Genomic DNA, 144,179 nt, shown 5'->3' on the forward strand with positions numbered 1-144,179 from the left:
CTGGGAGACCTACTGTGTGACAACAGGAGGCCCGCTCTGTGCTGCTTGTGCTTCATGTTGCAGAAGGAAGAAGCTGGTCTCAAGCCTGTTAGGGCAGTGTTTTGTAACTACCGAAACAGCCAAGCCTCTTTAATTGTTGCTGTTATGGATATGCAGAGGATGTGCTGCCACTTCAGGATTTGCTTAAAACATTTACCTAAAAAGAGGTGACGAAGAACTGTGCAGCCGTATAGAAACAGCAGGCCTCAATACTAAAGGAAATGATTCTCCATGCCCAGCGGTCCTTCCCCAGCTGCCTTCTATTTCTGATGTTCACCTCTTTGTACACCAACCCTCTGCGGTGTCACTTTTTGCCACGATGCCGTGCTGCTCCTTCCCTTACATGGATCCCTTGCATTAGCAAAACCAGCCCACTTTTGTGATTTTCTTAAAGGTGTGCCTTTGTTGCACTGAGGGGCAGAAAGTTCTGGAGGTCATGAGAGGTGGTAAAAAAAAATCACAACAAATGAAGAGATTTGATACACTTTGTTATACACATTTCACATTGCTGCACTCAGCAATACCGGCTTAAAATTGATTTAGTTCAACTAACTTCAGTAAGACTGTTGCTATGTTTGTCTGGGAAGCAGAACACGCTTCGGGATCAATTTTCATTAAAAAAAAATTTAATAAAAAGTACTCAAAAATAAAAATAATAAGGAATGCTCTAAAACCACCAATGTATCTTTTCTTCCAGCAGTTTCTGTGGCAGAAAGCTGAGCAAGTGCAAACGGTACCTTTCAAGATAGCAGACTCTTCAGGCATGGGGATGCCTTATTAGGAAGATCCTTCTAAGCAGGCAGTGTGGCTATTTGATCAAATGGCACTGGAAAGAAAATGGACCAACTGATTGAAATTCCTTCTAGGCAGCTTTCTATAATTAGATTTACAATCATATTATCTCTATGTTTTCTACGGAGACCTCTGTCTAAACTTCAAAGGATGTCTGTTTCCTTTTAAAACAGTTCCACTATCTACATATCAAACCTGTCAGAGTGCAGAAATACTACATGCCCTCTTCCTGTTCCAGGCTACAGCAAAATTTACTTTGACAAAAAAAGGCATATGCCTCTGCTAAGACATTACAACTGCAGTAGTAGTCCGCTCCAGGAATATATGCTGGGACTTGCTAGCATTCCCATGAAACAAGTTAAAAAACATAATGGACTTCAGTGTTACCGCTACCGAAAATAACCTATGAGGAAAAGAAAAGCAACTGTCTGATGCAGTGCTATAAAATATGCAAGAAAAAGGCCTCTTTCACATTTTCAAATTTAGCCAGAGAAATAAACAGCACAAACTTGGCAGGACTGCCTTCATTCCTCATCCATCAGACTTGTGACAGTTTCAAAAAGACATTCATGAGGAAACTAACACAGCGTCTCCTTGACACTAAGTGGAATTTGATAAAGCTTCAGAGTAGACAGCATATTGTTTGCAATTGTAAGTAAGTATTTTTCTAACTAGAATTTATGCCAAATACTTAGAACTCTTGTAAAATAACCCACCAGAGAACTAGCCTTTATCAGGTTCATAAGTTAAAAAGGTATGTAGTAAGGTACCAATTAAATAAAGCAGTAAAGCAATATGTACTCTGATAAATAACATTCTTCTGAACCTGGTCCCTTTTTGCTATGCTTTACTACATCTTCATTTAAAAAAAAAAAAAAAAAAGTGAATCAAAACTTGATATTAATTTAGATGAGTGGCATTTCTCTATGGAGGGAAAGCGTTGTTATAACTGAGAGAAATAACACTTTGTTGGGAGCAGCTGTCACTGCTAAAAATGGCTATTAGCATGTTAATCAGCCTTCTTCTATCACAGCTTTCCAAATGATATATGAGCTGCGTCTCTGAATGCACAATGCAGTCCAGTCCTACGTGAGAGAAAGGGGAAGACATAAAAACAAGGTAGAATCTGCTGCAGGAAGCGCCTGTGTGGAGGAGGAATAGAGAAGTCTTGTCCCCTCCAACTATTCCAACTTACTTAACACAACTGCATGTTGCATAAATAATTAAAATTAACTCACTTTTAGATGATTGACTGCGGGGTTGGTTTGGTGAGGATTCTTCTGCTTCCACTACAGGCAAAGCAGTGTTTCAGAGAATGCAGTCTGGGTTCAATAAATGGCTTTGTTTTAGTCATGAGATGCTTTCACGGGTGCAATCTCTGTTTGGAAGAGCTGAGGCTATGAGGTACACCGCTGAATACTGCATTCCCTGTAAATGTTGCCTTATTATTGGGAAAAAAAAAAAAAACACAACAACAAAAAGCATATGAAAATATTCAGCTCAAACTTTATCACATTTGATAATCTGTGGCAAAATCTGAGACAAATACAGGTTAGAAACAGTTGTTCTCAGTAAAAAATATACCAAACAATTGTCAGAGAGAAATAAACAAACAGCAAACACCTGTGGGGAAGAGGAAAATGACAGCTGTACTACCCAATTAGCACCTGTGGATCTTAATTTCTTTTAAATGGGGGTAGAGATCAGCAAGAAAATCTAGTGAATCTTTAGTTCCTATGCCTGACTTTGATGTTTAACAAGAAATAACAAAGCAAACCTCGTTTTGGATATTTTATTTCTGTCACGTCTTAAAGACAAAAACCTGACAGCAAAGTTTTGTGTTTCTTGAAAGCTGCTGACGGTAATTACTGCAATGAGTTAAAATTTCCAGCTGGGTAGCTGTTCAAGAGCCAGCAGTGATCTGCCCATAGGATGTCACATAGGTGAAACACAGGGAAAACGAGTGAGAGGTTTTTCATTAGAAGCTGTTGTCTGCGTTCTGTCAGCACTCTCCACAAGCAGTAGCAACTGAGCACATGGGGTTTTCTACTAGAAAGCGAGCAGGCTCCAAGGCAACAAGGACACCGAGATGCAGCCAAACACCCAAAACTTTATTTACTGTAAGGCACTCCCAACTCATTCCTATTAGAGATTTCACAGCTGAGTTAGACACAGTAAGAAACAACAATAAACCATCAGATAACCTGAAAGGAAAAGAGGTGGCACTTGATCTTGAAGGTAATGGCAATTCTGGCCATTCACACTATTACCTGGAGACATCGTTTGTAAAACACTTAATTAGTGTGTCAAGCCATTATTGATTTAAAAAGACAGTAAAGCTTCCTCTTTGAAAATAAAAACCAAGCAAGCTGAAATAGCGAGTATCTGACACGCTGTGCTGAAATACAGATTTCTGGTGGTACATCTTTAAAAATACACGTCTAAAAGCTCAGGAGCACATTTGTAGTTTTTCGGGATTCTCTAGCTGACGAAGAACACTTCTGCCTTTACAGCTTAAGGAAGATGTACATGAGGAGAAGTCTTCGATGAGTGCATTTTGTCTGCGAGCGTCTTCCATTTGCTCAGACCCCAAGGCACTTGGATGGCAACTCAGGAGCTGGGGTGGGAGCGTGCGGAAGGCAGGGGGAACCTCTGACTCCAGCAGCCGCCCCGCTGCCTCAGACCGGGCTACAGAGGCAGCTGCACGGGCAGCCGCGCGCTGACAGCCCTCCCTCAGCCAACGCCCGCCCGTTTTAAAAGCGCTCGCCCGCCGTGCCCCGCTGTGAGCCTGGCGCTGATTGGCTCCTGCCTCCCGGCAGTTACACCTGCCGCCCAGCTCCGCTAGGCCGCGGGCTCGGGCCGAGCGGTGGGGTGAGGGAAAAAGAAGAAAAAGAGAAGTAATTATAGCGTAGAGTCTTGTGAAAACCTCTTGCCGATTTCTAAAGGCTGACTGTAGCCTGAGGCGCGGGAGGGTCTCAGAGGGAGATGTAGGGCTCCTAAGTACCGCGGGGCTGGGTGCTGGCTTCAGCGGGAGGCCGGAAGGCGGGGGACAACGTTGTGTGCGGTGTGCGGCGTTGTTGTGGCGATGCTTGGGGCGGGCAGCGCTGGGAAGCCGCGTAGGCGGGTGTGAAGTGGGCTGTGTAGAGAGCGGTGTGTATTTGTGCGATGGGGCCAGAAGGAAAGGCTCAGTGAGGGGCAGAAAGAGCAGCAAGCTGAGGAGGAGCAAGCGGCTGTGCTTCAGGCTGAAGAAAGTGGATGGGATTGTAACTGCCAGGGAGGCGGGGAGTTCCTCAGGATTTTGCTTAGCGAAGCTTATTGTTGATAAAGCAAGTTCAAAATATAAAGGATGTTAAAAAAAAAAAAAAAAAAAAAAAAAGGAGTTATGGATTATGTCTGTGTAGGTGTCTCATTTTTTGTTTTGTTTTGTTTTTTAATTATTTTCTTACTATTTCATTTCTTTTGGAGAATAAAGAGCATACGCTTGGATGTGCCGCTTGGGCAAGGGGTTGAAGTGTTGAAGATTGTCTAAGTCTTGCAGACCTCAAGGCAGAAAATTTGGGAATAGAAAACAGGGCAAGGAGAGAAAGAAAGGCCTTGAAAAGGAATCTGACTTTAAGGTTATTTTTTTTTTAATTGACTAGAGAAGTTCGCAAATTACTGTATAAGCTTCTCGGTCTGATTTGTTCCCTATGACCTAGATGACGGAAACCAAAGGAGATCTTCACATGCCATCAAATAGTGGACATAGTAGTAACAACTCTATTGGTAAAGCTCCTTAGCTTTCACAGAATCATAGAATCGTAGGGGTTGGAAGGGGCCTCCAGAGATCATCGAGTCCAACATCATGAAAGTGGATAAAAGCATGAAAACGAGGAACTCAGAAGTAGAATAATCCCAGTTCCTTAGTTTTGACAGACAGTTCCACCAAGTTTTATTAAATACTGATTTCATGTAAATTATTTTTGTCACTAAGTTCTTTGAATTCTTTAAATTAATTAACATAATGCATTTTGGAAGTTTTCTTTGGACTTATATCCAGTTTTAAAATCGCTGGTGCTTCTGTAAAATATAGTGATAAGGGAGTGGATTTTGTCACTGCAGATGGCATTTAGGTCTCTGTACAACTGAGACAAGCTTTATGAAGTAATCCATTACTGTACTTGAAGAGACAGCATATTTGTAAAATAGCTGTGATGTGACTTGTATAAAATTAAAACTTTAGTATGGAATATATAGTTGCTGGTTATAGTTCACTACTATGTTTTGAAATCAAGTACATAGATGATACCAGTTGCACATAGGATTGCAGCTTTATGCTGCTCATTGAAGTCACAGGAAATAGCCAACTATGGTGTGTGTTTCTGTGCCCCTGTGGCTTCTGTATGTAAACAGCAGCTTTTAAGTATCTGAGTTGAAATATCCATACTGTTCTATTGAAGCTGTTGCAGACATGAATGAGGAGAATTCAGCTGCAACAAGTGAATCTGGCAAAATGAGAGGTGGTAATCAGGCTGCTGCCTTACTGGCCCTACTAGACAAGACTGGATACAACATGATTCAAGGAAATGGGCAAAGAAAATTTGGTGGGCCTCCACCAGGTAAGCATTTTTTTGAGGTAATAAAATTGAAGTATGTTTTCTGTAAGGATAGCTATGCTGTATTTCTGTGTATGTCAGGAATGTACTTTCTGGTCCACTACTTCTCTGTTGAACCTGATGACTTTTTTATTTTTGATCTTGAGAACTCTGGGAGGTGGGTTTATCTACTTCTACCCTTAACTACAGGAAATAGCCAACTATGGTGTGTGTTTCTGTGCCCCTGTGGCTTCTGTATGTAAACAGCAGCTTTTAAGTATCTGAGTTGAAATATCCATAATGTTCTATTGAAGCTGTTGCAGACATGAATGAGGAGAATTCAGCTGCAACAAGTGAATCTGGCAAAATGAGAGGTGGTAATCAGGCTGCTGCCTTACTGGCCCTACTAGACAAGACTGGATACACCATGATTCAAGAAAATGGGCAAAGAAAATTTGGTGGGCCTCCACCAGGTAAGCATTTTTTTGAGGTAATAAAATTGAAGTATGTTTTCTGTAAGGATAGCTATGCTGTATTTCTGTGTATGTCAGGAATGTGCTTTCTGGTCCACTACTTCTCTGTTGAACTTGATGGCTTTTTTATTTTTGATCTTGAGAACTCTGGAAGGTGGGTTTATCTACTTCTACCCTTAACTTATTAAAATAGTTATAATCTTTTATGCTGAATTTGGGCTTTATTTCTAGTTTAGGATGGCATTATTGAACATGTCTATCAGTGCGTATGGCAGAGATGTAAATTACGGACTATACACATATGTTCAGGCATATCCTTGAGGACCAGAAGGGCCAGAAGCACGGATCTGTTCTGTGGAACTTTGTATTATTACTTTTTTTCCTGGAGAATCTGGCTCCAACCTGTGAAAACTGATCTCTTTTTAAGAGGAAAAATGCTCATGGTTTTTGGCCACTGAAAAAAAAAGATTGTCCCATATTGTACCTTCGTAGTGTGTCTTTTTATAGTGGATGAACGGAGGAGGTGGAACCAAAATGTTCAGACCTTTTGAATGGCATTGGGGGAAAAAAAATACAGGCACTGGGGGCTCTGACTAAAACTTCCTAAAAAATGGGCAAGAAGTGCAGGTAAATGTTTGTAACTCCAAATGTTACAAGTAGAAAATACAACAAGTTCTCTCTCTAGCAATTATATTTGATGTATTAATATGTATCAGGCAATTTTGAGAAGTAAAAAATGATTTAAATGCAGACTCTTGCAACTGACTTGTTGCTATTTAAAACGCTGTTTTAAGTAATGCTGGTTTGAGTGGCTTGTCATACAAGTTCAAGGGAAAGAAGCAGATGAATGTTAGCACAATTAGTATTTAAGCTTTCAAAATCTAAAAAGATACAAATACAGCAGTTAAAAACCAACAACTGATAGCCAAAGTGTGTTGTGTGATGGTGCGACTGTGATGCTTGTCCTAAGATTTTTTTGCTGAACTTTTTAAGGTTGGAAAGGTCCTCCACCACCTCGTGGATGTGAAGTTTTTGTGGGTAAGATCCCTCGTAACATTTATGAAGATGAATTGGTCCCTCTTTTCGAGAGAGCTGGAAAGATCTATGAGCTCAGGCTGATGATGGAATTCAGTGGTGAGAATCGAGGTTTTGCTTTTGTGATGTACACTACTAAAGAGGATGCCCAGCTAGCCATCAAGATTCTTAATAATTATGAAATTCGTCCAGGGAGATTTATTGGTGTCTGCATAAGCTTGGACAACTGCAGACTATTTATCGGAGCAATTCCAAGAGAAAAGAAGAAAGAAGAAATACTAAAAGAAATGAAAAGAATTACAGAAGGAGTGGTGGATGTCATTGTTTGTCCAGATGCCACAGACAGAAGTAAAAATCGTGGATTTGCTTTTGTAGAATACGAGTCCCACAGAGCAGCTGCAATGGCTAGAAGGAGGCTACTCCCAGGTAAATCTGTGTTCAAGAAAAGTTTTGGAGGACGGTGTTTTTGGGGAGTAGAGGTGAAGGGATGTGAGCCCCTTTTTAGAAAACCATTTTAAGCATATCATTTTGGAAGGGGCTTATTTGTGGAATGGGAAGTAGAAGGGATTGAAAGTATTGAAAGAGGAGGGAATAGGTAAAGGTGCAGTTAAAAAGGAAACTGGGCAGCGTGACTCCCATCCACACAAGGGGTTGTAAGGTTGCATTTTGCCACTTACTTCATTCATTGTTTCGGGTAGTAGACTGACACATTTTGCTTAAGTACACGCAGACAACAAACGCTGCTGTTCCACTTGTTACACATCATATTTGTTTGCTTTTTCTAAAGCTAGTGTATAAGAATGATTGTTATTTTCATCTTTTTTTACTAATGTTATCCTTCTTTGCTGTAGGAACGTTCCAGCTCTGGGGTCGTGCAGTTCAAGTCGATTGGGCATGCCCAGAGAAAGAAGTTGATGCAGAAACAATGCGGAGAGTTAAAGTATTGTATGTAAGAAACTTAATGATTTCTACTACGGAGGACACAATTAAAGCTGAATTCAACAAGTTCAAGCCACGAGTAGTTGAACGTGTAAAGAAGTTGAGAGACTATGCATTTGTGCATTTCTACAACCGAGAGGATGCAGTTGCTGCCATGTCTGTGATGAATGGAAAGTGCATTGATGGAGCTAGCATTGAAGTAACTCTGGCGAAGCCAGTTAACAAAGAAAGTACTTGGAAGCAACATCTCAATGGTCATGTAAGCCCCTGTTCTGAGAATCTCATGGAAATTCCTAGCAGAGAAGACAGTCACCAAAAATCCGTAGAGAAACCTGCAAGTCTTTCTCTCAGCCTTAATGGTCAGCACAGTCCGAGCTCTCCTGAACTTGAATGGTATCCATACCCATTTCTTCCAGGAGTAAAGCTTATTCCAATTAGCATGTATTCTCTAAAATCCAGTTACTTCAGTTCTGCTGTGATGCGTCTGGATTACTTTTGCTACAAAAATAACTGGTTACCACCAGAATACTACTTGTACTCAACCACAAGTCAGGATGGGAAAATCCATTTGGTGTGCAAGGTGCTTCTTCCGAGTATTGCAGATGGTTCGCAGAGTTGCTTCATGTCACACAAACTCTGTACCACACTAGAAGATGCCAGGGAATTGGCAGCGCAGATGGCACTTCTGCATCTAGGTAAGCATAAGTGCTTTTGAATAGTTCCTAAGAACCAAAGCTAGGAGAGTTTATTTAACATTGTTCTCTGCATCTATTTTTGGATATCTTCGCTCACATTTATTATCTTAAAGTCAATGTGCCTACTATGAGAAGGCATTTTTGATATTATAAGCTCCTGTGATAAAAGCTTTTCATAACTGAGAAAGCGGTCACTAAATTGCTGACAGCATTGCTGCTGCTCCGTAGAAATGAATAAGGTAAGATGTTCCATTTGACATCTAGTTCTTGCCCGGTATTTTTCAGTTCTTCTGTAATACTGAAGCATCCAAAACACAGAACTGATTTCTAGGTATTTAGTAGTTGTAGTCTTCATTTGATCAAGCTTCATTCTAGAAGAAATCAGAATTTGAGACCTTAGGTAAACAGATCTGAAGGTTGTTGAACAGCCATACCTGCTATATTCCTCTGCTCTCCCCTGCTTGCGCTCTCAATTTTTTCCCCTCTTCTCTCCTGTTTAGTGGGTTGGAAAAGCTACTGCTGGATAGCAAACTGTTAAAATAGTGTTGATACTCTTTTCTTCCAAATACTATCACTAAGCAATTATTCTGGAATTTTCTTTGTGCTGCAGTGATTTTTTTTTAATGGTGTTTTTTTTTTGTTTGCTTGTTTTAAATGCAGTTTGTAGCAGACTTAATTTAGACTTGACTGTGAAATGAAAGCAATCCTTTTCTTATTGTGTAGAATCTTGTTTCTCATTGTCTTTGATTTTGCATGCCCAAAAGGTCTTAGAAGAGAAGGAATCTCTGAAACCCAAAGCCTAATGCACTGTCTTCACTTCAGCAGCAATCTGTTCAGTTTGCATGAATTGGTCACCTCCAAGAGGCTGATGGTCAACGTGAAGAGAATTATATATTTTTAATAACAAAACATTAAAATTTTATTTATAAGTTTTTATAAAAGCTGCACCAGGTTTTGTGAACGTTAGTGCCTGTTTCTTTTTAGAGTTGTACCTTTTATAACCTGTGTAACCCCAAATGCAAGAAGATTTTTAAACTGGAAATAGGGATGAGAGCTTAGCTTGTTCTTTAAACGAGAGCAGTGGCAGCTTCACATTCTGTGTTTGGCCATGCATATCTACCCATCTTGTGGCTTACAGCTACTCTTACAAACTGATTTTTCTCTCCTGTACTCAGCTGGGAAAGAATCGCAGGAACAACTACAGGGGGCTGTTGGTCTGAGAATGACTATTCACAGCTGTGGGCAAATCTAGAATGAAAACAAGCTTAAAAAAATTAGAAGTATGTATTGAACTCTTCTTACTCTGCTGTAAGGTAAAACAGCAGGTTTTTTTTTTTATTCAGCACCGTTACAAGATACCTAAAATCTGGATAGTCTCCCACTAATTACGTGAGTGATCTCCTGTACCTAGTGCAAAGCACTGTTTAAAAAGGGATTTGTGCTTTGAAGTAACTGTACTTGCTTGTTGCCATATACAGTAGTCCTGAACAGACAGCAGTACAACAACCTTCCACTTGGTGTCACCTGGATATTTTGAAAATGACCCGAGTAAAACACAGACTTTGAGTTTCACTGAAAGATGAACAGAGGAAGAAAGTTTAAAAACAGAAAATCGGGTTTGTTGAAATATGAGGAAATGATGAGTGTAGGTGTGCAGTTGAGAGAAGGGAAGAAGTGGAGCGTGGCCATGTGCTGAAGCTCCAGAAGGGGACACCTCACTGTTCCACGGTGCAGAGAGGAGAAGGGAACAGAACAGAAAGAAAATTGAGTGCTGTAGAAGAAGTGATGAGATTGTCTTCCGTTGTTTTTGAATCTCACTTCAAATTGGTCTCTCGACGCTGCCTGACACCCTGGTGCTGTTCACAAGCTTTTAGCAGAAATTTCCCTCAGAAATGGAGCAGTATGTTTTCCAGTATGGAAATGGAGCAGATCTTTCTAGTATGCTGTCTCTGAAATTGTGCTTCTGTTTGGTTCATGCAATTGCATGGGTATTATTTTATGGGTGTATAGATACTACATTATTTTAAAATAGACCCACCTGATGGTGTCAATTGTCATGATGTATACAGGCAAAAAAGGAATTATGTTTTATATACCTAGAATCACTCAGTGTTCCAGCTTCTAGGTTCAGATTTATATTAAGAACTGGAGTTTGATTGCAGTGCTATTTGGACTATTTCCCGGGGCAGCCAGTTCCATGTAAAAGAAATACTGCATTCCTTCCCTGATTTGCAGAAATTTAAGTAATGAATTTCAGTAAGTGTGGATATCTGTCACTGCTGAGGCCTCTTTCATTTTTAAAATGGGGATTACTGTTTAGTGTCATGGGACTGGACTTAAAAGCTTATAAGGGAGTGCTAAATCAGTGCTTAATGTTAACTTTGCTGCTGGAAGCTTCTAATCTTACTCACCCAGGATTTGTCCTGAAGATCAGATCATTTTTCTGGTCCTGCTGCTTGCAGTCAGGGAATGCAAACTTTTAAATCTGAGCCTGTGGTAGGTAGGAGAACTGGGAGAAAAGGAAAGACGGAACGAGGTTGGACCATGTGTGTATGTAAAATAAGCTGAGTGAATTGAGTCAGTCACTTCAAACTAGAAGTGGGTTTAGTGCCCTTTTCTGGTCAGTTGATTGTGTTGAAGACAGTTTACGAAGCACGTCTGGCAGAACTTGGTTCTTAGTAGCAGATGTACACCTCAGTCAAAAGGCTTAATATGAAAGGCTGCTGCTCAGACTGTTAGATGTAACAAATTAAGCTGTAGTAAAACAAGGGTCTAATATACGTATTAAAATAGTCTTCATTAATACGTTGCTTTCAGGGAAGGTGAAGCAAAGGGTCACTATTTTAAAGCTTGTTTGTTAGAGTCTGAGAAAGTCTTCAGGACCAAAGAACTTTATTTCAGGAGTAAGCTTGCTAGAAACTTACATAATGAAAGGGAAAAAGAAACTGAGATTAAGTTCTCAATTTATAATTCTGTTTTCTGTGAGGTTCTATCTGATGTTGCTTAAACTGTTGACTGAAAACCTTACTTAAGGATTTCAATTGATCTTGGGGGGCAGAGGAAAGAATGCAGCAGTGGGATGAGGCATCAAATGCTTTGTTACATCCTTATCTTAAGTCCATCTTTGAATAGGTAATGCAATATGCTTGCTGAAATTGTCTCTTTTTCTTCTCCTCCCCCCCTCTTTTTTCCTCTTCTGCAGACAGCTGTACACCTAACTCAGCTTGAATTGCCCTGGAGTTGAGCAGTTGAAAAATTTGGTAGTTGTTACTTTGAATCTTGCCACGAAAGGAAAAATACCACACTGCTGCGTGATTACTGGAAATTCAGATCTCATGTTACCTGCTGAAGGATTTTTCAAAAGGACGTGTTTTAAACTTTGGAAGATGAGTGCAATTCAATGTTAAAAAATTGTTTTACTTAGATTAAATTTGTTTTAAAGGTAATTGCTTAAAAGATTTCATTACCTGTAGTAGTTTCTACAACAGTAGCCTCTTTTTAGTGTTGAAATAGTTTAGTATGACTCCTGCCCCCTTGTATTATGAATTTCATTCAGAGTATTTTTTAAGATTGTGTTGCAAGTAATCTTAAGTACACATTTAAAAGCCAATGCTGCCAGTGCTGCCTTTCCAAGCAAAAGCAACTCCTGATATTTCTGTTAGTGGCTGTAGTATGAAATACCACACAAAGATTTGCTTCTGTAACAGCGCACATTTTATAGGAAGAACATTTCCTACAAACGTTTCCTTCTAAAGAGATGTCATTAATTTTGTTTCTTTTTCTTTGTTTTAAAAGTGGATCTGTCTCCTTTAAAACTGGGTAAATGCTTTCAGCTCCTGATCAAGACTAAGGATATAATGACACGACCTGTACAAGTAATGTTGTAAGCTTTTTTTGTAACTTGAAAAGCTGGTTGGAGGAAAAAAGTAGATAGAAAACAATGCAATTGAGTGCTTTAAGTTGAATAACTTTTCTTAATGCAGTCAAACATTACAGTTGGATGTTTCATCAATATATTGCCTTTTTTGATCTACCTAAATGTTATTTATATTTAATGATAGCTACATAGTTGTTACAAGCGTTGTGAATTTTAATGTTTAATACTGTGTTTTACTTCTTCATTTGAATTTGGACATTAAATTCATGCTGTTAGCATTTGGTGTGTGTACTTGAATACTAGAATTTTACACGTAGTACATTTGCAAACTGACCCTGTAGCATTCACTTTGCTTTTTGTAGTTGAAACTTTGGCCAGAGGCTCCAGTTTGAAGTGCTTTGCTGAACATGAAGTTGAATTCGGTGGCTTACTGTTTCCTACGAAGCTCATGTGGGAGGAAGAAAGAGGAGGCTTGCTTTATCTCATATTTAAATCCCCTGAGACCAAGACAAAAAAAAATAAAACCAACAGTGTTTGGGTAAAATAACTCAGCATTATGCTGATAGGAATGGGAGAACTAATTTCCAAGTCCTTGTGCCGTTCAGCCTGAGTATTGCAGTTTGCAGACTACTGCAGTGAGCTTTCTTTTGGTCTGCTCTGAGTTCCATGTTTTTATTGCAAGGTTTTCAAATAGGCATGTTTAAAGACACCTCGAAAATACAGGTGCAAGAAGATCTTGATAAAAGTGTTCTCTCCTTCTTACAGAAGTTTGGGTGTACATGGCGCTATTGGCTAATTGAGGGAGCTCTGTCCCAAATAAAGTGAAGCTGCATATTCATCTGGGTATTGTCTGTGGCTGGTAGGGGTGAAGGGCTAGCCAGTACTGCAGGAAGCCTCGGGCTGTTTGGATTGTAACTTGCCCCATATTTTGAAGGATTATGGTGCCAAAAAAACCCACCAAAAAAACATCAAGTTTGCTGCAAGCCAGCAATTCCCACCATTACTAGTGTGGACAGGTACCTTCACAATTATTTGAAGTATTTCTTGTAAGTTTGACTGTACACAAGCATGACCAAATGCGTCAGTGGAACAAGAACTGGGAGAATGTGAGCCATGCACAGCCTTCAGCCACAAGTCGTTGTTTGGTCTTTGTTTTCCAGATCAGAACAAAGTTGTAAGAAAAGCAGCTGAAGCAGCAGCAGCACTTGGTTGCTGTCATTCAGCATGTTTTGGAAGTTTAGAGTACATCACTAACAGTCTCCATAATTAGTGTTAAAAACATGAGTGTATTTCCCATATTTACAAAAGTCTCACCAGAGACTAGTAGCCTTTTGTAAAATCCCATGTATTGCTTCTAAAAGAATTGTGACAAAAAGCAGAGCTGTGCATATTTATACACATAACCATAATAGAAGCATCCTGCTTTAAGCTTGCTGTAGCAAATAAAGGCCCTGTGGAAGTAGAGGTCATTTAGAACAAAGTTGTGTGCATGTCATTCATACTAAGCTCACTTCATTTAAAAACTTGCCCTATGTAAGAAAGACTGATCCTTAATCTTACTTTTTTCGTCTGTTTGCTTTTAAAAAGCATTATTACAGCCTTGTGGCATTGAGGACAGGTGGTTAAGCCAGTGCTGGGCAGCAACTGGGTTGTGGGCAGCCTAAGTCTCCCAACCCTTGTTTTTTTTTTTTTGTTAGTGTGGGGAAAACTAAGGCCATTTGTCACCAGCAGCCAGTGTACTGTCCAATGATGGGAATTGCTAAACTCATACAACATTATTTCAAATAGAAAATGGTATGAAAAAGCAAGGCAGCTGGTGATCATTAGGTTAAAAATCTTAAGGTAAAAGCAGCACTCAAGAAATCAGTTGTTTTACAGGTATCATTTTTCTCTGATTTGTTTCATACAGCTGCTGTTCATAACAATAATGACCAGGTAAACTTCTCCTCAAGCTATTTGTTCTTCAGCTTAACAGGAGAGGGAAGAAAAACAAATGATGGTTTAGCAGTGGTAGCTGCAAGTGTCCTGCAATTAGAACCCTAGTAGGCCAAAAGTGCCAAGACAAAATTTAGAGTAGTCATTTAGAGCATCCTTCACCCCTTCCAGTCACTCATGTGCACTGCATGCACCTGAGCTGCCCTGGGTTGGCCCTGCCTTCCCACCAGGTTCTCGATCACTGCTTCACACTGTGACTTGGCATTTCCACTACAGCGTGACCTGCTTACTACACCACTGGCTACACTGGTATTAAAGCAACTTAAAACCTGTAACATCTGCAGGGGGCAGAGCCTACATCACCTTGTGAAAGGAGCACTCAAGCCATAAAGATGCCAGCAGGGTATCAGGAATGGTGCGTGGCACATATAGTGAGAGCTGGCCTTTTCCAAAACTACATGGCCATACAGGCATAGGCTACTGCAAAACTGCAGTGGAGAGCCATTATTTGGCAAAAATTATTCAAGTATATTTCAGTAGCAGCTTAGTTTTTGCTTAAATAGTGTTCCATCCAACTGACACAGCTTTGACCTTCATGCAGAAGGGCTTAATTGTTACTAGTTTTGTCCCTGTCTTGTACAGAGGCTTTTCTGTCTACAAAAATGTAAGCAACACACAGAATAATTGAACAACCACCGACAAAGCAGGTAGAATTTTTAGGACTCTCAAGTGCAGATACATGCATAGAATTGGAAGAATATCTTATGTATTGCTCAGAGGTGGGTGAAATTTCAAGAAGCGTGAGGGCACCTGTATATTTTCAAGAAGAACTATCTCGTTTTTGCAGACTGTCTCAGTTCTAGTCTCACAATTTGACAATGCAGTGGTGCTTTTAACTAAGGTAGCAGATAAAGTTTTAGACTTGAAAGAGGTGAATAATACAGAGCAATACCCCTTGAGTACAGTACTGTCTTTACAGATCAAATTCTAGTGATCATACTCCGTACTTTTATGCTGGTGGTGGATAGGCAGAATGTTGCCATTTTTAGATGGGGAGGGCAAGTCATTCAGGCACAGGACTTAATTTCTGATTGTGCCAACTGTTTTGCGACAGTGATAGAAGCTTCCAGTGCAAGAGCCAGGAGCATTCAGAATGGCAACTTGCAGCTCACTGAGGCAGGTCTGTATGTTACAATTCAGGTAGGAAGGCAAGTTCCTTTAGAAAGTTGTGGCCGAGTATTACTGACGTAGGGGTGTTCTTTCTCTCCCTCCCCCCAGCCTCTCTCATCTAACATCACAAGGAGGTTAATATTGATAAACAGTTTCGACCAGAGCTAGAATATTCTGTGTGGATATTGGCAGGGTACTTATTTGCTCTCAAGAGCCAATGAAAATCTGTGAAACTCATTGGAATTACCTTGATGGAGAAATACTCAAAACATGACAATAACACAAGAGCAGCTAGCCATAATCAAGTACCCATTTCTGTAGATTTAACTGTAGGAATTAACACTTCAGGTTGTACAGTGCTGCCACAGGCTACAGCTGCTACTGACTTCAACTTTCCTGCAGAGGGAAGTGTGCACTAAGAGTATAAAAAACAAATAGCAAGTCAAATGATGCTTGCAGAGCTGGAGATGTCACAGTGTCTGAGTGAAGAACAGAGGACTAGAGTGTCAGGAATGGTATTCACTGAATTGATTTGTAAGGAGAAGCCAAAATGGTCAGCTTTCTGAACAAATGGAAATTGGGTATTTGTCAAGCCAACAGCAAATGAAAAAGAAACATCTTAAGAAACAAAAAGAAACGTCTCACCCCTATATGATCTATAAAGTCTGCCTCTGGGCTGTGATACTGATAGTGTTACTCTAATGAAGACAAAATTAGTATCCCAAAAAGAAGAGCTCCAGAGGTTCTAGAAAGACAGGATGCAAGAGGAAGGATGCAACTCCTGGATCCTGGGCAGTCCTGAGGTGTCACAACTCTTTCAGAAATGAAGTGGATCTGACTAAGAAGGAGTTAAATGGCAAAGAAGGGATCAGGTATGTGCAAAAAGGTCATCTCAAGATGTTACAGGATAACACAGATTATGAGGACCACACAGTGGTGTCAGAGTGCCCCATTTCAGTTGGTTTAGGCTGAAGCTTACATTCTAGAATCCACGATGTTTAGTTGTTAGTATCTTTATACAGAGGTGGGAGGTATGTCGAAAAATGTACAACAGCTCATCTGTGGCAAAAGCTTTCTCATGGGTGTGGAGAGCACCAGTGCCTTAAGTCTTACAGTACAGACTATGATCAGAGGAACACTGATAAAAAAAAGTTTGTTTTTTGACTAGAGAAAGGAAAAGAAAAATCCACCTCTTGTCTAAAGCAACAATCATGAGAGAAAGCTACCCACACCTCTTTAACATTTATGAAAACTTTAACTATGTTTATTCTCTTCAGAAAAGCATACTGTTTTCAACTACCTTGAAATTGTGTTGGTTTTGTTTATTCATCCCATCCAAGCATTTAGGCTGTCAAAGTGCAGAAGTAAAACCAGAGAAAACTTCACTACCCAGTTCATCCAGCAACACACATACACATCAGTGAATTTAGTTGGAGCAAGTACAGTAACATGCCTAATCTTCCAGAAAAGTATCAAAGTCTGCACAGTGTCAAATACTGCAACAGAATTTGGATCAGGGCTGCCCAGCTTTGAACAGAGGCAGTACTTCATTGCAAAAACTCCTGGTTTCTCTCACAGGGAGGGTATTTTTTATAAAATAAAATAAAAGCTCTTTGAGAGCTCCCCTTCCTCAGGAAACTCAAACCTACTTAGCACTATGAGTAAACTGCAGGGGTACCCTAGTGAGCTGTGAAGCAGGTGAAGATGGACTGTATTTAGCTCTGGTAGGACCTGCATCACAGAGCTCATGAGCTGCTCCTGTCCCAGGAGGGGAAGGAAAGAAAGAAAAAGAAGTGGGGAAAAGGGAAGGAATAAAGAGGGAAAGGAAAGGGAGAAAGAAAGAAAAGAGGGAAGAAGGAAAGGAGGGAAAGAAACTAAAAAAAGAGGAAGCCGATAGAGGTAGGGAAGGCATCTAAACAAATAGGAGTTTACAAGCAGCCTGGAGAGGAGCAACAGCAGAGCTCAGGGCAATTTTATTATCTTGTTTGAAAGTTCGTGAAAGAATTTATGAGCAAAAATCTAAGTACCAGCAAACATTTTTAATTGCATTTGCATGAATAGCTGCCTCATAGCTAAGCTTGTTGGATTTTTACGATTCAGAATGCTAGGATAAGCAAATGTCTGACTATAAATAATATCCTGCCTGAACAATCTTAATGTAGATAAGGCATAAATGCATTACAACATTGAAGGACAAATAATGGTTAACTTATTCACTATTTCAGGAATAACTGAACATACTTCAGTAATTACACGCAGTAGCTGTTTAATCAACAGTGTAACATAACTAATATTAACAGGCACTCGATCTTCTGACTGCTGCAGGAAACAAGCTGTCTTCTTTTTGAAAAAGCTGTCCTGATAAAAAATTCAAATGCCTCAGCACTCCTTTCTGTCTCCCTTGGATAGATAATAGCTCCTCACAACTCAGAGGAAGTAAGGCAGCTTAAGCCAATGAGTCTGAAAGCAAAATGACATCTCTGGAATAAACAAACAGACTACTGGCAAACACATGAGATTGCAGTGGTGGCTAAGCCAGCTGTGCACGGGAGAGCTGTAAAACATTCACTGCATCTCATCATCTTTGCTTTCCTCCTTGAGAAACTCAACCTGGTGATGTTTCAGAGCTTTCTTCATGATCTTCATTCTTCTAAACGGAATCTTTTTTCCTTTTGTTTAGCTCAGTGTTCTGCAATTCAGCCCTTTAGGCTGCAGGAAAAGCACCAAAGAAAGGCCACGGATTCAGACCTGCTGCAAGTTTGATCAGGCTGGATATTAGGAAGAATTTCTTAGAAAGAGTAGTGAGGCATTGGAAAAGGACACCCAGCAAGGTGGTGAAGTCACCATCCCTGGGGGTGTTCAAGAATCATGTGGATGTGGCACTGAGGGATGTGGTTTCTGGGCATGATGGAAGTGGGTTGGTGGTTGGACTTGGTGAATTTAGAATCATTAAGGTTGGAAAGACCGCTATAATTCTAAGTTCCAGACATCTCAAATCAAAAACTGTGCTCGAGGGAGGGCATGGAACGTAGCCTCCCATAACAGTACAAGAGTTCCTACCTTCCTGTTCCTCCAGGACCGTGAGAGGAAAAGGTTTCTTTTATAGTTGATAGCCACCTTTTCAGTCCTTTTCTGACAGAAGCATCAGATGACAAAGTGTAAATGAACAAAATGAGCTGAGGGAGCCCTTCTGCAGAAGAGGGGCTTCAGAAAGCTGTTACGGTACTTCAGCTTCCACTGACACATGCTGACTTGTAGGAAAGAGTATAGGTTGCAGGAGGTTGCAGATGGGTTACTGGTGAGCCATACAAAAAAACAATATATTAAAAAAAAGCCTTGAGAAAGGAAACATCTACTTGTTTTGGCCTAATTTCCAGGGCAGCTTAACAAGCTTTATCTCAAGCTGTGCTCCCTTACTCGTCAGCTCTCTTTAGATTCTTCTTGCTTCATTGCTTCTGCATAATTCTGTAGACCTTAACTTGGTGTATTTCCCTTCATTCTCTTCTTTCATTGACTATTCTTCCACAGTACCCTTCAGTCTATTACTGTATTTAAGTGGAAATTACTTGCTGCTTTTTCATTGTCAGCTCATACTGTCTTTTCTTTAAAAGAATCAGAACAGAAGCATGAAGGATGTTTTGAAAGGTTTTGAATTTCTTTTTACTTAGAAGAATGTTGACAGCTCTCAGTTGTGCTGTTTACTGTCAGCACACACTCGTGGATTTCCAGATTATTTTCATGTAGAGTATGTCCAGCTCTAGGGTTGCTTTTATGATTAGCAACCAGGATATTGCTCTAATTATACATTCAGTGCTACTAGTGTGTGGACTTCGGCCAGCTCAGATGTGTCTGCCACTGGTTCTGTTTTCTCATATTCTTAACATTGCTGTGCTATAGGAAGCCTATTTACAGACGTAAGCATCAAATACAGTCTCAGTTCTTTTCATTGCAAGCAGTGTTTTATAGAGGGAGAGTTTGATACATCCATCATGTACATACTCTAATGATGCTCTTTGGCAACATGATACCTATCCAATGGAAAAATGGTCCCATATGATCTAGCTGTGTATTTTATCTAAACAGCTACTGTGGTAGCACCAAAAGAAAGGATGAAAGTAAGTTTACTGGCTGGTGATTAAGATACAGTTACTTGATCACATGCTTGCAAGATCTTTTTGCCTATTACTTCACCTGTGTGTGGTTTGGGTACTATGAGCATGTAATGGGAGCAAAATTATTTCTTAGCCTCCTATTGCTGGTTTGATATTACCTGGATTTTCTACTGTGCATCCACAGCATGCTGTTGTAGCCTCCTGATGGAAAGGACCCAAAGCACTCCATTGACAGTAGCACACTAACTTTACCCCTCAACATTCAAGGACTGCTCTTAGGGAGGGATCATGGGCAAAATGCTTATCTTCAGGGGACAAGATGTGAGAGTGTGCTACATATGAGTGAAAGATTAATGCTTCCACTGGCTTTGCAGTCCTGTAAATGGGCTAGAAAGAGCACCTTTGCAGAATCAAGTGTGCAAACAGCCTTCACCAAGCACCTGACATGACACCTGTTGTGACTTTCAGAATTATTTCATTAGTTCTGGGAGATTCAGGGAGCAGAGGCTGTATGAAAACAAACTCAAGCCACGTCAGCCAAAATTCTACAGAAAATTAATTAGGAGGCTGCAAGAGGAAACAATAGAGTGAAGTACAGGTGAAGAATACAAATGTTTATGGTTAACTGGCATCTAGGTAGGAAGAGGTAGATGAGGTAAAGACCCCAGAAACAAAGCACAGCTTTCTGAAATGAGAATTTGAGATGGGGATGCAGCATCCACAGAAGGCAACGACTGCGCAAACCCAGCTCAGTGCTGGTGCTCCTGGGCTGGGTTCCCTAACTGCTGGCTTTCACAGGGCTCCAGGACACCCACAATAGCTGCTCTAATCAATATGCTCAATTTCTCCTCCAGATAACTGTCTTTAGGAAAGGCCACTGTTTCTAACAACTTGTAACAGAAAAAATAGCTATTTAGTTTTGGTATTATTACTTCATTCCTGGGTAACCGGGGGCTAAGAGGTGCACAACAGAAGTTTCTCAAAAGTAGATGCAAGTTTAGGTCAGCAGGGAGGGATCTTTCCCATGTATGGAGAGCGAAAGCCTGACGTGCTTTCCTGTCCCCTCTCTGTGCCCCATAGTCTGCTACCACTGCTACCCTTGCCCTGCTGGTACCTCTGTCCCAGCGTGGGCAAGAAGAGCAGCACTCAGCTCCAGACTGTCCTTTGGACATTTCTGCATGATGCCTAATTAGTCACAGTTGGGTTTTTATTTTTAATCTGCAAATTAACAAGCTAATACTAAGACATTTCTGTTTGTGGGTTTTGTTGTTGGTTTTTTTTTTGTTTGTTTGTTTTTTTTTTCCATATTTTTTAAACTTCTGCTTCATTTGTAACTTCCAGGTTGTTTTGTTTGGTGCTCCCTAACATCTCAAGGCGTTAGGTTTGGCCACCAGGACATGGTTAGACACAGTCTCTGCTACACAAAGCTCCAACAAGGAAAGGTTTCCAGCATCTAACTACAGGAAAGCCGTGATGCAGAGGCACTGGGATAATCCAAGGTACCCTGCAGAGGGAGATAAGGAAGGCCCTTCCAGGCTCTAACCAGCCCTAAGGTAGCATAGCCTTTGTAACTGTTGTGCTAATTTAGGAGTGGAGAACCAAAAGGGCTGTAGCAAGTAATGTGTAAAGCAAACACTGGCCCAAAGCAGGAAGAAATTTAGTGCATATGCTAATGCACCTGTGTTAAGTCCTGACCTACATGAGAAAACACACACGTTTCCAGAGTAACAAAGCATCCTCAAGCTTGGAATCATTCCAGTCATTGATGAGAACAACGTACAGATCCAGGACAGAAAGTAACATGTTTTTTTGGCTTGAAAATATAGGAACTATTACCTCCGGGGAAAAATAATCCAAAACAAAGACATTCACAAGGAGCTCAGAGAAAACATCAAAGTGACTGTGGATTTGGAGGAGAAAATGTATGAAGAAAGATTAGGAAAGCTGAATATGAATGCTTGGCTAAGCACCAATTTAATAAGGGATCAAGAGATAAATCTACAACTATTTAATTCGCAGAATGTAAATGTCATTGGTGAAGCAGACTTAAAAAAAAAAAATGTACAGAGAAGTTTATTTTCCAGTGGATTGGCATCAGAATTTTGGAAAGCAGCAGGAAGACAGTGGTCTCTTCTCAGCGTCCCACGCAAACGTTGAAGTCAGTTTTTAATCAAATCAGCACAAAGGTAGTAGATCAGGTTGGGCTTTGAAGAAAGCACAGCTCAGTACGTGTAGTGAATGCTGAGATATGGAATTCATGGTGAATCCTTGTACTTGCAGGGCAACAGGCAGGGAGCACTATGCAACAGGCAGTATTAATCAGCCGACATGGACAAGACAACTAACTGCAAATAATTACTGCAACAGTGAAGGCTCTGATTATTAAATTAATTTTACAGCCTTGTCCAGCAGCAATGGACCAAAGCCTGCATTCACTGTGACATCTCCAGATCTGAAACTCAGCGCTAGGCTCTCCAGCACCAAATGTTTAACTAATCTGATTTTGAGAGACGTGCACAGCCAATAGGCCTCAGATGTATACATCAATATATTTCTGCGTGCATGTGGCTGTTTTAATTCACCAAGGACAGCTTTTTGGTTGGAAACAAATACCACAGAAAAAAGGATTGCTTGCAAAAGATCTTTTGTTCCAGACTTGGATAATGTATTTCCATGGGGAGAGTCTGTTCTTGGGATCAAATCATCCCCTCACTTGGATATTTCAGGGGAAGTAAGGCATGCCTTGAGGGATATTTTTTGCTACTATGGAAGACATTATAATGGAGGAAGCCAAGGGACTGGGCAGTGCCAGCAATGCCCCAGCCTGGGCAGGTCCACAGGCTGCACGGGGCAGGTCTGGGAACAGCTGCCTCAGGGGGACCCCCAGGCAGCAGTGGGCTGCAGCTAAGCACAAACTCCCCTTTCAGACACATGGTAAATCTCAGCACGCTCAGAAGGTAAAAGTTTGGCCAACTTCCAGTTTTAAAGAAATTAAACATGTCTTTCAAGTCACTAAGGCAGCCAGATCCTATCAGTTCTCAGTACTTTTCGAATAACGATGCTGGCTTTTCTCCAGCAGAAGCAGCTTGGCTTTTTCTGCTGCACTGCTGTTATTTTGAGCCAGGGTCCCAATACACAGGCTTAGAAAATGAGTTTTTGGAAGATGAATAAAAAAAACCAACACAGAATTCTAACACTACATCTAAGAGATTAATCTGACAGAGAGGAAAAAAAGCCAACTAAATTACCTGATTTAATTACCTGAATGGATGAACTATAATTATGTAGTAGCATCATGTGGAAAAGGCAGTACATGGTGGGGACTGAGATCTTGCAGAAGACCCTTGTGCCCTGTAAGGATGGAGAAGCTGCTTCCACAGCAGCATCCTCTCCCACTTTTCTTGCCCCACAGATTTCAGTGGGAAAACTTGCACAATCCAGATGCCCCATCCCTGAAGATTTTCAAGGATAAGGTCCCAGGCAGTCTGATCTAGCTGTTGTGTCCCTATAAGGGAGTTAGATGGCCCTCAGAGGTCCCTTCCAACTCTGTGGATTCTATGATTTTGATCAACAGTTTTTAGCACAGGTACAAACACAGCCTTTTGCCAAGAGGAAGCTTGGCCAGTCCTAGCAACCTATATAAATAGTGCACAACTTCAGCAGCTACTTGTCAAATTTTGCTCCATTAAGAAAAGGATTAAGTCATAGCTTTTGATCTACTAAAGAAACTGGGGTATACAAGAATATTATGTCAAATGCATATTATTTACACCAAGCATGCCAGTTGTGGGATGGTGGAGCTCTGTTACCCTCAGTCATACAGCACCACTTTGGAGTGCTCCTTTACCATCAGATCTCATTACAACGAGGTGGGCACTGATCTCATCTACACAGTGATGCAGAATGTGACTGACTGAAGTGTGGGCCATTCCAAATGGGATTCAGCCTGTAGGGAAGAGGATTACACAGTAAGCTAGAAGCCAAGCTGAGTCTGGCTGGGTAGGGGCAGGATGTTGGCTGCGCATCCAGCAGTACATGATTATCTCCCTCTTCTCATCACTCAAAGCAGCACCTGGATGAGCATCCAGCTGTGTTACTCCCAGCACGAGGAGGAGTTTGGTGGGGAGCTCCTACTGGGGTTTGGAGCTGTGAGGGACCTGAGCATCCTCAGCCTGGAAAAGAGCTAAGGGAGGATCTGATGGTGGTGTGCGCTTCCATGAGTACACAGAGGACAGCACATCCTCCTCATGGAGCACAGAAAGTGGTGGGCATGCATAGGAGCAAGGGAAAGTCTAGCCTGGTTATTATTATTACTACTATTTTTTTCTAATGAATATGTGTGAGCATTCTGCTCACTGCAAAAGGCTGCCTGAAGTTGATGAATCATTGTCCAGGCAGGTATGCCTGGTCATTAGGTCATTAGGTATGCTACCTAATCTAATGTCTATTAATTGTCTAATTGTCTAATAATTAGACATTGGCCCTGCTGAGGCAAGGGTTGGACTAGAGACCTCCAGCCCGTAATAAGGTCACAAATCTAAAGCATACAGGGTAGCAGCAAATGAACTATATTATATCTGCATTATTATAACTATATTATATCTGCACTATTTAATATCTATGTATATCCTAGTCTATCCAAAAGCAATGAGTTGTTCCCTTCTTGACTTCTCTGGGGTGAGGAGATGGTAGATAATCATAGAATGGCTTGGGTTAGAAGGGACCTCAAGGGTCATCAAGTTCCAACTCCCCTTCTGCCGGCAGGGCCGCCAACCTCCCCATTTCATACCAGCCCAGGCTGCCCAAGGCCCCATCCAACCTGGCCTTGAACACCTCCAGGGATGGACGGGGCATCCACAGACTCTCTGGGCAGCTGTTCCAGCACCTCACCACTCTCATAGGAAAGAACTTCCCCCTGACATCCAACCTAAATCTCCCCTCCTTTAACTTCAAGCCATTTCCCCTTGTCCTGCAGTTATCTCCCCTTTCAAAGAGTTGACTCCCCTCCTGTTTGTAGGCTCCCTTTAGGTACTGCAGGCTGCAATGAGGTCACCCAGCAGCCTTCTTTTCTCCAGGCTGAACAAGCCCAGCTCCCTCAGCCTCTCTTTGCAGGGGAGGTGCTGCAGCCCCCTGATCAACTTGGTGGCTCTCCTCTGGGCCCTTTCTTGTACTGGGGGCTCCAGACCTGTACGCAGCACTCCAGATGGGGCCTCACAAGAGCAGAGCAGAGGGGAACGATCACCTCCCTGTCCCTGCTGGCCACCCCTCTTCTGATGGAGCCCAGGATCCCATTTGCTTTCCGAGCTGAAGAGCACACTGCTGGCTCATGTTAAGCTTTTCATCCACCAGGATCCCCAGGTCCTTCTCTGCAGGGCTGCTCTCAAGGACCGCCCCTTCCAGTCTGTATGGATGCCTGGGATTCCTCCGGCCCAAGTGCAAAACCTTGCACTTTGCTGTGTTGAAGCTCATTAGAGGCCCCAGGCCCACCTTTTGAGTCTGTTGAGGTCCCTATGAATGGCATCCTTTCCTTCCACTGTGTCGACCACACCACTCAGCAAAATTCTGAGGGTGCACTCAGTTCCATCATTGATGTCATTGATAAAGATGTTAAAGACAGACCTCTGGGGGACACCACTCATTACCAGCCTCCACCTGGACATAGAACCATTAATCACCACCCTTTGTCTGAGGCCTTTCAACCAGTTCCTTATCCATCAGGTGGTCCACCCATCAAATCCACATCCCTCCAATTTGGTGATAAGGACGTGGTGGGGGACCACATCAAAGCCCTTGCTCAAGTCCAGGTAAATGACATCGGTCGCCTTCTCCTTGTCCACCAATGCCGTCACTCCATCACAGAAGGCCACCAGATTTGTTAGGCATGCGCTTCCCCTGCTGAAGCCGTGCTGGCTGTTTCGGATCACACGCTCATTCCTCATGTGATCAAGCATGTCATCTGGAGGATCTTCCCAGGCACGGAGGTAAGACTCACCTTCTCACTAGTACCCATTTCTACTCCTCTCAATTTCCCTCATTCTGCTCGGCAATGGCAGGGGATCCTGCCATTGGGTTAGAAGGGATCATCCAGCTCTGATATAATCACCAGCCATAATCACCTGTCTGGTGATTATCACTGCAGTGGAATTCCAAAATCACAGCCAATGTGATTGAACCAATACATGAACATGTGAGTGCCTGGAGCTGGGGGGGGAGGCTAGAGTCACCCTTACTGTCTGTTTCAGCGATGCTTCCAGCAGTGTGCATGAGTCTGCGTGGGCTTCTCCTCCCCCACCATTCTCCTGTGGCACGAGTACAAATGGGAGAAGGCTGCATTCCTCAGCTTGCCCCTTTCTCCAACCTGTTGCTGGGAGGGGCGAGTTAATTCCTCTGTCTTTGATATCTTTTCCTATAGGGCCTATATCTCAAACAAAGGCTCTGTCATTGCCGTTGTTTGCTGCTGGTCTATCTCCTCTCACACTCTGATACTCCTTAACCTCTCAGCCTCCTCCTTGAGCTCAGCCACCATGCTGAGCAACTCGTCCACCTGCTTGCACCTCACACAGGTGATGCCATCCTGCCCTGGCAGCAGCAGGCTCAGGCACTCCCTGCAGCTGGAGGTAACTCAATGATGGTAGTGGTTCTGCAGAAGAGACCAGGCACCAGCAAAGGATATAGTGCAGGAAGAGGTGAGGGCATCCTAACAGCACACTGACATGACATCAAGCAGCACACGTCAACCATGAAGGTATCACCCTTTGCAATTTTTATGATCACATAGTTGGAAGGGACCTCTGAAAGCCATCTAGACCAAGTCCCCTGCAATGAACAGGGACACCAAGCCAGCTAATGCTCTGTGACAGTTCCTTGAGAAATGGGGGTGGGAGAGAGCTCATCGTTTTCATTTCATTGAGTTCTGCACAGACATCAGCTTTTCACAGTCATATATGTGAGAGTAGGCATGTTGCTGGAGACATCAGATGGGAAAGGTCACTTCATCCACATCAAAATACTAACCGAAATTTTTCTGCATTATAATTTGAAGGAAAGAATTGTAAAAGTCCTCATTTAGAGGACATGGTTTAAATCCTGCTGCTTCTCTTACAAGTTATATCAAAGAAAAATTGTTTGAGATGTCCAGAATATTCAAAAGTAAAAAGGCTGTGAAGTGTTTAATATTTTAAACACAAAACAACAACAAAGCCACAAGCAAGAATTAGACACGTTCAAATTAGTTTTCCTTGTTCCTTTTATGTCTCCTGCAGTGGTGCCTGGCTTGCATCACAGCGTGATCCAGGAGATGCTAACAGAAGACTTACCCTAGCATATGCAACATATTTAAGTCTTTTATTAAATATATAGTTAAGTATTGTGTAGATCGTTATTGGTTTACATCTCAAAGGAAGTTTTGCAGTCTTTTATTATTGAGCTAAAGTGACAGAGTTTAAGTTCAAACATTTTGTATTCTGAGAAGCATTTTGCTGTTAACAAACATGCATTGCCAGGGAGTTGCCATAGCAGAGGTTTCTCTTTTTCGGAAGACCAACAGCCCTTCTAAGGCATTCCCAGAGAAGGCAGAGTGGTAGCCTCTGTTCTCTCATTGAGCCCCATCACCTTCCTCTTGGAAGGAACAAGACTGCTGCTCCCATTATAAATAACCCACATTTTATGACTGAACTTCAAAGAATTTGCAGATGTTCTATGATTCTATGATATTCCAACATTTTATTGTGTCTTTTAGTTCTCTGGCTTAGTGTGGTTAATTTCAATGTATTTCCTCGCCTCTGCTGTGTAGGGATTTTTATAGAGCCCTTCAAAGGAACATTAACGTGTCCTACGTAGAGATTATTTTATGTCCTGAATGGAAACCCTCACGCCCCTACTCTTCCATGCTTTTTTTTAAAGCACTGGTATCCCAGGCTGGATGTGGCTCTGGGCAGCCTGCTCTGCTGGTTGGCAACCCTGCAAAAGGCAGGGGGGTTGAAATTAGATGGTCATTGTAGTCCTTTTCAACCCAGGCCATTCTATGCTTCTATGATTGCTACTACAGAGAGTCACCCTGAGCTTTTCTCTTCTGAGATTGGACTGTCTCACATTTTGCAGCTCAGGTTTACTCGTGGTCAAGTTTTCCTAACAACGCTCTCCAAGTTACACTGCTGTTTACTGACTCATGGTTATGGGCAGTAATCCTGTCCCCCTTACGTTACTAAAATAAACAATTAACTTTTGTATTTTCTAATGCATAAATTGCTGATTCCAACTCCGTACCACCACCTCTCAGGCATCTTTTTGTTGCAGAGTTTTTCTTAAAGCTCCAGCCATTGGGTGGAAAAAAAAGTCTCTAGCCAATTCAGTGATATTTTCCTATGGACTCCAGTCCAAAGAAAAGCCTGTAAGTGTGGCTCAGGGGAACTCTGGAATCTCAAAACTCAGAAGACGAATAAGAATCTTTAACGAGACCTAACAAAGTCAGGTTGCTTGTGGCCTAGTCCAGCCTGACTTTGAGTGTCTCCAAGGATGGACACCACTCTGGGCAACCCGTTCCAGTGCCTCACCACCCTTACTGTAAAAAAAAACAAACAACCTTTCCTTATATCCAGTTTAAATCTCCCCTAAATGTATCAACCTACCACAGTTAATTCAGGCATTGCTTCAGAAACGCCATCCTGCCTCCTGCATGGCTCCCTCTTTCTTAGGAAAAATTGAGAGCAGACTGAGAATAACAGTAGATTCCAGCCATCACCTTCCTCCATAAATTCCTCAAAGCCCCTTACTCCATGACTGGATGGGCTTGCAGAGCAGGAAGACCCCAGGGCTCAAAGCATGCTGCTGCTACCAAAGAAGTCTGGCTAACAGCCCGCTCCTGACAAGCCCCAGGAAAGTTGTCAAGCTGTCCTGGGTGATTGCTGAGGCACTTTTGTTCTAGGAGACTTGCTATCAATCTCGTTTATTGGCACAATGTCACACTGTAATACTGTGAAAAACAGTAAAAAGGAAACTACTTGGATGGAGTTACCCCAGATACGCTGTTCAGCTCATTTCTGTTCTCCTTTTGACAGCCCAAATGCAAAGGGAGCAGCAGCCATTTTGTGCCACCACCACCATCCCCTTTTCACAAGGTGACCTCAGTGTATTTTCCCCCTTCCTCTATTTCCCACTTGCATTCATTTCAAGTGCCTCTCTCAAGTGGCATTTGCAGAAGTCTGGCAATATTGAAGTTAAAGGCAGAATTCTTACCAGCTTTACCAACATGACTGTCTATTAGTAAACGTGGGGAGACTTGAATGCACAGAATTTAACTGCAGTTACGTTGCACAAATCACTCAATACCAGTGCTAAAATCCCACATTCTTTTCTCGTACTTGTGAGCCTTCTCTCTCCCTTGCCGTGACTGCTGAATCATGAATACTGCAATTTTTCATCTTCTTGTAATTTAATGCTTCCTGAGCCATGCGATTACTGGCACACATGTGAAGCCCTGTGAACACACGACATAAATATTGAGAACAGGCATGCCTCTGTAGGCTCCATGCCCCATGAAACCTGTTGCAGCTACATCATTCTTTTCAAGCGCAGAAAAAAACCCTGCAATATGCTGGCATCCTGCTGGAAGAAAGTCTGACTGCATATAGCCCAAGCCAGGACAAGATTGCACAAAAGGACTCTGGTCAAACCAGACTTCTGAGCAAGCAGGATCAGTGTTGGAGAATAACACTGACGGTGATTCCTGCGAACCCAGACAGTCAGCATCTTGCAGGATCAGACCCATGGAGAGCGTGACATAATTAGAAAGAGTATTTAGAGTTTATTAATAAAACAGATGAAATGGAATGAGGATTAGAAGATCCCTTCTAATCCTTCGCAAATAATCCTTTTTTAAGATGTAAAACTAACGTGTGATTTATAACATTCAGAATGAGAGACAGTCATTTCTGATTAAGTTTTATTATGATGCTAAAAATGAACTTAGTCATGATGAGTTTTTCTGGTGCTAAAATGATATAAAATGCAAATCCAGAAGGATTCTTCATCTATTTAGTATTACTGCCCATATATGAAATCAAATAAGTTAAAAATGAGTTAAAGGTCACTCTTAAGAAAAAGAATCCTAATTTTCCTGGAATTTGTGTCTATTTTTCAGTAGCGCAAAAACTGCTACAGCTCTACTGGCTGGTGCCAGTAGAAAGAAGGAAAAAAAAGCTACGTGTGAAAGCAATTACCTTAAAAATCTTAACTTTAAAATACATATATTTATGAAAGTTAGTTGAATTCAATTAAGTTAGTCATGATTATGACATTTCTGACAAAAAGGCAATGTTAACATCAGCTCCCATTTTTACACCGGCCAGCATCTGCTGTAAAACATGAAGGTCTCCCATGGGAGTGCAGTCCCCAGTGCTAACTACTATTTAGGTTTTGCCTGTTCTCACGCATTGCTCAGCAGTAGTCAGGCTGAGGTGAGACCATGGAGAGACACCAAATGCTGCAGCTCACCCCTTTTGTAACGCTCAGAGGTATTAGTAAGCAGAATTAGTTTTCAAGTTTGTCATAAAGAAAACAAAATTGGCACCATCCCTTGGTGTCTGTGTGAGAGAGCGTGCTTGCTAAGCAACAAGGGACAAAGTAAGCTTAGCTGATCTTAGCAGAGGTGAGTCATACAGATCCCCACGAACCAGCCCATTTCAACGCTCAGCTGTGTTCTTCTCATAGATTTTGGAAGTAAAACAGTGATCCGCTTTAAAAAAATACTTCATTGCATGGCTGAGTGAGGACCTCACGTATGTTCCTTCCCAAACACCATAGCGCTGAACAGCCATACAATCCAGCCATGCTCATTGCAGCCTCTGGACCCTGGCCGCTGATTCTCAATGGGTAGATGGGAGCAGGACAGGATGTAGAGCACACGGGCAGAAACCACCACTAAGAGAACCCCCACTTCCACTCGGGCTAGATTTGTGTCATAGCAGTTGGAGGCTTCAAGTACTCAAACTACCTTACAAATCCTGATTGCAGAGCATTCGCTATTACCCCTTTGAGAAGAACTTCATTAAGCTGTTCAAAACTTCCTTTCTTGCTTATGGGAAAACTTCACACTGCATCAACAAACTAACACTCCATGTTAGAAGGCTTGTACTTAACTACAGATGGTTAAATTTTACTACAGCGGAAATACTCAAACCATACCACTTCTAATAATGAAATCTGCCACACAGCAGCTAATGAGGAAAACCAGACATCTCCCTGCTACAAACAGCTCCCACTGGCTCAAAACGTTATTCCAAAGATTATGAAGTTTAGCTACACTTCGATGGACCATTTCCAAATAAAGCAGAAGAGACAAACATATCTTTTCTATAAACGTTTCCCTCCCTTCAGAAATTCAGAGAAGGACCAGATCTAGCAGATCATATTCAGGCAAAATATGATTTGCATTTAAATAGCAAGAGCTACTGGTGATAGAAGGCAGCATTAAATCACACGTACTTATTACAGCCTTAACAGAAACATGTATTTTACAGCAGATGGTAGAAGTTGAAAGAAAAATTGAGCCACAAAATAAGTTCAGTAACATAAGTGCTTCCTCACCTAATCAAGCCACCGCTGTGTTAGCATCAACTAGGGCACTGGTATCATCCATTTCCTCATCTCATAATTTAAATCTACATATCATTTCTCTCCCTGTTTTTCCCCATTCTCTGGGTATGTGCTTTATTTTCCTCACAGTGCTTCCCTGTTAGGCTCCTCAGAGACAGGTAGCATCAGACAGAACTACTTTCTCTTCTTTCGCCATCCTACTGGCAGAGCTCTCCACGCTTGCTGACACACAGGTGCTGATAGAGGGGGATGTTCTGGGGTTACATTTCAGATGTATTTCTCCATATAGCCACCTTACACATCAGAGCACAGTCTCCGAGTTGCAAGCATGACAGCATCAAAAAACAGCTTGAGACATAAAGCATGGCGAAAACAGCAGTCAGAAAGCACTATTTCACCCCCTTTCAATCACTCCCATCAGCAATTCCTCCACAGCAAGACTTAACACCAGTTTGGCTGATTCATGACTCTTTACGTTGTTGACATTGCATTTCGCTGCTGATAGCAGTGAGGGCTGACTTGCTGATAAACAACACCAGTAGGATTTTGAGCACCAGCAAAACACAATCACTGCAAGAAACAAGGACACCCGAAGCACAGTAACATAGCACAGAATCACAGAACTGACTCAGAAATAAGCTACATAAAAATGGCATTCCCTGATTCCCTCATGGAACTCCCAACAGCACATACCTAGCACATACACTCCCAGGTACAAAGCAGCAAGCATGCCTCTTGAGGAGCAGAGCAGATAAGGGCAGGGCTGCGCTCATCTGCAAGGTGTTGAGCCTGCTCACCTCCTGCCCAAGCCCCAGACAAGGTCTAGCTGGCAGCAATGTTAATTTGCCCCACAGTGCCCACCTGGGGGAAGTAATAACTGGTTTTGCTCTTTTCCAGTCTAGTTCATAGTGGTTACAGAGAATTTTTGATCCACAGGGACTTAAGAAGACTGGAATAGGCCACAGAATTTAACTCCTTGTGTTTTCTTTCTAACGTTGAGGTGCTGCAAATAATGCATCAGTCCAGAAATGAGATCTGAAATGAAAATTCTCACTGTAGTCATTTTTCTACTCTTTGAGTCACTGCAAGCAGAAGGGGTGCAGTGCTGAAGGAGTCAGGCAAAAAGCACAAACAAGACCAGAAAATTACACAACTAATCACACAAACCCGAGCTGCAAAACCATTCATTTATTCGCCTATCTCAAGTTATCAGCAATTATTTATACACAGAGAAGAAATTGCTACCATTTTATGTAAAAACATTCATGGTTTTGTTCTCCTATATGTAAAGGAGCAAAACTTCCACCTATTATTTTCCCAGCTGGAAGTTAATCCACATTAAATTTTGCTGCAGTGCTGAAGATTTTTGAAAAGCTTCACAGATAATTGAATTGCAGCTTTGATATGTGGGAACCGTCAGTAGGAAAAAGAGCATCATCCTCTGTTTGTCAGAAACATTTTTAAAACGCTAAGATGAACGCCGAGAAAAGGACAGATGAGCCTGTTCAACAATCCTGGCTGCATTACTGTTCCCAGCAGCTTTACTAACTGTGCTGTAATTTTGCATGGTTATTTCCAAGCCTTAGAAGTTAGGGGATGGGCTGACTTCAAGCCAGCGGTGCTGCAAATACCAACCAAACCCAAGTAACCCTGTTCTCCATGAGCACAACAACTCTGCCCTCTCTCTGCAGAGCTGTCATCTCTTGGCATTCCACTCAGCTGCTTCCAGTGACTGCTCATTTCATAGCACCCTTACACTGCTGCAGGACCTCTAAGGCAGCCATCCATTTGCTGGGTCCCACACGGATTCTCTGGGAAAGTCTTACCATAATCAAGTATGGGCAGCAGCTGAGTTTGGAACAGAGATGGAGTTCTTCTGGTGCTTTTCTCTGGCAGTTTTAAAGGATTTTGTGTATGTGCACAACACTAAAGTATGAATCTGGTGAGACATTGAGCAGGCTGCTCAGCGAAGTGATGGAATTACCATCCCTGGAGGTGTTCAAGAACCATGTGAATGTGGCACTGAGGGACATGGCCTGGAGTGATCACAGGCATGGCTGATGGTTGGACTGGATGATCTTACTGGTCTTTCCAACCTAAATGATTCTATTGGTTCAACAGAGCATATTTATACTTTTGCAGCATAATGATACAATTCACTTCTCTGCTTTTCAAAGTTCGTTTAAACTTCTGACTAGATGTATTTTCTGTTCTTTTTTATTTTTATTTTTCCAGTGAAAGTAGCTGTTTCATTGCACAGGGATTTGGGAAATGCCTATATAAAATTTAATGTTTCACCCCCAATTACAATTTTGAGTGTTGTAAAGCCAAAGCAGAGCTCGCTTGCAGATGGCAAAAACTGTTGGTGCTGCAGGAAAAGAATGGTGAGCATAAAACCCTAGCAGCTGTTCTGAATCCTGTGCATATTCAGGGGCAGCACAATACATTAAAATCTTTTCCTTGTACAAGGAGAACCATCTGTGGCTGCAATTTGATGTTTTCTCTTAGTCTGGAAAGCTGAAGAAAACAATTGTAGCCGGATCTTCTGCTCTGGTAGTGGAGCAACTTCTTCCCCAAGACAGACGCTGCGTTTCACTGCTTGGGACATTTGTGACACTTGCCTTTGTCAGCACATGCAGACCTCTAATGTCTGTATCTGGAAGAAAATGGCTCCAGAAAGCAAATATCTAATGAAGGAAAATAATCTTTAAAATCTGCTTCCTGCTTTTTAAAATGTAATACAAAGGATGAAATGAAATTAAACACTTGCTGACTGATCAAAATCTCCAATGGTACACTCATTCCTGGCTAACCAGAGAAAGCAGGCAGCTGGTTCTCTCCTCCCCATTGACTAAGGTAGTTTCACACCACATACCATTTCTAAATATTTTGCATTCCCTATATCCTGGGCTTACACAATATGAATAACACTGCTGTCACAGAGTTCTCTAGATCTATCTGTGTCTGTGACAAGGGGACAGCAGGCCACAGGCCCACCAGCCCTAAAAGGGGAGGGAGGGGAGGCGTCGATGGGGATGGTTCAGCCCAGTTCTGTGACTAAGAGGGCAGGGGACCTATGGATCTGCAACCTGGGAAAGGGGAAAGGGAAAAGGGGAAGGGTAGGGAGATGGGAGCTGGACCTAAAAACTGAATAGTGGCAATGATCTGAGGAGGAAAGTTAATTTACTAAATATGATATCAGAATGCAAGATAGCACAGTATAATACAACATATAATTGGAACTAAGGCTAATAAATAAAATGAGAGAGTGTCCGAAACCAAAGGGCTTACTTTGAACAGCTGGGGAGCACACACCCAATGCCAGGCAGCAAGAGGAAGAGCGAGTCCTGTGCATTGCCAGGACATTGATCTTCCCCTCTGAACGCAAAGTCCTCCAGGGTGTTTAGTTCTTCTCTTCTGAAAGTTGTCAGTCCACAGAACTGGAGTGTTAACTCTGTAATTCCTGTGCTTTACATGATGCTATGATGTGGAATAGCGATAACAAGAATCATAAAACCATGACACATAGTAAATCTTAGTAAATCATGGAATCACCAAGGTTGGAAGACCTACAAGATCATCCAGTCCTACCACCTGCCTGTCACCAACAGCTCTCACTAAACCACGTCCTTCAATGTCTAATCAGAACGTCCAAACATTCCTTAAACACCAACAGGGTTTTGTTGGGCGTTGAGGCTAAATCACATGCAGCCATAGCGTTGAGTTGGAAGGGATTTTTAATGGTCCAGTCCAACCATTCAACCCCCCTGCTACAAACAGGGTCACCTACAGCTAGATCAGGTTGCTCAGAGCCCTGTCCAGCCTGACCTTAAATATCTTGAGAGACGGGGCATTTTCTGGGTAACCTCTCCCTGCTTCACTATCCTTGTTGTTAAAACTTTTTTCCTTATGTCCAGTCTAAATCTAATGTCAGTGCACACACCACTGTCATTATAGCTATTGCTACTCTTATTAGATTTATTATTCCTAGGAGATACACAGCTGTGAGCTACATTTGTGCTCTCATCACAGCCACAGCCACTGCTCTTCTCCTGCCTGACTGAAAGCAAGATGTGTGTGCAAGGCCAGGCCAGCTCCTTCTTCCTCATGAAAATGTCACCAAGACAAAACTAATGACTAAACCCCTTTCTTCTGTCGTGGCAGAACCAACAAAGCTGTCAATTGCGTGGTGGAAAATTATAGTAATAAGATAGTGGAAAAATTACAGTTAGTTAAGGATGGAGTTTATTGCTCTCAAATTTAGCAATCCTGTGGAGGATAGGAACAGCTTTTCTATGGAAAGATTTGACGTCAGTGCCAAAAATTTGAATTGACACCTTACAGTAACCTGCCAAGGAAAGGAAAAAAATAGCATTCCTTCCTGAAATACTGTGGCAGAGTTAGATCAAATTAAACTCTTCTAGTACTGCTGCCCAAAAGTAAGAGTTGGGGAAATGGTGACTATTAATTATCCATTTGGATGCACATTCATGGAAAAGCTGCAGGGGTATTCAGCAGGGACAGTTGCTCTGGAGAATATTTGGAAATTCCAATGCTGACCATATTTAGTATAAAATTATAAATATATAATATTTAAAATTATAATTAAATAATATAATAATATATTATTAAATATATATAAATATAAAATATTTAATTATATTAAAATATAATATAAAATATTATTAAATATATAATAATATGATTAAATTTATAATTAAAAATTATAAATATATAAACATATAAAATTAAAAAAAATAAATAAAAAAATCTAAGCTTCTACTTACAAGGGGAAAATTTTACTTTCTTCAGCTTGTTAAGGAAAATGTGATTTTTCTATTCAAGAACTTCTCAAGAAATTCTGGTGGGATACTCATTGCATTTCTTAGGGCTAGCAAAGATTTTTTTTTTTTTTTTTTTAATTTAAGTTTTATACCTGGAAATAATTAAAATTTTTAAAAAAAGAAGATGTTGCATTAGGTCTAAGTAATTTGACTAGTCATATGTTTTAGTATTTAGCCCTGCTATATTTAATATCATTCATATGTTTGCATGATTTCCTTGCAACAGAGTTGATCATACACAAGTTTTCAGTATTGACACCACCGCTGCCTACGTGTATTTATTCACAGCACTTTTAATAAGTGTATGGAGATAAAATCTAATCTTTTGGCCAGAAACTAACATGACTAATTACATTCCTTTATGTATGTTTTCCCCCGAGCTTTCAGTATTTTCTGCTTTCTTCCCAAAGGGTAATGTTATTAGATTTCTATTATTCATGTAATGCGTTACTTAATATAAGCAATACACAAAATTTCAGTTTCCATTTAGGGGAAAAAGCATTATCCATTAACACAGTGGGGAAAAAAAAGAAAAAAAAGAAAAAAAAGTTTTGTCTTTACGGAAAACCAGCATTAGTGCACAAGCTAGACCAGTTTTCACAAATAATTGGTAAAAACATTATAGATATCAAATGTATTTACCAAAAGTGCAGATCTGGGTTCCTTCGTGCCGACGTGCAGTAAGAGCAAAAGGAAGACGTCAGTGGGTCAGTGATGGCAAATGCACCTCAGCAGCACACCTGACCCTAGCATTTCAGGGGCCAGCGAAGGTGCTACTGGTTTTAGGCTTTTCATTCCTGGAGCTGCCTGGCTGAGCTAATAAATAAATTCCTACGGTCAAAGGAGAGCTATCGTTTTGTTTTGTTGCTGTTCTTTCGTTGCTGTTGTTGTCGCTTCTTTGTTTGTTCTTTTGCCTTTATTACCTACAGTTCTTTCTTTCTTACCTACTCCCACAAGAGCAGCCTGCCTCTCTCCTTCATGCAGTTCTCATCAGCTGCTGTACAGAGGTGCCCTGAGCCAACATCTGCAGTCATTCCTTATAAAATACAAAAGGCTGAACTGACATGTAGTTTCAGCCATTGTCTGTCCTCTTAACTGATGGTATCTCCTCATTAAGGCACATTGTTTGGGGAAACCTGGAGAGCCACAGCTCTAAGTCCCCTGCTGTACATAATGGTTTTATTGCTTCCGAAGTCCTCTTGCACTGAGCTGCTAATGGATGTGGGAGATCCTTAAGCCTTACCTATCACCAGTGTTTATACCCAAACATGTGAAAGATACTTATTTGGAGTATCTACTGACAATCTGTTTTCAAAGGGCTGCTGTGCTGGCAGTGCGTGTAGCAGTGACTGCCATCACACCATGCCTTCGACTGTGGTCGGGTGCTATCTGCTCGTTGCCACACCATACCATGAAATTATCATCTCATGACCATGCTAATCACAGTGGACTCAAGAGTTTGTAGCTTTTGGAAGACTGTTTACATTCAAGAATAGTGAGAAAGAAGTGCAAACGAAACATTGATTCCCTGTAGCCTCCCAGTACGTTATGGATCTAAAAATTGAGGAGTATCCTACAGCCTAGGGAAGGCTGGTTCCTAACTACTGTAAACCATTTTTAATATTTCAATACACTGCTGGGTTGTATTTCTAGGGATACTGTAAGTTCTTGGGTCTCTGTTGTGGAAACTCTTAAAGTGCTATTACTTCTAAAGGCTCCACATAAATAATATAAATACTAAATCAGTGTTTAAATAAATGTGCTGTTACCCTCCATCACTCTGCAGCCATCTCATTCATGCTGCCAAATGAGCTTTATGTGTGTTACCTTCCTGCTAAGCTCTGTCAGAGCTCCTATGAACATGCATTTTACTCTGCCAAACCAAATAATCCGTTGCCAAGAAGCCCACAGAGCTTATTTAATAATTATTTTTCTATCTTCACACAGTTTAGACAAAAGTAGCTTAAATATTTGATTGAAAGAGGTCATTAATTAACATTTCCTTTGACAAGTACTCTCTTTCTCTAACAACAAGTTTTCATTTCAAGCATTTTTGGGGTCCAGAGGAGTTAACTCTTACAAATTAGTTGTCTTACAGAAAGCCTTTTGATACCATGTGTAAGAAAGCAAAAAGCTCCAGAGAGACAAGCAAAGCCCAGGCCAATGTTTGCCTTTCATTGGCTGCAGATAGTTTTATCGATTGCCCACCACATCTATTTATTGTACAGCTTGCTTATGCGAGCAGTAACCGTACGCAGCATTGCCACTGGAGCTACAGCATTCCAATGGTTCCATGGTAACTGCCCAAGCATGCTGCCATGGATGCAGAGCACATAACTTGTTTGTCTTGCCTTCTTCTCTCCTTTGTCTTCTGAGAAATCTTAAATGTATACCAGAGTGAGAATGAGCGAGTTCACACATTCACTGCTACCACTCACCAGTCTTTACTCAAATTATTGTGTATGGATCAGAGCTTCAAAATATACAGAAGCCTATATGAGCACTTTGCTTTAGAGATTTAGGAGTTTATTTTCACTCTCCAGCGTAGTTTTGCAAATAGAAATGGCAGATAATACATACACATTAAGTAAATGTCAGTGACTAATTTAAAGATTGCAATTCTTTTTTGTATAAGATAGTCCAAAAGAGGGCATGCATACATGGAAGGATTACAATGAACAATTTCCAGTTCAGGCTCACTAATAGCAACTTTTACTAAAATTATCAAATGTGGGTACTGTGTATGAGCAATAGTCTCTGTTGAATGAAGACATCTTCAACCTTTTTCCTTAACAAAAACATCTATCACATTTCTTTTGAAGCTCATTGTTCTCCGTTTACCAAGAGGGGAGATGACACAGCGTGATGACTCAATGATTGTGTCTGTCATAGTGAAACAGAGGATCTGGAGGGTAGGATTGAATTCCTCAGAATGCCTTCCTTTTCAACCACAGGCGTGTTCAGTGCCATATTTTCAGGAAAAAAAAAAAAGTTTACGCCATGAATCACCAACTTCTGAGTCAGTATTCCAGGTTTTTTGATGAAATGCAGTTTCTTAGTTAAAAAATCTGAATTTTAAATGTGTTTTCTAGGCAGTTGCTTCACTTTGCTTATAAATGACTTACCCATTGTTCGCGTTTTGCCCTTGGATTTTTTCCTGAAAAAGAGAAGAAAAAAAGGAACTAGATGAACACAAAACAAGTTATTTGTTAAGAAATACTGATTTTGGAACAGGCAATGAAAAGCAACAAGAAAGCATCAAATTTCAAGGAGATAAAGATATGGTTTAGTGGTGGACTTGGTAGTGGTAGGTGATGTTTGCATTTGATGAATGTAAAGGTCTTTTCCCATCTGAAAGATTCTATGAGTCTATGATTTAGACATCATTTGTTCTTCAATAATTATAGCTAAATAGGTTTGTACAGAAGCCATTTTACTGCCTTTGATGCTATTCTCTCCCATGTTAGACCAAGAAGCTAGGAGCAAAGCCTCTAAAAGAGAATCAGGGGTTGTACCAGCTTTTTGTACCAGCTTCTTGTACCAGCCTTGAAAGAGATATTTGGAAGCACATCACTGTGATGGAGTCTGCCTGTTAATATTGTCATATTCTTACAGAGCCAGTGTAGCAGCCTTCTGGCTATGAGGTTTTCAGGACACAGTAGTACTGAGTCATTGTGGGGTTATTTCTGCTTAGATTGTGGCTCAGTGTCCATTTTGCTTTTTGCTCACACAGGAATACCTTCTTCAGATTAAAGGTATTTGGTATGTCAGGAAGCACTCCTGCTGCAGGTGCAATTTATTTCCATTTTACATGCTGCAGTTTGGGAAAGTGCTCATTCAACCAGTCAATGCAACCTACCCTACAGTGTCTGACGCATTACATACAATCTAATGGGTGACTGGCAATTAATGTTGTGAAAGCAAGACAAAGTTACAAGAAAAAATGTTGGCCTCTATAAAACCTTATGAACATTTAATGGATATCACTACATGAAGTTAAACGCCACTCAGTGAAGGTATCTCCATCCCTCTCTGGGATTTCTCCCTGAGTAAGTCACTGCTGTGATAGCTGATGATTTTGGATTTATGTATTAAGCAGGTGAATCCAGGCTTTTGCTGGAGGCACAAGAACAAAAGGAAGGCCTGCTTTCATAGCAGATATAGGACTGGCCTTGGCCCAACTCCCATTGAGTCTGAGGAAAATCTGAATTAAACTGCTGGGAGGAATCCCATTGCAGACATGGATATCCCACTGCCCACTGTTATTCTGACTCTCTGATCCCTCTGCAGAAATGATAGTCAGGATGCTAAACTACAGTGATGTTTGCAATAGAAAGAAAGAGTTCAGGTTCATCTTTAAAGTAAAATCTTTGTTCTCCTAAGTTAAACATCATGTTTTATTAATGTACTCTGAACTTTCACTTGCAAAGATAAGAACCAAATGAAAATCCTGGAGCCTACCATAGGCAAGAATAAACTTCAGGTATGTCAGCTCCTCTATTGCCTTTCAAAAGACACTATAGAGATAAATGGAGTATCTCCAGATCAAATAGAACTATTTATGAGTATTTATTGATGTAAGCATCATATCATTCTTGTGTTTCTTTTACACTTCTTATTTAGTTCCATTAGCTCATATGTTGCTGCAAAAAGTATTTGCTAACAAGACCACCTCCTGGGCAGAGGTTAAAATGAAATGCTATTGCTGATCATTCTTACTATATAATGGTAATTTTCACCACATGAAGTGAACTGCAGCAAAACCAGAAAGGATTATAAGAAGCGTTTTGAAACGTCATGGCATCTCTACTGAGGAATATGGGCATTTGGGCCCCTCACTACAGGAAAGACATTCTCTGGAGCGTGTCCAGAGAAGGGCAATGAAACTGGTGAGGGGTCTGGGGCACAAGGCTTATGAGGAGCGGCTGAGGGAGCTGGGATTGTTCAGTGTGGAGAAGAGGAGGCTCAGCGGAGACCTCACTGCACTCTACAGCTTCCTGAAGGGAGGTTGTGGTGAGGAGGGGTTTGGCCTCTTCTTCCAGACAACAACCAGGATCAAAGGAAACAGGCACAAGCTGTGCCAGAGGAGACTTAGATTAGACGTGAGGAAGAACTTTTTCTCTCAGATGGTGGTCAGGCATGCAATGGCTGCACAGGGAGGTGGTGGAGTCGCCGTCCCTGGCAGTGTTCAAGAGGCATCTGGATCAGGAGCTGTGAGATACGGCTTAGTGCTTGTGGTAGCAGCGGTGATGGGAGGACGGTTGGACTGGATGATCTTGCAGGTTGTTTCCGACCTTGTGATTCTATGATTCTATTATTCTATGATTGCATTCCATGTTTGCAGAAGCTTGTATGCAGCATTCCCTTATCTGTCCATTTAATATAGAGAATGAGCCCACAGGTATGAATCAGCATATATCTCTGGAAGAGAGGAAACAGAGCTCCTATGCTTGTGCGTGCCCTCTTGTGGACAGCAAGGGCTGAGTTGGTGTAGAGCAAACGAAGCATGAACCAATGACTGAGCAAATGTACGTTGCGACGCATGTACAATACCCACCGCAATGTAGAATGTTAAGACAACAAAGGCAATTATTGGCAGTCTTTTCCATGGTTCTGTTGGGCCAGTACTTGATGTTCTTTCTCAAGGCGTATCTTCTTCAAGGACCAGTAGCGGTTCTGATTCATGCTCACCGGTTCCCAAAAGTACAGCAGTGCATCACAGGGTGTCACAATGTTTCCTCATGGACACTGGACCATGCTGGAATGATGCTGCTCTTGCCAGCTATCCTGTGAACTTATAACCTCAAGGGGAGTAAAACAGATGTTTAATGTATGAGGAGGGGCAGGTCTGCCCTCCATGGTATGATACAGGCTGTATTTCAGTCTTGAGTCGACACCTCCACATGGCTCGGGGCATATCGGGGCTGTATCCTGGTCTTCAGTACCACACCCTTTGGCCTGGTATGTGTGGCTCAATCACTGTATCAGTTACCAAAGGGGGTATATCTCAACTGGTCTTGAGATTCCTTAGCAATTGGAATGCTGACAAATGGATTTGCTAGATCCAGAACGTGGTGATACATTTCTGTTTCTCTACTTAATGTATCCATGGGTGAGGCAATGTTGGGTACAGCCACATGGATTGGTGGCGTGACTTTATTTAGCTCTCTGTAGTCTACTGTCATTTGGCATCTGACTTCCTGACTGGCCACATGGTGGAGTTGTATGGGCTGTGTGCAGGTCTAATAATCCCTACTCACTTCAGCTCCTGCACAGTCTAGGTAATTTTTTCTTGCCCATCTTATCATCATTCCAAAAACAGCCCTGAACTTTCTTAGAATTCTTTTTCTGGTAAAACTGGTCTTACAGACATTTTTCATTTTCTCACTCTAAATGGGTTCTGCTATAATAAGAGTGGTGGTTTTCATGCTACACTGAGCACAGACAGCTTTGCGTATTGAGCACTTGACCTTAAGTCATTTCACACTTGGTATAGCTGGAGAAATGGGAAGGGAAGCATCAGTTTTACTTTCTCAGCTGTGCCTCTGGATTTTATCTTTGTGAATTTCATGTTTTGTTTCATAGCTGTAAGTTTGGTACGGGGATTTCAGCATATCATTCATTAACAGAAAAGTTTCTAAACTTTGAGAGAAATCTGCTGGGATCAATAAGGAAAACGTGCACACACACATAATGTATTCTTAATCATTATCTGCCTCCTTGGCTTTTGTGGAGCATTCCAATGTGGGTGCTTTTCAAAAATGGGAGGCAAATAGATACCATTTTCTTAAGTTATTTTCCACAGTTTGCATTGCATGTGTGCTTGCACGGTACTTGCTAACTGTGTTTGCCTCTGAAATTTTTGAAGAATATCTGAAGACATTCTGAATAGCAAATACAAAAGAGATAAGGTTGGTGTATTTACATTTTTTCCTGTGATAGTTATGCAAATACACTTGCTGTATATTTTTTATTTGCTCATTAAAAAAAAAAAAAGAAACTGACAGTCCTATTATTTACACTGTTAAATTCTTTGACATTACATTCTCACTCTGTCACAGAGGACACCTGACAATTCTACTGTACCCTATTCAAATTTACAGCCATAGTGTTTTGAAAAATTCACTTTAGGTTAATGAAGGGACCAGAGTGACACAGACAGGTACTCTACGGTATCCTCCTGTTTTGCTGGTGATGGGGATATTTTCAGGGTAGTCTTTGTTCAGCTGCAAGGAGATTCATTCAAGAAAATAAAATAAATTCCCTCACCCAAGCCATCTGCCACTGTTTATTTTCCCTTCATGTTCACTTACCAGCCACACTTAGCACATAGCTGCACCATTACACTTTCTTTTTTTTTTTATTTAACATTTTTACCTCTTATAATACTGCCCCATAATTTAAAAATGCATTCCAGTTTGGATGCTACAGAAATTTGGCCTAACCAGATGTAGAATAACTGTCATGGGAAACATTCAGAATGAATACCTTTGGGAGGCCATGCTGTGAAAGGAGGCAGGCAATGAAGTCTCTACCAGGGAAGAAACTTACAGAATCATAGAGTCTTTTGAGTTGGAAGGGACCCTTGAAAGTCATCTAGCTCAACTTCCTTTCAACAAACAGCGATGTCTACAGCAGATCAGGGTACTCAGAGCTCCAGTCCAGCCTGACCTTGAGTGTCTCCAAGGTTAGAGCTTCCACCACCTCCCTTGCAACCTGTCCCAGTGCTTTACTACCCTTATCATAAAAAACCTCTTCCTTCTATAAAATACATAAATAAATAAATGAAAATCACTACTATTTAGTTTGGAATCTCACCATCCATTTTCTAGGAGTTCAGCATCTTCAGCAGCTTCCCAAGGGATACTGAATATGAGAAGTATTTCTAGAGGAAAAACAAGCAAATACTAGAAATTACAAATATCTGCAATGTGCTGCCTGCTGATGTAACAGTCCTCAGGGCTGTAACAAGGAAAGATAGCAGAATCTCAGCCAGTGAGTTTGGGGCTGTGAAAGGTACTTATCACTAAAAGTGTTACAGGTTGTGCATAGAGTATGAGCAGAACAAACCCAACAAGGAGGACTGTGGTGATGATGATGCAGATTCAGATATTCTGAAATAGAAAATGCTGTATAACAAGAAATGCTTATGTTACTCAGAAAACAATTTTTTGGTAACTAAAATGATAGCAGTGGCTCACCTCACATTTATCTCTGCAGACTTACAGACACCAAACAAAAGGTTCAATCATGAAGTATATCCACTGTAAGCTGAAGCCTAAGAATGGATGAGAGAAAAGTTACTTCTGATGACATAGGAAACATGTTCTCCCATGAAGCCAAAATGAATGGTTAGGGTATACAGTGTCACGTAAGAACACATCACCCACTGGCACACATTTTCTGCAATTACCTGTGGAACAGTAGCAGGTAAAGTTGAATTGCTTTGAATATTCATGAAGAGTAGCACACTGTCTGTCTGCTGCAATAACTAGATAAAGTGTCAATGCCTTTTGCCTCTGAGATGAAGTATCAGTCTCAGAGGAAGACATCATAAGATAGGATTTCCAGCAGGGACCTTGGCAGCCAACAGACCTTTGGGAGCTTTGGCGGGTGCGACACCTGCATGAAATCCTTTACGACTAGGCAGAATTGACACGCCACTCTCTTTTTCTGTTCTTAAAATGCAAGGACTGTTAGCAGTGAGGTCCAGCATTTGTTTTGTTAGATTAGCATTCGACGGATGTGAAAGAAAAAGCTTCTGTTAGAGAAGCAAGAAACTGGGAAGAAAAGGAGGACTAAGAGGAGAGTGAGAGGGACTGTGTTGATAGCGAATGCTTTGTGGGCAGCATTAGACCATCCAGCCAAGGAGGAGGGAGGTAAAGCGTTTGAAGCTTTGCATTCAGAGAGTGACAGCAGAATCGCATCCCTATTGAAGGGAGCACTCAGATGTGCTTGTGGTAAGCAGGATTTCATCTGCAGAGATAAAATCTAGTGCGGCAGATGAAAGAAACCCAGTGAAGGGATTTGAAGAGAGACTTCAGATGCTTGAGACAGCTGAAAAGACACTTCATTTGTTAAGGCCAACAGATTAAAACAACGATATTTCCAATCCTTGAAAAGGAGGAAGACAGCATTTTGTTAAAAAAAGTTTCATTTTCCTTCAGTTGGAACAAAAGGTATTGAATTATTTTTGGTAATGAGAACCTATCCTTTTACTTTTCTTGATCTATTCCAAATTAAGGAAAGTCTTTGAAAGCCTATCAGGCCTGTTGTGTTATTATATGGTTTAAACTGGGTATCTTCAAAGAACTTCCAATAAGGTAGGAAGCAGACTGCTAGCTGCTCAGTGTCCCAGTTCTTTTTCTGAATTTGTCACTATCACAAACTTTCAGCTTAAATTGCCTCATTTTGTCTACTAAATTGCATAGTAAAATACAATGTTAAAAACATATAAGGTGTGTGTTGATTTTCTCATCACCTGAAGGACAACCTTCAGAACATTGTTCAATTTGTTCTCCTGTGCTCAAGAATCCTAATTAAATGCTAGAACAGCAGACAAATCTACATACGCCTGTGATGAATTAGGCTCACTCTGAGTCATCAGTTTTTCCCTCTATTTATTTCCTCCATGTAACTTGCTCAGCTCATGCACCCCTACTCGTGTAATTGTAGGCAAGACAATTTTACTTTGCATTTTACTTTTAATTTTCATATATGATGCTGTAGTCAATAAATATCAGTTAAAATAATAACCTGCAATATATCCCTAGCCACAGATTCTTATTTTGTTTATTTTTGTATAATTTTTTTCACAAAACAAAAATGAACACCTTGTCACTCCATCATTGCCTGGGTTTCTTGTTGAATTAAAAAAAAAAAAGACATGCAATCTGTTAAATGCAATTATGACTACAGATAGAAGTTGGATGAAAAACAACAGACAGCATATTCACTGCCAATTAAACTACAAAGTTATGAAAAGCCCACAAGATTTCAAACTCCACTAAACCTTTGCAGTGCTGTTCCTTTGTTGATTAAGATGATGGGCTTATGCATAAAAAGCATGGCTTGCACTAAACCTGAAGGTTTGTAATAATTTTAGTGGAACAGATGTTCTTATTTTTAATGTCATACTGAAGGATATTTATGAGTTTCTTGTCATTCAGCTGCTGGACTAAATTCTTTGGAAAAAAAAAAAAAAGTATTTTTGTTGCTTCTCTTTTGCTTAATACCCATTAATGGAATTCATCTTTGTATTTAAAACACTCATTTTCCCATCTGTTATTTCATCCAAAGTCATCCAGTTTAATTTTCAGCTTTTGACTAGACTAAGACTGCCACTAGTTAAAAACGAAAAATGAGAATAAAAACAAAAACAGTTTTTCAGAATTTGAGTTAAATATCTGGAAATATTTTGCACCTTAATTAAATATTGTTTCTGCATCACATCATCAGTTTCCACTTATTAAAAGACTTAGCTTTTTTCTTTTTCTTGGGTTCCTCTCAGGTAGGGCATTGAGAAAGGATTCACAAGAATTTATAGAATTCTTCTCACAAATAGTCAAACACTAAAACAGAAGATTCTCAAAAAGAATTTTGGAAGAAACTTGTCAAAAAAAAAAAAAGCAATAGTAGTACTACTTGGGCTCAATTACACAAGAAAAAAAGCAGGAGGGTCAGAATGGATATAGCATGTACTTAATATCTTGTTTTTTTAAGTTCAAGTGGTAATCCTAATTAAGTATACACTTTCACATCTAAATGCCTAGTAATTGTAATATCTGAGTCCTCAATAGAGGACCATCTCTTCCTCTTGTAGTCACAGTTGGAAAGATTAGAGTGGTGGAGAGGTGATACGATTGAAATGGCAAAAGGGACAAAGAGAGAAAGAATACTGACCCATCTCTGAAAAACCAGGCTTGTAGGGAAAACTCCACAAAGGAGGGATCTCCAACCAGAGATCCTTTTCCGCTGGCAGTCAGCCCTTAAATGCAGTCTGAGAGGTGCAGCCAGGCTCCACTCTTCTGGTTACACAGGTGAATTCCCAGGGCTGAGCTGGTCCTTCCCCAGGTGATCAGTGAGTGGTTCAGGCCATGACTCAACAGTTCCCTTGTACTTGATAAGAAAACTTCAGGCATCATTTATGCTAGTAAATAGAATAATTAATTGTGTGATAATATAGCTTTTATCACAACATGACTTCTATCAGATATGTTGAAAAATACCCTCAAGAGTGGAACAAAATCTTTCTTTGAATTATTTTTAGTTGGCCTGATAAGTGTGTAATTGATGGATATAAATGAAGATGGTACAAATGAAATCTGAAGCACCTTGAAATGAACATGCTCTCAAAATGCAATTGGCGGAGATGTGAAAGATGATCAGGCTGACAAAATTTGTGTTGAGTGTTCTTCCAAGCAAAGCTCAGCAGAATTTGAGAGCTTGATTCATCAAGTTTGTCCAATTTTTAAATCATTTAAGTGCCGTATGATATTTAAGCGTGAGGAGTTTTTTATTCATACAGGTGCACACAGAAATCCACAAGTCATGGTAAGTTCCTTGGTGACACAATCACAAACTCTAGACAGAGCAGCACTGACCTAGTGCACTTGTTTTCATTTTTACAGTGTAATCCCTTTTCCCTGTTGTACTCTACTGCTGCACAAGAATAAAATAGATCTTGATAAGAACAACTGCTTCAAATGTAGTTTGAGTGTTTACTGTAAAGTTGTAAATGCGTGGGGTCAAATGTCAACCTATGTCATCTGTAGGCGGGACACAGTTACAGCTATGTTTGATTGGAAAATTTAGTTTTATTTTTGATATTTTTTATCACATTTTCCTTTGCTGAGTCATAACGAGCTAATTTCATTAGTCATTTAACAACCAGAGAGACTGGAGGATACTTTGCTTGTGAAGATGCTGGAAAAAAAGAAGACTGTATTTTCTACAATAAGAGCTACCCATAGTATTTGCATTTGAAAATGGAAGTTTAATGTTCTTCCTCAGAAAACATCTTGAATAATGGAAGAACTGTGTTGCAGACTCATTTACATTTCATAAACAAAGTTAAAAAACTCCAAGGGCAATCTTAATCTGATTTTTTCTTACAGTTACGTAAATTAACCAAACAGGAGCTGTTTGTCACTTGCTCCTAAACTGTGGCAATTCCTCAACCTGGAGCACTTTCTTTTTCTCTTACTCCAACTCTACTGCAGATCGAGGTTCGTGATTAAAGTTTCTATAGGCTCATGATAGAGTTGGCCTTATTGTAAGAGGAGAGGAAAGTTTCACTCTGTTTTTCTGCAAATCTTAAAAAACCTTATCTCAGACTTGCTATTACAGTTCAAAGAAGTCTGCTAAGCCAAAATTTGTGGCTGTAATTTATTCTCAAGGCTTATGATCTACATAAGTGAATTCAAATAATTCCCTCTGAAATATGGTTGTTTATAACATGCCAAATATTGAGTTATGTTTATCAGCTTGGTGGCTTTGTATCTAGGCTACAGTTTCCATGAAACAAGAGAGATATTAAATTCACACAAGACAGTAATATTTGGTACTATGACAAATCTCCCTTACAGCATTGCTTTGTGGGTTAAATATTGATGGTCATGCCTTCATTTGTACCTCACCAGCAGCTCTTCTAAAGCTCTTTATTTAACATTACTTTAACTATATAATTTAAATATTTAACTAAATAATTTTAGCTATATGTACAATTAAATAACATAGCTAATCTGATAAAAGAATAAGATTTGCTAGTTGCTGTTGTGTATTATTTCAATAACAGGCATTTTCTCAAGTAATATGTTAATTTATATTTGAGTATCACGAGGAGATGAGGTTGAGGACAGAGTCCCATCTGTGCTAGGCACAGAACAAAATCTATAGAAAAGGTGGGTTCATGTCCTCGGCAGCTCACTGTGTGCCAAGGCAGATGGAGGAGAAAAAAAACAGGAGTAATAATAAGAGAAAAAATGTTATCAGCCATCCTGATAGCTACCAGCATGCTAGTAGCAACATTATTGCCAAATGATCATATTTCACAAATTGTGTCCACTGATGGAAGAAGCATTTCTCTTTCCATTCATGTAGATAAGCTGACAGAATCCACTTGCCCTTGGAAAAGCCTGGCTGCAGTTGGTGGGCTTTAACATACAGATTGGTCTGGAAAATTGTATGCAAGGCACACTGCCACAGTCCCAACTGGGAAAGACTTGTCTTAAGTTCTTGAACTTAAGCATTTTTTTAAATATCTACATAGGTATATCTTGTGAACGTGGTGGTGGTGACTATCCTGTTAACTCCCTTCTATGTTTAATACCTGAAGCTCTCTTTGTTCTCAGCTGCACTTTACAAAATCCTCTCCTTAGCAAAACACATGCTTTCTGCCAGTTCCCAGCCCAGGACTTCATAAGTGGCTGTTGGAAAAAAGCCTTTTCTATTATTGCACAAATGGCAACTTTTTCATGCTGCTTCCGTCTTGTAGCCATTTATCCTTATTTTGCACATTCATTCTACTGAGCTATTGTGGGTATCGCATCAGTTCGAAAAGTTACAATGGTAATATGGAATTTGGCAAGGAAGGAAATGAGCTTTTGATGAGCAGTTACTTAGTAATTGTTTTCTTTGTACTGATTAGAACAGCGGGCTTTCTTTTCTACTCCACCTGGTACACATTGATTGTGGTTGCTTCCCTTCCCTTCCCTTCCCTTCCCTTCCCTTCCCTTCCCTTCCCTTCCCTTCCCTTCCCTTCCCTTCCCTTCCCTTCCCTTCCCTTCCCTTCCCTTCCCTTCCCTTCCCTTCCCTTCCCTTCCCTTCCTACAGGCTGTACTTGATGACTTTTTACACACCAATTTGTTCCAGAGGAACTCACTCTCTTGCCCTTTGGCGAGATAATTAATGATCTGAAATGGAAATAACTGAATTCCTTTGGTGAAGGTGTGGATCAAACTTTGAAACAGGTCATTAAAAATGGTTAACAATATCTGAGTATAGTACAGTGAGGAAAAAATATGGCAAATTATGAAAGGAATATTTATTGAATTTTATTAATCCCAGGTTAATCTAGAAAACTTAAAATTTGAAATTTAATTATGAAAACAGCATGTTTATATGATTTCCTCAAGACAGCAGTTAGTACGTGGCTTGTTAAATCAGTATCTTTATTATCTTTATTTGTTCTTACTTTCCCTACTTAATAAATATAACATTAACTATTCTTCAGGGGCAATTATCTTTCACAAGCAAGTCAATTACCTTCATTATTAATTTTATGAGAAAGACAAATTTTATATGCTAATAAACTTATTTTGTTCTTAAGTTTTTTGTGATTTTGCATAACAGCATATTCCTTAAGGCATCTGATAAGGATTCACTATGAAGTATTGATGATCATTTTTCCTGGAGCTCAGGTGGGTGTAGTAACACCAGGAAATGTTTTATAGATTTTCCTTCGATGCTGATTACTTATGTCTTGATCTCCAGCAGATTGGCTGCTCGCTCTCTTTCTAATAAGGATTACATTACCATTAATTACTATTATTACCACAAGCATTATCGTCAATATTATTGGATCTGGAAGAAGAAGTGGGCAGAGATGAGAAATAAAACCATATTTAAAAAGCAATACAGTGCACAGTGTGGCCTCACATGCCCGGAGCTTCTGCAATCTGACAGTATATAGAAGCTTGTGACATACATCTTTAATGATATAATGTTTCTGTTTTGTCTAAAAAGTGCTCCAGAGGGTTTTGTCTTCTTTCTCTAGTGGATTACCGAGAGATCTCCTAGTTTAAGTGTCTGTTCTCAGTTTTTCATGTATTGTCCTTTGAACATACCCAGAGCAAAAGCCGTGGATATTAAAAACCTGGATGAAACTCCTCACAACCTAACTGGGGTGAAGACAGCCTCATTAAGCCTCAATCTTCTATTTATTGTCAGGTCCTGATAATTGTAACATTATAGCTCTCATTTTATGGCCTGATCCACTGAACTGGGTGAGATCCATGGACGCTCAGCATCCTTGGCACTCTGTCCATTGTCTTTATTTTGACCACCACCTTTTGGGAAAGACAACTGGATTTGAAGGATACATGCCCCTTGGTAAAGCCTTCAAAGGGCTTATTGTTAAGGCTAGGGAAATTTTAAATAGAAAAGACCATTCAGACAGCATTTTTTACAGAGTTGGTGTACTTACAAAGCACAATACCAACTCTTCTGCAGGCAGGGCTCTTACTGAAATTATTTGCTTAATACCCATTGCCTCACTCTTTGCTCAGATACACAGCTCTATCATCTTTGGGAGTTAATCTTTGGTTTACTTTCTTATGTCTACAAGCACAAGAAAAAATTGCTGCACATTTTTTTTTTCCCTTGAAATATTTTCAATTATTTTATCATTCAGGAATTATGTTCATGAACCTTCGAATTTCTCTATCCATAAATGTACTGAAGAATAATCTCGTACTTTTTATACTTTTGTACAATATTTAACTGGTGATGACTTTGAACAAGAGGAAAAGTATACGCCAAGGAGATATGCTATGGAGAAATCGCCTTGTTTATAATGAAGTAATGTTTATCTCTGATCTTCTGATAACTAAACATAACTTTGTGAATCTTCATGCTGTAATATTTCTCTGGAAAAAGGTCATGCACTGAGTTTCTTATTTAACTCCTAGGCAGAAGAGCAACAGAAGGATTTGCTAGTTATTTCTAATCACTACCAGATAGTCCATGGGGAGTTATTTGGGCCCAAGTCTGTCAGCAGCATGTATGTGGTGTTGCATTGCCTCCTACAATGTGGTAAACAAACTGTGTTTGCAATTGAGAGTAAAGCCCCTCATCAGCTGCCCTGATAAATCCTCTTGCAGAATCTGCAGAGATGTCAGCATGCTTCTCGAGTTGCTTGAAGTTTTTTGCACATCTCTGCAGTATCTGCAAAGCACCTGCTGGCAGCTGGAGGAGCAGACCTCTCCAAAGAGAAAACTGCTGACAGAAGAGTGATGAGCTAGAGAATTGCGCATGATTCTTTTTCTGAGCTGTCAGCATGCTTAATTTTGTCTTCCCTTTGATAAGACCTTTGTTTAAGCTGAACCAGTATATCCAGTTCTAATTTTCTGCTTTATTCTCTGTGCTTGCATGTATTCCTCATGTACTGGCTTCATCCCTTATGCACCAGCTTAGAAACACCTAGCATCATAGACCCAGGCTTGTGGCTTGATACTTGCTTTATAGAATTTTCAGTCTTGAAAGGCAGTTTTTCAAGAAGGCTTTAACACAGAAGCAAAGCTTAAAGGATAAGCATTTGTTGAGAAATGCCACCATTCAAAACTCAATTAAAACATCTAGGTGCTTTGTATAACAAATTCTAGGTGCAAAGTTTTAGGTCCAAACGGAGGTCATTTTAATTTTATCATTATTTCAAGTTTAACTATGAAAAGTTAGTTACAGTCAGTAAATGATTTAAGTGGCACAAGAAGCATAAAAGGGGCTTTAGTAAGTAGGAATAGTAAATAAACATGTTTTTATGGTAGATGGGATAAATTTGATGGGCTTAAACTGCAACCATTAAGATTCACACTTTTAGCTGTTCTTCTCATAAGGATATCAAAGCAGAGGGGATGTAGCCTGGGAAGGCAGATAAATCCCCCTTATGAGAAGTGCATGGCAGACAAACATGTGCAGTGAATGGCATACAGACAGTTCTCCCTGACTTCAAGGAAGCTGATGGACAGATCTGCGAGTATGTAATCAGCCCTCTAATTGCATTGGATGGTAAAAATCCAGAATTAAAACAAGTGGCAGACTCAAGTAACGAACTGTATTCCTCTGCACCAGAAAACAGTGATGACTTTTGTAGATATCAGACAGCACAGTTCCTGCTTTCATTCCAAACTCATAGCAGAGACAGGAATACCAGTCACATTCCTTTCTTTGGTTGTTACATCTTCCTCATGTTTCATTGACAGCTTCTGTCTGTGCATACGTCTATAATTAGCATCAAAAAAAGAAATAGCTTTGTCTTCTTCCTGCAGACTACAAAGATATAATACACATGAAGTAATTAGATATTTTGGCTCCTGTAATATCTACAAGTACAATCTCTACAGAGCAACAAACTGCCAGTGATACAGACCTGTCCACGAGGATGCAGCCAAGGGTGCGGGATGGCAGCTTTCCTTGTAATTGAGCACTTCAGAGTTAGACAAATCAAGATAAGTTTGCACTCTTCTGTGAAAAGGTGATGTTTATTACTCTGAAAACCAGTGCAATGCTTAGCACAGTATTTGTTGTAACTAAAGAGTTACAGAGAAAGCTTTGAGTATAGCTGTATATATTTCCACATGGTATTTACTGCATTGCATTTGAAGAACTGAAAAATATAGAAAGAACAAAAACAAAAAATTGTGCAAGATCTCTGTCGTCTCCAACAAAAAACCTACTTGTTTGAACAGGGGCTGTTGTACCTGCTTTGCCATAGACATCATGCATACGACTGCCTCACCATCACATTCTCAGCATTCTTATCCTCCCCTCTTAACTAGTCATCTTCTCATCTCCAAAATACAACACTAGTGACCCTTGTCTTTTAGCTCAGTTTCTTTTTTGTTACCTGCTTTGGATGTATCAGTGTAACCATCAAATTTTACAGGATTTTTTTTTTTTTCTGTTAAGTCTTTTATATACATGACCCAGCAAACAGAATGTGTTGATGTGAAAGGGTACTCCAGATGTGCTGTGCCTTTGCTGACACATATTGCTTACATCTCCTAGTCAAATCTGCATGTCACCCAATGAAGAAATGCAAAACATGCTGCAATGATTCTGGTTGCTCAAAAAAAAAATCAGAGAAACAATCATTTGTCTTCAGAACTGTTTTTAGCTTATTTCTCATTAGGACAACCAACAATGCATTCTCTTTTTTTCTATAATACTATGATCTACTCTTCTAATCCTTATGGATAAGGGTTGTCAAGGTCCTTAAGCAAAGGAGACAAAGGGAGCTTCTCCAACAGCACTACAATGGGAATTTAAGCCAAAAATAGCATTACCTCCAATGATACCTATTCTTTTCATACTGCATACCATATTTTCCTCTAAATGACTGCATGTCTGGGTGCCCTTCCATAAAGGAGCATCTATTTTTTTTGTTTAGTTTTGGCTCACTGACTTCATCAAAGGCTTAACGAGCATAAAGAAGAGACAGACAGCTGAATACACTCTACCCTTTTGACATAACAGAGTGGGGATTATGCTACACAGACAATTTGATGATAGACTGTACAGAGCATGTCACATACATATTTTTAAAAGCGAGCTCTTTACAGCAAGCTGTCTGGCTGAGCGTAAAAGCTGTTGTAATATGATTTGAAGGACAGGATGAGAAGAAAAGGCAAGTTACTGTATTGAACAACTTCACTTAATTGCAAATCACCGAGTTGGTTACGCAGGAGGTATCTGAGGATGCAGGTACAATTTTAATGAATATTTCCCCCAAAAGCAGAGTGCTCCTGTTTGTTCAAGACAAATTAGTTTGGCATGGTGCTCAGTGTGTTCTTTGTTTATGCCATTAAAGTAGAACAGTTTAAGGAGTGAAGAGAGAAAGTTTACTCTCTGCAGACTTTTATTTTTATTTTTTAAGCCAGAATTGTGTTTTGTATTCTTATAATAGTTTCCACAAACTTTAAGCTTTATGAAAACCCTGAACATCTGTAGTTTATGAACTGCATCTTTACAGATTAAAGACCTAGGTCAAAATTCTTCCTCTGTTAAATTCTTCTATTTTATAAATAGCAGAGCATCTTCAGTATCAAAGGCAAGCATTCCCTTTTTCCAGGGATATATTATAGCTTTGTCATTAGTTTCTTTCTTCAGAAATGAAAGAGCTAGAATCAAATACTCTCACTCCAGGAGCCAGAGAAAGGATCTCACATTTGTAGTAGATGAAAGGGCCAGGGGAATCGCTCACAGTTGTTTTCTATTTTGGTGAGAAAGCACCAACTTGGCCCAGGTTCACAGATCCAGTTTTGTCCCCAGAGATGCATCTCAGATAGAGAAACAAGTTCTTCATTCAACTGGAAACCAAGAACAAAACTATGGGTTCAAACTGACTTCCATTGCTTGGGGTCCCTGTTGTGGTTTATGTCCATGGCTGACTTGGACACCTTCCTCAGTCATTCAGTCTTCATGAGCTTAGCACTGAGCTCACATTTTCTTAGCACATGTAGAAAAGATTCACAGGGTTAGTTTATTAATATGCCACTTATTTTTCTCAGCAAGTGTCAAGTGAAATCCAATCAGGAGGAACTGCAGGTGCTATGGGAATTACCAACTGATTGCTACATAATTCTAAATAATCCCTTTGGTAGAACTATAACTGATCTCCCCAATGTTTTCCTGTAAGCCAATTAGAAACTAACAACTGAGTCTGGAAGACATAAAATAGAATCATAGGACAAAATAGAAAATATTGGAAGTCTGCTTTACTTCCTCTATTTACCACAAGAGCCACAGTAATCTGCCTTTAAAAGAAAAGATGCTCAACAGAAATTTATAGGGAGAATGATTTGTAATGAGTTATTAATTCAGTTCGGATGAGAAGTACAGCTGAAATAATTTGGATACTTGTAGAAAGTATAAGCCTACTTTGAGCTGTTCTAATTTTTCTACAAACTTTTTTACTTAACATTTAAGGCAAGTGGTAAAAAAATCCAACAAATACAAAATACATCACTGCAAATGATAGCTATTTCTTTCAACTCTATGACTTAACACAGTGCTTCCGTTGCTGCACGCAGTCCTTCAGTTTTGGCATACTAACAACTCTTGCTCAACTAATTGTAAGAATTACAGCCTCAACATAGATATTAATTTAAGATTAAATTTAATTTAATTTAAGAAAAATAATCACTGTTACACCATGGTTTTTGAACCCTTCACCTCCTTCCAAAGAGTCCAAAAGCACTTATCTTCTTGAAGGTAAGCAAGGGGATCTTTTTGCACTTTTTGTTAAATTGAAGAAAGGTACTAGGCTTGTTTCAACTCTCAGCTTTCTCCCTCATTTTCCCCAGTATTATTCCCACTATGCATTGTCTACACTGAGTTTAAGCTCCCTGAGGCATGGCCTGTTTACTCTGTATTATGAAGTTATTAGCACAGTGGTTCATGCCTTTTGTACTTCAGATGGATTCAAGTACCTGTGATATTCTGGACTGTTCTCCACTAGGACATAAACGTTCTCACCCCAAAGTGACGTGCATGCATCTAAGAGTAATGAGTACACAAATCAGCCCAAAGACTGGTGGACACTTCTATCTACATGTTGCATTGCACAAGAGATAACCAGAAGAGAAGTTATATGAAGGATGCCAGGGAACCATGGGGTCTTAGTGGAGGAGATAATTATGATGTGCAACTTCAGAAAACTGAATGTTGTTGAGATACAAACAAGTGTGCTTTATTTGGTGAAGGCTCTACAAGATTAATTCAACAAAATCATCAAGTGACAGGATTTTCAGATACAGTTGCATATAGCTAAATAAACATAGCAAGCATGCCTGCTATGAGTTTTCTCTCTTGCTGATCATTTTTGGAAGTTAATTCTATCACAATATTTTTTGCATGAAACAATAAATAAACAGAAATGGAAATCAAGTGAGATAAGGTCTTAAATTATTTCGTGTACCATTGTATAGTCATTTTTGAACAAACTGGCTTCTTTTCTTGCTGAAAGATCAAATTCTTGTCTATAAGAAGGATCAGAAAACACTACTGTACTCTGCAGATAGTAATCAAAGTGAATTCTGTATTTTGAACCATTATTTCAGCAAATGAGATACGAATATCCAGCTGCAATGCTACCTTTAGGAAAGTCGTGTTTCACTACACAGTCCATGGGAGATGCCACTGACATGGAAAGCAAGGCATGTGTAACCCTAGGAAACTAGCCTTCAGAATCATCCATTATCAAATAACTCTGCTCACCTACAGTCCAGGTGCAGGAGATTCAAAGCCAGTCTTTCTAGAAGATGGGTTCTTTAATGATGTAAAACGAATTAGACCAATTAATAATTTTTTTGGTACTAATATGAATCCTTCTGTCAAAATAGCCAGAATTTTACCTAAACTAATCTACCAGGAGGCACAAAATAGATAAAAAGTAATTTAAAAATCTTCAAAGTGCTCTTATTTTAGCTGTGCACATGAAACGCTGGTCTAATGTGTTCCTGGAGAGTGAATTCAGTTAAGCATAATATTCTATTAAATTCACTGCTAAAATATTTATCTTGCACTGAGGGTTAGTTAAGACCATGCAACGGGCATGCTCTGTTTTCATGCTTTCATCCTGCTGAGGTCCAGAGATGGGCTATTCCTGCACATCCAGGTTGCTTGGGCCCCAAACTAAGATGCTCTGTACCTACCTTTGGGGCCATATTCTTAGAGCTGCTTTCCATTAGGAAAAGCACTGGATTTGGGGCTGCATTTCCTTCTAGAACTTGATTTATAAATAGTTTATAGAAGATGGTTAAATTATTGATGGATGTTAGAAGTGAGCTACAGATATAAGTAGCCAGTATCATGAATGTTAGAGCACACAGCCAAAAGAGGAGTTGGACCAGACAACCTCCTCAGGCCCCTCTCAGTTTCAGCCGTTCTGTTGTTCTTGGTTTGCTAAAGAGCACTGGGAGCCATACACACCTCAGTGCATTTGAGATCTGCCACTTCAGAAAACTGAATCCAGGCTCCTAACCAAGACTGTCAGTCATCTTCCACCCTCCCAAGGAAGAACAGAGCTTGCAAGAGGCTTAACACAGTCAAGATGTTTCCAGGCATTACTTCTACCCTTGAAAGATGTTTCTGACTTGACATGAAAATTATAGATCGTAGTGACAGCAGGTATTTTGGGTGCTTCTTTGCATTTTTTGCTGTATCTATATTGACATTTTCCCTGAACATTATTCCTTAAGCAGCATTATTTTCTAGGTAATCGTTCCTCAGCCTGTATTTCTGATGCAGGTTGGGCAGATAGGGCTGCACGTACAACTCAGTCCCAATGTCTCAATCTCTGCATGCTATTATCTGATGGAAACACTTTGTTTCCAGCCTATAGGCATGGAATGGGGACTGTAAGTACAGATCAGTTTCTTAAGAGTATCTCTTTTATCCAGTTTTCATGGTATCACACACCGTTAGCTCTGATTTATAAGGGTGAGTTCTCAGTAATCACGATGTCCATGTGGCATTATGTGGACGGAGGAGGCACGTGCAGTGTTGTAGAAGCTGAAATCAGTTTAAAATTTGCATTTGGGAGATCAGACAGATCTCACTTCACTGCTTCTAGGACACGGGGATATGTGTCATGTTCAAAATACATACGTTATTTTTATATTCTTAAAATTAAATAGAACTATTTGAACAGCGCTGAATTATTGCTTAATGATGTAAAAAGGAAATATCGTTAGGATGATTGCAATATAATCAAAACAAGAATTTGTCTCTCCTATCAGGGATTTATAATATTTTTACTTAATAATTAGAAGCTTAAATTTATTGCAGGAATGTAAGAACTGTGGTAAGGAATGTAATTAACCTTAGATTGGTAACATATTGACATGCAAGGAGCCACGCATGGACAATCCACCATATCTCATATACGTAGGTCCTTTGCCATGATCGTTTGTTTTTTTGCTTTTATTTTTTAAATTACTTATGAACTTGTGTTCAGTCAGACAGATCTTTTTTTGAAACTAAGCTGTTATAATTTGTTAATGGAACTAGAAAAAAAAAAAAAAGCATGAGTTTTGTTCTAGAAGATTCACTTCAGCGAAGGACTAGGCAATCATTTCACCACAGTTCCCTGAAATTACATTCTACTTTTCCCCCATATATGTGTTTCTTTGGATTCAATATATGATGATTAAACTGCAAATATATTTGGAAAATTATAGACTGTAGACAATATAAACTGATTAAAATAACACTATTGTTTTACTTTTCAGGTCTTACAAATGCACTTTTTCTGAGGGACAAACATAATTGGTGCTCTTTTGGCTTTATGTTTGAGCAAAGATTATAAAATTGTATTACCTTTCCACGTTAATCTGAGAGTATGCAATTCAGTTCTTTTTAAATTTAATCCCTTTTTATAGAGACAATTGCCTTGCTCTTGGTAAACTGGGTTTGATCAAGTAAGCTGGCTGAAAACTGCAAATCTTTTAAAGGAAAGCCATTTTGTTCATTTATAAAATGTGACCACGATTGAATATATAAAGGAATATAAAGGAAAGTACTTGAATATGTAAATGTGGGTTTACAGGTACAGTTATAAACTACATATTATTCATGTGACTTTGTTCTCTGATCTCTTCCGTGTAGTGCCAATGAAAACTATGCCCAGACTTCCAGAAGAACTGAATACAATGAAACCCATTGACTTCTAGTAGACTCATGGTATTGGTAAGCTCTATGTGGCAAATCACCATCATGTTTCAGAAGGCTTGAGAGGTGCACTTCTAACATATCAGGAGGAAGTATAACCCCCCCTTACTCTTTTACTTCATAATCATATTCCATCAAGCTTTCTGCCAGCCCTCAATACAAGAAACACAATTCAACTCTACCTGATTTAGAAGGGATTCCAATCTGTATCACTCCTTATCATTCAAAAGATTTATCCTCCTTTTCCAAGCAATGCCAGAAACGGTTACTATCTCACCTAGCCATCAGAATTATGATAAACTTCCTGCCAGCGGGAAGATACCTGAGCTTAGAAAACACAGTTTAACACACTACGTTCATCCCATCAACTTTTGATATTTTATCCTTTGTCAGGCATATGTTCAAGGGTTCTTGGGGAGGGTAGAAGTGAAATATATGAAGACTGGTTGATAGACCAGTCCAATACAGAGCTTATTGCATACAATTTTTAAGTCATTTGCAAGGTAGAATGCTTGCTTCTGTTCAGATTAAAGTGTTAGATAACTTGTCCCAGTTCTACCATTCTTATGTAGCTAAATCATCACATTGGTGCACGCTCAGTATAGGTATGTGAAAATGTTTGGGGCAAAACATATAACAATTTGGCAGGGAGATGTACAGGTGAGTTAGTATGCAACTTAATGGCTTATTAAGTCCTAATTGAGAAGGCTATCGAAACTTGTTTTTCTATTGAATTTTCATCTTTCTGTGAAGATGAACTTTACTCCATTTCGGAGTGTAGCTTTCATTCCAGTCTTGAGCATAATTTATATTTTAATATTCAGACTTTTAGTTTCTCTACAAAATTAAGTGGCTAAACAATTGTTGTCTGTGATATTCCTAGCATTGGAAAGGCTCAGTAATAATCTGATCAAATGAGGTGAACATACATCTGGAAAAAAATCCCCACAATGAAATGAGTGCACTATTGCTACTCACTAAGTGCAGGCAGCCCTACAGCTAATGTGTGCCCAGTGACAAAGGATCTGCAGAGCGTGTTATTCATCTGAGATAAATGATCTTGGTACTAGACAGGAGTAAATGCCTGAGGAATTCTGATAACCATTCTAAAGGCATACTGTCATATGCTGGGCCAAGATAACGCTCACGAATAGATGCATTTTTACACTGTGGCTTTCTCGTAAGTCTAAGATAAATTCTTACCTGATTGAGATGGAAAGAACACCTACCTGTCTGCCGCATAGCAGAGTCATAGAATCACCAAGGTTGGAAAAGTCCTACAAGATCATCCAGTTCAACCATCAAGCATGACAAATATCCTACCGCTAAACGAACAGAAGATTTAACCTCTGTAAAATCTTAGGTCTTTAAAGTTACAAACTTGGGGCCAGGTGCTTGTAAGTGTTGAAGATGTCTTAAAATAAACCCCAAAGGCTGTTCCATGTATAGAAGTGGCTGTCACTGGATAACTTTAAAGGTGTTAAATGAATCTTGGGCACAGTTCCTCCCTCCACCCATCAGAACAAGGATGGCTACAGCTTTCCCATTTGTGATCCAAAAAAAAGGGTGATGGGTTTCTTCTAGAAGAGGGGAAACTAACAAAATATGGATTTTTCTGCTCTACAGAAGAGATGTTTTCTGTCCTGTGTCAACAGGAGCTGGAACTATAAGATAGGCAAGCTAAGTTCTTCAGCTGGCCACAGATATGATATAAACAACATAATGGACACACAGTACTAAAACAGAGCTTTTCAAGGTACATGTTAAATTATTACTGTCATTACACACACATAACAAGAAAAAGCTATTTTTATCTCTGTAACAGCAAACAGCTTTTTCTCTGACATTTTGTATTTAGCTTGATTACAGGTGTTACAAGCATCCTTCCATACACTCATCACATTCAACCTGCAGACATTAGCTCCATGTTTCATATTTTTCTTTTTCACCCTCTCCTCGTGGTCTGCATTTTATTCTCCAGCAGAGACTAATCAAAACTGATTTCACAGAGAACTTCCAATGCTTCTTTACCATTTTACAGAACTGCAAATGATCTCAGCGAGAGCCTTTTCACTGTCGCTCTCAGCAACACTGAAAATAAGGGAAAAAAAAGCACACAACATCCTGGATTCAATACAACAGCTGTACTCTTAATATCTACTTAGGTGGCTAATTTATCTCAGGGAAGAGCCTAAAGCTTAAATGCTTTGTTGAGGTCTGGTGTTCAGATATATAGAAGCCTGAAATTCTCAGTCCTCTGCACACACATACACTTCTATATCTGCCCTCTGTAGGAACAAGGGAAGTTTTTTTTATTGCCTCCTTTTCTGTGCTATGGCATGCCATATATATAGCCCATGCACCTAATTCTACAGCCAACATTGACCTGCTAATCCACTATTTTACACTGTGATTCAAATGAGTTTATAAGCAGGAAGAAAAGGAAGGGAGGGACACTAATTTGATTGTTTTAATGTCTGTGAATTAAGATCTCCAGCTGTGGAAAACTAATGCAATGTGTGGTCCTGCCAAACATCAGCAGCCATGGAAGTGCCTGCTTCCAAGGCTTTGTTCAGATTTTGGTGAACACATTCTGAACAAAGATAGCTTGTTAATTCTTGTTCATAATGAATTAGACAAAAAGTACAAATCCTCATGGTACAACATATTTATTGACCTTATTTTTGCCAGCTTTTATGTTTGATTTTTCATTAGAAAATTTCATTAAAATTTTGAATCTAGGAAACTAACTCTAGGGAAAAGTTCATGAATAAAGTATATGAATTAAAAAAAAAAAAAAAAAGACTTTTGTTAAAAGTATGACTGATGAAAACATTCAACTGAGAAAGCAGCACCGGCCCCAAACAAAGGAATCTAAATATGCTTTTTTTTTCTTTGAAAAAACCATCAAAACTAAAGTGGAGGATATTTATTATTATCTTTTAATAAGTCCTGTCTTATCTTCTTTTCAAAATTGATTTGGAAAACCTGCCAGCAACAGAAAACATCAAGAGCCAGGAGAGAAGCAGTGCCTTATGGATCAGCTGCTATACTCCTGTAGCTTCAGAACTGTAAAGGACTCAATACTTTTGAGTAGCTGGAAAAATAACACCATTAATTATTGCAATAATTACAGAAAAGGCACATGGATGTTTTAATGAACATTGCCCATTACAGTGCAAGGATATTATATTGATTAAGCTCACACTACATAATTTTAGGTCCCTGACATTGGAATAGTTGTAAACAAGCTTGCCAGAATAGAAAAATATGGGAGAAAGGAAACAAACAAACAAACAGATTTTAGCAATGGTGTGAGGATGGCAGGTCCTCTCTTATTAGGTGCTGTGGATTGCTTGCCAGTCCACTGTCACTTGATGCTGTTGGGTGTAGCAGCTGGATTTGTGATCTTTCTGCATTTTCAGCTGAATGTCTACAAGAATAAGCAGCAAAACCAATTGCACACAGATTCTTGTGCTACTCCTCTAACACAAAGCTGACCCTTTCAGACCAAATGAAATCCTGGCTGTATTAAAGGCAACAATAAAATCTCTCCTGCATTCATTCAATTTTATCTTAGCTTCTTTTCTTTTTATTACAGCAAGCTCAATATAGACATCAAGGAATAAAGAGTTTATCTGTGTAGTCTCTGCTTGGCATCTCCTGCATTTCAAAACTGCCACTTCTCAGACACGTTACTGTGAGCTGTTCTACAAGAACTGAGACAGTGGAGCCAGGGCAGGCTCAAGGGACTGCAGACAGCTTCTGTGTATCCGTAGGGATGACTAAGACAACTACACCATTCCATGTGCTAGGTAAGAACATGGCATTGCTGTTAGATGGCAAGGAATTCATGGCCTCTGACCTTCTATTCTGCCACGTTCCCTGACTTCCTTCCATCTACGTGTGTCAACTGTACCTTCTTCCTGGAGTCCAAGATATTTTTTTTATGGTCACTATAAGTTGCTAGAGTTTGAAAGCTAAGAATTCCAGGCCTTTCAACCCCCCGTCCTCCCCGTTAGCTGTTTGTTAATCAAACCTGGGGGTATTTTCCATAGCACTCTGTGAATTCAGAGCAAATACCTCCTTCTGCAGAGATTTCCAGCTCACAACGTTTTCAGGGATTGCACTTTAAACAGACAAGTTGTTCTGGTGTATCTAAGGGATTTGCACAGAGCTTAAGCTCAATGCACAGCTGAATGGCACACGTGATTAAAAGGCAACTCTCAAAATCAAGTGGAAATAGATCCACCCACACTGGAAATAAAGAGTATTATAAACCTTTGAGGGCTGCTCACAAACATCACTAAACAGCTGACACCACAGAAAACAAAAGAATGTAGCACAAAAAAAATGGAATGCACTTTAGTATTTTGTTACTGTTATTTCATCCATTTACCCTCTGTGTGCTATTTTCCCTCATTCCATATTTATTAGGCCACTAACTGCTCACCTGCAAGGCCTCGCTCTTCCTGCACAGCTCCACTGCCACATCCCTGGAGAGCTGCTGCCCTGTCACAGGGAGTTTTAGATGAGCCTGAGGAGCTGGGAGAGCACAGAGGGTTGTCTCAAAGTACACCAAATCCTTTGAACAGAACAGATCCTGCTCCAGGATCCACCACAGTCTGCCAACTAGACCATGCTGTCTTAAACATGCAATAAGCTACATCAGAGAGGTCTCTCCTACAGAATCTGGTACATTCCAAAAGTCATCAGGAGTGGGCCATTGGCTCATGTGGCAAAATAACATCTGGCTTTGCAAACTACATGCATGCATCTCCATCTCATTATTCTCCCACTGTATCAGTGGAGACGTCTGTAAATACAGCTTGTTCTATTACTGGAATACAAAGAATAAAAGAGTAAGAAAAGGAAAAAAATTTACATCCTCAACTATAAGGGGTTGTGTTGTTTCTGATCACAGCCAGGAAGCAGGTAGAAAAACAAATAACCTCAGAGATGCTACTCAGGGTGAAGGGAATATTAAAGAGCATAGTGGATGAAAGCAGCTGGATAAGCATTCTTCTGAGGCAGAATGTAAATGAAAAAAGATAAAATTGGCTGAGGCAAAACATGCATCTTATCAATTGTAAAATTATCTCTGTCATCACACTACCCAGTCTTTTCTTCTGACACTCATAATAACAGTAAAATCTAAATTAACGAGTTAGAAACAACTCTAAAATGAGGAGAAGTAGTGGTATAATAGATACGTAGTGCTGATTGCAAAGTACAAGAAGGGGGATGGAAACTGAGAGAGTACTGAAAACAACAACAAAAAGCAGTCAGGAGAAAGAATGGGTCACCAGTGATAGAAAGCATGAAAAGGTGCCTGTTTAAATCCATGATCAAGCTGAAAAGGGGAACTGAAGAAAGCAAGGGTAGCCACCATCACAAGCTTCCTTCATAGGAAGGAATTTCCTTGCCAAAAATGGTTATGGTCTTCTAATTATTTGATATATACTTAGGTGCTGGGAATAAGAAAGAGTGAAATAAGACATAGCCATCTGTCAAATATTTTCATTTCTAATTTACTCTTGTAAAAGAGGAGTAGAGAGAGAATTTGCATGCAAGTGGATCACATGGTATTGTTAGGTGGTTCTTACCACAGTCACATTTTTTAAATGAGTTTTTAGTAGTAGCACTGATATGAAACACATATCACAACTCCATAGCATTTAGAAAGAGAAATGTGGCAGTTAATTTATTATAATTAAATAAGAACGTGGTAGTAAGAAGAGCTCATTGAACAGAGCAACTAATCATTGTGAGCTGTCTTGTTAACAGCTATAGATTTCTTTCACAGTAGGAAAGTCATCAATCAGAAGGAGAAGGATATTGAGCTCTTTTCCTCAGAGGTCACTCCCCACAATCAGAGTGGAAACTTCCAAATCTTCCTTCCTTTCTGCACTACAGATCTAAATGGTTAGTTATAACGTGATGCCAGCTAGGTTGGAAATGGTCTTTTAAAGCAGGATCCCTAGAGAAAGTATTTGTCTTTTGATCTCTTCCTCACTCTGACTGGGGTAGACACCTCCTTCTGATGTGATTACAAAGAGCTTGAAGCAGAATTCTGATCTAGGCTTGTAGAAAACAGTGTTAATCATATCAGATAATATTTACAAATCTTGGTAGACATGTACCACACTTCCTTATGCTTTTGTTCTCACAGAGATGTCAGCTGGAAGAGACTTCCGGAGGTAATCTAGTGCAGCATTCTACCTGAAGCATGACTAAACCCAGCCTTATCTACTCAAGTCTCTAAGGACTTTACTTTATAACCGCATTAGTAGCCTGTTCCACTACTGCTTTGAAGATTTTACTAACATTCAACTTTCACTTTTCAAATTATAACTTACAGCCATTTGTGACTGGCTGGGGATTTTCCGTTACCATGATATTTTTTTCTTGGGAGTTCAGATCCATCTTCTTGGTAATGCTCCTTCAGTAAGCTACCAGATCACAGAAATATATTCTTATAAACGCATGCATCCAGTGGTCAGATGAGTCATTATTTCACTTAGGTCAGTGAAGCTCAGCAAAGCTCAGCACTGTACCACAGCTATTTAGTAAGGTGTTTTTTTTTCCTTTTTAAACCAAAAGCCCTGAGACTTGAGCATCTCACAGCACAGAGAACTATTACAAAATCTAAAGTTTTTATCAACTATGTGTGAGAGCGTTATTAGGGTATGTTCCTGCATTTCTTCTTAAGATTTCTTTTACTCTTCCCTTAGATGTGCCTTCACCCATTAGGGATGCTGAAGCTTTTGCTATCCATGATGAAAAATCCCCTATTTTAGGGAGCATTCCCTTTTTCAGTTAGGGTAGAAACAACCATGACCTAATTCTCAGTGGAGGCAACAATAATATCTTGCTACTCTTGCATAGTTTTAGATCACGACTTCCATGAGTGTTTCTAATGCTGACAAATACTTACCCTCCCACCATGAGGCAAGGTCCACACTCTGATCTTCCCCAGTTCTGGAAATATTTACATCACAATATTGGGTTTTCTGGACAGAAGGTGAAAGAGGATTGGAAGGTAGGCAGAACATTAAGTAAAAAATTCAAAATGAGGAAAAATAAAAATAACTTCCTGATCTTATTGTAAATTAGAAGAAAGTATTTCCTTGTGAAAGAGTGGATGAAAGAAAGTAACTACACATACAGAACACAGTATAATGCAGTGTCGCCATTAGAAAATATTTTTTACAGAACCAGTAGCATTTTCCACAGTTCAGAAACATAGGATGAAAAAAAGCTGTACACCTATCTCAGCGTGTAACGAAAAGAATGGTGGCATAAGAAATACAATGACAAAGGTGTCATTGTAAAAGGAAATACAATGACAATAGAAAGGTGTTATAAGGGACAAAAAAGGACAGCTCACCCATCTCCAAAGACCAAAGCTCATGCAAGAAAACTCCACCAAGAAGGGTCTTTTTCCTCAGGTGGCTCGGGCATTGCGGCTTGAGTCATCTGAGGAGGCTTTTTCCTTCTATTAGGGGCTATAAAGCCCTTCTAGGTTCCAGGTTCTTACTGGTATTTGTTGAATTATTTGTAACCCTGCTCTTTCAGGAGTATTTTGAAGTTCCTGATCATCTTGCAACTATTTCCGTAATTGAAGTACAGTATCATTAGATTGCTGGTCAATCTTGGCAAAGGCCAAGTATTAGGCCAAGAAATGTGGCATGCTGCCATTAACCAATCTATTAGTGAATGGTTTTTGTCCTGGTGTGGTATGGTGGCATATAATCTTTATCTGAGGGCAGGGTGTGAGGTGATAGATGCCAACTTAGAAATTTCTGGTGCATTAACTACAACACTTTCTGTTCTTGGTTCCAATGATTTTAAAAGCTAGGCTGGTGTACCTTCCCCAGGCTTTTGTTGAAATTGCTGTACGAAGTCCATTAATTTGGGTGCTCTATTGGGGCGGGCTGTCACATACAGGTGAGTTTAAGCACGGGGGCATTGATCGGGGGCACCCTGCTGGTCTGTCTTGTATTTTCTTTGTTTTTTTGTGTTATTATAGGTCAGATCTCACAGGGGTCCATCTCAGGTGGACCTTGTAACTTTGTTTTTTGAATCATCCAGGTCCACTGAGTTAGAAACCCACGTATTTTCTAGTGCAACGTTCCAGACTTGTTTTATAAGACAAGTCAAGCTTGATTTTTTTCCTGTTAATATCCCAAGTTGTTGTTCTAACTTTTCAATATGATCATGAATGAGTTGATTTTTGTTCTCTAAGGTATTGTTTGAAAGTTCTGCTTGATTTAAGGCATTTAATAATGGCCACGCCATGGTGGATGTGGCTAGCTGTCACTCTTTTGTGCGCAAAATGTCTTTATCTTATCCAGAACCAATCTGCTATGCGGGTGGGAAAGGAAGATTTCAATAACTCATAGGGGACCCCATTTTTCAATTTTGGCCACGAGCTCGTAATATGGTGATCCCAGAAATCCTGGGATACATCATGGTATAGTTTTATCTAGGCGGATAATGTTCTCCCCCTTGACCCATTTAAAGGTATTCCATATAAAGGATGTTTTAATATTTTTAGCTTGGTTGGCTTGCCAAATGTAACAATCCGAAAGAATAACATGATGGAATGATACAAGAGGTGTGATGACAAAGGAATGAAAGGCGTTCTAAGGGAAGAAAAGAAGGACTGCTCACCTACCTCCAAAGACATAGGCTCACAGGGGAAAACTCCACAAAGGAGGGGTTTCCAGAAAGAGATCCTTCCACAGTAGCAGTCAGCCCATAAATGAGGTATAAGAGGCTGCCTTCACCTTTGCTCCTAGAGCTGACCAGGTACTTTCCCCGGGAGCTCAATCAGTGGTTCAGGCCATGACTCAACAATTACTGTACACAGTGCATTGCTGGTAACCCTTCAATGCTACATGGTTTGCAGTAATTAGATTAATCAGAACTTACAAATTAACAATTCATATGAAAGAAGTTTGATAGTTAGATAGTCCAGCACGGAAAGAAAAGGACAAAATGCTTGAACCTAGCACTGTACATCAAACTCTTCCATACTTCAGGAAGTAACAAAGGTGTTCTGATGTTACTGTTTTTAAGACGTAAAACTCCCTCCAATTACACAGTATATTGCAAGTTCAAGCTCTGTAACAAAACCTATATAATATTTTCTTATATGTAAAAACATAAGCTTTGAAAGATACTAAAGGCCCCGATGTGAGATAGAGGAGCAGCAAAGGTGAAGGATAACCTGCTCAGATGTAACAGCACTAGGTGCAGAAAAAGGGAAAGATTCCCCTTTCCTTCAGTCCTTAAACAGCAGAGGTCACCACACAGGACACTCTTGAGAGAGTGCCTGAGAGTTGCCTTCTCAGTGCTCAATCACCAGCTCAGGCTGTGTGATTTAGCATTTCCCATGTACTCTCAAAATAAAAATCCTCTGGTAGCTTGTGTGTTTGGATAGTCCTCACAAGTTCAGAGTTAATAGAACACAACAAAATAGTACAGTTCAGTTGGAAGGGGCCTACAAAGATCAAGTCACCAACTGCCTCACCACTTCAGGGCCAGAATAGATGGGCAGGAGAGGAAATGACAGCCTATCTAGGGGGCAGGCTATGAAGAGTAGGGGAGAAGGCTCTTCCAGGTGAATAAGTTTCTGCTTGCATTTGCTCCACTTGCACAATAACTATTGCTGTTCTGTAGTTTCAATACCCAATGCACTTGGACATGTAGGAATGCGGCACATGCTTTGCTAAGAAAGTGACGTACAGATCTGATTAAGTTTTCTGCAGAAGCACATACAAAAACAGATGCTCCACTTTTAGTAAACCATCAGAAAGGTCTTAACATTCTAGATGCTCTCATACACAATTTATTTAGTGAACTACACCATACTTCAAAAAATGCAGGAACCAATTAAGCCTGAGAACTGATGAATAGTGCATTGCTGCTAGTGATCACAGTAGAAGAGAATAACATAATTTCTTTTAGATCCTCCTCCACCCCCAAATTTGCATGTTCCTTCTTTTGTTCCACATACTGAGGCATAGAGATTACAGTAACTGTTTGCTAATCTTTTCAGAAAACAATTTTCACTAGCTGCAGTGTAATATTTAAAGGAAACAAGACTTCCTTAAATGTGCAGCAAAAAGGAAAGCATTCTCAAACAATACATTTACTAATCAAAATTTCTCAGAGTATATCACTATTAAAAATTAGAAATGTAAATCATGCTCCTAAAGAGGTAGAGTTATTCCCACATTTTGCCTTTTATCTTCTGTGTCAGTTTCCATTGAGGATCCTTTGGTCCAAAGTGAGAACAGAGATCTGGCAATTCATTTCTCTGTTCCACTGGTGAAATTCTGATACTTTTAAAAAATTAAGGTAAACTCCCACCTTGATTTAATGACTGTATCTGTGTTGTAGGTTTTGGCTGTGCTCTAAGGCCCTGCTCTGATGGAACCCAGCTGTGTAAACTTGGCTCTGAGCTCAAATGAAGTTAAGTGCAAGGCAGCTGTATGGAATCCTTCAGAGTCATAAGATAGATAAAATTACAAACAGGTAGGATTGGTAAGGTGACTATGAGTAGGTAAATAATTCAAGATGAAAAAACAACGACAAATACTCCACTAGAATAGTGAAGTATAAAATCCTAAAGAAAAAAATAAAAAAACTAACACAAAAACATCTGGTTGAAGATGCTGAAAAACATCTGGTTGAAGATGCAACATCAAGGATTCACTTCAGCAAGAAGCAGAGCCTGGCCATTCTCCTGACCTTTCTAGCTAATCAGAAAGCCTCTGGAATTCCTATGAGATGTGGTGAGCATACTAACACATAACCAATTCACTCCTTAGATCTCAGCTGTCTCTTGTTCACATTTGCCAATAAGAAATTACCATATGCATTTAAGCTGAGAATATCCTGCTTGCAGAGCCTTCTGTGCAAGCTAAAGTTCTCTGCATGAATTGGCTCAAAGAGAGAGGCCTGGAAAGTTATCAGGGCTCCCCACATTTGCAAGGGTCTGGTTCCTTCAGCTGTACAAAGCCAGACCTTGGCTGGGACAAACCTATGCTGTTCAGCTAGTTTGGAACAGAGCACGGGGTATGGTGGTTTCTGGGTCAGCACTGAGTCACAATGCAATCAGAATTAGCACCTTGACCCAGAAATGGTACTCTGAGTCCTTCAGGTTAGACATGACCTATGACAAACAATGGCAGTCCCATTTGTCATCAGCGCTTGCTGGTGAACCTGTGTTTCATCTCCACAAAAAGCAGGTAACTACTCCTCTGTTGTGGCTGGAGATGTTACAGACTCAGCTGCAGTTATAAGATACTGAATTCATATAAAATCCTTGGTGTTGGAAGAGACCTGTGACGGCCATCTAGACCAACTCCCCTGCAATGAACAGAGATTGTGATCTGTGATCATACTCTTCCAGTATTTCATCTTGATAGATGCACTCTCTGTCCTCACCCTTTCTGTGTCATTAACTGCAAATGAACTGTTGAAACTTCTGGAGTATGTTCTATTACGGGACATTCATTATTTAACTGATAAGTTTAATTGCTTCCTCCTCAAATTACAGTGAGACAAAATAGCCATTAGAAAGAATTAGAATAGCTTAAAGTTTTAAAAATTAGGTCCAAATTATCTTCTGGAATCAGGAAGCTGACCTAGCCCATTTGTTTTAGGAACTAAATGAAAGAAACCAACCCAAACATAACACAAGCTATAGAGAAATGTTCTCATGGAAAGAGACCTGAGCCTCCCTCTCGTGTCACTGAGCAGCCCTTCCAAAAAGTTTGCAGAGAGGTACTTCATAATTGCTTAAACACACACAAAAACCACTTCTTTTCTTTCTAGTGTACTTGCTTCAATTTCTGCCTGTGAAATAGGTGAGAATACACTTAATATTCCACGAGCATCCAGGGTCCAGAGGAGCAGTGTACAAAGTGTGCACAACAAGCTCTGAGGAATTAGACCTTGGTGCTTGTTTGCAGGTTTTTGCATAATTCCCACTGCACTTCTTTGTGTAAGAAAGAACCTTACTAACTCAGACATTTAATACCCCTGGGAAATGCAGAATGTTAAATAGCGGCACAAACTGAAAATGGTTAAATTTTGAAAAGCAATGAAAGTCTGAAAGCAATGATTTGAAAACATGAAATAATTCAGAAGTGCTTTCACTGTAATTAGGGATCAGCACCTTCCATGTCCTCGACCTCTTATTTTTTCTTATCCTACTCTCTGAATCATGTCCCATACATGACTTTCATGAAGAACGCACTCAGTGTTCTAAGTCATGTTATTTTCAGTTATCTGTCATAGCCATTTTAATATCTATAATCTAGAGTAGATGGCCAGCCATTTCATAGAAGACCCGCACAACCCTGAAACTTAATTCTATCGCTTAGTCTGAAAGCCGTCATCTGTTCCTTAAAACACATTGTCTGGTTATGCTGTCAGTAGTGGCAGACTCAATCCATATGCTGCTTGAAAAATCAAACTGTGACCCATCCAACCTACCCGGATAGAGCCCCCACCCCTGATGCAGCCGTGATGATCCTGAAGCTACCCACTCACTTTGGTAACTCTCTTACTCTGAGTATCATCACCATCTAATGGCTCTGGGGAAATCATGGAGGGTACTGCCTTGTGACCCATGCGCTTGTACCTACTGCTGTTAGTGCTGCAGATAAAATGATTCGAAGAGCTACAACCTGTTCTGGCAGCAGCTGTTTCAGAGAAATGAATGTGATAACTCCAGCAATCCCTATGCTTCATTTCAAATCGCAGAAGGAGATTGTGAGTTTGCAAGGGTAAATGAAATTGCAATAGGAGGTCTGAATTTTGCTCTGGTTTGAATTTTGATAAGTAGCACAGAAAAGTTATATATATATATATATATATATATATATATATATATATAAAAAAGCTGTTATTCTTTCAAAATGAAACATACAGTGAATTCAAAGTGAAACACACAGACTTGGGGTTTGTAGCACTATTTGAAAATACTTTGTGAATCCTGGAAGAAGTTGTTAAGACTTCTCAAAGAAGTTTTCCTTACAGTCATTATCCTGGATGTGCAGCTTAGCATGTTTAAAACAACCAAACAAACAGCATCTAGCAATTTGTCTTTAAAAACCTCTTAGCAGCAGTGGCCTTTGCAGCTACAATGGAAAGCTTCTATATAGCTATGCCAAACACTTACTTAAGCTTGTTTTACAAAGACAATATTTAAACCCTGGTAACTGATGGATAGTCAGCACAGAGATAAAAGGAAAACACACATTTCTACACACAAGTCACTGTCAAAGCTCTATCATACCCCATAGACCAGATAACAGCAGATAATAAACCTCCTTGGTGCTAAGTACATCACAGTACGAGATAGCGTTCACTGAACTAATGTGAGAGACTTCAGTGACTTTCACAGCCTCTAGGTCACAGCCTTGTTTAACCATCTAACAGTTACCTAAATAGCAGAGTGACAAATATACTTGGGTGATGGCTAGAAACTATTACCAAGAGGAAAAGATTGCAAGCTTAAAATAGAGAAATGTATCCTCTCTTATATTTGAAAAACTGACTGATTTTAAGTCAGCATTCTATTTTACTGACTTGAAGTTCCTTTTGAAGGAGAAATTTTTAGGTGTAAAGCCAGGTGAAATATCTGGAAATATCCATACCTGGACACCTACCTGAAAGCTATTTCTGTTGGTTTTGTACAGTGGGAACAGAAAATATTGGAAAAACAAATGAGGCATAAAATTAATGATGAATACAGTGAAATGAACACTAACAAGCAAAAATATTAGCCAGATGGTTATTCTTTTCTAACCAATAGCTGCTGAAGATATTGTTCATCGTATGCATACCAAAGAGTCACAAGAAACTGGCCTTCACATCACAGTCATCTACTTTCAGCTTTGTTGATAACATTTGGTGTCACTGCTCAAAGGCTGAACTAAATCATTCGGTGGTCAGACTTTCTAGATTATATATCCAGGCATCTCCAATTTGCAAAGAACTAACAATAACTCCCAGCTAATTACTCCCTGTTCCAACACCTCTTAATTGCAGTAAACTGCAAACAAATTGATGGAAAAACACAGGATTTAAGGGACAGGATATAACTTCTTAACCATAAGCATCCAAAGCCACTTGAAATGCCTGATGACATACAGCTGCCACTGCGGAGAGGTGTAGGTATCCCATATGGTCTATGTCATACTTGCCAGCTCCTTGCAGATGGCTGGGGCACCAAAGGAGATCCATAATGTCACAGGATACTTCAGTTGGGTCAGTCAGGTCACTTTGCTGTCAGAGAAATCAAAAACAAGCAGGCAAAGCTGCTTCCTAATTTAGAGCTTACAGGTATACTGGCCATCTACTAGGCTTGATCACTAAACTGTTCAGAATCTCTCATACATTTTCAGAGCACTGTGTGAGATTTTGGTTGTGAAATCTGTCAGAACTTATATTGTTGTGCATTGAATCCCACACATAACCTTTTGAAACTATATGGGCTATCATTTCATGGTGAAATAACTAACAAAAGCAACAGAACAAAATTAAAAAAAAACAAACACCAATGTGATTTGTGGTTTAGTTGCTGTTATTCTGGAAAGTGAAAAAATAAATTAATGAAAGAATTTTAAATTTTAAGAATCAAGCTGGTTTCTAGGAAGATACAGCAGAAATCCATCCAATGCTTAAGATATGGTTGTTGGCAAGGAATTAGAATGGGAATGATAAATATATATCTGGATATGGAATAAATTTCTCCATTCCTTATCACCTTCAGTGAGACTTAAACCAGGATAAAGAGTGGAGAAATCATATACAGACAATATTCATCTTGTTGAAATCAATCTTCCTGTATGCATACAGAACCATGGCACAAGCAAACCAGGACATCAGCAACTGGCTTCATTTGAAGCCTGATCAACAGGCAAGGTCTTATCAGCATGAAAGAGAAAGGTGAAAAAGGTGCAAGAGATAAGAGCTGGCTTCCAAACCAAGGGAAATCTCATGGAACTTACAAGATACTTTATTTCCCCTTCCTCTTTTTTTTTCCCTTTTTTTTTTTTAAAAAGGTGTGCTCTGCAAGTCCAACCTGAAATGCAGTGCTGCTTTTCTTCTCTAAAGCACCAAATACAGCTAAACTTGCAAAGAGATTACATGGATTAAGGGTTTCTGGTTAAATTCATACAAACAAATCCAGCAGGTATCTGGAATGTCCTAAGCAGTAGTGTTGGACCTTTGGAAATTATCACTCCCAGGGACAACTTGGGTACCCTGCCCTGTTGGTTGGTCTTGCCCCTGGAAGATCCCATGGAGTTGGATCACAGCACAAAGGTCTCATAAACAAAAATATATTGAAATTAATTTTCTACTTCTGTTTATCTTCAAGCCAGTGTGGGGTACAGTGTGGATTGTGTATCAGAGGACTCAAATTTTCTTTCAGTTAGATGAGATAAGGTGGGTAAACAGAATGGATTTGGATATGCTTTTTTTTTTTTTTATTTAATGTTAGTATACATTTCCATTACAGCCAGTCAGAGGAAGTGATTTCCTTCTTCCATACCCTCATAACCCCTGTGAGACTCCCTGTAAGTTTTACATTTCTTTTCCACATCGTATCTGGTTTTCTTTGTTGCTGTTTTTTTTTTTTTTTTTCCAGTTTAACTGTTCTGTGGTTGTTTTTTTTTTTCTTGTTTGTTTGTTTGTTTGTTTTCTGTAAATAGGATCAAGAATATAAGTTAGTTCACATGCACAGGTTTTTTCCACTTCAACAGACAAGTGATGTCCAACCCTCTGATTAATACTCACTCAGCTAACATCAGTTATACACCAGAAGCTTCTAGCAATACGTTACAAAATTCAGAAGACAGTGATACTGAAATAAGCTTTCAAAATTCAGAAGATACTGATACTCAAATAACATGGAGACTCTCACCAGAAACCCATAAAATTAGGGTCAGTCATTCTTCTCTGACAGTGTGGCACTTGGTCCGTGCTTCAAACCCAAAAGAGCAGAAGGACCAAGGTTTATGTGGAAGTTAATGACATTAAAATACACCGTTTCTTGTTCTTCTTTGTAGATACTAGCTCATCATTTAAAGAACTTAAAGCACAGCAGGGTCTTCATCCATCCAATATTACTTACATTTCCATAAACCCATATTGTGTCTTACATTTCTCATGTAAATTCACGTGCACTTGTGAATCAAGTTATTCTGCTGTTCTTACTGAAATCAGTTCTATTGAATTCAGTTCATTACACTTGTACCAACAAACAGCTTTGGCTCTGTGAGCTTGCCGGCTCCCTGCCAGAAGCAGCAATTGACCTTTAAATTAATCACCTTCTGTTTTATAGATCTGCAGTGGTGCTTGTCTACAATAGGAGGCAGTTTGGGCAAATTTTTGGCATTACATGATAGCTCAGAACATGCAATTTTACACTGGATGCAGTAAAGTAAAAGTCTTATTCAAGCTTTGCTAGTATAACAGCTTTGCAGCCAAAATTAAATTTTCACTCCTTTCTTTGAAACCTTAAAAAAAAAAGTTAATTGATACCATTTTCACAAGTAAAAGCTCCGTTCATCAATAAAAGGAAAGGGAACATTTACCAGAAATAATTTTTCTTGTTTCCCATTTTAATAGGAAGACTTTGTTTAAAGGCTTCTACAGGCTGTTGTCAGTAACATATTTATGTGCTCTTTTAGTTAATTCGTTAGCATGCCATAAATCTGAGGCATGCAGCTTCTTTCCTCTGCTTCCCCATGATGGTTTATCCCAACACTATCCAGTTAACAAAAATGAAAACAGCTCTTTCTGCTTCTAAGTTACATATTAGAACACCAAATACATACGAAAATAAAAACCCAAATATTTTATACTCTTAAATTTTGTCTAGTAGCATTATTCCCTGTGTGTTTTGGGTGCTACTGAGTTCTCTGAAGTCTCTTATGAGATAGTAACTCCTGTCTGCCCCAAAAGAAAACTAAAGACATCATTAACAAGGAAGATACTTCTCCCTCTCCATTCTTCCAATATATTTTAGAGGGAGTAACGTGAGACAGAAGTTAATTTTTGCTAGATCCATTGAGTCCTTGCTTTGCCTTCAGTGGCAACAAAGAGAGGAGACCTGAGGGCAATAGCCAATTCTGATTAAACCCTGAGTTCTCTACAGGCTCTGAATAACTCAATATATAATAACAAGCATTTGATGCTGTAAGTATGCTGAGGAAGTTTAATCATAAGCAGTTCCACATCCACATCCAACCCCAGCTGCTGGTGACTGTTGTCTTTTTGATGTGTATCCCAGCAGGCTCTGCTAAGCCACCTCCTGCAGCACCCTGGTACTCCTGCAGCTTGCTGGGACCATCCGCCTTGGGTGCAGATCTGAGAGGACTTATCCCTTTCTGCTGCCAGTTTGATGCCCTACATTAAGGTTTCATCTTCTGCAGAATAACGAACCTCAAGAATGAGTGCACGCTGCAGGTTTTCACTCAACACCAAGAAAGCACCCCTTCAAGACCAGCAATATTCCTTGGTCTGCCTTGCAGGTTTTGAATTAACCTTTAGCCCAATCACAACATGAAGGGAGGCCAGTGTCACAGAGGATCCTCACTGGTAAAGAAAAAAAAAAGAGGATACTCACTGAGTAAAGGGCTTTGGGTTTTATGTTGCAGCAGGAGCAAAGGGCAAGGAAGGAAAAGCAAAAATACAACAGCTTTATGCTTTGGAATTAGGCAAAGCAAAAGTAGTCTGCTTTTCCCCTTCTCTTCTGACAGGGTAAGACTAATTGGGTTGATGAAAGGAGGCTTTCTGGAGCATCTGTAGCTGAGAGCCTGCAGCCCTGGGAGTTGTGGTCAGCCAGACAGCCTTGAAGATCCCGGTGTGGTTCTCAACTCTACAAGTGCTCTCATCACATCCACAGCTCCAGCTGACATCCTCTCCCTCTGGAAAATTTCATAAGAGTTGGCAACGTTGCACGTACTTTCAGCTACAGATACTCCTCATTGAGTTATTGCCTGATGATGGTTGGACAAAAGACAGTGTCTAAAATTGAACTGCTGAAAGCCTCAAGCTTTGAGGCACCTGCGTCACTAATACTGGCAATATGCAAGCCAAGCATGAACCTCAGGTTGAGGACAGAGCCAGTGCAGTTTGGGCCTAACATTAAACTGCTCCATGAATGTGATAGGCATCTAAGGATGTAAATTAAGATGGGGTGCCTGTATGCAGAACCCAGGGATAGAAGAAGTGGCTTGATGCAAGAGTGCTGACGGGCTGCAGAAAGGAAAGAGAAAACATCCACAGCCCAAAATGAGCAATTTCTGAGATACCTCCTTCCTTCAGAGGAGCCTGCAAAACAAAAGAGAATCTCTTGCATTTAAATGCTTTGTAATATGTGACAAACCTGCTACTTACAGTAGGTAATATAACATGTATAATAACAATTTATTTGCAGCTCCCAACTATTTCATTAGTCTCACAAGGCAGTGGATAAAATCCAGATGGGAGAGATAAGGTCACTCTGCCTGTGGCTAGTTGGCAAATCAGTGGCTATGACAGTGTCTGCTGATGGACAAGTCATTATCCTCTGTCAGCCCTCAATAACCTGGGTTATCAAAATTATAGGTGTGGAACAGGAATAAATGATAACTTATCTACATATTGTGGCCAAAAGGGATGTTTGGTGGCTTTATCCTCAGCTGAGGAGAACTAGACAAGTCCTACTTCCTGCAGGGAGAGTCTATGGAAGGAAAGCACGTGAGGATCCAGACCCCACTCATTAATTTTGCTTTTTAATTTTAACTGTGGACTGCATTAATTTTTAATAGCTGACATAATTTCCTTGGTTTTGTTTGAGATGATGAATTAGATGTGACCAATCCCTACTCATTGCATGGGCTAATGTTTCTGGTTTTGGCCCTAAATAAAATTACCCAATACTAATGTAATTGCTCATGGAGCCACCATCTGCTACGTACTTCCTGTATTAAACAAAGAACTTCTTTGGCTTAATATACAGGAAAGAGCCAGGCTATGAGTTACAAGAGGCGTCTTTCAAAAGGAAATTACATTTACTCTTTAAAGCTAATATGGTCTGAATTCCAAACTAAATTAGAACTATCCTAAAGTAGCTCCTGTACTAAGCCAACTCCTTCCCCTGACCACAGCTGACCTACAAAGGCACAAGCAGGGTTCCTGTTTCTCCCTCAGCCACTGCAGTACTCTGCTCGCTAGCTGAAGCTAAGATCTACTGAGAACTGTGATGGCTCTGGTTGTACTGGTGGCAGCATTAACCAAAGCACTTGAATTAAACTTGCCTAGATGTACCTTTATCTGATGTTATCTTCTGTATTCAGTACAGGAGTACTTTTGTAGACATAAATAACTCACTGTGCATGAAGAAAAATTCTGGACAGATCTTGTCATGTAAATCACAGATTTGCAAAAGCAGTTTGCTGCCATTGAGAATCTCTCAGAATAATGACCTCTACCTGATCTTCACTCATACACTCTGGAACAAGTCAAAGTTGAAAGAAAATGTATTTTCTCGGTGGATAAGAGGGAGAATTGGTAGTCACACTACCAATTTGTGTGACTTTTTCTTGTATAATTTTCAAAGGATAACTTCTCTCATGAGTTTTCACTTTTTGATAGTCTTTCAGCTATGCTTGTAAATAGTTTTTACAAAGTCTTGATTCCTGTGGCTCTATTTTAGTAGATTTTTCCATTATCTCCCACTATTTATTTATTTATTCCAAAGAAATTAAGAGGCTTTTCCAGTTGGTAGAAAGACATTAAGTCTGGGAACAATGACTATAGTTTCATATATCTAGTTCAATTGTGAAAGACTTGCCTCTAAGCTTTGCTGTAGTTTCCATTTGGTATTTGAGGCATTTCAATCGTAGACTCTTTCAGAGTTTTAAGGAGAAAAGCAGATTGGATAAAAAAAAAAAACACAAAAACATTAGCCACCACAGTACAGCCATCTATTTTGTATGCATGGCATTCTCTTGCAGTTCTATACCAACAGATATGATATATTGTGTCCTTAAAGATTTTCAGTATTGTATTATCCTGGCAGGTAGTGCCATAGGGAACGTGGCTCTGATGGCTTTCCGAGGAAGAAAGGAAAAAAGATACTAGGAAATTTATCACTTTCCTGCAATTCTGGTTACCATTTTCTGTTCTACAATCTTCTTCGCCCATTAAATAATGCTTGAATTAAAGCAAAATCTTGTATTTGGTATTCCTTTCAAACAGGTTCCTCTTCACTTCCTACTTCCCTTGACTAACCTTCTCACTGACAAGAGTCAGCAACGTGTTGTGTTGCTGGGGCAGCTCTGTGAAGCTCTGACCTACTCTCTTTTTCCAAAGTTAGCCCAGTGTTGATACCACAGTCCATTGCCTGTTATTTTAAAATGTCATTCACAATACCTACATTCTGAATTTTTATATTCTGAATATTTTCTTAAGTTTATTTAATTGCCCAAAATGACCATTTGCCTTTTGTTTCTGCCATTCTTGCTTAACTGAACTTCTGCTAAAAGGTGCATCTGATTTTGAGCAGAAAACCAGCCAGTGAACTGGAACAAGTAACTGTGTTAAGTTCTCTGACAACAGAATCTGGTCTTTGCTTCATCTACGTTGAATCTCTAGCTGAGCAAATACAGAGATACAACCAAGAAATCTGTATGTTCTGTAACAAATGCACCATAATTGTGTGTATAATTTGAGTCATCCTGCTGAGTTGTTACTGTTAGAGGCTCTTATGGAAGGTAAAATTTATCCAGAGTTGATCTGTAACACTAAAGCAATCCCAATGTATACAGAGGAAATTATCTTTCACAAAGCCCAGATGAATTTAAATAAATTCACGTGAGGCTGCACAGACCCATGGACTAATATTCCATTCTAGAATTGGATGAGGATGCTGCTGTTTCATTTACAAGTGTGTTTCTACTCTATATCGGTTACTGTGTGATGACTGTTAGACGTAGTGGGGAAACTGAGAACTGATTATTTCCAGACATCCAAATGAGAATCAGTCAGTAAGTACTAAACAAAGAGTAGAAAATAGGAGCTCAAAGTTCTTAAGTCAGAGGTAGATGCATAGTAATCAAACAATATCAGAGAATCTCATTGAATCAGGCCTGTTTCCACTAAAAAATTACTTGCTTGTCTAAATATTTTCTATGATTCTATTGATAGGTAGACAGTTGGATTGAATGACCTTTGAGGTCTTTTTCAACCTCGGTGATTCTATGATTTTGTTATCTCAAAAGAAGTAGTAATACAACTTCTGAGATGTAACGAATGAACAACTGATGATGGCTTAACAATTATAGTCTTTCCACCATCTTTGCCTACTATTTTGCTAGTCTTGACTGTCCTTGCTTGAGAGAAATCTACTATCTCAAAGAAAGAGGTGCATAACAGCCACTATGTCAAGCCCTTTTGTGCTGCTAAAATCCTGGAAGTCCATACTGATTTGTCACGTACCCTATAGGCATATGTAACTACTTTTCTCTCAGTAGCCATGTGCAAAGCAGCTATGCCCTTATGTCAACAAATAGCACAAATGTCCAGGCAAAAATTTTCAGTCCAGGCTCTCCCCTGCCTGTCCCACTTCTTGTGGTCGTTAGTTACATTAGTTAGTTGCATTTCAGCAGTAAGAAAACAGGTACAAGACCTTCATGTGGTTTTGCTAACGCTCACTGGTTAGAGGGCCCAGTGTGGAAAGTCTTGTTTTATAGCTCCATTTTGTCTTACATAATGTAAGGAGTTAGATGCAAGTTTCCTTGAAACCAGCAAAATCCTGCAATCACCATGGGCCCTTGTGCTAAGAGAGAGCAATCACAATCCTTCCTGTTGGAAGCGGTTAAACTCTATTTTAGAAAAAAAAATAAAATAAAATAAAAAGAAGAAGGGAAGAAAAAGAGACCATCTGCAAGGAGGGGATTGAGTTTGTAGACCACAAAGCCATATTCAATCCTCTGACCAAATAAATTTTCAAGTATATGTGCAAGTAAACAACTCCAACAAAAACAAATGACAAAGCATTAACTCTTACTGCCCCGAAAATGTATGACTAAAGACATACTGCTGGGCATACTGGGGACCTCTGGGTAATCTTGTGGGTAACTTAAGCAAAATGAGGAGGTGGAAGGGTGCCTTCAGCCTCCAAAAAGAATATCTTAATCAGTGCCTCTAAATTCCTTGGTGAAAATGCTTGACATCTCCTCTCGTGCCACAATTTATGGTCAAGAATCTTTACTGGTTAGTTCTATCTCATACTTATGTTGCCATATCTGCTTGCTTTTGAGGCCTACTCAACCAGTCTGATGACTTCCATGACTCCAGTTCTTGGCAGCCCAAACCTCCAGCATGATGCAGGGAGCTGGGCTACCTTATGCAGCACTGTTTCTGTGGAAGGGGGACGTAGAAGTCATGTAATGTAATGTCAGCATCTCTTTGAATTTAGACCTTCCCTCTCCAAAGAAGAATACCTTAGAAAATAATTTATAACATTAAGATATGATAGAAAAACACACAGTAATAGTGATTATTAACCAAGTAGGAAAACTAAGGTTTTCAGCAATTAGCTGTCTGAATATCATAGAATCATAGAATTAATCATAGAATGGCCTGGGTTGAAAAGGACCACAATGCTCATCCAGCTCCAACCCCCTGCTGTGTGCAGGTCACCAACCAGCAGACCAGGCTGCCCAGAGCCACCTCCAGCCTGGCCTTGAATGCCTGCAGGGATGGGGCATCCACAGCCTCCTTGGGCAGCCTGTTCCAGTGCCTCACCACCCTCTGGCTGAAAAACTGCCTCCTCATATCCAACCTAAACCTCCCCTATCTCAGTTTAAGACTATTCCCCCTTGTCTTATCACCATCCACCCTCGTAAACAGCCGTTCCAACTCCTGTTCATACACTCCCTTCAGTATTATCTTATATACTTGTGAATTGACATAGGGAAGTATCTGAATCCTTTTGTGAGTGAAACAAGCATTTCTATTTTTCTACATATGACACAGAAAAAAAAATTGGAAAAAAAAAAGCTTTTGAATTATTTACATTTAACATTGTTTTTTCAAAGAATTCAGGTTATTAACATTCACTGTTTTTCGCAACCTTAAGAAGTAAAGTAAGAAAGATTTAAAAGATACATGCATAGGAAATTAATGGCTCTTAAGTAAGCTTTAGCAAATATGTTTTTTCCTTATCAGGCTCACCTTTTATACAGATGAGAACTCTAATGCTTCCTGCCTTTGAAATTCAGTAATTATGATCCTATGCCTAAAGAAAGATGCCTTTCTGAAAGGTTTCTGTCACAAGAAATCCCCAGTTGTTACGATAATAAAAATGCCTTTATTTACAGAGAAGCAGTAGGCAGCAAATCTTTCTAATGGCACTGAATTTATAACCCTATATTTTGCAGTTATTTGTAGAACATATCTATGTTTATATATAAAACCAGCACAAGTTCTCTGTAACTCTATTCTGTGAACAGTTTGGATGGAAACTTGGAAGAAGGCTGGAAACCTGTCGAATAGCATAGAAATATCATAGTGACATTCTGGAGAAAGGAACAGATCACTGGAATAAACGCATAGTCATTATATCTTGAGGAGCACACAGCAGCAAAGTATGAAGCTCAGCATAAATTTTCTGCCACTTCTTGTTATCTGACTCACCTAGAAATAGTTTGGTGCAAACCAATTATAATACAAAACATATGCAGCTTTGTATATAAGTTATCAGGCACCACTAGGAGTGATTCAGAAGAAAGTTCCTTTGGTGTGTGTTATTTGTCATCTCATTTGCAAACAGCATGCCTCATGAATAAGTCATGAGGTATTGCAAAGCTATTTTGAGCATTTATTTGGTGAATTATTTCAACTATATGCACATGCATAAGTCATTGCAGGAATACTAATACAGCATTATGTTTACCAAATCCAAGAGGAAGGCATACCAAGCAAATATAAATAAATAAATTAAGAGTATCTGTTGGAATATTTGAATAAATATTTTTCACCTTTCATGCTTCCAAGCCATTAGTATTCTTTCCACTTGCATTTGCTGACAGGAATGTCACCGTTCCTTGTGTGACATCAACATTTGCTATTAGATGACCCAATTTTTCCATTGTAGGTGAAATCTCTGGCATTTTAGGTGAAAGCATAGCAAGTGAAATCTCTGGTGTGCTACAGAGTTCTGCGATTTCTCCATATAAGAGGGAAAAACACGAGTTTAATAAAGTCAAGGGAGAAATACTGGTTGTTTTCAGAGAGATTCAAACAGCAAATGACTTCAGCAACTGCTGTCAGACCAGCTGCACTGAGGGTTGGTATGAGCTGAGCTGAACTTAAATACCTGTTCCTTCTTCACATGCGTTTCAATATCACTTCTGAATCCCTTTGAACTGTACTCTGCCTACTTTGAGCATGCTGCTACAAGCATATTCCTGGTTTCTCACATGATAAAGTGCTGTAGAATCATAGGTAGTTGAAACGTGGTAATTGTATGACAGCAAAAAATATATATATTCTATGGTATCTCATGCATTACGAAGATATGTACCAAATTGTTTTACTTGTTACAGTGTACGTTTTAATGAAAAAGTAAATCCACAAACATGGAAAGTGTGGAAAATCTGGAGCAGACATTTCAGTGGTTAGGATATTTAGAGGAAAAAAGGTGTTTCAAGGAAACAGACCTCTGAGAATTTGGAGTAAATGTAACAAGTAGTTCTTGGAAAGGAATACTTGATATGGCAAGCCACAAGGTCAATCTAAAAGCTAAATATTTCAACCTTGTGTACAGGGAACATGAACATATGACTCACTGCTGCATTTCTTATCTCCAGTCTAAGCTGAAGCAATAGAATTGGACAGAAAAGTCCTGTTAGTTTCCCCAAAAGGAATACAGTGAATCCAAGATTAAATATGTCATCAGATTACTCACATTTTCATGCACATTTGAAAGAGCCTTTGGTTTCAGGAGGGTCAGTGATATTTTGTAGACCATTGGCAGTATTACATACAGCCATGTCACTTCTTCCACAAATTCTTAAACTTGTCAGAAAAAAAACCTCATCATCAGCATCCATGGTGTTATTTTCATATTATAATATTCTAGATGTACCCAAATATCACATATAATGAAGACCAAAGTCCCTTCTCGGTGTTTTCCCACAGCATATTCTATTGGAAAGAGACTGCTCCTTGGTAGTGATTATAAGAATCATAGAATCGGTGTTTTTCTAAGAAAGACCAGCCCTTAGGCAATGTATCATTACTAAGAAAATATGACTAAAATGGGTGTATATTAGCCAGCTATTGATAGGTTAAATGAATGTCAATGCAGGCCATGCCTGGGTCTACGCAGATGCCCAGCGAATGCAAGAAAGTGAGCAGATGAAGGGAGAAAAGATCCTTGCTTCTTGATTTCCACTCTTGCACAGACCAAGCTTCAGGGTGGTTTTCATGTGGCAGAAAACACCCAAAGAGAGGCAAAAGAGCAGAATTAATTCAGGTGGGCATAGCATAGTAAAACAGTACCCAAAGTGAGCTGCAGCCAATAAAGAAATTGGACTGTTAGAAGAAAATCCCAGAGTAAGCACCAGTAAATATGAAGCAATACTTGAGACTCTCCACAGATATATTAGTTTCTGCAGTTCAGTGCATTGGTCTGTAAAAACCCTTGTTAAGTCTCTATCTTGTTACTAGCATCACATTTTAAAAGACATCAGAGCCATGCTGATCTTCCTTATCTTGGTATTTTTTCCTTTTATTTCAAGCGAATACACCTCTCACTATAGTCACTGTGGTATTTACTTTTATTGCTAGCATCTTTAACATTTTTCCATAATCTAGACATCTAAATAGGATATTCTATCTCAATTTATGTTGCTGTTTAATTGTACATAAGTAACATTTCCCTTTCCTAGCTTTCCCTCACTTCTAATTTGCTTCCTTCTGAATCAGAGGTATACTAACAGTTTCACTTCCCTGAATTTTCCTGGAGTTGTTCTATACGATAAGGCTGTGTTCTTCTCTTTCTCTGGATTACATGGCAGACTTAGTGCTTTGGCACTAAAAAAGGGTGGCAGACAAAGGGGAGGAGCAGCAGGGTATGTGAGACTATCCCAGAGCAACTCAAACTTTTCAAGGCAGGGACAAATTGGAATTCACTGGGAGCTGACTGCAAACACTGCATGAATTCTACCCTTCGAGGAAATTCAGTGCCATTTTTGCAATGGACCTGCCCAGGGGGCTCTTCAATGATGCCGCTTCGCTTCCTACGCACTTCCACATCAAATGCCATTTGGTCAGACAGCAACAAAACACAACAGAGTATCGATGGGAAGGTTCAACCTCTACTGCCATGCCACCAACACCTGCTTCTGACATTGTGAGCCAAGATTTAAAAAAAAAAAAAAAAAAAAGAAAGCATTACTTTCGGAGCAGCCCTCATACTGTTACTGTAAGAACGTAACTCACCATTTACATCAAACCCTCGGGGCCACGACCCTCCTTGAAGAGGTGTTGGTAGGGAAAGCGGCAGTGTCACTGAGCACATCACGCTGATGGCAGCTGCAGCGGGTGGAAGAAGCCTGGCAGCCTAAGAGTTGCTTTTAGAAGGAAGAAATTTGGACAAGGAGCTTTTGGCGAGCCTAGCAAACCTGAGTGGACTCAGTCCCTGATCTTTTATTCTTCTCACTGCCTTATGCAGATGTAAGCATCAGAAATATAAGCGACAGCTAAACGAGGTTCCCAGTACCGTTCCTCTTAAATTAGAGTTTGTTTTTCATTACCTACATTTAGATTACATTGCCATACAACAACAGTGAAGTAAGATAATGTCAAAGCTTATTTGGTGTAAGAATTCTGATGGATTTAATGCACAGCAGCCAGTTGCAGGGCATTGAAAGTCAAGTCAGGTAATGCCTACAGTTTTCCACAGCTAAAATAAAGTGCAGTCACAGCAGCAGAGACAGAGCTGAGGAGCTGCCACTCATGACAAGGGTTATTGAAATGCAACCCATATCATAAGAGCAAGCACAGGTCTGGCTTTATACTTTCTACTAATTGGAAAGGGACTGCATATTTCTCCCTTCTCCCTGCATCATTAGTTTTCTTGAAAGGAAAGAAAGGGAAGGATATCTACTTAACAGAAAATGTGAAATGATAAATCAATATTTATAATAGATGGGAGGAATACAAGGATGCTGCTAGGCTGTGTAGGGATGGGGTCAGGAAAACCAAGGCCAAGCTGGAACTGGGCTTGGCTAGGGGTATAAAGAAGGACAAGAAAGGCTTCTATAGATACATCAGTTGGAAAAGGAAAGTCCAGGAGGGCGTACTTCCCTTGTGAGCAACACTGGTAGGCTGGTAACAACAAACAAGGAAAAGATTGAAGCTCTGAACAACTTTTTTGCCTCAGTCTTCACTGCCAGCTGCTCTACAAACTGCCCTCTAGTGGATGGTTTAGAAGGAGAGAATTGGGGGAACAACGCTCTTCCTGCTGTAAGGAGATCAGATTTGCTGCTGCCTAAGGAACCTGAACATCCATAAGTCTATGGGTCCTGATGAAATGCATCTCAGAGTCCTGAAGGAATTGGCTGATGAAGTCACCAAGCCGTTCTCAATGATATTTGAAGAGTCGTGGTGGTCAGTCGCAGCCCCTGGTGACTGGAAAAAAGTCAGTGTCACACCCATTTTTAAGGAGAGCAGAAAGGGTGACCCAGGGAACTACTGACCTGTCAGTCTCACCTCTGTACCAAGAAAGATTACAGAGCAGATCCTCCTGGAAGCTGTGCTAAAGTGAATGGAACAGAGGGGGGTGGCATGGGATAACCAGCACGGCTTCACCAAGAGCAGGTCCTGCCTCAGTGGACTAGAGGAGCCACTGATTTCATCAGTCTGGACTTCAGTAAAGGCCTTTGGCATGGTTCCCCACAACATCCTTCTCTCCAAATTGGAAAGATATGGATTTGATGAGTGGATTCTCCAACCGGTGAGGAATGGGTTGTGAGATTGTACCCAGAGAGTAGTGGTCAATGGCTCAATGTCCAGATGGAGATCAGTGATGAGTAGTAATCCTCATAGGTTAGTACTGGGACCAGAGCTCTTTAGTATCTTCATCAATTAGACCAGCAGTGGGATTGAGCAAGTTTGTGGATGACACCAAGCTATGGGGTGCAGTCAATATCCCAGAGGGACAGAATGCCATCTGGAGGGACTTAGACAGACTCCAGCCATGGGCCCAGGTGAACCTCAGGAGGTTCAACAAATCCAAGTGCAAGGTCTTGCACCTGGGTCGTGTCAACCCCCACCATCAGTTGGACTCAGTGATCTTTAAGGTCTTTTCCAACCTGAGCAATTCTATGTAAGCCCTCCTGAAAAGGATGGCAAGCTGGATATGATCCAGCATTGTGCCCTTGCAGCCCACAAAACCAACCATACTGTGTGCTGCATGAAAAGAAGTATGGCCAGTAGGGCAAGGGGAGTGATCCTGCCCTTCTGCTCTGTGCTCTCCTCTCCTGTATTCACATCTGCACTGTGACCAGATGTGGTGTCCTCAGTACAGGAGAGATGTGGACGTGTAGAAATGCATCCAAAGGAGGGCCAGAAAAATGATCTCAGAGGCGGAACACCTTCCGTGCATGAGAGAGCTGGGGCTGTTCAGCTTGGAGGAGGCTCCAGGGAGACCTTTAAATATCAAAAGGGGATCTATAAGAAGGAAGGGGACAGACTCTTTAGCAGAGTCTGTTGAGATAGAACAAGAGGAAATGGTCTCAAACTAAAAGAGAGAAGATTTAGATTGGACACAAGAAACTTTCTTTTTTTTTTACAGTAGGGTTTGTGAGGCACTGGAACAAGCTGCCCAGGGATGTGGTGGGTGTCCCAGTCTTGGACACCACCAAGGTCAGGCTGGATAGGACCGTGAGTGCCTGATATTCCTGTGAGGTGTCCCTGTTCACTGCAGGGGAGTTGAACTAAATGGCCTTTAAGAGTCCCTCCCAGCTCAAACAGTTCTGTGACTATACTAAGGGGCAAGAAGTACATTTTGGGTTATTCCTGCTCTGAGCTTTCTGCTCACTTTTCCAATGGGAGAATGCAGAAGTGGAAACCTCACTTCTACCAAGACCAAGGGGTAGTACTGTGCTAACTTTCTCCTACCATGCAGCAAGGCTAATCTACCACAGATTATAATCAGGCTGATTCAGCTGTCTACAACATGATGATCACTTTGGAGAAATGACTAACTGAAATGATTTGTTGGGGTATCTCACTCAGAAGCTCAGGAGCATTGAGGAGAGGAGTCTAAGGCCAATAACAGAAGAAAAATGAGATTGATTACCCTGCTGTCACTAGTGAACACCTACCGTTAGGCTGAGCTGCTGGTCTAAAGCCATCAACGTTGGGAAGCAGTGGAGGAAAAAAAATGATGCCATAGTCTAGAGTGACTCACACTGAAAACAAAATCTTTTATTTTAATGCATATGCTGTTCAGAATTGTGGAGTGTATTTGCAGCCTTTCTGGGGTCAAAATAAGAATTCAAAGTTTATTCCATAAATGTTAAAAAGCCACAAAATCAAGTAAAAAACAAACAAACAACCCTCTCTGACTGGTGACTTTTTACTATACACCTTAACTTTTTAGATGCAGAACTGTGGATCTGTCAGTTCCTGTGGAGACAGTTCTTGACCTGCTTTATCTTGCTGCATGCTGAAATACTTTGATCTGTTCTGCAGCACAAGATACGATCCCGCAAATGCCACAGTCACAAGAGATAGCATGTGAAAAAGCTAATTCTGTCTAGAGCTTAATGCTTGCAATTTTATAACCTGCCTTCTATAATACATCATAAATGATGGACCTGGGAACGAGGAGGAAAGAAAAGCAAGGAGAAGATTTCCCTTGCTAAATTAATGGTAAGAAAGGGTTTAAATTCCAATGCACAGCCCTGACTTTTTTTCACCATGCCTCTTCCTCCAGCAATACTGGAAAGTGTTTACAGATAACTTAGTTCCACCATCTGGATACAGTGTGTGTTATGCAATGCCCAGATTTCACAAATTCTTGTTATTCTTACTCCGTTTCTGCAGAATTGCCATGATGACTGAGGAATGGCAAATAAATGGCCCAGTCCTATTAGGATAGGAAAGAATTGTGCTTATTTAATTTGTAGAAATGGAACTGAAACATACTGAGGTCATGGATGTGGTGAGGCACACAGCATCTAGAGGACCCTATCAAATACATCTTTGAACAACTGCCAGATAGAAACAGCACAAGAGATGCAGAAGGTCAAGTTACTTCTGTCTAAAATGTTGTTTCATTAAGGCATCTTTCTACAGTTCTCTATTAAGTGGACAGGACAGTCCCTTCAAAATAATAAAGACTTAAGAAAGCTTTCCAGTGTGAAAAAAATACAAATATTAAATTTTTCAGACACATAAACTACATCACTCCATTCAGCACAAGACTTACCCTGTTATTTCCACTTGGTAAATCCTTCAAATCGAGAACTGCAATCTAACTGTGAAGTGACAAGTAACAAATTGCATCAGGTGTGTACTGTGTACTAAAATTACATTTTAATAAACACATCCTGTATAATAAATATAATGGTATGTGAATGCAGGTATCATTATTACGGTTTTTTTTTTCCTCATCAGAACAGAGGGGCTGCAGAAGCTGTGTGCTAAGAAATAGAGAGAGCTGCTCTCAGGATGAGCTGTCAGTATGCGGTGTGCTCCTGGGCATTGAGAAAATGCTTGAGAAAATGCTTAGCTGATGTGTCACAGCATTTGGAAGGACAAATATGCCCAAAATAAGGCTGTAGATCCCAAATTTCTAAATTTGGGAGAAGCCTGAATCAGGATTTGGATTCCCACTTTACAGCTGGTGCCCATATAAATGCAGAGGAAGAAAACAAAATACTTTGCCTCCATGCAGAGAGAATGCAGGAGTAGGGCAAGAAGGCACTGTTTCCTTAAACTTTAGCAGCTTTAAGATCCAAGCTGTACATCCACCACAGCAATGTAAATATTATCAGTCCAAAACCTGGAAAAAATCTGTCAGGTTTTAGCATTCATTTCAGATTTGACACGCAGATCATAACTGAAAAGATTCTCAAATCTTGGCCAATTTTGTAGCTGAAACCAATCAGCAGGATTGATCTGTGACTGTGCGTTGAAAGTGCCATACCTCTGCATTTTATTTCTTTGCTTTTGACGTGGAAGCAGGTGAAATCTAGTGATTTTTGCTTGAATATTATTCATAGAGTCTGTGGGTTTGGGAATGCTAAGCTGTGGTTGCATAAGCTTTTGTGTGAAAAAGCCTGGCTTTTATCCCATTGGAAACAAAATAGGACACATCGTAATTTGTAACACAACATATTTGTGAGAATTTTCTGGCTCTGTAAAAAAATAGTTTCCTTAAAATAAGGTATTTAGTAAAAAGAAAACATTTTTGGAACAATAATATTTTGTAATGAGTAAAGCTGTATGTGTAGTTTTCAGCAGAAATCTTGCATCTGACATTTTTCCCCTAAAAAAGGAGAAAAGAACACTAGTTAACAGCATTAAAAATGTCCCATACTGCTGACAGAAATACGTACATAAAATATATATTCTATCTATTTAAATAAAGCATGTTGATTGCCCTTAATTAGGAAAACAGTGCTGGATGGTTTTCTGTACATAGAATGACTTGGGTTGGAAGGGACCCCAAGGACCATCAAGTTCCAACCCCTCCTGCCACAAGGCAGGGCCAGGAACTGTGTTTATACCACCTAAAGCACTTGAGGTGAGCCTCTACCTGGAGCCAAAGGGACGTGGCAGGAACACAGCTGTACAACTATGGGCACTTCCTGGCCCTCAGCTGCATCACTTGGACTGTGAGCAGCACTGAAGGGCTTTGTTTTGTTCCTCCAGCACAGTGCCCATGCAGAGCACAGTGTCTCCAAAACATAGACTGTCTCCTACAGTATACATTTGCTTGACATTGCCCAGCACAGGGGGACTATAATTCTCTTGGCTTTCTGGGTATTAGCAGATAATAATGCTAGCACTTAACGTAATAAGCAAAGTGAAACACTGATAGATTGTGTAGGCAAACCTTTTGGACAAGCTACATACTCAGTACTATTTATCTACCCTTTCCAAAAGGCTTGATAGCTAAAGTAAATTTGAAATTTGTTATCTTAATATTTTCCTTATGCTCCTAAAATAACTTAAGCAAATGGTTTTCTAACTGTAACACACAAAGCTTGGCTTCTGCCTGTTTATTCATTGATTTGCAAGTTAGTTGCTTGTGGTGAGTCACTTTCAGTGACTAGCACAATTAAATTAGCTTTTACTCCATGACAGTTCTGAGAAGTTGAAATAGTACCTGTGCTTACAGCAAAGATTAGCTTTGATGCTACATACTTTATTACAGGAATATTAGCAATGCAGAATGTCACAGCAGAAACCAACTAAAAAGCAGCAGCATGCAACAACAAAAAGCTAAGCAACTTTTCTTGATCCCAGCTGATATCAATGATTTCCTAATATGCCTTGCAGCTGCCAGTAAATCTCCTTCACTGAAGTTTATTTCTCTCATTGCTACACAATACTTGCTTGATTAGATTTAAGGGGCAGTACTAGAAGCCATGGTTGATGTTATCTTGTTATATCAAATTAAGACACTTCTGATTCTTACAAATATTTTTCTTGCATTCCTATTATGCCTGAAGTTGGAAGGACTTCTATCTGATCAAGAAAAATAGCAGCAGCATAGCCACTGAAACGTCTGAATGACTGCTAGTAGAACAAACATCATTGCAGCAAAGGTGTTAAGCTTGGTCTCTAAAGAACTTGAATAAGCTGAAAAAGATCTGGTGCATGTAACCTGGTCATTCTACAATGGAAGAAAAGCAATGTGGTTGATAGTAGAGCTGTATGAAAAGTGAATATATTACTGAGAAGAAAATGTATCTGTAAGCAGATGATAGATATTATTCTCTGATATATTTACTAATGGAAAGTTCTTAGTACGGGCATTAACATAGTATGAATTACTTTACGCTCTTGAGACTGATGGAACATAGGATGGACCTGCAGCAAACAACTGCGTGCCTCCAGCAGCACCATCAAGCACTGGCCCATGAGAGAACATGAACCTCAACCACAAACCAATCATCAATTGTCTTACATTGTGTCTACCTGCATCATGATGGGCAGTTGTGTAAGCGTTAGGGCGTGTTGGATCCCTGTATTAGAGTATGCTTACTCCCCAGGCAGCTCAATCATTGGTCCATGCTGTGAAGGGTGCAGTGTATGGGAACTGTTGAGGCGCAGCCTGAAGCACTGATTGATCACCTGGGAAAGGACTGGGTCAGCCCTGGGAGCTCAGGTGAAGGCAGTTCAGCTGTGTGAAGGGTGAAAGGGGTGGAGCCTGGCTCTGCATCTCTTAGACCTTGTTTAAGGGCTGGCTGCCACTGGGGAAGAGTCTCTTTCTGGAGATTCCTCCCTGGTGAAGCTTTCCCCTGTGAACCTAGATGCTTCTGAGGCAGGTGAGCAATTTGCCCTTCCTTTATAGCACCTATTGTGCTAGACCTTCTGTCATCAGATCTTTGTTGTAATGCCTTTCCCATCATATTGACCTGTACGATTGCTATACTCTCCTTCTCCAGGTTTTCCTTTTTAAAAAAAATCTTGATTTTAATAGACTGTCTTGGAAGGTTTCCTGTTGCACACAAGTAAATGTTCTTTTTCAGTTATTTCCTAGGACATTTTCAGTTGAAAAATCTCTTCTAAAAGCATGGAGCAAACTGCTTTCAGCTTTTAGAATGCTTTCATGGAAGCCTACACTTTCAGGGGGAGTTCTATAGGTTTTTGCAAATTCAAAACCCCTCCTCGCGTGTGCTGTTGACAAAAGTAAAAAATAAAAAAAGCTAGAAGATGAAAATATTCTCAATTTTGTTAACTAAAGTGCATTCTGAAGACTTGGTTATTACTAAAATGAGTATAGGTCTTATCAAACATGATTCTTTGTTAAGACTCTCTCTCACACACACACACACACACACACACACACACACAAAAAGAGGAGTTTTCTAAAGGCTATCTCAAATATTCCAACAGATAAACGAATCATGTAGCACCCAAGCATTAGAGGCCTTATTGCCCATAATAATGTTTTATCCTGTACTCTGACTCCAAATCTCAGCTTTTGGTCTGTAATCTTGTTTTCCTTCTCCTGGTGCCAGTGCTGGTGAGAATTCCCTCTCAGTTCTCTCAGCTTTCCTGCTACATCATTCCATCTTTCAGTAGCCAATTATTTAGGAAATAATTCCTTCCTAAGATGTAGGTTGGAAGGAACATAAGTATACAAGTACAGTGTGCAAGGGTAAATTCTTCTGTATCTCCCATAAGAAGGCAGGAGCCTCTTTTCTTTGGTTGTTTCTATTGAGTCCAATGACTTGTCTTTGGTGGCCAGCACTGGATGAATAGGAAGAACATTAACACGCAGCCCTCTCTTGTGGCACATAACACATCCCAGTCTCGAGTAACTCATGATACAATATACTCATGTGGTAGAGATTTTACCTGGACAATTGCCCATGTTCCTTTTCTTTTTTTTTCACCCAGACAAGATTCTGGTCTCAGCAACATGTCTTTAAAGCACAATTTCTTACTCAGTGGGTTACTATCTCTGCCTTCTCTGCCTCATTTCCACTTGGTCCATAGGAGGAGACACACTAATATGCTTTCTGAGCTATAGGGAATTGGTATGCAAATGCATTCAGGACTCCACTAAAATCACTTGTGCAGCGTGTTGTTCTATTAAGATAAATGAGTTTTCTACACTTACATTTCTCAGGGTAGCAAATTGCTGGGTTAATATAGGGTGACTGTCCTGCAGATGGGAATCTTTAAGTTTATTGCCTCAGTGGAAAAGGCTTATGTTATGCTGTGAATAATTTATATGCTTAAAAATATCAGAATATAGATTGAGGCAAGACTTTTCTTTCCTTCCCCCTCCTCTCCCCCCCCCCCCCCCAATCTTGGAAAGTGATTCTTTTGCTAAGAAACTATTAGTCTGGTATTGATTCAGTTGTTTTCTCCTCCTCTTTCACTCTGCAGCCCGGTGTTCCCAAAACATACACTGCTGGGGAAAGTTCATACCCTGGAAGTTCACCATTTCATGTTTAGCCAAAGCAAAGCCAGGCTGTTAAATAAAATGTCAAGATAATTTGCTTTTTAGTGATTTAACACAAGTGGACATGGGGCTTCGGGTGGGAACCAGCTTCAAAGCTGGTAAGAAATGTAATCTCAATACAAAGACCCTGCTGTCATGTTAACTACTTTCAGATACTTTTCAGGAATGTAGTAATCATGACTGGAAGGCATATGGGGATTTTTTTTTTTTTAAATATAATTACTGATTTTAAACCCAAGGAAATAATAGTAAATCTGCAATCACAGGAAAGTCAGGTTGGCCATCACTAATTGATGACTGTGTTGCAAAACCAGAAATATGTGGGCAAACATATACTTGGTTTTAATTTGATGCTGTTCCCTACTTTCATATTTTTGTTTCTGTGGCTGCAGTAAGCTGGTACTTTATCTGCATTGTGCTTGGATGCTGCTGAGGTTAATTAGTACCTGACAGAGACTGTCAGTCAAATAATGCATCTTAATAGATTCAGGTTTTTAATTTCGTTCTTCCAAAATTGAATCAGGCCTTTAACTCACGTCAATTCAAATAACTTTGTTTTGCTTCCAGTTCTGGATCTAGTTTACTTTCGAGATTTTTCTTCTTTTTCTACTGAAGATGAAAAAGGGATGTAGGATAAAAAATAAAGCAGACAACTGCAAACCAAGATACTTTCAATTTTCGCCTCGCCTCTGTGTTTCTTGTGCTTTTAATAAGCTATTTTTTCTGATGTTATGTAACTGTACATTGGTCTGTGGCTGCAATGACAAAACTTGATTTCTTTGAATGGTCCTACTCTTTACCTCTGTCAATGCATGCAGAGCAGGTAGCAGGTTCTTGGAATTAGTGGCTGGATGGGAAACTTCTTCACTTCTTTTTTTTTTTTTTTTTTTTTTTTTTTTTTGTAATTCCCTAGAAAATGAATACTAAAGATACTAGTAAAACTTGTTTTATGCAGCCCCAAGTCAATCTGTAGCTGTGATTTAGGAAGAAAAATGTGTTGTTCTGAGTTTCATATAGGGCATTTTTCACGAGCTAATGATGGATTTAGTGATCTGCTGTGTTGACTTTCCCACATTTAAAATTCTTGCAAGTTTATAATCCCTTTCATTTCCTGCCTCTTAATGAATGGATTTTATGTAACTGTTCATTAGTGTAATTGTTGTTGATTTTTATTTTTCACTTCATTATTTCCCCAAAAAAGTTAAGCCACAGTTACCTTCTTAGCAAAACAGTGCAAATTAATCTCAGCATCTAGGAAATCCGTAGGTTAAAGAAGAACCTCCTCAGTTCAGAGTTCTTGGTAATGTTCACTTAAAAACAGAGCTTGTGATGCCTGGGATACCTTTTGGAGCTTTCAGCGGCATCTAGAGATATCAAGGTCTTGCATCCTCACAAGAAGTCACTTTGACAAGAATGGCAGCCTCTGAGAGCCCTAATTTGATACAGAAACAGAGCTGAGACCAGGAGAGCTTTGCTGTGAGGCTAACAGACTTCAGGATCTACCTGCCTCAATGAGGGCTGTGGAATAGCTGTTCTCAAGTGAATAGCTCTGATGTTACCTCAGTTACTTATCACCACTTAATCGATAGCCTTAGAAATAGCTCCTCTTGGAGTAGCTGGAGCATCAAGCAAATGCTATAAAGAGCCCCACAATTTCCTTGGAGGCTTATAAAATTTTCCCATTTGTTCAATTTACATATAGTCAGGAATTTCTAGCACTGATTTCTAGAACAGCTTCTGTGCAACTTCAGAAGAGCAAAAAGGCTGGAGTAAAACAGACACTTGAAAGCCTGCATATGAATAGCTGAGAGACTGATAGTGCTGGGGTCTACACTGATCACTTTATGTCAAGAGATGTTTAAACTTCTGTGACGTGTTTTCAGTGGAGTCTGAAGCTCTAGCATTATTCTCTAGTGGAAATGCTCTTTATTTGCAGCTGAAGCTCTACTAAAAGTCATGGCTGTTTACTCTGTCAATAAAGACCAGTCCCAAATATTATATATTTTACTGTTGTACTATTTCTCACCTCCAGCAGGGGATTTAAAGTTTATGAATTGGATCCATTTATGTATCTCTAGTGATGTGATTACAACAGAAAGCAACAACAGCATTGTTTTCTACTCCTTTTTCTATATTTTCTCTGCTTCTCTCTATTAATTTCAGCTTTCGCTAACTTATTCTCTTGCTATTTATTCTATGTCACTTACATTCTGCTCTGTGTATTTATTGTTTCTTGAGTATCATACTGTCTCTGATCCCATGGCAAGCTATCCTTCTAATCAGCTCATCATTCTAATCATTCCATAGCCTCAAAATGATCAGACTTAAGTGAGGAGGAAGAATGGAAAGAAAGGGAAGAATCATCTACATCTACAAAACCAAAGTGTTTGAAGCAAAGCTGACTTGGATTAAATAAATACATATCTAAAAATTGAGTGTATCCCTACCTAAAATATACATGGGTCCTTTGTTAATCAGGGTTTTTGTTAATTGGAATGGTTTATTTCAATGAAATTCCATGTATTACAAGAATATGGTCAACCCTGCCCATTCTTGCTGGTCACTGAGTAAAACATTTCTTTTCAACTTTGAAGCCTGGTATCAGATAGAAGACTGTCAGAAGAAATACTGCCTGTGTGAGGTTTTTAGCAGCAACACCCAGAGAGCTTAGTGAGCAGGAGGTGGGGAATGGTAGAAGCTATGGAAGGCTGTTCTTAGCTGTTAATGGGTCATTAATGTCAGCAGAAATCAATGGGAATTACTCTAAACGTGGGGTAAGCCTCAGGGTGGCAATACGAAAACCTGTCAGTCCCAAATGATTTTTCTCTGTATGATGCTTGTGCTTAATGGGTTGAATATGATTAACAATGCCTGCATATCTTCTACAATATTTCTTTTCTATGCAGGAATGCCTGTATCAGAGGGTCTTTCTGATGTTACTAATCACTGTATGAATTTCATTTTGATCCATGCTGAAAGCCCTCTACTCAAGCGAGGTCACTTCTGCATGAGCAAAAGTCTGACATTTCAGTGTGCTGCAGATAATTCCTCACGATCCAGAGACTGAAAGGTATTTAGATGCTTGCAGATGGAAACTGTCACAAAAGACACTTAATTCCTTAACTCCCACTGATTCACAGATGCATTCTGGAATACCTATAGATCAAGAAGGCCATATCCACTAAGGAACCCAAATCGTACTTGTGAGTTGTCTACCTTCAGAATTAAATAGCTATTAGATACTTCAGACATTCTGACTGTTTCCTCGCCTCCGAGCTGCTGAAATTCTGCTGATTTGCATCCATAAGTTGTCCCTCACTACCTCGTGCTGTTTGGCATTTAGCAGACCTTGTATGTGCTCAGCAGCTCCAGGTGCATTCACACACTAGATCCCCCAAAAGTCTCTTGGGTTAGTCATTCTCAGACCACGCATCATTCAGACAAAAGTGAAAGTGTAATTATCACAGTAGTAATTATCACACAACTGATGAAAATGAGTCCCTTTAGGAGATAACAGTTCAGTGCCTTCCCCTGTGGAACTGGAGCGGGGCTTTGGAGTCGCACTGCTCACCATTCAAGTGAATCAACAAATGCTGTGTGCCAGACAGGGATGCCATCAGTGACGCTGGGAAAGTGGCTGTCCTGGGAGGTTCATTGCTTAGAACACATCCCTCATCTCAGTACCCTGCACAGGGCTTTAGGGCTTTGCCCTCAATAGCTGTGGCATTTGGCTGTCACCCATGGGAGCTGACAAGCAAGTTAGCTATCAATGCTAGGCCCACTAGGGATGGTAAGTCAGAGTGCACTGCCACCTGCTCTGGTAGCTCAGCCTGTTAATAAAGAAAGCTGAAATCGATGTGCCAGGCTATGTGCAGCACACATAATGTGGTACCCTTTCAATTGTCTCTGCTGGAAGAGCAATAACCTTTGGCAAAGCAAAAGGACAGGCAGCTGGAGATGATAGCCTCTCAAATTACTTTAGCCTGCGTTTGGAAGGACTATAAATCTGAATCCCTAAATGCAGATTCTTTGCCATAAAGAGGAACTGCAAGTGCATAATGGAGTTTTTCCTGCATTGCAGACTGCTAAAGGCAGGTGTATTGCTTGCTGTTTGCAGAGAGCGGTCAAACCTTTAGATTCCAGACTCAATGAAGTGCACCTAAAAAGAAACTGATCATGGTCATCATTAGGGCGACTGAATTAAATGACAATTTATAGGTCATAATGTTCTCCACGAGCAGATTTTTAGTGTCACGTGTCATGAGCTGGGCACATATTTTTTGCAAGACAACTGACCTGTAGTTCTGCCTTTTCTCATATTCTCTGTGTTGCAGTGAAACTACTGAAATCTCCTCCGTAGTCCAGGGAATGGCTTTATGTTGTTCTGGCCATATCAAGTAGAGTCTGATTCCCGTATGGGTAAAGAATTCTGCTCAGCAAACGTTTCTGGAACAGCATGCATTAGCTGAGGGATGGAGGTATCCAGCAACATTTTGGCCTCACAACATTTGAATCATTTTGTTCTCTGTATGTAGTGCAAGTACAGATATGTGTACTTACATGAGTGAAAATGCATTGTGGTGCTCTGCAATGATGCTCCTTAAAGAAGTTTAGCTTCTCTTACCAGGATTCAGTGGCCCTCAAAAGCAGATTGCAATGATTTATTAAAATGTTGTTCCTACTGTTCAACCCTACAGTAACAGGCTGAACATAGAGTAAGTAGTGCATTCAAGAAATACGTGTATACTGTAACAGCAGAGTTACTAAATTATACTAAGTAATCTTGTAGAAGTATTACTGCTTATTTCTTTCTATTCTCAATACCAATGGTACTAATACCAATATTATGAATTGTTCTCCCTGTAAATCAATGTAAAGATCTCCAAGAACTTCAGTTTCCTTAAAAGGCTGTTTTTTAAAGTGTTCCATGCCATCTAACACAATATCAGAGGTCTAATTTAGGACCAGTCCAAGAAATCAGCAATATCAATGTTTCAAATCTTGCTGTATGGTTGTGAAGTGTTAAGACAGTGTGGATTTGAAGGTTAACTTGGAAAAACGTACCCGTTCTAAAAAGAATAATAAAGGTATTGCTATTCAAGCAGCTGTTCTATTAAGTTTCAGCTGCAGTGTACTTTTAATACTTATGTACACAAGTACACACGGCTTAAAGATACAATATTGTTCTGTATTTAATGAACTCTTGAGTTCTGTGCTTAGGAACTTCAGGTTCATTTATGTTGCTTGCATTCCATTTTACTTATAATTAATTCTGGTGTCAGAAATCACTCATTTCTTTTGGGTTTTACCATGTTCTTCTACAGTCATTTTATTAAAAAGGCCACCACTACCTTGTCTTTCCTTGTATCTGAACACTGACCTGTTCAATGAATCACATGACAAATAAAGCCAAGGCAGTGGGATTTCAAGCTGAATGCAGGCTACTAGACAGGCAATTACAACGTTATGCTTCACAAATACTATTTATTTGTTTCACTTTTTCCTCTGCAAAGATGAACCAGGCGATTTTCATTCCTGTGAGAGTGATTTTGATCATGATTTGAAGCTCTTCCCAGACACAATAAAGTGCAATAAACAGTTCTGATATGTTGCCCGGACTGGAGGAATTGACTTTGTCTCCATTTTTATAGATTTTGATCACCTCCATATAGCGAAGAGATACAGCCAAACATCCCTGATTTTGAAAGGGACAAAAATGGCCTTGTTGAGCTCAGAAGGGCAATCCTATGTTCCAACAGACATTACATCTCCCAAAGACAGAACGGACAAGCGCAAGTATAAAAGAAATATGCATTCACATATCCCACCACTGGTAGATGCAAGTGTCAGTTTGAGCCCATCCCAAATACCCATGGGGATCAGGTGCAAGTCCGGGACAGGTCTGTTCCTGTAAATTTAGAGAACACCTACTAAGAATTTTATCTCACTATAAATCTCTTGTAGTTCCCACTGCAATTGCTGAAACAGATGACAAATACTGCTTTCTACAAGGGAGAACAGGAGTTCAAGGGGAGTCTGGAAGATGGCCTGTGTAAGGGAAGAGGAGGTCATTTGAAAAGGGGGTAATGTCTTACCCCTAATGAATGGCTTGCAAATGCTCGGGTTCTGAGAATAAAATAGACACTGCTTCCACTGGGAGCTCAAGGAGCTGCCTGCAGTCCTTGCCTGGAGGAGAACCAGTGCACTGCAGGGCAGTTTGCACAACATTTCTTCATACATAATGCTGAAAGCACCCTGAAAGAAGAACCTGTGAAATGGCCCATCTGAATACGTAATACCTCCCGAATTGTGGAGGGAGGAGCCCCGTGCATAGGATGCTGTGCCCAGCAGCACAGTTGGGTGGCAGCTTTCGTTTCCTGGAGCATTGAACAGTGGCCATTCTGCATGCAGAGGTTGTGTGCTGTATGGAAGTTCTCGACAGACCTCAACCTGCACAGAATCAGCAAACTCCTCTGACAACATATATCGAATTGTTCTTTCTGTTTTTCTGGCCTACGGAATTGAAGAATATGCTCATTATTTCAACATGAAAGCTGCGTTTTACACTCTTTGGGGAAGAAGGTTTTAAATTGTACCATTTTCTGCCTGTGAAATATTTACAGATGACTTGCAAAATAAGCTCACGGACATCTTTCAGGCCTGCCTACTGCGCTGTAAAAAACATGCCATCGCTGCCTCATAAATTACTGATAATAAGTTATTTGCTTCAAAGGTCAAAGGTACCACAGTAAAGTCGTTAGAAAGCAAGGAGAGATTGTTAAGGGAAAGACTTTGCTTCAACTTTATCACAATTAGATGAATATGCAAAAATTTATAATTTGGGAGTAAAAAAAATTGTTTTAGGTTCCAAATTAGTAGATAGATAAAACGCCAGCACAGGTGTAAATTCTGTGTAACAGTATATTCTTTCAAAGTATATTTCTTTCTGGGACTTGCTTAAATTATAAAGCTGGAAAGGACTTGAATCAGAACAGTATCTGAACACAAAAGAATCAGGTAAATCTTATTCAGGGCAGGACTGTGCTGCAGTTTTAGCAGTATACCTTACAAGGCTATTATCTTCAGCTGGTGTAGAGCTGTGGTGCACAGTGCTGCTGACCTTCTCTTCAGAGTTCACGCAGTCGAAGGAGCATCAGACTTGTCTAAAAGTCATAGGATCTTAAACCTTGCTTTTTTGTTTCCTTTTGTTTATTTTTTTTCTCAGATGACATTTCTGAGGCAGCTTCATGGTTTGTGAAGAGATCAAAATGTATTCGGAAATGAACTCTGTAATTTCCTGGTGTTAGCAGCTGGGGCTGGAAGAGAAAGCATTGCCAGTTGTGAGACTTGGGCTAGTATTACAGTAATCTGCAAAGCTGGCTCTACCTGAAGCTAGGAAATTTCTAGCTGCCTTAGTTTCACTGGGAGGGAATTGTTTTCTTCTGACTGTCTGGTATAATGCTAAGTTTTGGTTGTAGGAGAAAAATGGTATTGATAACACACAAATGTTTATATTTGCTGTGAAGCAGTGTTATACAGAGTCAAGGCCATTCTCAGCAAAGAGCCCAAGGAGCCTGGAGGGAACAGAATTAGTAGAGCTGACCTAAACTGCCCAAAGGGATATTCCATACCTTATGATGTCATGCAGAAGTTTGGAATCAGGTGGGATTCACTGGGCTCTCTTCTGCTGTTCAAGAAGCTAGCTGGGCATAGGACAGGGGGTGATGAGAAATTGCTTGTGCATCACTTGTTAAATACATATATGTATATTTATTTGTCATAATTATTATCCTCCTTCTTTTCTCTATCTTAGTAAATACTTTTATCTCAACCCATGAGTTCTACTTCGTTTTTTTTTTATTTTATTCTTTCCCCCATTGCACTGGAAAGGTTGGGAGTGAGCAAATGACTACAGTGCTCAACCACCTGCCAGGTTAAACCACACCACCAGCTTTTCACATTTTACTTTTTTACCTTCAACCTAGAAGCAAAAACCACTGGAAAAAGAAACAAACAAAAACAAACAAACAAAAAAGAAACAAGCATTTCATAAATATATTCATATGCAACTTGTATATTTCATACTGCTGTGTTCACTCCTGAACAAGCTCAGCAATCACAGCTGGCTTTACTAAAGGGTTTTCATAACAGAGCTATTTATTTCCTGTCTTGTCTCCACAAAAGCTATTTCAGATGCACCCTTTCTTTCTTTTTTCCCAAGATGCATAGAGTATCTTCCCTCATGATGGAAGCAGACCGCTGTAAAGAAGAACACCATGTTGTGGCTCATGTAGAAAACCGTGTTGTTTGAAAAAGCCTACATATTTCTTTACTCATTAAAGATAAAGCAAGAATGGGAAAAGACATGCAGGAAAGGAGAGCACAAAAGGAAATCAGGTGAAGAAATTGAGGATGATTGTACGGTGAATGTATAAGGGCAGATCGAAAAAAATTGGGGCTCGGTGCTCACACAGAAAGAAGTGAGAATGAAGTTTCAAACTGATTGTAAGAGAAATGCAGCTTTACCAGTCTTTCCCTAGGTTTCAAGCTGGGATTGACGCTGCACGCTGAATCAAGATTAGATAGGGAACAGAGAGATGCCAGAAACACACAGATACCCAGCAGGTCCTCCTGAGGCTGGGAGGAGATGCTGCCCAAGGCCATGCCTCATGCAGACAAGGATGTAAATGCATGTATGCTCTTTGCAGGATCCTAACACACTGTGCCAGCCCTGCTAGGGAGGTGAATGCTGGAGGAAGCCCAGAAAATGTGAGGGAAGATAGTCACTGCCTTAGGAAGCTGATTCAGGTCTCTTCAATGATGGCTTATGGGATGCTGCTGGTTCTGTCAACCACAGAAGAGAGCCTGGAGGTTGGTTAGCATCCGAGGCAATACAAACGCTGAATATTGCTGAAGTGTCCCTTGGGATATCAGAAATGTTATTTGTCAGAACTGGTCCTGAGGGCATTTGTGAGTAAACAATGTAAGGGATAAAGATTTTTGCCTGTACAATACTAGAGATGTAGCTGTGCTGCCTCTGGATTTGCTCCCAGACAGCATAGCATCATTTTGTCTCGTATTTCATGGCAGTGCCTTGATTTAGCCCTTCATTAGGTGGGCTGGTGACAGAGGAAGATTTGTAACTACATTTTGGAACATGTAATGCAGAGAAAGTGCTGTGGTCAGAGCTAAGGGCTGAGCTGTGCATCCAGCAGCCATCGTCCAGCCCCTCTGGAAGGGGAGCACTGCACCTCTTGGCTGAGCTCACTGCGGGGTGCAGAAGGTTCAGCCACACTGAAGAGGTGGGTTAGAGAGCACTGGTTTCCAAATCTGCTTCCTGTGTCGTGAGCCTCACGTGCCATCGGTGGGAAATGTCAAGCCACCAAGATCAATCGGGCATGATCAGAATGATGATCGGATTGTCTAGGGACCATGTCAGCAATGTATTATAAGAACCTGTCACACATGAAAGCAAAAAGTTCCTGCCTTGAGGCACTGTTCCTCTACAATGTCTAGCTCACACGATGCCAGATTTCAACACAAACAGATCTTAATACACCCCTTAGGCACCCGCAAATTTTGACTGTATTTGAAATAAGCAATTGATTTTATAGCACCTTAAAACTAACCTCCATCCTTAATTACAGCAAAGCTTCTCTCTGCGTGTGGTAACAGTGGACCGACCTATGTTAAGGCTGACGCTGGTGACATCAAAGTAAATTTAAAAGCAGTAAGAGAACAAATGATGTTGGTTTTTACTCTTGCTATTATGTATGGGGTAAATTCTATACAGAGCAAATTGCCATCCATTAATTCAAACACTAGCCTTTCAAGCATAACCAGTCTGTGAGACGTTTTCTCCCTTGATTAGCTATTTGCTCTCTTAATCTCCAGGAGAAAAAGAGAAAAAGAAAGGAAGAAAGAAAAGAAAAAAAAGAGCAGACGCTACATTTCAAACTTCTGCTCAAATAAAGCATGCTTCCAGGCAACACGATTTGACTTTCTTCTCTCTGCATTGTGACACAGCAAATGGATATCAAAACAGCAACCTGATAATTGTCTTGAGCTGCTGTGACAGCAGGTGAATACAAATAAGTAGCCACAAGTATGCTTTGGAGCACTTTTTTGAAAAAAATATCTTGCAATACATGAAACAAATATTTTGTCAGCATTTTCTGCATCAGAAAAACACCTCCTGGTTCAGAGGTGGCTCCTGGTGGCCCCACACAGCACCACATGGCTACAGCCTCAGGGCCTTCCGCTCCATTTTGTAGCATTTATTAGGCCCTCTTCTGATCCTGGTGTTACAGCAAATCCTTGCTCTTGAAAACAGTGTCTTGTTCATCATGCAAAGTACAACAGTCATGCAGCCAGAACACCTGGGAATGAAATGCAGATGTATAAATTGTGTTCTGATCTAGAAATTTTAATGAGTAGCAGAGCATGGTTCTAAGAAATGCTCTCAGTATAAATAAATGTTGCGTATTGTGCCTGCCTCCTTTTAACTCATTCTCTTCACTCAATGTATTTCTTACTTGACTGGATTTATGCTGCTTTTAAGGATTTATAAGGAAGATCCAAATCTATTTAAAGTTGTTTCTTTAACTCTGTTCCTTTTTGCAGAGATATGTATTTACCCCAGCCTTACTGGAAAAAATGACACAGTCAAAATAACACGCACAAAAAGTCCTGCTATTGATAATTACCCCCCAGTTCTTTCAGTTGAGAAATATCCCACACCATTTACTGCCTACTGAGATGCAATCAAAATTAAATGGGTGGAAATAACTCTGAAGTAGCAGCGTTAAGCTCCACCAAAGGAGCGCAGGGTCTTATTTTTATGACAACACAGGCAGTGGCCTTCTGGGTCAAACTCATCGTCTGTTTTGCCTCCAGCTGCAATGATGTGAATGCTGTTCCTTTGGGCTTGAAGGGAAGGCACAGAAGAGTTTGTTTATGCTAGGAGAGTTTCTAAGAGGAACCTTTTCCAGGACAGTAACTCCTGGAGGCACCCACTCTGGAGCAAAGATTTCTTTGAAATGGAATTAGTGTAGCGCAGATCTTAATTCTCCCTCTTTCCAGAATCGCACTGTGTGGCCATTTCATCAGCGGGTTGCTCCAAGAAAGCAAGTCCACCATCAGTCTTACCTAACACATGGAAAGGACAGGTTTTCTACAAGGTCCCACTTCTTTTCTGCAAGATGCAAATACCTCAAATCTCATTGAGCCTTATGTTCCTGGGAGCTGCTTGCTTTGCAGCCCTGAGGTCTCAAGGAACAAGCTGTAGGCCACATGCTTCCAGGCATAAGATATTCAAAATGTCTCCAAAAGATCAAGTAAATGGTTTGCAAAGGAGTTACACTCTTTACAGTGCTAATTTTTCTGTAATTTTAGACCACGCAACCACAAGCTAGACCAAAAGTATGCTACTGAAATTCCCAGTAGCAGCTCCCACTTAGGCTCGCACTAATGCAGAGGTTAGACAGATTCATGCTTATTTTTAACTCAGCAGATCTTTTTCTTTATTATGCTCCGCACATTTCACAGTTAGACTTGTAAGATCTGAGGGAATTACATAAACCGTTGGAGCAAATCCATCCTGGGGAGAAGCAACTCCTTGATATATACAACTTCATTTATTTATTTATCTATTTATTTATCTACCTATCTACCTATCTATCTATCTATCTATCTATCTATCTATCTATTTATTTATTTATTTACTTATTTAGACTCCTTCCATGACATGGGAACATCTGTTCTGCTTTGTTGCTGAACACTCAGAAATAATACTTTCCAAGAAACTATCAGTAGTTTCTGTAGACCTCTTCCAGAGTACAAATAATTTAAAACTTTGAGGTTGGGATTTTCAGTGGTGGTTGAGAAGACAGCTATCCAGCTCCTATTAGGCTTAGGGGAAAGCTGATGTCCTCAGGCTGCTTTGGAAAACTATAGGCTAGGCTGTAGTGGTCATTCAGTGTACTGTGACATTCAGTGTACTGACAGTGAAAGATAAAATGTCCTGAAACCGTTTGGGGGAAAAATAAGGTTGTTTTGTTCATTGCCTCTGCCTTTTGGATCTGACAGTTGACTTTTTCATGAAGTTGTTTCTTTGGAATGTCATAAGGTGGTAGAAAATCTAATAGAAATTATCCAAGAATTTATTTTAGTTCCTGTTATGGCTTTCACTACTTTTGCACTGGAAAGAAATGGAATGCTAAAAACATGCAAAGTTACATAGCAAAAAATATTACACTGGCAAATTTTACTCTCAAATTTTGTATTTAGGCAAAGGTAAAAATGAAGAGCTCCCTCTTCTCCTCACATACAAACACTAGCACAATTTTCTTGTTTTTTAATGGCAAACAAACTGTGCTATAATAAGCAAAAAGAGTGCATCTGATATCTCTAACAGGGGAGATCAATAGCAGAAATAGACATACAGAAGTTGTGCCTAGGATTAAATTGGGAAGAAGATGATATAAATGAAAGAAAATAGAAGGGGATGGAAGTGACCTAACTGGTAGGAATCAATGCTGGAGTCACAGGGAAGCTTTGAAATAAAGGGGATCGAACAGGTGAGAGCCATAAGTAAGAATTTTTGTATGTATTAGCTAGAGTGAGATGTGTGGAGACCTACAGAAGAAGAGTGGTCTTTAATAAGCTATATAAACTGAGCCGAAATCTGCTTTTCCTGAGTACCCACACTGATATCTGTTGGTAAGAATGTGTGGTGTTAATTTTGTGAAATGGCAGATCCATCTAAACCCGCCACTGTCTACACAGTTAACTATAGAATTAGAAAGCTGTGCTGAAAGTGTTTGACAATTTTGTCCAGGACAATTCATTGTGAAACACAGCAAATGATATTTAGGAAAAGTGGATCTACATAGCAGGAAGTTTTCTGGGACAGCTACTTTGGCCAGCTTCTTCATGCAGACAAGTCCCATAGACTTTGTGCACAACAAGGAGAAGAGCAGAGAGATCTGCTTTAGGAGGAGATGAGCCATGTTTTAAACCCTACTGACAGATTATCTGGTTCTCTCCTGACTGAAAAGGAAGTCCAGTTCAACCATCTCAGATACAAACTATTCAGCCACAGATGATCACATAGAGCCTCTTGAGATGCTCTGGTACCTCTGCGAGGAATCACCTATCTCTTACCATTCTTCAGTTCACTGAGATGATCATTTTGAGGTGACAAAGAAGAGCAACTGAAGAGAAGCTTCCTGCCTCTGGGTGAAAACCTGTACCCCTCAGAAATTCTGGGCAGAGATACGAGATTTGACTTCAGAGAACAGCCGCAGAATTTCACCGAAGCTCCGAGCACAAAGCAGGCTTTCAGCTGATCCAGAAAGGCAGAAGCTGACACATTCCTTTGTGAAGAAGCCAGGCTGCAGGGATAAACTGTGTGCACAGATGGTACTCTGGCTGCTGATCCTCTCTCTGCATGCGAATCAGAACAGTTAGCCTTCCAAACACACCAACTTGTACCCACTTTTCACCAAGCTCCTTCCCATCCCCTCTCCTCTATCCTAAAATACCCTTAGCAATTAAAATGCCATCAGTCTCTGCAAAGCATGGGCATGAATGGTGAACAATTAACAAAGGAAAAAGAGTTGACTTAGAAAACTGCCAGTTCAGATCTGAGTGGGAGGCGAGCCTCTTCATGAAAGCAATAGTGCTCTCTCTAAGGCTTGGGAAGAAGCTAGGCCAACACAGATGAGTGCTGGTCAAAAACAGGATGGCAAATTTTCTCTATGCTGGCGCATGTGGTGACTGCAATGGAAAGAATCCTGTCAGTGTACCAGCAAGGAGGAAGATGGAGCAGTTGGAACTTTCAAACATTTCATGTCTGAGCTGTATGTCCACAGTTGGAGAAGAGGACTGTGAAGATTTGCTGCGTTCATTCTCTAAACGATGTCCTTCAGAAGGACTCAAACTGTGACAGTGTGCACAAAAGAAGTAATAAATATTTTATTTCAAAAAGAAATGAACTAATAATAGATGTGGAGAGTGTTCCTTCTCTCATTTCTTTAGCAATCAAAATAATTTTTCAAGAACAAATATGCTTACAAATGAAATCCACGACTTTAAAGCCATTTATTGCTACTAAATTGAATTATTCCATAAAAAGCCAAAAAGAGGTACAAAACAACTCAGGATTTAGTGATTGGGTTTAGCACAGCTTGAAATTTCTACCTAAATATGAAAGAACGAGCTCAAATAATTAGCTACAAACTTATGAGAATTACTCCACTTTCAACAACTTTTGGGAAGAACACTAACTTGGCTCTCAACTATTGCAACATTATCCCACGAGCGCTAAATGGAAAAAAGTTTCCTTGTGTCAAATGAGAAAGTTCCATAAATTGTTTTTAATTGCATCTTATAACTGAACCTCACAATGAATGTGATGTGTTTTACATGGCAATACATATCAAGAAGCGTAGCATTGCGTTATACACTCTAGGCCCTGGGGAGACTTCAGTGTGGCCTTCCAGTATTTGAAGGGAGCTTATAAACAGGAGGGGGAACAGCTGTTTACGTGGGTGGATAGTGATAGGACAAGGGGGAATGGTTTTAAACTGAGACAGGGGAGGTTTAGGTTGGATATTAGGAGGAAGTTTTTCAGCCAGAGGGTGGTGAGGCACTGGAACAGGTTGCCCAAGGAGGCTGTGGATGCCCCATCCCTGCAGTTTTTCAAGGCCAGGCTGGAGGTGGCTCTGGGCAGCCTGGTCTGGTGGCTGGCAACTCTGCACACAGCAGGGGGTTGAAGCTAGATGGTCATTGTGGTCTTTTCCAACCCAGGCCATTCTATGATTCTATGATACACTATCAGAATGCCTGTCTTCATTCACAGACATCAGTATTCAACAAAACAATTTAATCTGCAATAGGTTTCCATATTTACATTGATTCTTTCAAGCATCTGTAAATGCCAACCCTGCCAATGATCGTCTGCCTCTTAATGTCAGATGGTTGAGCAAGGGTCAAAAGATGACACTTTTTGAGCTTAAGGGCAACCTGAGGAAAGAATATCAAACTGTAACAGAAAAAAAACTTTTTTTTTTTTTTGAAAAATAACTAAAATATGATATTTCTGATCAGGGTGCAGTCAAATGCATGCTCTATGCACTGTCTACAAACACAAGAGAACACATTTAAACTTTATGATCAAGTTTCTACGCTCTAAGAAATGCAATGTAGAGAGGGACATGTACAAGACAATGGTTTTCATCTTTTCAGCTTACTTCCTTTTGTCCTAAAGACAATTTATTCAGCATATTCACAGACTTCATCAGGATTTTGAAAAAGGAGCTTGAAGATCATCTGATTGAACCTTATGAATGCACATAATTTTCTGAAATCACTGCAAGCATCATTTTTAGGCAAAGCAAAGAGTGAGTGGCACTGCTGCTTGTAACAGCAACAGAATTAGAAATAAATGATGTTCAAGCAAGCATAGAGCAAGTAGAAGTAGCTGACTCACTTTTGGGAACCATTTAGAGTGAGGTGTCTTTCCCAGCTACTGAAAACTGAGGACTGAAGTGTGCATGACGTTCAAGCTCTAAGGTATATATGAGAATCTACTTTCTGTGATGAACTCTCTAAAAATAAACAGAGCATGCTTGCCTCAGGAACATCTAAAAACTCCTTAGTATTTGCAACAATTGGCATTATACCCAACTTTTAATAGCTTAGAGAAGTGTCACCTTCCATTCCACAATTCAGAGTATGGAGAAATCTGTCAGTATAAAAAGAAATGGAATTAAAGAAAAACAGGATTTTTTGAGTGTGAAGAGAAAAAAAAAATGCAAGCAACAACAACAAAAAAAAAACAGAGCAAATTGTTTCTTCCTCATGTGTTTTTCAAGATCATTCATTATATGGCCAGCCTCTGTGAATGCCAGCTGACAGAACGTAGATCTTCATAAAAGTTGAGTAGCTCTTGTCAAGGTCTAGTGATGAAAGTATCATGGAAAACTCTGTCAAGAAATGGCAATTTCTATATTCTCTGCAGAGAAAAGAGAGCATGTTGTGAAAGAGAATGAATGAAACTGCAAAGTACATATGGGGGAAAAAAGAGAAAAACTCGGAATTTATGTATTGCATAAGCACAGTCAGTTTGGGGCACTGATTGAAGCAGTGACAAAAAATATGTGATTAGCTACTTGCAGACTTTAGGATAAACAAAAATAGTTGTGCTGATATTAAATGGGTAAGTTGTCATTTTTTGGCTGAACAATACATGTTTACCTTTCTTGGAATGGACCAGCTAAGGCCGTGCAGGAGATGCTTTGAGCAGACCACATTTAAAGCACAGTGCTCAGCTCTGCAGCCCTGTCTTATTCTGAAAGACGCAGAATCCAACCAGCCAAACAGGTAATTGAGTTCAGCCTTTCACAGTGTTAGTTTTTGAAGGAGATGAACTGAACTGATTGTTTAACCATAGCTGGCTGTGAAGTACTGCTGTTAGCAACTTGAAGCTGATACTTCACAAATCCACTGAATTTCTCCAGTTCCCCACTGCCTTGAATTTATCACCTTTGTTGTCTAAGATTGATTATACTTGTTTATGCATACAGCTACTTCTTAGGACTGCATTTAAGAAAGGGAGAGAAAGAGGCTGAACTGAACCTGGGAGACTGAATGTAAACTAAAAAGGAACAAGAACAAAGGATGATTAATGAATGTATTCCAAAATGTTCACAGATCTGTGGAATCAGAAGTCATTCTAAACACTACCCTGACACTTCTGTACAGGCCTTTTAAGTAAGAAAAAAACAAAATCTCGGTCCTGAACAATTTTTTACTCCATAACCTTGGTGTTGGCACCACAAAGAAATTCAGGAAGATTTTCTTTCTTGAGGTCATGTTTTCAGGTGTTGTTCAGCTCAAGTGAGTGGCACACAGCGCAACACTAGTGTCAGAGCTACTGCTCAAGGGGAAATGGGTTCTTCATAAGTGAAGTAAAGAGAGCAGTGCCTGATGAACTTCTTCTGCCTTGCTGATGTCCATCTGACAAATCTGATGTTGGACAATTTATGGACAAAGACTGGCAACTCTTTCCTCGTCCTGTGATTGCAACCATGCTTCTATGAAAAAAAAAGTCTTTACTGCTTGGAGTCTGGGTGATGTGTACAGAACTTTCTTTTGCTATGAGAACTAGTAAATTTCTGAGGTGCTGCAGAACTGCAACTCACGTTGGATGGAATTCTTCAGGACAACCTTCTGACACTAAAGATGGTTAAACAGATACTGCCAGAGGAAAGCTGTGCATAGCATATATCTTGCACCCTACAGTTTCTCTGCAAGTGTGATTTCCAGCAGAAACAACATATGTCCAGCAGATATTTTTTTCAAGCTCTTCAGCTATACAATCTGTGTTTCACCTTGGTACATATATATATTCACAGTAAAGGCGTATTTTATAGGCTCACCTTAAATAGGAGCCTAGGATTTAAAGTTCAGGTAACTCATTTTTGTAATACAAGCCATCTTTAATCTAAACATAGTCCTGGGTCATCAAGTGCTGGGATGTGCTGCCTGGGGAGGGCAGTGGGACCCCTCACTTTAGGCATAATCAGAACTCACCTGGTTATAGCTCAGGGCAACCTATTGGAGGTGCTGTAAGAAACCTCTGGCAATCCCATCTGATCCATCTGGTTCACGATTAAAAGGCTCTGGACTTGTTCTGGTTTACCAGGCATTCATTTAAAGCACACACAGAGAAAAGTATGTGCAGTTGCTTTAGAGGTGGTCACCCAATGGCATTTTTCACATCCAGCAGTTCTGTGCTATTTGAATTTTTTATGCCCTTGATGTTGGTGTCTTCAAGGACATCTGTTTTGAGGTGTGTTTACAGGATCCTTCACTGCCACTCTTCTACATGCAATATAGATTGCTGTTTTTTTATTGGAAGTGCATATCCATAAAGTACTGTGCCTGAACACAGAATCTCCTCACCATGGGAAACAACACCTCCTCTCCCTTGTGTAACTTTCACTGGCCTAGCAGCTTTGGAAACTTGCACATCTTGATTTCCTCCAGGAGTATGGAAGTTAAGCAAAGGAACAGCTTTTCCTTTGCAATGGGATCCCAGGAGATTTGAGCTAGGCAGATTGTAAAGAATCATAGCATTTCACCACACTCTCCAAGATGTGAGAAGCAAGACTGCACGCTAAGCTAGAACAGGTGTGTGGAGCAGAGCAAAAGAGCATCACCCCTGAGATGGATTAACGCCACCGTATGCTGTTTGCTAGAGAAGGAAAGGCAAGCACAGCCTTTCCAGCCATATATTATACATGGGCTGTGCTAAAACTCACGGCACACATCCATGTGTGCTGACAGATCAAAAAGCAAATCCCACAATTACACTGATTTGGGAAACGAAATAAACAGAGGTAAGAGAACTGAAATTCCTGGATCTTTATTTAGCCATCAAAGAAATCTATTTGGCAATAAGCTAGGAGCTTTCCATTAACAGTCTCAGAAGGGCTGAAGGACTAACAGCAAAGCCCTTCATCAGAGACAGTCTGAATTAGTAAAGATCTTAGGGAGTTCTCGAGACGTGTTTTGAATTTCAAAACTAGCCATAAATTGCTGAAGTTAGTCCTTGATACCCTACTTACACTCTGTGCTCTAATAAGAGTGTAATGCTGAGTTACAACCAAAGCAGAGATCATCACCTTTGGCCAAGAAAGAGCCCCACATTCAGAAACTCTTAGGATGAAAAGGAGGTCAGAAGAGGGAAGCTTATGTTGTTGATCTTCGAAGCTACCTGAAATATTAATGCAAACAGGAGATGTCAAGTAAAGCAGCATTCCTGTTCCGAGCAGCAGCTTCTGTAGGAAGTTTGGAGGAGATGTGTCCCAGCGCCCGCACAGTGGCTACTGAGTGAGTGTGATCTTTTGGTCCTTGTTTTTTGGCAACTACAATTAGGGCCGAGGCACTGCTTGTTGAATCAGGCCCTCCAGGCACACGGAGGAGCCCCGTCTCATGGTCTAAGTTACATATGAACACGGCAAAATGCTAAGGAGATCTTATTGATGGGATGTAATGAAGGCAGACCCCTACAAGAAAGATGGCAGTGCTGGCTGGAGCTAGTCCTCAATGAAGCTCCCTGACAAGAGAGATTTTTGAAATATTTTGCTGAGCACAGAGCTCAAGTAAATGCAGCAGCTGTTGTCTTTACTTTTGCAGCCTTTCAAAGAAATACCAACTGTTTCTTTTGCTCCAGGTGGAATACACAGATGTTTCATTCACCCTCACACCTGCCCCGATAACGGGCATTTCCACTTTTCTTACGAGGAGCTGCAAATCCGCAAGCTGGGTCTCTGGCAGCTAAGGATTCCAGCGGCAATTCGGAGCAAAGGCGTCCCCTTTACACTCATGATGTGGGAACACTAAGAAGCAGTGAAGAAAAGCGAGCGCGGACCCTACTTTAGCGGAGCATTTCCCCCGCTAAATCCCCGCTCTCTGGCTCGGACAGCCGCCGGCCAAGCCCGCACCCCGCCGCGCATCCCCCGCCCCGCAGCCGAGAGAGGCGGAGCCGCATCCCGGGGCTGTGCGCGGCGCTCCGCCCGCCGGGCGCTCTGCGGGAGGCAGGGAGGGAGGCGGTGGCGGCGGCGGCCCTTCCCGGTCCGTCCTGTCCCAACGTCCCGCCCCGTCCCGCCCCTCGGCATGCGGGGCCCGCCGCTGCCCCCGCCTCCAAACTTTCGATGGTGCCCCGTCGACCGGGAGGAAAGAGCCGCTGCGGTGAGTGTGCCGGGGGAGGGGGCCGGGGAAGGTGAAAATGGGGCTCCGAGGGCGCGCCCGGGCTGCGTGCGGTGGGAGCCGGAGCCTCATCTGTCGCCGAGGCGGCAACTCCGGAGCTGCCCCGGTGCCGCGCTGCCGCCGTGCCCGGAGCGCCGCGTGCCCGTGCCGTCACGTAGGTGCTTTGCCCTTTTTGCTCGCTTGCTGTCGGAACCGTTGCAAAACCTCCGCCGGTCTTCCGAGGAACTTTCGATGCGATTTGATGCCCGCTCCCGAGGGAGGGTCTGGGAGAAACTGGGGAAAAATAGCTCGGTGCGGTGGGTGTGCAAATAAACGCCATCGGATGGAGAGTTTCGCTAAGAAGAACGGGAAGGGTCTTACCAAATGCTGTCTGATCTTCCTCAGGCTTCCCCGCTCTAGGACAACAGCTGATTCTTTGCCTACTGAATGTCCTACTGGCGATTTTATTTCCCATTTTATTTTGCCCCTTCCGGTGTGCCCAACTCGTCTGCAGACACCAGTGGTCCCTCCTCCCACCTTTGGTCACACAAGACCAAAACGCCTTTCATCAGCCCAAACGAGGCAGTAACAAACAGAATAAAAGTGGTGGAACAAAAGAAGGCTTTGCTAAATAGTAGGTTTGAAGTAGGAATCATGAGAATTCAGAGACAGGAGAAAATAGCAAAAATGTTTTGGGGAAGAAAGGGATGCTGTCTTCTTTTTGTCTGAGTTCCATCATCCCCCCTGGATCTGTAGAAAGCAAGGGAAAACTGAAATTTGCCTTCCCTCTCACATTACTACTACAGTGTGTAAATGTGCCTTTTGTTTTTGCAAGGAAAAAAAAAATTGATGAGATCTTGGAGCACCTGACAGTTCTGAAGACCTCACTGCTTTATCTCTGCTTCCCTAATATATGTATGTAAGCAAAATTCTTGGGTGTAGATACACAGGTTGAAGGAAAAAGCTCAGACGACCTCTGAACATCTGCATTGCTTTGGCTGTGCAAATTTTCAGGGATCTTTTACTTTTCCTAGCTGGTGAACTAAAGGTGTGTTGATAAGGAATCCCATCTTGCTACCCTTGCTTACACACGTAGTCAGTAAGTGATTACATTGCTCAAAAGTGTGGGGTAAGCTTCTACAAACAGCAGCACATCTCAGCTGCACTGTTAATTAATTGTACAGAAATGGTATAGCATAATTAAGACCAGTGCAATCTGGGGGAAAATAGCTTCCAGTATGTGGTTGATCTGTATCTTTTGGAAAAGAGGAAGAAAGAAAGAGAGAAAGAAAGAAAGAGAGAAAGAAAGAAAGAGAGAAAGAAAGAAAGAGAGAAAGAAAGAAAGAGAGAAAGAAAGAAAGAAAAATAGAAGGCTTGCACTGAGAAATTCTTTGGGATGTTGCATGGTATGAAAGCAAAACACAAAGGGCTTGGTCACCTCTTGACAGACAGTATTTGTTTCTGTAGTAACCAGTCACAGGGTAGAGATGCACATGTACAGCAGTTTGGTGAGGAAATCACACCTAGGGATGTCGCTGATACATGTCAGTGGAGACACAGGTAGGAATGGAGATCTGCAGTGAAGTGGATGTGATTTAAATCACGATCATCACAGATAAAAAGGCTGCCATGAAACCACAGGTTTTAACAGCAAGAATGTTTCTTTAGGCAGACCTGAAGTCAAGCTGGACCCCTATGTAACATCTGATGGCAAGAAAGTGACATTACTTCTCTACTCTTGCTTTCCTTCGGGCATGTATGAATAGCAAAGTAGAGCACTCAGCTTTGGCTTTACCCTCAGTGGCAGCCAGTGGAGTTCCTTCTGTGAGCCCACTGTGCACTGACATTTTCTTAGTATTTTCGGAGGTCAAACCATGGAGCCTCCATGTGCATGGTGCTTCCTTACCGTGTCACCAAAGGTTTGGAAAGTCTGCATGAGAACAGGCACATTGCATATAGGGCTGAAGTCCCTATATGAAGACTATAAAACATCCATTTATCCATCCTTACCTACTTTGTATTAGGGCAGTATAGGTTAGCTGAGCAGAATTTGGCTCAGCCTGTGTGGGGAAGCCAACAAAATGTGATTTTTTGATGCATGTGTTGAGATTCTTACTGACATTAGAAGGGGAATGATTTGTACTTTTCTGTGACTGCAGACAAGAACTGATGGGCAGCATCCAGGGAACTGCATTTTCTTAAGCATTAGTCAAAAAGGAAATATTATTTATATCTGAGTGTTAATCGTTTCTTGTGTTAATTTCAGCATGAATAGGTTACACAGTCATTTCAGAGAAATGCTGTTATTTCAGTTCTGCTAGAGTGGTGCTTTTGTTTGCCTTGTGGCACTTTCTTGGAAGAAAGTTTGTTAAAGAAAGACATCGATATTTAGTTCTCTGAAACTAACATACAGGAATTTGGAAAGAAATGCTTTCCATTAAGGAAAAGCTGGAATATTATTATGCTAATAACACTCTGGATGGTGCCATTCTATGTAGAATACCATGGGTATTAGTGAAAGTTTTGTGCTACATAACTACTACACTTGGGTAGTGGTTTCTGAAAAAAGGATACACTGCCCAGCTGGATCTTAATCCTGCTGCATTTACTTAGGCAAACTTTGTCTTTGAACTGCTTTTGAAATCTGTCCCAGTTTTCATGCCTGAATAATATTACAGGATCGAGCTTGAAATGTAAGGCCAACAGAATTTAAATATATTAAGACAGGTCTTCTCTTAATTGTGATATGTAGAACCTAGGTTAGAGGAGAAAACTGCTCTACCTTTAGCTCATTACTTCTTGTCTTAGCCATTGCAGACTGATTTCTCCGTGTGTTCTTGTGTTGTTCTGTTTTTCAGGGACAGAGCTATTGCTACTGAAAGGATGGGGCCCCTGGAAGCAATGGGTGAAGAAAACCAGACAGATGAAATGAAGATGGAGTTGTTCACCAAGCTGTACTTGCCAAGATACACCACACCACTCAATGAACTGGCTCTTGACCCCAAACCAGAATTGAAGGACAGCACGACGCTAGTTGAGGTGCAGATAATCCTCATCTTTGCTTACTGTTCCATCATTCTGCTGGGGGTGATCGGGAACTCTCTTGTGATCCACGTGATCATCAAGTTCAAAAGCATGCGCACGGTGACCAACTTCTTCATCGCCAACCTGGCCGTGGCTGATCTGCTGGTGAATACGCTGTGCTTGCCTTTCACTCTAGTTTACACACTATTGGGTGAGTGGAAACTGGGCCCTGTCTTGTGCCATTTAGTGCCTTATGCCCAAGCCCTTGCTGTGCACGTGTCTACTGTTACGTTGACTGTGATTGCCTTGGATCGACATCGCTGCATTGTCTATCACTTGGAAAGCAGAATCTCTAAGCGTATCAGCTTCCTGATCATAGGAGTGGCATGGGCAGTCAGTGCCCTGTTGGCAAGCCCTCTGGCCATCTTCCGCGAGTACTCGCTGATTGAGATCATTCCTGACTTCAAGATCGTGGTCTGCTCTGAGAAGTGGCCAGGGGAGGGGCAGCTTAACTACGGCACCATCTACAGTGTCTCCATGCTCCTGATCCAGTACGTGCTGCCTCTGGCCGTCATCTCCTACGCCTACACCCGCATTTGGACCAAGCTCAAGAACCATGTTAGTCCTGGGGCGGGGAACGACCACTACCACCACCGGCGTCAGAAAACCACCAAGATGCTGGTTTGCGTGGTTGTTGTGTTCGCTGTCAGTTGGCTGCCGTTCCATGCCTTCCAGCTAGTCAGCGATATTGACAGTCAGGTGTTGGACCTGAAAGAGTACAAACTGATCTACACGGTGTTTCATGTCATTGCCATGTGCTCAACATTTGCTAACCCCCTTCTCTATGGCTGGATGAATAACAACTACAGGACGGCCTTCCTCACAGCCTTTCAGTGCGAGCAGCGGCTAGACTCCATCCACCCTGAAGTGTCGGCAGCTTTCAAAGCCAGGAAGAAACTGGAAGCAAAGAAGAGTCAGTTCCCTGGAGACTCTTTCACACAACCTACCAATGTCTAAGATTTCTGACTTTAAAGAAGAAATGCACATGTTGTGGACGAAGGAATAAATCCATTCTGACACATGCATTTTTAATGCATAGTTTTACTCATAAAAGGTGAAAGAAAAGAGGCAGGCAAGTCAAGGCAGGTGATATGATTTGAGGGGAGTAGGTTGGCACCACGAGGATGTGACCACACAACTCCAAAAAAATAAGAGAGATGTTTTGTTTGTGGCTGTCTATAACATGGTAAGAGACAACCCCATCCCTCCCATCTCTACTTGACAAGAGTTTGGCAGAGTTTGCTCCTTTGGCCATAGGAAGGTAAATGGCTGTTTTGTAGCACAGGAGTACTGCTGATGGCAGCAGGCAACTTGTATACTGCATGTAGAGACCAGGGAGTATAGAAGTCTCCTGGAAGAATGAAGCCTGTCTGGGGAAAATGGGCTGTGCTGGTTAAAGCTCAAACTTTTCAGCCACTTTTTCTCCCACAGGGAACTTTTGTGGAGATGAGGAAAATAGATACGGTACTGTTTCTGACTCGCACTGAAGCACTTCAAACCAGAATATCCTGAATGGATTAGGGGAAAGAAAAAGAGAAAAGGAAAAAATACCAAATTTGGTATGAAGAAAGGTAAAGGTGGATTTGGGTCAATCAAATGGGGTCAAAACTCATCCTTTATGAATTGGCTATGGTTATGTTGGTGAGAAAAACTGCAAGTCTGGGACCTCATCGCTAATTCTCTGCAGATCCCTACCTTTAATTCCACATTTGGAAGAGCTCATAAACACAGAGCTTTTAAGTGGCATTTGAGGGAGGAGACGCAGGCTCAGGTCTTTTATGAGCACTTCATAAACTGCCAATATTTTAATTTTCAAGACCTGCTTAAATGTCTGACGTGTTATTAACTCCACAGGCTTTGTATTGTTGCTGCTTTTTCCCTGCGTAATGAAACAGCAGATAATTTTGATCTTCTGGAAAGGCTGCTAGATGCCAATGTACTTTTTCTTATTGTGGTGTTATGTCACACACTCATCTGATCTTGGAGCTTTTTCCATCTTTAGCTTCAGTAAAAATTAAGAGCATCTGAATGAGTGTAACCTAATAACAGTATGCTATGTTTATGCGATAACTTATCAGTTATTCTGCATGCTGTAGTTAATAGTTAAATTCCTTTTTTTTGCTCAGGTATAAAATTTTAATCTGTTTACTGTGCTGTACACAGCGATGTTCAACTCTTCAGTGTCTTTGTTTGGCCTCTTTGAACTCATTAAAAAGACGAAGAAAATTTCTGTCCGTATTTATTCCAAGCTACCCTGCTGCTTATCAAGAATAAAAATAAGCGTGATAGTTTCACTTTGAGTCTCTTTCCACAGTTATATTTCAGCTGCCTCTTTTTTTTTTCTTTTTTCCCCCCAATTTGTCTGTGTTCCTAGATGGGCTGTGTTCTCTCTTAGAAATTTTAAAACATCAGAACTCCAGTACTGAAGTGTTAGCACTGTAGCAGCATCAGATATTTATCAAGTGGAGAAATTCAGCTTTACATAAGCAATATCTTGCCACCATTCTTTAAAAATCCATGAAATCATTTGGACTTGGCTTTTTCATGAACAGAGGAGGGAGGTTTAGCAAATTAGGTAGTATTTACTCTAGGAAGAAAAAGTATCCGTCATTATTAACCAGTTATACAAACATTGATCAATTCTCAAACGTGCTTTCATGATACTGCCCATAAGTTGTTTTTGTCTAAGTATTAATGAAATCCAAAATGTAAGCTTGAAACGTTTATTGGAGTGGAAGGATTAAGAAGTGTGCAGTTATTGTGGACATCAATCACATGTATCAGTTGATTCTGAACGCTTCATCAAAAATGCATTCTTTCCACAAATAGCATCCTGTATTTAAAAAGCAAATATTCTTCCCCCACCTCTGGTTAAAAGTTGTTTCAAACTCTTTTCTGCCTGTTTGAGTGTGATATATAGAGTTCTGAAGTAACAATGACAGTGTGTGCTGAAGTTTAAATTGCTGGACTAATTCTCAAAAATTTTAAGGCTGCTGGATGAACGTGATTAATCAGAAATTACCTTTCAATCTATTTTATGGCATCATTATGAGCTTTCCCTGCAGCCATTGTGCTGTGACAAAGTTGATGCACTAATTTCTCACACTGCTTTCCACTTTCTGCACTAATTTCTCACTGTGCTTTCCGTATGGAGAAAAGCACTGCACTGATGCCTGCTGTAGGGTGACGGACCTCCACACAGCATTCCACCGTGTGCTGTGGACTCCACATCTGCTGCACTGGGGTTCACTGTAGAATCCCTCTGCGTTGTAGGAGCATTAGAGATTTTCTCACCAAAAGCAATCAGGTAGCAACATCCCTCAGAGATCCCCCAAATCTCAGCTGTCAGAAGGATGTGGAGAACCAGGGTTGGTCCTCATTTCCCTCTAAGAGAAAAGAAATCTATAAGCAAGCAATAAGCATGAGATTGAGGGGTCTGCAGAGAATCCCCTGTTTTTCCTGAAGTGCTTTGCTTGAAATAGGAATCCAGACCTCCCCATTCACATAATTTATGTGCTTTAATTAATTTTTAAAAAGCACTATCTCCTTTTCCCACTGAATAAGTACAATTTTTATGCAAAGCCAAGCAATGCTAGCAGCAGTACTCATTTAAGAATTTGCAAGGAGGAGATGGGACACCTGAAATGAAATGTCATCTCTGATCAGAGCTAGAATTTGAACTGGCATGCCTCAGTTCTCAGGAGAATGATGTAGCCACCGCACTGCAGCCTCTCCTGAGGAAGTAGCATATATCTTCTTAGAGGTGTCTTACTGTATACAAAGCAATTCAACATCTAATATGATTTTATAGGTGAGTGGTTATGAAGTTTGCATGGTACCTGGGTTCCAAACATAGATAGTATTGAAGTTTTCACCCCAATCTGTTCTTCGTGAATACTTCTACCATAAGGCACTGCATTGCAGGCAGGAGGACAGCAAGGCAAGCAGCACCATGGGTCTTCATGGGACCTCTGCATGGGTCTTACTTGAGGCTCTCCTTTGGGGCTGGCTTATAGAAGGGAAACCTACTAACCACATAGATCTCATCCAATGTTATCTAGGCTCTTAGTTACTCAGCATTGTGCTGTAGGCCTCCACGAGGATGAGCATTTCCACATAGCTTAGCCACAGCAGAATTGAGAAGGCACCTCAACAGGAATTTCAGCAGAATTAAGTTTAGGTGTATAAGCAATTGAACAGAAGGGCTGGGCTTGCACAACAATTGGTTAGTATGCACAGTTTCAGTATACAAACTGCACAACAGAGCTGTGCAAATGGGCTTTTGTGGGGAGTAATTGGCAGCTGCCCCACAGTTGGTATAATTGTATCTTGGATATAATGTGTAATGGACATCCACTGCCAAAACGTTAATAGCACTAACATTAATAACCAAATAAAAACTATTATCTGCATTTTATCTGTCAGTCCTCAAAAGAAACATGGAATTTACAGATTAATATAATCCATTTCCTTGCTTCATAGTTCCTAAATTCCCTCGAGGACTTTTCTTATATTAATCCAGATTGACCTTAAGGGATAAATTTTGTCTTTGAATCCCTGTGTTATTTACCTGGTACTATTATTATGAATGCCACTCCACAATACAAGAGCTGCTTTGTGGCAAATTACAGGTTCTTTGCCCTAAGAAGCTCAGAGATGTGTGTAAATCCATGCAAGGATAGTTGTGTAGAAGAACCATGTTTTTAATACTGCATTAAAACTGCTTATTTGTGTAATCAGTAGTGATTTTCATATCTCATCTTCATGTTTTGAAGATATTAAACCAGATATTATTTAAAAAGGAAATTATACAAAAGTGGTGAGGAAATCTGAAGCTGAACTTAGAAAGCCTGAGAATGAACAGACACCTCAAGGAGTAGAAAAGAGACACAAGCAGGGTCAGTAGGATCATCATCGATTTATAGACTTTCCTCCTCCCATTTGTCTGGGCAGTGAGAGAAACGTGTTGCAATGAAACCAGTGCAAATGAAAACACCAATCAATTGTATGCACAGAGCAAAGTGTTGCCCAGGGAAACTGAGGAACTGCGAGGGGAAACTCCTGCGATAATCTGAGCCTTAAAGTTTGTGTCATATTCTCAGGCAAGAAAATCTGTACCTGCACATTATTTTACCTAGATGCAAAATAGGTAAACAACTCTGTACTGTTAATGTGCCAGTACATGGGATGAATAATGCATCTATATCCCTCATAAAGCTCATTTCAGATGGGATATATGAGGAAATTATTGCTTGTGCTTTCCTCTCTCAGACTTCGCTGAGCTCCTCTGAAAGGAAGAGAGTATCAAGCTGTAAAAAGAAAAGATTCTGGAATTGCATGTCTGGTGATGTAGGTATAATTTATTTGAAAAAAGAACCAGCAACTAATTATATATTAGTTATACATATATATAGTATATATAATTATATATACATTAATGGTAGTGCATAAGAGAAACAGACTGTGGTTTGCATCTTGGACCAGGAATTTGCACAACTGGACTTTATATGAAACAGTTACCTGTGTGCTTCACAGCTCTCAAGGAATACTCTACTAAACCTACACTACATGACTTTTTCAATAGCAGAATCTATATTTAAACATACTTGGGGACAAATTATTTCTGACCCTTAAGGGCTGCACACAAAAATAAAGGCTGGGTGCAATTCCCTTTTTACTGCTGTCCTCTAACGTTAGAGCCAGTATTCAGTATATAGTACTCAGCCACATCTCAATTTGCAGTGCTGTGATCTTTGAGTTTACTTGAGGTAACCAAGCTGGTGAAGCAGGGATCAGTTTGCTTGGTCTGGTGGCACTGCAGCCATGGCAGAGCTGCCCCAGGGCTGTCTTATCCCATTAGCTTAGGGCTAGCCTCGGTACCTCTCACAGACTCTAGCACTGATGTGCCTGCAGCTCCGAAAGCAGTGGCCGCTTCATGATACATGACCAGAGTGTGAAAGCTGCTCCTTCAGCAGCACTGCCTTCCCCATGCCCTCATCAGCAGTCCTACTCGTAGCAGAAAGAAGCTGGCAGCAAGGTCCACTAGGGAGAATATTTTACACCTAAGAAGTGATCTGGTCCTGAAAAATGCACCATCTGACCAAGGGTGATGCCAAAATACAAATACTTTAAGGCAGAGCTGGAGGCAGCCATGCTGGGATAGGAGTGTGCAGCATCATGATCCTTCCTTGGCTGCCACAGCACGGAGCATCTGCTGCTCTAGGCACTGCTAATGGGAGGGGGTAAAATAAACTTCATACTCCAGAGAAGCTGCCTCCATTTAAACCTGGTATTCCAGTGTCAGATTTATCTCATGGGTCACAGATAGTTGATTCAACCTACTCCCTCAGTTGCTGAAACATCTTGCCAGGTTTCTATATATCGTACACTTAACTTGTTTGTCAGAAAGCTCAGTGTTTTGTTTTTGCATGAATATCCTACAATGCTATATATATATATATATATATATATGTATATATATAAAATTTAAAACTACACTTTGCAGTGTATAGTTCTTTATCTCAGAGGTCCTAATGATTTCCTCACACTTAATGGGGTCTCCACTGAACCTGTGATGGGTCTGTAACAATGGAGTGTTGTAACAATGAGTGCAGGCATAGAATGATAGATTCGTTTGAGCTGGAAGGGATGTTTAAAGGCTAATCCAACTACCTGCAATGAACAGGGACACCTACAGATAGATCAGAATGCTCAGAGCCACATCCAGTCTGACCTTGATGTCTCCAAGGATGCAGGACCTCTGCTTGTGCAGAACTGCACAGGGTGCATACATTCCTGAGGCCTAAAGCAGTTCAACTGGAGGGTGATTATTTTGAAACGAGGCCTTAAAACAGGTCTGCAAAAATCAAGTTTTACAAGCAACACATTTTAGGAGAACTACAACATTACTTACAAGAGTTAATCACACAAAATGAAAAACAGGAATTCGTACTTAAAATTATTAAGATGCCTAATAGCAAAAGCTGGAGACTAGAGATTCCTTTAATTAAAACTTGAATTTGGCTTTATCAATTTGCTGATGGCTGTTCAGCCATCTCTGGAGATGGGAAAACGAGGGCACAGACAAGGAAAGCGTGCTTGGTATCGTATGGCCACGTGCACTGTTTGCAGCAGTGCCTGTGTGGGTGCAGCCTCTGTGCCAGATGGCTGAAGGCTTCCACACCGCCTGTGGGAACAGGCTGGGAGTCCCTTCCATTTCAATTACTTTGCTAAATAAAACAAGAACAGAGAGAGAAGCTGAGCAACATGCTCCTGGTAGTTGACAGCATTTTGTTAGCACTCTCCCTGGCACAGCTTGGGCTGTACCAACTCTCCAAGACAAAGATTGTGGACATTTCCAACAGGCTGCTCCCAGTGGATTCTGCAGATGGCTCCCTCTGTCCCATCACTAAACACTCTGACATGCCCTCAGTGCCACCTAAGGATCCACATAACTCTGAAGGCTTCAAATAGCACAGACTTTGTGGGAAAGTTACCATTACCTCACCATGGGGCCAGGAGTACAGTACCTGGCCAAGTTTTATTGAATTCTAGCCACTGTATACATGTTTTCTCTTTTCATGAAGGACATTTTCCATCTTTGTACAAGGAGTAAGCAAATTCATAGGCAGCAAGGATTTCCTTGAGTACTGCACTTTTGCTCTGACCTAACTTGGCAAATAGCTGTGGCTGTTGTGAGCAAATAGTAGAGCTGCTTCTAGGATGCTGTGTCTCTCTGAAAGCAAAAATATGAAAACACAATTCATCTATCCCCTTCTGTCTGTGTGGCCAACCTGATTCATTACTGCTGTCATTTTTTTATTTGCTTTGTGCAGCTACTATTCTGTGTATTCTTAGAGACAGCAGTTACCAGCAGTAAAGAGACACGGCAACACAAGAAGTCAAGGAGCATATACTACTGTGTATGATATGCAAGGGGTCAAGAAAGCCCCTCTGGGCAACCAACCAGTTCCTGCCTCAGGGGATGGCTGGTAACACTTCAGCCATACAGATACACAGTTTATGGTCTCCTGTAGAGATCATATGTGAGTCATCTTTAGCCAGAAAATTAAAAAAAATTGCAATCATGAGCAGAACGGAGAATGGAAGAAGTGTTAGAATACAACAAAGAGAGCTTCACTGTGTACAGCCGGTTCTCCTTTAAAGTGGAAAATCCATGGTTAACTCAGTTAACATTGAACATAGAGAAAGAAAAGGAGAAGAACTCATTATGTTCAGTAATCTCATTTTTATTTGCTTTCTTCCTACTAATGGTGAAGCAAAAGGGCTGCTATCTAACTCTGTGTATAATTGATTACCAGGACATAAACTGAAATGAAAAATAATGTTCTCCATAATTGCTATTCAAAAGCTTGAGCCTGAAAAACACTCTAAAAGGATGTATGCAGGTTTATCAGTCCTTTTCATCATTCTTTCCTTTTTAGAACCAGTTCAGCTTGTGCTATGAATGCTGATTTTAGACATCAGAAATGTCTATCTTACCCACCCTTAAGTTAGCTGGAAACCCCAACAGCGTGCTCACATATTATTGATGAACTGCTGCCTGGTATCTCTCATAATCACTTCTTCTAGTTCAGTCTGTAAGATCTGGCAGTAACTTCCTCTAATCCTACTTTGTCTTTATTATTAGCTGTTCCTGACAAACTCTAAGAACACTTCATAATCTCATATGCATGTGTTGAATATGTATGATACAGCTCATTTCTGGCTTCTCTGATTTTCCATAGTAGAATACAGCTGTTCCAAATAGGAAAAAAAAAACAAACAAAAAACAAAAAACAAACAAACAAACAAAAATCCTCTATATTTCTATGTTTCCCACTTCTCAGAGTTATAATAAAGGTGATAACAGAAACTCTGTATCTCCATGAGTTTATCTACATGGGTGTACTGTGTACTGTCTAGGAGACTAGAACTTCGGCTACATAACAATTAGATCTTGATTTCTATATAAAAACCCCACATCCACAACTTCAACAGCTACTTGGAATCACTAATCAAAACCCAATAATGTGACACAAATAAAGCAGCAGAAAAAGCTACGTGTTCTTGGCAGAAGAGCAGGATAAGGCAATCTGGACTCTTACCTCCTTACTGCAGTGTGTCTTAAGAGATGCTGAACTTTGACTCAAGGTGTGCTGCTCCTCTGATTCGTCCTGTTAAACACAGTACACTGGACACTTTCAGCACACACTCATCACATGGTCTCTACTACTGAAGAACAGCTTCCAGGTGGGCAAAATATACAGTGAATGTGATAATGGCAGTAGAGAGGCCTTGAAATAGCATCCTGACCCCCACCCCTACCTTAGCCTGTTGCTCCTTTCCCCACCAAGTTTACAAATTTATTGTGGAAGATATTTTTCTCTTGGGACCTACAAGTGACAGTCTTTCACAGGAAATTTTCCAGCTCCATGTCTCTACAAATCCAAAGCAGCTGACATTTAAACAGCCAACAGTGCAAATAGAGCTACAACTCTATCGCAGCAGGGCTTCCTGTTTAAAGCAGATAAAATGCTGACTTGCTGAAGGTAATGGAGAGCAGGCTTCCTCAGACATAGGAAAAGCTGAAGTACTCAATGAGTGATTTGCCTCAGACTTCATTGGTGGTCAGGCTCCCCATGTCTGCCAGGACCCTGAGCCTCCAGGTGTGGGTGAGAGGAACAGATTCCATCCCGCTGTAACAGTGGAAAAAGTCTGAGCCCTCCTCATGAAACTGAATGTATGTAAGTCCATGGGGCTGGATGATATCCATCCCAAGATTCTGAAAGATATTGTTGATGTGGTTGCCGAGATGCTCTCCGCCATATGTGAAAAATCATGGCTGGCTGCTGAAGTCCCCAGTGAGTGGAAAAAGGGAAACATTACTCTCAATTTTAAGAAAGGGAGAAAGGAAGATCCAGGGAACTGCAGGCTAGTGAATCTTACCTCTGTGCCTGAGAAGATCAAGGAGCAGATCCTCCTAGAAGCTACATTAAGGAGCATACAAGATAAAGAGGTGATTCGAGACAGCCAGCATGGCTTCACCAAGGGCAGATCATGCCTGACCAATCTGGTGGCCTTCTATGGTGGAGTGAGGCATCAGTGGATGGGGGAAGGGCGGTGGATGTCATCTACCTGGACTGCTGCAAAGCCTTTGACATGGTCCCTCAGCACATCCTTCTCTCTAAATTGGAGAGGTGTGGATTTGAAGGATGGACTGTTGGATGGATGAGGAACTGGTTGGCTGGATGCGGCCAAAGGGCTGTGATCAATGGTTCTGTGTCAGGTGGAGGCCGGTCACAAGCGGTGTCCCTCAGGGGTCGGTCTTGGGACCGGTGCTCTTCAGCATCTTCATCAATGACAGATGATGGCATCGAGTGCAGCCTCAGCAAGTTTGCAGATGGCCCCAAGCTGAGCGGTGCAGTCGATGCATTGGAGGGAAGGGAAGCATCCAGAGGGACCTGGGCAGGATGGAGAAGTGGCCATGTGAACCTAATGAGGTTCTTCAACGAGGCCAAGTGCAGGGTGCTGCATTGGGTCGGGGCAATCCCAGGTATGGATACAGACTGGGGGAAGAGCTCCTTGAGAGCAGCCCTGCGCAGAAGGACCTGGGGTCCTGGTGGACGAGAAACTGGACCTGCACACAGCAGGGATTGGAACTGGATGATCATTGGGTCCTTTTCAACCCAGGCCATTCTATGATTCTAAAACAGTGAAGGTTAGAGCACTGATGCCTTCTTGTGTTCCCATGTCCATAATTTTGGGTTAGACAGTTTATTCATGTTTCTCTACTGAAGTTTTACCTTTCTTGTATCTGTGTTCCTTAGGGAAAAGTCAGATGAAAGAGGCAATTTTTTTTTTCAACACAGATAGACAGAATTGAACCTCTGATCTCTTTATCACTGTGTGTGTAATTTTTGGGTTTGGTGTCCATATCTGAATTCTCACGAGCTAAAGCACTTTCTGCTAAAGTTTGGTGGATGAATACCAGTTTCTGCTACCAAAAGCACCTGAGAGATAGAAGAAGGCAGATCTCAATGAAAAGTGATTCTGAATTCAGGCTTCCAAATACTTCCTTATACTCTTTTGAAACTCTCTGCATGAGCAACTTACATGCATATGTAGCTCACATAGCCTAACTCCTTAAATAGCATGGAAGAACCAGCAGCATCCAACTAAAGTTTCATGGGGCCTACCCCAAGGCCATGCCTGAAGGCAGCTAAATATTGAGCTTTTATATTACCTCGCTCCTTACAGCCCTAAGCAAGTATATATGTGCTCACAGGAACAAGCTGGAGTGCTCTGGGGATGGAAAGCTTGCAGACACTCCACTGTCCTTGATGAAATTCTGGTCCATGCCACATGGATGCAGCAAGGCTGAGAGTGACTGCATAGCTCAGACCAACAGCCCATCTTCCAAAGGCCAATATTCGTAAAGTCAGCGGGTAGCATTCAGACTGTGCAGCTTGCCACATTTCTTTCCTTTTGGTAGAGCTCACACTCTGGGATATCTCTGACAAGTGGTTTTCAGCAGTGTCAGTGGTTCATTCACTGTTTTTTTAGAGAATATTCTTTTCTCTGTAGCAACTCTGAGGAAACACATTGCTGTAACCATCCTGCAAAGCACGGCAGGCAGACTTCAGATAGCCAGCCTTTTAGCTTGCCTCATTTCCTGACGCACCTTGCAATCACTCCTGGGTGCTTCCCTCTTGGCTATCACCAAGGTCAGGCTTTAATTTTTGAAATTGCTTGGGTGATTTGAGTCTATGGGCAAGACAGCTTGCACCCTGCCTCACTCCTTTCCTAGAAGCACAGCACTGATTTTCATTTTCAAGCAATCCTCTTCAGCAAAATGGGTACAAAACAGGGAAGCAGTTCATTCAAAATGCCATGAAATTACTTGTGCAATGGCACAGATAGCATTTGGAATAGGAGTGTATGATTTCACTTGTATAATGTCCAAAATTCATGTACAGCTGCATTTAGAGAAAAACCCTCTCAGACTGCTCCAGAGCCGCAGAGCCTGCTGCAGATTTCAGTTTGTCTCTGGACATCATTTGGAAAGAGAATGCTGCAAGCCAACACAAACAGTTGTTTCAATATCCAACCTATAAGAGGGACAAAATCTCTTCAGTGGTGAATTGGCTATTAGTCTTCAAAAATGTATTGGTTTTTCATGTTTTGTTAGCACATACAGATTGAGTTTTACAGCAGCTCTTTTAAAAGCATGACTGTAGGAAGTGTTCCTGCTATACTTCCATAATGTGGCTGAAGGACTGGTAAAAGGGAGATCTGGCTATTAAAGCACAGATGTGCTCCCATTGCTTATACTCTTGGAAACACTTAATGCCGATCCTGCTAGATCTGAGCACTGTGGCACCTAGCAACTCTGAAGTATGCCAATCCTAATGTACTTCGGCAGATATTTTATTCAGATGAACAGCGTGCCATTTAAGGTCATGACTGGTTTGTAAATCCATGCTCTATTGAGCTCTCTTAAATTAAACCAGATCAAGATATTCTTGTTCTTTTACGTGGACAGAATGTAAGACATGTCTGATGTACTCATATTATTTTGTTTTACCTTCAGTTGCTATGTTAGGTTTAATGAAAAATCATTAGTTACCTAATACAGAGTCCTGACTGTCTTTTTTTTTCTTTTTCTTTTTTTTTTCCGAGAGATGCTTAAGGGGAATGTTATAAGAAAATGGAAAGAAAGAAATCAGGCATTGGCAAAGGTATCAGAAGATGATTCTAACTAGAATTGAATGATGGGGAAAGAAGGAAAGCGTTTATCATGTAGAGATTTATATTATGCATTTCTTTGCTGGCACAAAGCATAGCTAAACACTCCTGTTCACTGTTTTCCAAAGCAGAGCACAAACACACATAGCAGTAGGCACTGCAAGCTGCTGACCAGGTTCTCAGCTCCCACAAATTAGGTCAGTGTAGTTCCACTGCACCTCATAACACTAAGCCCATTTATATCGCATTGTGGCACCGGCTCGAGTAGCTCTCCCTTTCACACTCTCAATTTCAGGTAGAGTCTATAAAAAGAAATGCACTATGATAGATCTTTTCCTTATGTCCTACTTTTCTGTCTTTGGAGCTTTGTTTGGATTGTTTGTAAAAGCAGCTTGCATCCTCATATTTGAAATCCACTCTGAAATAGGAGAGAGAACAGAGGCTATGAAAGGGTGGGCAACCATTCAAACCAGGGCATGTGGGGGAAAACCCTGGTGAGTAGTTGGGGGCTCTGTGCTGGAAACATCAAGTTTAGAAGGAATGGAGATGCCTCAGACCACGATTACAAGCAGAGTAGTCTTTCTTTCTTTTTTTTTTTTTTCCTTAAGGCATGCAATATGGAAAGGAGAAGTAGAGGACTTGGGACAAGAAGGTTGAGTTTGATTGAAAAATTCAGTCCTGTACTATGATAGTAGAGAGTTAGGGATTGGAGCTATGATCAAAGCAGATAATAAAAAGTGTCTCTGACCCAATCCATTAATGCCATATCTACTAGGTCTCTTTTTCACTCAGCTAAGTGCTAGAACTGACATACCTGCATTAATAGTGCTACCCACCAATGTCCATACTTTGTGAGTGCTACGACAACGGAAAGTCCAAGGGCATTCAGTCACCTTAGCAGAAAGATTATCTTGTCACTATGCTCTTGTTTTTAGTAAAGAGTGTATTTCAGTCATAGGTTGTCCTGATAATCACAGAATTTGTAGAGATCCTACAGAAAAAATATGTCCAGTTTATCAGATTCTTTAAATCTGGTGCAGAGTTTTGTTTCTCCTCCTCACAAGATGAAACATTCACATTTAGCAACCCAGTGGACAGCCTCAATAGCGACTGAAGCTCCTCATAGCGGCCAGCTGCCTTGGCCAGAATTTCAGCAATGCAATAGTTGGCTGGCAGCTGCTCCTTCATCTCTTCTTGCTCCCATAGAAATGGGGCTGAAATGAACTATTTAGCAAAGACTTTTTTTTTGTTCATTTTTCTTTTTTTCTGAGAGAAAGAAGATGGCAACAATACTCATTAAGTTCCTAACTGGGGCTCTCTTTTGTTGAAAGTGGCAGAATACAAGCAACCAGACACAGAATCATCTGATCCCGTGGCAACCCTGTGTACAGGCTCAAGTGGAAAAGTGATATTGACATATTTCCTCAGACAGTGACTCAACAGCAGTGAAAAATCAGTGCAAGTTTACCAGATGAAAAAAAAAAAAGAAATAAAAAGCATGACAAAACACCTGTAGGTGTAAGTTCCTCTCTTTATAATCTAATGATATTCATTTGTCCTAGTGAGGAAGGAGCAGAATATATTGTTTTGGTTTCTTTTGTTACACCAAATAAAGACACGATCAAAATATTTGCTGCTGAAATCACATTCTTCCTTTTCTAATAATCATCTTGCAAGAAGCTACAGCTTTCTTGTCTAGTGAATGCTGGTGCTCACCATCTTTTGAGCAATGTGTTGCTCTCACTTATCCCTGCTGAATTATTCTGGGATTTTAACAGCTCAGAAGAGCAGAAGTTGGCCCGATAGGTATGTATACTTTAACATTCCTGTGAAAAGAAGACAATTTTACTTGGCATTTAAATATGCCAAAAAGGAGAAGAAAATAGCATCCTTCCCAGAAAGGGGTCCCTTCTGCCTTAGTATTGTTGGATATCCTGTTTCCAGTTGGGACAGAGTTGACTTCTCCTTCAAAGTGTCTAGTAAGATTCTGTTTTGGCTTTAGGAGAAAAACTATGTTGATAACACAGGATGTTCAGTTGTTGCTGAGTTCTGCTGTATGAGCCAGGGACATTTCAGGTTTTCAGCTTCTTGTACTGATCTGCCAGCACAAGGAGCTGAGAGGGGACAGAATTAGGACAGATGGCCTAAACTGGCCAAAGGAATATTTCACACCATATGATATCATGCAAAAAAAAAACCAAAAACACCCAAAACATGAAGAACAGTGGAAAGTTGGACTGGTAGGCAGCTGCTGCTTGGGGACTGGCTGGGCATTGGTCAGTGGGTGGTGAGCAGTTGCTTGTCCATCACCTGTTTCACAGACTCACACAGAATCACAGAATCACCCGGGTTGGAAGGGACCTCAAGGATCATGTAGTTCCAACCCCCCTGCCTAGCAGGGCCACCAAACATACACATTGAGATCAGGTTGCCCAGGACCCCGTCCAACCTGGCCTTGAACACGTCCAAGGACGGGGCATCCACAACCTCCCTGGGCAGCCTGTTCCAGGGCCCAACCACTCTCCTTGTAAAGAACTTCCCCCTAACATCCAATCTAAATCTTCCCTCCTTCAACTTGGATCCATTTCCCCTAGTCCTGCTATTGTCAGCCCTTTTGAAGAGTTGACTCCCCTCCTGGGTGTAGGTTCCCTTCAGGTATTGATAGGCTGCACTGAGGTCACCCCGCAGCCTTCTCTTCTCCAGGCTGAACAAGCCCAACTCCCTCAGCCTGTCCTCATAGGGGAGGTGCTCCAGCCCCCTGATCATCTTAGTTTCATACAGAAGCTAATAACGTATAAAATACAACAATATGTTTTTTTTCCTCTTCCTTTTCTTTCCTAGTAAATCTATGAGTTCTACTTTGCTGGGTTTTTTTTTCCAGTTTTCTCCCCCATCCTACCAGGAGGTGGGGAGTGAGCAAATGGCTGCGTGGTGCTTAGCACCATGGCAGTGAATTTTATGCACTACAATCACTGATCTTGCTTACAGACGTTGCATATGAATAACAGTGCTCCAGACAGGTTCAGACTAATGGTGCAAGTTGTCTTTCCACAAAGAGTGCATTTCCTGGTATCCATCAGCTCCAAAGGCTGACATCTCTTGGTCCTCTTATTGAAACACTACACTATTGGTTGGGTATTCTTTAAAAGCCAGCCTCCAGATTGGTTTAGTAACAAAATGGGAAGATATCTATCCCAAAAGTTACTGTAAAAATAAAAGTACTATTCTGGAAGCTATTTTCTGTATTGTGACATAATTTCACAACATTTGCACAATTTTTAGATGGTCTTTGGTGATAATTTAGAACCTGATTGTATGGAGACACTTATTCTTGTGGTCTCCAAGCCTCAGCAGCTTTGATGTACCCCTAATGCAGAAGATGAGTGAGCTGAGACAGCAACTGACAGGAGTAATAAAACAGCTAAGAAAAAAACAAAAACTCTTGAGTGTTCTCATGAGAAAAATCTATTTCCAATAGGGTTTTCACATTATTAAGCATCTGGGAGACATTTCTTGATGGTTTTCATTATTAATTAACATTTGAGGATTTTACTTTGAGAGGAACTGCCCACAAGAGCACTTACTTTCCCTTTATCATTTTCATTCTTGCAGAGGAAGGAAGCAATTTCACATGTTTTAAAAAAAATAAAATAAAATAAACAACGGTGAATTCTGCCCCTTCTTAAAATTTGGTCTACAGAAAACTGTAATTTCATTTGAAATTGCTAAGAGAGTTAAAAATGAGATTCATTTATTTATTTTTAGGAGAAGATCTTAGTCTTCTTGGTGTTCCATACTCCCTTTTTTTTTTTTTGTTTCCTTTGTATGTGACTCAGAAGCTGGAATTTTCTCAGCACTGATCATGGTCTCAAAGTAACTTATTTATATGCATAAGCTGAGACTCAAACTGGTTTACAAAGCAAACTCTTACTTTATGAATCGGCTTATCAATGCCAGAGATTGCAGCTTGTGTATAAAAGGTCACACTGAAAATTACCTACAGCATGAACGAGTTCGTTTTCTCAGAGCATCAGAGTGGTGCTACAAGGCTGGACCAAAGGTCTGTTTAACCCCAAAAGGCCACGAGGGATGACTGAGTAATGTAAAAGGAGGAGACAGTGACAGAGCAGCCATATACTGATATCTCCCCCATTCTGTTCCATTCCCCAGAGAACTACAGCTATTGGACCTCCAGAGCCAGAATATCTCTGTATTAAACAAATGTGTGAATGTGACAAAATCGATATATTTCAATTTCAGAAAGCTGTCCAAGGAAACCTGTCTTGCTTTTCAAACACATTCAAATGGCTGGCAAATGTTTTCAAGGCTTAACGACGTGTTGAAGGAAAGATACAGGCTCCTTTGTCAAGACAGTCATCCCACATTTCTTGTGGCATCCAGAAACTGTATTTAGTCTGTAGATGATCACTGTATTAATATTACATAGCATTACAATGACTTTATGAATAGCACGTATTCAATTACATTCCCTTAGCTTCTCTCCCTGTCATATTTTGAGTATCCGTATTCACATCTAATGATTAGAAGATTCATTAGGAACAGGAATCACATAAGCACAGCAACTCACGGCAACTCAAACATAAACGTTTTACAGGTAGACATATCAGTTTTGAACAGTTTACATAAACTATAGCAAATCACGTTTAAACCAGAGGCAGAACTGTCTCCATCAGTAAGTGATGATTTGGGTGAAGATAAAACAGCAATTAGAAAATCAATATTTGATTATTATCCAAGAAAACAGTCTGGTTTTGTTCCTTTTCACATGAAATTGCATAGTAATACATTCAGATTTTGCTGCTTGTTTTTTTTTTTTGTTTTTTTGTTTTTTTGGTTTTTTTTTGTGGGGTTTTTTTTTTTGGTCAGCAAATCATTTCTTATAAAAGCAATCAGCAGGCCAGCTATCAGTGAAAGGCAGGCATCAAGCATTTCATTATTTGAGACACGAGAGTGTAACAGGAAGATACTGCTGCTTCCAAATCTCCCTTCTGTTGCCTGTGGTTATTACTGATGCTATGAATATGCCACTTTTGAAAGGTGTTGGATGGGCATCAATAGAAGCAGAACTTGCTTTCTGCACCCCGGGATCAGGAGGAGCAGCAGCTGTGTAAGCCGTGCCAATCGGCCTGTTGCTGCATACTGCCAGTTAAATGTCATCTCTTTTTACCTGGGTTGCTCTGTGTCCTTCCTTCTGTGTGCAGAAGTGCTGGTTTAGGATGTGTGCATACTCGCCCACATGTGGGAAGTCTGCCTCTTGTGGTAGGATGGCAGGTTTGAAGCAAGTGGTTAAGTGGTTGAAGCATTAGGTTTACTCACTTGCATGTCTGGTTTTCTGAATTATGGATGATCTCTGATGTACATTCCAACCCAAGCCATTCTGTGATTCTATGACTCTAGGGATGTTTGATCATTCCAAACTTTTTTTTTCTTTTTTTTTAATGATACAGCTAGAGGCCTGTTTTCAAAGTTCCTGCCTGCCCCAAATCACTTCCAGTTGTTCAAAAATATTTTGGACTATCACACCACTTGAAAAAAAATTATTCTAGTGCTTGAGGTAGACAGGCAGATGCATCCCTAGCTTACAGCAGACTTCAAACCACGACTAAGTGCACTCCAAGGGCTGACTCCAGATTTCTCTACAGTTCAGATAAATTCCCATTCTCAGTTGTGGAGTTACAAAACTCTTTTTCCTCACTATTGAAGGTGCTCTCCTTCTATCCACAAAGTATTTCACACCTTCTTTGGGGTTTATTCACTTGTCACGTGCATCACACAGGCTACTCACCTCTAAGCTACTGCTAGGCTCCAAAGGACTCGTTCAGGCAACAAGACATTGCACTGCATGAGACTGACAGTACAAATAACACCCACCTAGCTCAGCCCTACCTCAAAACACATTACAAAACTTGAAGGCAGAAAAGGATTGACATAATTTCTGAAATCTGAAGAATACTTAGCCATGGCTAATTTCCCTAGGCATTCTAGAAATACCTTGTTCTTGTTTAAGATGTATATAGGTCAGCCCAGCACTGCCAGTAACTAGTATTTAATAAGAGAACTAATGCTTTCACTGCTCAGTCATCAGTTTTTCTAAAGCTGGTTGTCTATTTCCAGACACCTGCTTTTTAATGTAACATACCAACAGGGAGTACAGTGTGCAGGATGAGCAAGTAACCTCTGCCCTTGTATTGCAGCAGGTGTATCCATCACTGCCTCTAGAAAGTAGCACTTCTTTGCTAAGGACTGAGCTGACACTTAACAGCTCATCATGATTAAAGAGCAGAGTACAGCCAAACTGTTTCAAGAGGACCCTGAAAGCATTTTTCACTTTGTGACCCAGTCCTCTCCCTCCTGAGCTGGTGGCTTTTCAGTCCAGCACATAAGGGGCAAAGAGCGCATCAGAGATTTTTCTCTTCTCTTCCAATGCACTGCAAAATCACTTGGCATAAAACTGAAAAGTCGCTTTCTGAAGCTGCAGTTTCCTAATGGCATGAACAGAAGAAAAATATATAAGTAAATAACAGAGTAGAGCTGCCTGTGGAATGTCTGCTCTCGGCATGTTCTAACCCTTGAAGTGACCAGTCAGCAGAAGTAACCGAAGACAAATGAGCAAACATTTCTTAAAATGAGTCATTAAACTGTAAACTGTACTTTCACATCCTATGTTGAAGATCTCTTCTAATCTGTTTTAATTATCCAGTTGTTCAATATGTATATCCATTCAACATGAAATGGAGACTCTTCCTTCATTTTTGAAGTTTTCTTTTTGCAGGGAGTAAATAATTCATTATCTGACTACATGTAAGGAAAAAAATGAAGCCCTTGAGCAACTTAGATGATGAAAAAATTGGAGCTGGGATGAATCCCGCTTAAATTTCACTTGAAACTCTTTATTCACTGTGTCTAACCAGCCGATTTCCTCAAAAGAGGAATGGACATGTGAGAGTATGAGAGAGGACATGTGGGCGAGTATGCACGCAGAGGAAATCTTCACCACAGATTCAGTACACGAATCTGCCAAAGAATGCATCGGCAGCACATTATATTCATAATGAAGTATGAAGTCCTGTGCTGCTGAAGCAGAAATTAGGTATGTTCTCTGCAAAGCTTGACAGAAGCTGGAAATGAGTGACAAATAAATGTATCCAGCTTATGTTAAAAAAACACCTTGCTGCTAAGGTAAATATCTCTGCCTGTCAGATCCTGGTACCATCTCTCCAAAGTAATAAGCAACAACGCGCTCCTGTTCAGAAGAACAGCCTATCTGTTGGGCACATACACAGGAGCACACTGCAGTCCGTATTCTGCAGAGCAGGGGGAGATAACCAGGCAAACAAGGAGGCTCACAACGCCAAAGCAGAAAGTGGCATTGGCCAAAGAGCGCTTCTAAGGGAACTGAAAATTGTTTCTTTACAAAGACTTCTGAAAGCTTCATTAATTTCTCAAGAACAAACAGCAAAGCTTTTGAAAATGACTTCTTTAAATTTACATTTAGCTTTCCATAGAATTTTTTTGTTTTCATTGTTCTGATAACTTGTAATGGTAGTCCTAACATTATTTCAACACAACATAAACTACAGAAAAACTTGCAAATGGTAGAATACAAAATAACTTGGAAGAATGCCTATCCCTTCCTTGAAAAGCAAGCATTTGGGGTCTCTCAATTTTCCTTTGAGACTCAGATGAGGATAAAGCAAATGGATGAGGGGAGCTAGCTACAGAAGGACTGCATTTATGAAATATACGCAGAAGTAGGTCAAATTGCACTAAGGCCAAATGCCTGACAAAGTAAAGCCCAAAAGTAAAGAAAGTGTGGGAAGGGATTCACCACCTATCAAGCCTGGAGGAAGATAAATGTAAAAACAATTAAAAGTCTTCAAGATTACAGCATTATCAACATTAAGAATGTGTATTTTAAAAGATTAGTGTAATTGGCAATGATTTCATATTATATAAGTTTAAAGTGTAAGGAACTGAAGGAGGCTAGCAATAGTAAATTACTGTCATAAGAAAAACTGCTCACTATCTGCACGTGTTGACTTGTTGAATATGTTGCATCTTAACATTTTCAGTGAAAAAATGAGATTTTGATTGAAGGAAAATCTTTATAGACTGCTTTCCATTAAAAATAAATAAACCATTCTTTTCAATGAAAAGCAGTCTCAGGCTTTCAGTATTTAAAAAAAAAAGCAACCAACAAAACAAACCCAGCATTTACTGATGGCCCCGGATACCTTGGAAAGGGGTTTGGAAATAAATTCATGATGAAATAGCAAGGACAGGAACTGAGAGAAATGAATGCAGCTCTGGAAAGGAAACAAAGACAAATGAGTGTTTTAACAAAATATTTATGCTGGACTGATCCAAATAGCATTGTGAGGCTTGTGAATCATGGAAAGCAAGAAGATAACAGGACTGAGCAAAATTGTCTCTGGAGAGGGATAGAGCATCACTTGTGCATGACTAATGGTGCTGCTGATGTTACCCTGTGTGGGCCGAAAGCACGTTCAGCACATGAAAACAAAGCAAAATGGGACAGGATCAGAGCAATGGCATGCATTAGCAGATACTTTAAATAGTTATGGCACAATATGAAGCCCTGTAGTGCTACGAAGCTGCTGTGTAACAGAATGAGCAATTAATGCAGGGAACTGCATGCACACGAGCTTCCGATTTCCATACATCTGTTTGCCATAGGTAGTTATGGCTCTCTGCTCTGTGTACCCAAAGATCCGAGCTGTAAAGCCAGCGGTGAGAGACAGGGACTTTTGGTTAAATCATTTGAGCAGACTAAACACGAAAAGAACATTTTAATTTAGCTTGGTTCAAATGCCAGCCCATGTCACAAATGATAATTAATTTGATCTCTCTTTCTCTCTCCCCTGTCTGTCAGCATCAGAAAATCACTAACTGGCAAAACAAACAAGGCTGACTAGCTGCTCGTGGTGGGACAGCAGAGCTGATGTGTGCCAGTAAAATTTTTACTTCTTTTATGAAGAGAAAATAGGGGGGAAAAAAAAGAAATTAGCTGTAAAAAAAGAAAATCCCTCTATCATAATGGCAGGAAAGAGAATGTAAACACTACGTACTGTTGATAGAGAAAGACACTGGAAACACTATTATTATTAATAAGGGCAGTAAGTGTTGCTTATTTACATCAGGTTAAAGGTAAAATTACATCAGGTAAAAAGTATTCCTGTGGCTGCTTCCTGCTTGTTATTAGTGAGCACAAACACAGAGGGACTGATTTTTAGTCCATGTTCTCATTCTACACGTGCTACATTCACGCTCATCTGTTGTGGTCTGTATTTCCCTCCAGTTTCTTCTCCCAGTACAGCCACAGGCCGGCAGAAGGAAAGACCGCAGTGTTCAGTTCATCTGACCTGCAGGGAAGGTCAGTCCTTAAGGAAGGCACTCAGAAAGCAAGGCTGCTGTGTGTCAGGAGTTATTTATCTCCTTTATCAACCTTAAGTGAGACCGACACAGCCTTGAGCAGACCGAAGCCTCTCTTCCCCTCGCAAATGGGTAGATCAGATATATCCCGCAGTGTGCAGACAAAGAAGGATGGTACAGGAGTCTGCTGGCATGGATCCCATTGTTTAGGCACATGGAGTGATGCTGGGAGAGGATGGAGTGCTGCCACGTCTGTGTTGGATTGCACAGAAGTCTAACCTCAGACACACATCAGCCCTGTCGTCGCAGCAGGCCCCTTCCCTTGTCTTTATGAAGCATTTTTCTAACATCCCCACTCCTGAGGAGCAAAAGGAAGAAGGCCCTGCTGCTGAGTTGCCTCAGATCAGATTGATCAGGCAGAGGGCAGTGGGCTCCTACCATGCTGTGAGGAGTGCATCCATCACAGACCAACACAGCCTGGGTTCTGCACAAAAACAACATCATGACTGTTCTCCTTCCCCTCCTCTCTGCTGGCCACACTTAGAAGTCAGAGAGAGTAATCAATGAAGGAACAGTGGCTTCAATTACTGCTTGTTTTCTGGCTTGTTCCAGAATAACTCTCACGCTGAGACAAATGGCCAAGCTGTAGCTTATCCACAGTCTTTAAAAACAAACCACATATTTTCTGACATTTAAACTAAATTTAAACTGCAATCCAGGGCAATTTGGTGCTGGCAGCTGACTGCCCATGTTTTAATTCCATGGTGTGATTTTTAAGAATGGCGTTGCTTTGTTATTTCGCATCTCATGACATGGAGGTGTCTCGCTCCAATTTATAGGAGGGAGATGAGGTTCTTTTACTATCTGTATAACCAGCGTGAGATTAAGAAATAACGGTTCATATGTTGTTCCGACCAGTTTATTACAAATCTTAATCAGGGAGACGGGGAAGGGAAGGAGGGCGATAGAAAAGATGGGAAAGAAGCAAGAGTTGCGTAAAGCGGGGAGAGTCACCACAGGATCCAGCAGCGTCCCGCTGCACGGCGTTTGAAGGTCCGAGGCAGAAGCAGCGGGGGCGGGGAGCAGCAGCGTGGCGGCCTTGGGCAGCAAGCAGGCAGCGGAGGCAGGCGCCGAGCCGATCCGGGAGGAAGCAGCAGCGCTCAGGCAGCAGCCCAGCAGAGTTCGACAGCATGCAGGTGTCACCTCACGAGGAATCTGATGGTCAGGAATCCTTGATCTTCTTGATGAGGAATCTGTTGCCAGAAACCTCTGTCCTCCTTCATGAGGAATCTGCTGCCAGAAAACCTCTGTTCTGCTTCATGAGGAATCTGCTGCCAGAACAGCTCTCCTCATGGTTTTCAGTTCCTCTTTTATCCTCCTTGTTCTCCTGCCTACCTGACAAGGATGGGCCTTGAGCAAGAGTCATCAAGCACCCCCTGAGATGGCCATCGTCCTGAGGTAAGGCCACACAAAGGAGCGCTTCTCAGCCATTTAGCTGCAGCTCATCTCGCTCTCGTTGCCCCTGGCCTTGTCCATCTGCGTCCCCCACACAAAGGATCTCACAATCCTTGCTCGGGACTTGTCTGGACTTGATCAAGTCCGTCTGTGTCCCCAGCAAGCTTTGAGACACAGACGTTAACAGAATAATCTCTTACAGGAGGTAATGAGTTAATTTTGTTATCCAGAGAACTCCAAGATTGGCAAGTAAGATCACAGCACAGGAGAAAGCAAAGCAAAAGGACACCTGTGCCTTAGGCTCTTTAAGGCCAAGGAGAGAAAAAGCCGAGCATTGACTCTACAATCAGCATTAAGCTCCAACAGGGGCTGATGTGGGCTGGCACACAAACAAATCCTTGTGCCTTATCATACTGGAGTACAAGTTTCTGAGAGGGAAGAACATGCAGCAGTGAAACCACAACCCAGGTAACACAGTGGAGATTGTTACTATTTGACCACATTTTTTTTCTCCTTTCATAACTGATGATAGGACCCTTATAGTCAGGGCTGACGCACCTAGGTATATTTTTGCTCCTTCATGCATTGCTTCCCCAGCCCATGGCTCATTACCTGGAGGGCTCCAAACTTTGCCCCCTTTTCTGGGATGCTCAACGCCCTTCCAGGTCTCCAGAATGCAAGATATCACAGGTAATATTCTTGTTGTCCAGGAAGATCACAATGTTTTCAACGCATACCCTTCATTAGTGACTTCTAGAAACAGGAAATCTTGTAAAATATTCAACAGCTTCTATTACTGCCATCAGTCTGAGTTATAGCAATGTAAAGATGTAGTGTCAAATAAATTTATTTTACAGAGAAGGATGAACAACACCAAGTCCTCTGACTATGCTTTTACATTAAAATTCAAACTGGCAGCCTTTTTATTTTCTGCTACCTTTCAGATAACATGCAAATAATTAAATTTTAATTGTGCTCTGTTCTTGAAAAACGCAATTGCATAGTTTATGTACCAGTGGTTTCAAAGATAATTTTGATTTTCACCTAGGGTGAACATTGGTACCCAAAGAATTCATCTATGTGGCAATAATCTGAGTACTTTAAATGATGAGAAATTACAGGAAAGAATTTGCCATTGACAAACCCCTAGTTAAAACAGCGGCAACAATCTGAGGAGACACAAACTAATTTACTAAATAAGACATTGGAATGCAAGATAAAATACTACAATAAAATATAATACAGTATAATTAGAATTGAAGCTAATAAATCAAATTAAATGAGACGGAGGGTCCAAAAACTGAAGGCCTTACTCTAATGCTGAGGTGAGACGTGTTGGGAGGAGCAGAAGGGAGGAGAGAGCCAGATGATCAAAAAGGAGGAGGAGAGCCTGATCCCATGACTTTGCCAGGGATTTTATCTCCTCTCTGAAGACAAAGGTCCCTGGGGTGTGTAGTTCTTCTCTTCTGGGACAGGTACCCAGAGCTGGAGCATTAACTCTTTAACTCCCAGTGCACTACATGATGTTATGATGTGGAATGATAACCAAAATCATAAAACCATGACATCCATTAGTGCTGCCTCAGGATTTGGGCAGATGCACTTTTGATCAGAAAGCAGCAGGAAGATAGCATGAGGTACCCATGACTGAACATACTTCATTGAATGCTTTACACTTAATTTTAACATGTAATTATACAAGAAATTCAGGTAGAACACTGAGCAAAATAAAAAACAACAACCCTTCAGTCTCTACTGTTGGTAAGACAGAAAGTAGTAGAAATGAGCAGAATAGACAGTACATCATGTACTATGATACTTCCAGAGTACATACGTATATAAAAATCTCTCTTTCTCTCTCTCACCATAACAAACATATGAATAATTCAAACACCCTCTTCTCTTAGATACTCTAAGGAATATCTCTTTTGTTGTTCCAGGAAAAGCAGTTGAGATAGAACTGGGAAGCTGTGTGTGAGAAACAGATGGAATTTTGTTTATAAAGGTAAATTTTATTTTAAAATCTCTGGGGAGAATCACAATTTTCTTCCAGAGTTAGTTCACAGTTAGTTTATTCTATCAATTAAATATGGGTGCAAGATAAAACAGGTTCGTTTGAATAGGTTATCATATTAACTTCATCAAATTCATCACGTTCCCTACAGTCTCTTCATTACTTTAATTGACTTAATTCAATTGATAAAAGTTGTTAGTTAGTTTTTACTAATTTTCAGGTCTATACTTTTTAAGCTGGACATTGCTTCATTTGTCAGTGATGGAAGTGGAACGGTGAAGCAAAGTTTGTGTTGAAATGCAGCAAAAACTCTCAGGAGTAGCTGCCATTTGAGTGAGTAGAAAGTAATCATAAACAATTTTTTTTTCTTTTTTTAAAGAAATGCTGATTGTCTAAATGAGCAGCTGAAATAAGCATTAGCACAGTTTGTGTTACCAGTCTGAATGGACATGTAGAAGTAGTAGATGCATCTGTAGTTCGCACTGGAGTAGGAACCCTTTTCCTTCCCGTGACCCCAAATCAGACACAGAGCATCTCACTTCACCTAGTGCCAGCGGAGTGATCCCATCAGCCCCTCATTACAGGTGCTTTGATGGAGAGTAAGCCCTTCTGGACAAATAAACACAAGGAAAGATCTTCATCCTCAATGCATAAGCACTACTTGTCTTGCAGTGTTCGCTACTTGAATATATTACTTTTTCCCTGGCAAAAAATGCAAACAGCCCGTCCGTCTATAAAAATTCAAACAAATGTGTAAGAAGGGAAAAAGCTGAAGCCCTGTAAAACTTTCAAAGCAACTCCTATCTCTGTAGTTACATAACAACCTGTTTCACTTAGCACAATTTCACACAACTAGGTAAGCAGTTTGCTAGAGAAGTCTAGCCTTGTAAACTTCTAGGGTGCCAAGATGCTCACAGCAGTAAATATGAGCTAAATG

At 40.5% G+C, this 144,179-nt stretch overlaps 2 protein-coding genes across 2 annotated transcripts; both read left to right on the forward strand.

The window, feature by feature from the left end:
* Positions 1-4,529: 4,529 nt before the first annotated feature.
* On the forward strand, positions 4,530-114,183 carry RBM46 (RNA binding motif protein 46; the record flags this gene model as incomplete). The annotated part of the gene is made up of 5 exons (XM_079534640.1): positions 4,530-4,596; positions 5,271-5,429; positions 6,872-7,339; positions 7,765-8,547; positions 114,014-114,183. The coding sequence occupies 5 exons, from the start codon at positions 4,530-4,532 to the stop codon at positions 114,181-114,183; spliced, it is 1,647 nt and encodes a 548-aa protein (XP_079390766.1).
* A 3,228-nt stretch (positions 114,184-117,411) lies between these two features.
* Positions 117,412-118,569, forward strand: NPY2R (neuropeptide Y receptor Y2; the record flags this gene model as incomplete). The annotated part of the gene is made up of 1 exon (XM_079535136.1): positions 117,412-118,569. One exon carries the CDS (start codon positions 117,412-117,414, stop codon positions 118,567-118,569), a length of 1,158 nt encoding a protein of 385 aa, XP_079391262.1.
* Between the last annotated feature and the right edge of the window lie 25,610 nt (positions 118,570-144,179).

This window comes from Tetrao urogallus, assembly GCF_951394365.1.
Source record: "Tetrao urogallus genome assembly, chromosome: 4".
Taxonomy (NCBI): domain Eukaryota; kingdom Metazoa; phylum Chordata; class Aves; order Galliformes; family Phasianidae; genus Tetrao; species Tetrao urogallus.